This window comes from Phoenix dactylifera, chromosome 5 (assembly GCF_051530095.1).
Source record: "Phoenix dactylifera cultivar Ajwa chromosome 5, Ajwa_hap1_PhDact_Kaust_v1.1, whole genome shotgun sequence".
NCBI classification, from domain to species: domain Eukaryota; kingdom Viridiplantae; phylum Streptophyta; class Magnoliopsida; order Arecales; family Arecaceae; genus Phoenix; species Phoenix dactylifera.
Window position 1 is genome coordinate 2,664,213 of NC_143194.1, and position 113,148 is coordinate 2,777,360.

Here is a 113,148-nt window from a genome sequence, read left to right on the forward strand (position 1 = left end):
GTCAAACATACTCCCAATTATTCCTTAGAAATTGAAGACATTAAAAATCGTTCATTTATTCATGAAGTCTACAAATTTTTTGGTGAATATACGTACTTGGTTTTGTGCATGTGGTGTGTTTGTATGTGTCGTTGGCTGTTAAAACTACTACTTTAACGGGTGCTGTTTTTAGATCAGTGGTAGGTACTGTTGTTTATGAGGGATCAGACTGACCAACCACGGTCATCCCATTGCAATGGCAGAAACATCTTGCGATTGAATTATCTAATCTTTTTTATTCAGATAATAGAATAAAAAGAATGCAAGTATTATTTTGTTGTTTTATAGTTTGAGAGGGATTCCTCAACATTTTCTTGCATCATCTTATGTTATGGCATGCCCGCATTTCCTTTGAATCGGGATTGACAATTGTATGGATTTGGAGCAATCAGCTATCCAGTTCAGTTCAACAGGAAATTTCAAATAATAGTGCTGCTTCCCCTGCTCTAATCTGCCATCCAATTCAGGAGTTTTGATGGAAATGGATGTTTTTATTTAACCAACACTTTCCATTAATTTTTTTCTCTTTCCAAAATGGTTAGCATCAGTGGTTCCATAAAATCATGTTTTAATTTCCTAGGTTAATGAAGCCGATTGTTGCTCCCCAATTTAAAATTCTAAGCAAAAAATAAAAGGAGGTTCAATGAGGAAACTATCCTATGCATACAAATTTAGTTCTAATATGAGATCAACCAATTAACTCAGATTGTACTTAAAACTGATTGAATAAGTTATCTCGAGCTAGCTAATTAATAAATCAGCATCAATAATTATATTACAAATGTCATGTGCATTTGGCGACATTCGACTTTGATTTGGTGAAGTGATCATTGTGGATCCTTACCCTTCAAACAGTCATTATTGTAACCCTTTTGCTGTTCTAGAAAGTGCTGCAATATGGTTACTTTAGTCACTAAGTCGATAAATTATAATCTTCAGACTCAATGCAATATGATCCTCCTTGTCATGTATTAGGCCCAAAAATGACTGAAATATGTACAACCATCAAAATCTTATATGCAGCCTGGGCCCTGAATATACAAGTCTAACAATCCAAATGCTCGGCTTGTTCACAAGTCACAATCAGAATGGAGAACAAAGTCATGTAGTTTCCAAGCATATTTGCTGTTGACAGCCTGCAATCATTTATTTGCAAAAACCACAATATATTCTTTTTGTGAGTTGAGCAGTGATGCACACTGGAGAAAAGAAGACGGTTGACTAAATTAAAATTGAACAAAAGTTCCAAAACTCTGAAAGGAGGACGGAAGAATTCAGTGAGATGATAATAAACAAACCATATGTCAAAACTTCATTGCTACCTAATCCTCTTGCTTGCATTGTTTGCTCCATGTTTTTGAGAATCCAGAATCCTCTTCTGGACACCTCTAGAGGGATGCTGGCTTGACACCACTGAGGAGCCCATCTGACCCTCCCACCTTTTCTGATTAATAAATTCTAAGAAGGATGGGATTTGAGGAAGCTCTATCTTTTCTCCAGGGGCTCTCATATCTACTGATTCATTAGAATGCTCTAAGTTAATATTGTCCTGGTTTTCTCCAGCAGAAGCTTCTTCTGGCACATGATCCTGAATGATAGGATCTGGTGGTGGGGTAACAGTTGGGAGATTGTCAGCTTTGCAGTTGGTGCTAGCTGGAGTAGTAGAATTGGCATTAAGCCGGTCAAGTATCTGCTCATGGCTCGAAGATGACAACCACCTGACTGTAGCAGCAACTTGTGAGTTATAGAATGTTTTCCCAACCTTCTCATACTTTTTGAAGCAGTCCATTTCAAGGAAGATAGCAGAACCCTCGAAGTCTAACCTGCAAAGTTGTATAGGATAAGAATCGGTCATGAGGCACTTTTAGAAGGAAGAGAACAAATGTATTCACTGCACAATAATCCTCCTGGTGTTTGATCAAAAGATTAACAGGAGAAGCCCAGCTAGCATGGTGGTCTCATGGATCAGATAAAATAATAACGAGACACTGCCTGCTGGAATACAAAATTAAAGAGAATATCTGCACATAATGAGACAATGAAATTGACAGTGGTTGCATGAACAATACTCTAAATTATTTCAGAACTCAGAAATAATAATAATTTATCCCCTTGGAAGGACAAATCTGGATTCTTTGTTCGTGTTGCATCACTTACCAAATATTCATTAACTTACAAAAGAATGTATGATAAATTGATGCAGTGAGAATTGGAAGCACGCTTACAATAGGTCTCCAAGCCTCTCTTGAGCCTGTGTGAGAGCATTGAACAACCTCTTTTTGCTTGCTTCTCTCAATGTCTCAGATATGGCCTTCTTGTCAGTAAGGCTGCTCTCCTGTTAATCCACAAAACGTTTTTACATAAATATAAGAGTAATTTTTGCAAGGATACAAGCATCTGATACTGCAAAAGCAACAGGGGAGTACCAATGTAGTAGTAATTCAGTAAGTCCTGGGACTACTATGAATTTAAACTAGGGTGCAATTTTATTTGATTGGATGATCTAACCACAAATTAAATCTAAACATTTATCTTCTGAAGACCATCCATTTTGTGACCACCCAATGAATAAGAAATCTTTAAAAACATCTGAATATCTGTTTTATCTTAAGTTCCTTTTTTTGAAGCAGACTGCACATGGGAGTGAGTTTGGTAGCAGCTGACATGGTGGGAGGAGAGTTTGAAGGGATTAGGGGAAGTTTTAGGAAAAAAGAATTCTAAAAAATTAGGATATTGAATTGTGAATTGGGGATTGTCGCAATGGTCATGCCCTTCTATTTAGCAACCAGAACCGGGTTTGAATCTTGGATGGCACATCCCCAAGTATTCGGGGTTGGGTAAACAAGTGTGGGTGGACTTCCCCCCTTTTCTCTCAAAAATCAGGATAACTGGAATAACAAGGTCATTTTATTTATCCTTAAATTATATGGATTCACAACCTCTTCCCATCTCAATGCACATCCTTCAAACTTAACACCCCCCCCCCCCCCAAAAAAAAAAAACAAAAAACATAAATCTGTTTGCAGCTGTCTAAGGATGCTTATTTATCCATAAATTATATGGATTCACAGCCTTCTCCCATCCCGATGGACCTCCTTCAAATTGCTAAAAGTGCAAGTATAACTCAAGATATTGATAAGCAGTAGAAACTGTCTTTGGAAATTAAATTTTTCAAAGGATACTCTGCCCAATGAACAATAGATGAAAATGGCATACAGACCCAACCAAGGGTAAATTTGGTCTCCTCCATGAGTCATACAACCAATAATAGTAGATAATGGAGCAGGAAGAAAAAAAACAACAAACCTGCTTTCTCTGGCCTTGGTTTTGATAATAAACCTCTTCTGCGTGTTGCAAAACCTCAAATTTTTCATCTAGTACTGCTTTTGTTGAAATCTTTGACCTAGTTAAACTGCTTATGACCTCTGCTCCATCTGCCATTATGAAGGTAATAAATAAGAGTCAGCATGAATGTTAATTGACAAACTCACACACACAACCCGCTGAAGTTAAAGACATACCAGTTTGATAGTTTATCTTTTCCATTATTCAAGTTGGTATAGAACAACGATAGCAGTTTAAAATGTAAAAGCCAACTAAAGAGGTAGACTCTACATACATGTAATATCAGCATTCTAATTTTATTTTGTATTGTACTTCGGTGCTGTTCATGAGGGTTTGTGCCACTATAGCGCATCTGCCCCCTAAAGAAAATGATGGCAGCCCCCAGCAACCCATCTGTTTTCCCACAAATGTTTCACCCAGAAACATATTTGGGAAAAACACATGCATAATCATAAATGAACAGAAAATCTTCAACAGTTATTGTGCCATATAAATACTCGACCTGGCCCAACTTTGGGCAGGCTTGGGCAGAGACTTTTGGCTTGTTCGGTCAGGCAGGACCTATAAGTTGAGGCCCAACAAAATTGTGTAGGCCTAGGTTGTTGGGAATTTATACTAGCCTGGCTTAGCCTGGCTTAGCCTGCCCTAAAGTAATATATAACTATAGAATATGATAAGTCATTATATAATAACACAGTCTCCCCCTTTTCCTTTATGAAAGATTTTGCTCTTTCCTTCCCCACCATTTGTGTTGCTTGACCTCTGCCCACTACCCATCTTCATCACAACATGGAAGTGTGGCCTCTTCCTTTATCTCTCACCTACACCCCCACCCTCCTCACTTAAAATATGTAGATCAATGGCACACCAAGGCACTAGAGCATCAACAAAGATGGAAGTGCCAGCATCAGATAGAGTATGACTTTTGCACCGCCGCTTTCTTCATTTCTCCTGCCTCACCTTTGTCAGATTGGATATGACTGTCACCTCTATGGCTCACATACCACAAGTCCACCACCACCTTTGCCTCCATCTCTTCTTTGCCTCACCACTAATAGCACCCTATCATGGTTCCTTCCGTCTTTGCCTTCCCTCCCTCCTTTCTCTCTCAGCACCTCAACAATGAAAAAGGGACCGACTGGTGCGCTAGCTTTATCGGGTCAAGCCAAGTCGGACTAGAGCTTGGATTACCATATGCAGGCCGGGCTCAGGTTAAAGATTGTAAGCCCTAGGTTGGGTAAGGATAGGGCTAGGATAGAAGCCCTTAATATCAAACTTAGGCCTAGCCAGAACTTGGCCTAGCTCGACCAATGTTCAGGCTTAGACTATATCTATCAACAAGCATGTAGCAGCAGGACCGTCTTGGTTTGGTTTTACAACATTCAAGTTACATTGTTGAGCCCGCCTTATTGAAATAGTTAGATCTGCTCATTCTTACAGCCTTGCACCAAATGATATCATATTTATAATTAACCACATTCTGCAATCAACTTCCTCCCTCACTATTTATACCCATCAAAAGTTAATTCCTAGATCAGCTTTCTTTTCTTGGTTCACTTTTATACTCTCCTTTTCTGAAACTTCCACAAAAAACTGCAGCCTGCTCCTATGAGGGGCCTCTAGTAGCCTCTTGGCCTCCTATATTACAATCGATGTCCTAAAATGGTTTTACTCCTGAGTTTCCTTCCAAGCGCTGCCTGCTTATCTTTTATTTTGTCCTACCCAAGGCTAGAAATATCAAGGGGTGCATAGATTGGGTTGTGCATCCACCATGTAGGGATCATGCGGACGCAGGATATTAATGAGTATGCATAGATGCAGTTGGTACACCCTTGACCTGTTACAGATTTTTTTCAAATACACATTTTTTAAAGGTAGGTTTGGAGATTCAATCCAAAACCTCAATAATCAATGAATTTAAACTTGCATGAATGCAGCAATCAAACAACATTCAATTCTTATCTTTCCATTTAACACAAATTTCACTCGAATTTCTGAAGAAATTAAAAAAGGGAGCAAGAAGATTTACCTAGCTAGAATGATTTCTAACCTCAACAATCAAAAACGAACTTTGGCCTGCAAGACAATCTCCCTAGGCAGTCTTTCCTTCTGGCTCACTCTGTTCCCACCTTCAAACTATGAAGAACGATTGCAAGCAGGTCAGTTTTACTCATCCTGAGTGATACTAGATGGTATCATGTTATTCAAGTCTGAGGAGGGTCAGATTGACCTCAATCCACCTCTGAACCGCTTGACCTGAGGTCAGTTCAAGCACTTTGGGCGCAGTTCAAGCAGTATTTGCTTGGCCATGGCTCTGTTGTATCACCAAGGTGTCGATATGGTACATATCAATAACTGTTGGACCGAGTGATATTGCAGACCTGGGTTTTACCCAAGTCTGTAAAAGCATTCAATTGTACAACTCATCTCATCTGCTATTTCTATTGCTAATATTCCAATATGCATAGGATTATAAGTGGTAAGAAAACTATACAAAGCACCCGTGTACTTGACAGAAGCAACATTATAACATTTTGACTGCAAATTGATCTCTTACCATCAGAATCTGATATGTCTTCACTGGAAAAACTTCCCTCATCCTCTCGATTCCAAAATTCAGTGTCTTGGCCTCGGCCTTCTAAAAAAGCATCTTTTGAGCTGCAAAAGATTAACATATAGAAGACAAATATGCATAACCAACCAAGTAATTAAATTTCAAAATGAGATTGTTTGTGTAAAATTGTTCTGATATAAGATTAGTTCATTTTGCAATATAGTATTGTAAGAGATTCACAAGGCAAAGCTAGCACTAATAGAGCAAAAGTACCAATAAAGCTAGGTAACACAACTCTTGTGATGCATCAAGGAAAAGAGCTCAGAAAGATACACTTCAACCAAAAAGGTTTAACTCGTTTCAATTATATCAATAATAGAAAGAGAACTGCTATAGATCAGGTTATCCTTAGAGTAATTTGAATTTATTATCATAGGTATAATATTATTGAGAAAACTTGAAAGCAAGATCCACTGTACCGGTACAGGTCGGCGTATCGGTGGCGGCCCGGACCGGTATGTACCGGTCTCGTACCGGTCCGTACCGGTTCCATACCAGTTCTCCAACGACAAACTACCAGTACCAGATTCCACACTGATCCGGTACCAGTCCCAGCATGGGCCGGTACGACAGACCATACTTGGAAGCATCCAATGCATCTCAACTGACAGAATATCATTGTACATAAATAGTGATGTCTACAGTTAAATATCATGTACTTTGATGATTTATGTGGCGAAATAATTGTAGAATAGTTGTTAGAAGTGACTCTGGTAACTCAGTTTCTACAAGCTGATCAGTAGGAATCAAGTCTGTGTTAGAGTTTTCATTCTCAGCATTCTTTTTACAGTATTCTTTAAGGAGAAAATTTCTCTATGATCTATTATTTAAAAAAAGAAGTGGATCTGAAGGCAGAATACCAGGTTTTCTTTGTTCTTGTGGGGTTAGTGAAACAAGAAATAAAAATAAGACAAACACATGAGCTACCAGCATATTTGAGAAACAGCACACTCTGTGATATCATAATGCATATTGGATACTATGAGGCTGTTTGGATGTTTAGATAACTTATCCACTGGATAAACCAAATAAGGTCAATGGCAAACAAAGAGGTAGCTGCAGGGAGAGAAGAAACTCAACTGTGGCAACACAGGAACCAACCAGCCTGAAAAAATAGGGATATCAAATTCCTTCAGAAAGGTGATACAGCATCCTGATTTTGGGGATTATCTATGCAGTGATTTTCTTTATCATTAAACGTTTTATTAGCTGGTAGGCAACTCTCACTCCCCACGAGGGCCTTCCATTGGTCAACTTGATTTTGGTTAACTCCAAAGAATAGCCTGTTCAAACATCCAAAGAGGCCCTAAATGTGTTGCCCACGTCTTGGTACCACATTTCTTCATGATTCTCTCTGTGGATTTTAGAAATGTGTTGCCCACTTACAAGCTCATATTCGAGCTCATATTTATTCTTACAAGCAGAGGAAAAGGAGATGAAAAGTACAAGCAATATAAACTACCAGCACAACTTTTATAGAAAATTATGTGCTTCCTACATACTTCAACGTTGCATCATGTAAGATGCTGTCATCTGAATTATCTTCAATGTTGGATTGAATCAACATGATGTTGCATTTAGAGAAAATGTTAGAGCGTAGTACTATACAAACACTATAAATGCTTAATGTGCAGCACATACTTTCAAGACAGACCGTGTAGGCTCAGCCATCTGGAAGGCCTTCATGGTTTGATTGGATCACTGACATTGCATTCATCATTGTACCCTTGATGATTAATTTTGCAAAAGTATCAATAGATTCTAGCAAAATGATTGTTGACAATCATTGGAAAAGTTGCCAAGTCCACCTATATCCCAGGGCTTTGGTTTTTTTTTATCCAAGATTTCCAAAGTAAAAGAAGCCAATAGACATTTAATGGTTCCTCCCTTCTCAATCAGTGAAGGGTGAATTACATGGCCATTTTGAATCGATATCTTTTTTATTATTAGATAGCTAGGGCTTAAATGGTCCATAGCAAGGGGCAAAGTGTCAACAGATTACGAGATTGACTGCCTTCAAATTAAATGGCATTGCTCAAGGTTGATTGTGGGACAACAGGCTTCTATGGTGGATAATTTAAACTATCAAGTAGATGCAACAAAGACCGAAAGAGTTGATGTAGGAAATGAATAATCAATGATAGAGTCTGCTTTGTAGCAATTGTAGAAAGAAAGGAGTATATATTATCTTTTGGCTGTGAATTTTCTATAGGAGGGAGATCGTCAACCTTGTTCAAAGGCATACATTTAAATTTGTTCATGTACCAATGCAAAGTACATAACAGGGACATACCCAAAGAGGACAAATTGATTCAAAGAAAACCACCTCCAAGTGGATAAATCAAAGTGAATATGGATGCATCAAAAGCTGTCAACTGGAAGCAGGCTATTTGTGTTCTACTAAAGAAGGAATGAGGTAGCCTAGCATAATATCATAACCCTGGAATTAGATGTTATTTGAGAAAGATTGCACAAAAGTAAACTAAAGGACACACAGAACACCGGGAAACTTTGCAATAAATTGGACTTCAAATCTATAATTTCCTTTCTTAATGGTCATTGATGTAACAGGATCTTGTTTTCCATGAAATCCTTGGCTATCACGGGACACATCTCCACTAGGAAGTCTAGGGACTGGTCAGCAGAACTTCAGTTACTAGGTCTAGCCTACAACTAATCCATAAAACATTTGAGCATGTATTGGTGACTCATCTCTCTTTCACATCATCTACATTCAAATTATTGTCATCATCTTCCTGCCAAATTGTATGTTGCTCGGTATCCAATAATAGATGAACTTTGCTTAAAGAAATTGTCATCTGACCTGCTATGCCACCAGTAGAATGGGTTAGCTAGTTCACTTTTTCTAAAAGCCTACATTACCATGTTCATTGGCCTACAACTCTACATAAGGATCCAAAATCCCTAAGGACGGGGCCATCCCAATTTTTCCATGGAACGGGACGTGCTGCATTCTGACACTCAAGATGGTGGATGTCCTGTCCCATTCATCCCCATCCTATCTCAATCTTGTCCGATACACAGGATAGTGCCCTATCTTGACACTCAGGACAATAGGATGCCCCGCCATCCAATTGAGACTTAGATCTTGATTTTACCTCGTTAAGGACAGTATTCAAAAGGTTTGTTGAGTTGTTTTATTGTCATTTGAAGTTTCCTTTCGAATCTAAACTATATTTTCTGCGACTTCTGGCAGTCATGAATGACCATCCATACATCTCATTTAAAAACTATAGAGCTTATGCAGAGTTGGTTGTCTATATATGTACTGATTTATTCACTGTATAGAATATATGGATTGATGATTCAGAGTGTGCGAACAAGTGGGTTCTGCAAACATTTCCTACATGTTGTGATCCAGTGATAGTGCATTTCTTATCTAATTGCAAGTAGCTGGATTTGTACCCCAACTACACTTGTGCATTTCCAACACTTGCTCCTCAAATTTATGAAAGAGCAAATCCAACAAGAGAACATTTATGATGCCAAAAATTCATAACCTTCCATGCATGAAAAAAGAAAAGCACCTTTTAATAATGATTGGAAAGAATCGATCCTTTTTGTGACTGTCAGATACATGGCGAAGATCCTCCAGCTTTTTGGATACCAGGTCTGGATGTTTGCATGCATCACATGATTTTCGACATAGAGATGCAGGTACCTATTGTGATAATGGAACAATACCGATGTCATACATGTCAGGAAGTATCAAGAATCTATCCCAGCTTATGCAGAAACAAATAATTGATTAAGCAGGTAAACAGGAATATGGATAAGCCAGAGCTGAAACCTCTTCTCCGAAACTGTCGAGGATTCTTTTCCGGCGGCAGCTAGAACCTTCACAATATTCCACCATCTGCATATAGTGAGGAATCATTATTCTCTAAGCAACTCTATTTTTTCGCAAGTGTCTTATTCAAAACAATAGAAACACCTGACTGAAGGCTTCTAGGGACTTCTCTGGCAAACTATTTGAGGATGGTGAAGACCCTGATTTTTTATTGGTAGCATTTCTCAAAATAAATTCCTACCACGAAGTATAGTTCCATTTATTAATTCAACAAATGTGTTAAACCTGTGAAATATATTATATATTGCTATAACCACCATTCTTTTGCGGTCATCCATGCCATAATACAAAACACTTCTTGAAGGCAACTGATCACGGCCAGCTCTTCCAGACTCTTGGTAAAAGCCTTCCATTGACTTTGGGATATTAAAGTGACAAACAATACGAACATCCATTTTATCTATACCCTGTAAACACGAACGAATGGAACAAAGTCATCTGTTACAAAGTATAAACACTTTGCAATAAGGTATTTCTTCCAGAACTATGACACGAGCAGATTGTATGAACATCAAAAAAATGAAGCAGTCTTACCATCCTGCGGCGGCCGAAATGAATATCTCAGCTTTTGTGAAAGTATCCAAGTAAACTCAGCAGCAGGCCAAATAAATGATAAAGCAGATTTTCAGATTCGTTATCAAACAATGTAGCAATAAAGAGAAGGCAAGTTTTGTTGAAGCAAGAAAAAAAATTGAGTAACAAATTCTAGCTTAGTGAAATTCTAGTTCAGCCACAGGTTTAAGGATGAAGACATGCATCAATAAGTTCGTGATTACAAATCTGGTGATAGAAAATTAAAAAGCAGAATATTATTTTGCAATGCATTATCCCATGTCTTTTATTATTATGTGTTACATAGGCACTTTGGTAGATTTTCCATCAGCTAAAAATATATAACATGCTGATATATTCAGATAAAAAAAAACACATAAAGAATACTCAGAGAGAGAAGCAAGCAGAGGTACAAATGAGCTGAGTTGACCCGAGTATCAGGCTGCTCGGTTCGTTCAGTACATCAGATTAGCTGCTTGAACTCAATTCGAGCTAGAGCCAAGCTTCACATTAAGTGCTCAAGCTCAGCTACACTAAGTTCTGAGCCAAGTTTCGAGCTGAGCTGAGCTTTTCTACTAAAACTGAACAGAGTTGATCTTCTGGCTCGGCTAGTTCATGGAGCCAAGCTCTAAAAATTTGTTTGAGCTCAGCTAATTTTTCAACTGAGCCCAAGCTACTCATGAGCAGCTCGGCTCATTTGCAGCCCTAGAAGCAAGGTTTCAAACTGAATATTTTTGCTGATAATAAATCTAGAAAGAGTATGTTTCATTACAAAAGAATCAAGTGGATCATCTAGACAAAACAGGTAAGAAAAAAAAAGAGAGAGAAGAAAAGAGATAGATGGAAGCCTTATTTCAAATGCTCATTAATTTATTAGTACTAGTAAAACTCCCATGATTTTTTTTATTCCACTATTTGCCATGCTTACAATTTAAAAGTTTAGCAACATTATCTTCATTACATCACATGATTTAAGGCTTGATGATGTGTACAACATATAGCTTATAAAAGGATCTTTCTTCAAGCTCGTGAGTAATATAATATGATTTCAGCTTACATGAGGAATTCCATTCAATTAATATGATTTCCATGTACAACGTATGCAATGAGTATGGCGTCTCAACCAAGTTAACAGCTTGACTTACGAGTCTTAGACAAGAGGCAGGTGTCGAGCTCAAAAGACATGTTGATATGATGTAGAATTCTGCCAGACTCTGAGTGCATGTACAGGTTATAGCACAGGAGATATGTTTATTGGCTAGCTTATTAGAGGTGTAGCTTGCTATTTGAACAAGCTGATAGGTGAATAAAACTGGAACCCCTGAAGATTTAGATGAGAATGTAACTATCGTATCTATCATGCAAGGATATGATTGATTGACCCTTCAATGACTGCCACCACCATTTCACCTGACTAGTTTCATTTAATGGGAAAAGTTATGTTTTATGTGGGAGACATCTGAAGAATCATGCCAGCCATGCACAAATCTTGAATAAATCATTTTTTCTTGATTTATGTTTATTTAATTGGTGTAAAATTCAGTTCTGACAATAGAGCTCCTAGGTTGGAGATGCAGTAGGGAACCAATTCTCACATAAATATGGACAAAACTTGGCATTGACTTTGTCGCTGACGTATACACATTAACATAAACAGGAAAATTAAATCAGAGATATGAGCTCCAGGTTGTATTAAGCAAAAAAAAATGAGAGCATGGAAAATAAAAACAGCTCAAAATATACAGACTACACAATTGCATGATATCAGGGATATAGATACCCGAAAGCCACTGTTGCAACAATAACTTGTATTCTGGAAGAAAGCCAATCATCCACTACAGCGCTGCGGAATTTGCTGTTTAGCCCCGCATGATAAGCTAAAATGGAAGAGAGGAAATATATAGAAACACAAGGAAGACTGTGAATAGGTAATGTCGTCAAACTGTACATTCACATACCAGCAGAGGAGATGCCATTCTTGCATAGGTAACCAGACAAGTCATCACAGATAGAACGTTCAAGACAATAAACAATTGAGCAAGCATTTCCAGCAGACTTGAGTAGATGTGATACATCACGGTAAGCATCAGCCAGAAGATCTTTATAGCGAACTGCATGAAGTGATACTTCTCATGTAAGTTCACATGTTTTGGTAACACCAGAAAAGATTTACAATAGAGCAGTGGGAAAAATAGAAGAGCTTTTAGATACAAGCATTAATATTTGGACTCCATTTACACAAACAGTGCTCAAAAGCCAAGGACCTGAAACTAGGCAAGGGGTCCAAATTAAAATTACATATAATTGTACAGTTACGTTGTCCCATTTTTCCATCATATATAAAGGTACTGATCAATACAACAAAGAATTCAGTCAAAGAAAGTTAGATGAAACACCAGCTTACTTAACCAAAAAGAATAGAATAATTACACAATCCAGAACATAAAATCACTGATTGCACCAAGTTGATCTAATGGCATTACCTTCATAAAATATGTTAGGACGATTAAATGATGCCCTTAGGATTAATGGGTGCTGCAGGCACAGTGATTCTATCACATCTTTTTGAACTCTGTGTCACAACAAAAGCTGGTTCTTAGTACTTTCAAGAAATTTTATAACATAGACAGAAAATATATATCACAAGGAAACAGTACAACTACAAACTTGAAAATAAAAGGCAACATTTGAGTTACTTTACTGGACTTGGCCTTTGGCTTAATTATCAATTTTAAAAGCAATCTCATGTTCCATGTTGCTCACAGATGATATTGGTCTTCGTTCATGAGACAAGGAAGAGGTGAACATTGGATGACTGGATTAAAAGTAATTCAAACCAAATATAGAATATAAAGTGCAAATACAGAACAGCAGGTGAAGTAAACTGATAAAAGAAAAGTCTTTCGGATAAAATTTACTATCTTAGCTATGTCGTGCTGAAGGGCAAGGAAATTGCAGGAATGAATCATCATATATTGTTGAGGCAGAAATTTTGTGAGATGGTCACAAGATCAGCTTTCTTGTAGGATTTAAAATGTTTCATACTAGAAGAGGTTAGGTCACATAAGCAAAAAGATAAGAAACACAATCACGATGTTGGTGTGAATACCTAGTAAGAACAAAATTAGAGTTCAGAACACTACGCAGCAGATATGTAGGATCAGTAATGGGTATGATCAGGAAAACCATTTAGAGTAGTCTGTCTATAGAAGTTAGAGGCTAGAGATAACCACAATAATGAGTGGGCTCTTAGATGTAGGTTGAGATATCATTAAAGATGAGGGAAGGCCCAACGAGACTTGGAAACAGCAAAATAACATGGTTTCCTTTTGATGGATTTGACTTTGGAGTTTGGATAGTAACTAAGTATAAAGCAGGATCCACGAAGCCAACCAAACAGGTGGTCAAGTCTTGTCATTTAATTTGTTGCCACTTTCAACTGGATTTTTTTTTATATCAAAATAACATCACTAGTTTACACTGGAATGTCACCCTCACGTGGACTGCTATTTTTAGTTAAATTGCTGCAACAATTAACTTACATTCAATTTTCTTTCCACGTATGGGACCTTGTTCAAATTAAACATCTGTATTACTTTTTACCAATCAGCAAAGAAATAAGAAAATGGAATCAAAGTTAAAAAATAAATACAGCTCACTTCGGAACAGCTGTAGCAGTCAAAGCTAATATTGGCACATCCGGAAGGTGTCTCCTTAAAGATGATAGTTTGCGGTAGCTAGGCCTACATTACAAGCAAAGCAGAGACAACATAGAAAATACAGAGTCGTTAAAACATAGTATATCCTTCTTCATCACTAAACCTAAACTTTGTCCAAATGAAGAGCAATTGTTGCCTAGCAGTCCCGATGGAAAACATTTGAGACAAACCTGAAGTCGTGGCCCCAAGTTGAAATGCAGTGAGCCTGAAATACAGGTGTTAAGTACTAAGAAGTGAAGTGGAAAGATGAGGGTCTGAAAGTATAATATGGCTACAATCATAAAAGCAATATATAGCTGGAATATGAACAACTTGTAAACCTCATCAATGGCAATTAGGCTCAGTAACCCTCTGTTATAAAGCTTTGTTAGCTTTGTCATGAATCCAAATAGTGCAACCAACTCTGGAGTCACATACAACAATTTAATGGATGGCTTTCCAGAATTGAGGTCTTCATGGATCTGGAGAAAAGAAATAGGAAATGCATTTTTAAAGTAAATTAAAATATTCAGTAAATTCAAGGTAGAAAATAAATGTGGGATGTTTCTGCTTAGCATATTCCCTATCCAAACTCAAAGCTGTGACCGCAAACATACACTATAATTTGGATGAAGCAAAATGCTCTTTTTATTAAAATCCGTTGATGAAATGAGACTTGGAAATGTGAGATTCTTGTAACTTCAGCATGGGACCATCACTCCACAAAATCAAAAGACATGATAGAATCCCCCTTCAACTTGAGGAAACATGTATACACACACAAAAAAAAAATCCTAATTTTCAAAGGATGTTCTAAGTGCCCCTGTAATTAAATAAGCATAATGCTCAAACGAATCATTGAGGAAAAGATAGCAATGAAGGCTCGGTTGTTTGTTCTTCATGAACATTGTCTTCTTGGGAGTTAAGAAAAGATAAAACTGAAATTGAATTACCAACATTGTGATGAGACTGGCAATGATATGAACTAAATTGAGATGTTTGTAAATCTTGTGTGCTGTAAAATCAATTTCCCTTCCTGCAAGCATAACCAAATTGAGATGTTTGTAAATCTTGTGTGCTCTAAAATCAATTGCCCATCCAGCAAGCATAACCAATATCTTTCACCAGTTTTCAAACATTAGCAGCATTTTGCTTCTTACTTTTTAACTTTCTTAATTTGCATAGCCTGCTCACAACATGGACTTATGAACATGTGCAAAGAACAATCTGGAAGAGCCTCTAAGGACATCTCACCCCAGCATTAACAATAGGCAGTTGATAATACATAAGTCATCTCCTTTTCTGGATATTGAAAATATGTTACAACTATACCATGGTGACATCAGACTTGAACCAACTGGCCAGATTATTGATCCAATGGCCACACTGGGAGCTCACAGAAATTGAATAAAAAAGAAAAGAAAACAAAAAAATCAAAGGGCGGTCATGATGTGCAAACTTATAACCCATTGCAAGCAATTAATAAGACCACTTGACATTCATCTTTTCAATTTAGTTTGACTTAATAGGTAGTACAGGCTTGAATCTTTCAATACTTTCCCCTTAATTTAGCTACATTAGTCAATTCTTATCAGACAGTAACCTGACTGACATCACTTGCTGTTACCAACCATGATCCCTTGGACATAAAGGATTTACTCTCTCTCTCTCTCTCTCTCTCTCTCACTCACTCATAAAATTAGCAAGTTCATTCTAGAGAACATCACTTAGAACATCAGGAATCCTAAAGTGACCTAAAAAGATTAGATAATGCTTGCTGGTTATTTTTATCCATTAGAAAGTTGAAAATTATCACAAGAAGCTAGAATTCCATATAAATAATCTTTAACTAGGCCCTATCATGTACATACTGGTGTAGCTGTTGCTTCTTCTTCTTCTTCCTCTAACTAATGGCAGAGATATATCCATATAACAACTGTGGTGTTACAGAATATATATAGTTGATGGTTAATGAATTCAAGGGAATGGTATGTTGAATTTGCTCATAGCTAATAATTTCAAGGACTGAGCACATTAAGAAACCCGGTGCATTAATTCAGCATAGAGACCAGAAACACAATTAAGTTGAAGAACCTCAATGTGTTCTTAAGTGTCAAAACAAAACTGATGCTTAACAGCATTATGTATAAGCTTACAGTATCAAAGTAATTGTCGGGATGACTCATCTAGAACCAACTGAGAGGATGCTGAGAAGGCCCAAATTAGCAAGCTTTAGCATTGAGTTGACAACTTCACTAATGGTCTCCATAGAAACTCCAAGTCTATATTGGCCTGTTCTCCCTAATCAAAGCTTCTTATTCCTGATCCTTGTAGCCTAACATGTGACACAAGATGATCTACTGGAGAGGTATACTAGCTAGCTGAGTCCCCTGTTGGACTCAACATAAGATATATGCAAAAGAAAGTAACAAAGACAAAAACAAGATGCTATGAAACAAGCTCAACGTCATAGATATGTGGTTCAGCAATCTGCTTACATCTACATCATTATCTTTACTGTTACGAATAAGAGCACAAAGAAAAATGGAATTCACATGGAATTACAGCTATACCAAATTACCAATGATAGCAATGCTCATGGAACAAACAACTGGAGGTGCTTGCAGTAGTATGAGTGCAAATGAACCAAAACATTCATGAACAGCCACAGCTCGGAAAGATAGAAGGCCCATTCAGGCTTATTTAATAAGTAAACAACTGGGGCTCAAACCTCATATTAACAGGCTCAGCTTACAAATGAGATTAAACTATTTTGGGCTTGCAAAATGAAAGCTGATGTTCAGGTCCATGACAGTCTTGTTCAAAATAGCTCAATTAAGAAACAACTCAAGATTGAAACACTCATAGCTGAGCTTTGGTGAAGCTTGAACATCCCTTCAGTATAACAGCCAAGCTTGGACAATCAAGTGAACAGGCATGGTGGGACCTTAATCAGCTCTTTGTTCAATCATTCAAGCTTCTTCACAATCAAGTGAACAATAACCTTAATAATACATCGAAGTCCCCTACTCATGATCTAACATTCCTTATTTCAGATTCTAATGAAGCAAAAATTCCACTACAGGATTATCTAGGGTGCAGATTCCTCCTTTTGACTTCACTCATGAACAGTCGGATTAAAAATCATCAGCCTTCATGCGCAGCAACTATTTTGCCTCCATTATAAGTTATGACAAAATCTTCTTAATAAATCCATATGCAAAGGAGGAAAGAAAAGAAAAAAATCCTACATGTGATTATTGATGGAAATAGAATACATATAGCAGCAAAAGTTTAATGATGCTGAGGTTTTATCTGAATGCTATAATATAATATAGAAGTTAGAATCAATCCAGATTAGTTGACGTGTACAATTGGATGGATTTAGTATTCCTCCACCCCCCACCCCCCCACACACACCCCACACCCCCACCAAAACCAAAATTTTGAATACTGCAAGACTGTCCTCACTCACCTGCCTGCAGTGAGAATAAAATCCAGCCTTCCTGATCAGCGAGTCATCTTTTACAACTGACCAACTGGTCAGAGACACTGTTTGGACGAGTAAAACTTATTAAGCTAAAAAATTCCAAGCTGAAGTGTAGCTCTGTAAGATCTTTCCCTGATCATTAATTCTAGCTATATAGTGAGAACAAGGGGCTCACTTAATTGTTCATGTAACACAGTTCTATTACACTCTTGTAGATGACATGTATCCACTCTTAAGAAAATATACCAAAATCTTACACAAAGGTAATTACAAAGAAAGTAAATATTGGTATAGATCTACCATCACCTTGCTAAGAAAATTTGTAATCTCAAATTTTACCTTCTCTTTAGTTTGTGCAGTCTGTGTTGAAGAGAGAAACTCAGCAGGAATTCCTTTCATCCTCAGTGCTGCAACTTGGTTTTCCTAATCATGGATGTAAAAAGAAAACCAGCATGACCTTACAGAAAAAGATTGTATTAAAGAAAATAATCTGAATAGCACTTAAACTTACCATCAGTGCTGGTCAAAAGAATTTAAATGGACAAGTAAAAACTGTCAGAATAGTCTAAATAAGCAGATCTAGAACTTTTTCTCCAAACTACCAGCAAATCATGTTAAAAATTGAACAGGACAGAAAGCATTCACCAATCAAGGGAGAGATGACAAGCACAATGCCGGGCTTTGCTACTGCTGGAATCTGATAACACATAGATTTTCCTCCTCCAGTTGGCATAAGACAAAAACAATCTCTTCCTGTAAAGGAATTGCTAACATGATATCCAGATTCGAGGATGCTCATTAAGAGAGACGTTCCATTCAAAAATCCAAACAGTCCATGACATAACATGAATGATAAGAAAAATGATCACAGAAAAAATAATATAGGCACAGCATTCTCTTATCAATCAGCATATATCCAAATTAGCAGATAGCCAGAGAACAGGATAAAACCTGCCAAAACAGCTTCAATAGCCTCCGACTGCTTTCCCCTGAATTCAGCATGCCCAAAATATTGTTTCAGAAGCCTCACTAAATCTTCCTTTCCGACACTATGCTTTTCAGAAGCAGACATATTTTTCACAGGAAGAAGTGATTTCTTCATCACGATCTGTATAAACAAAAGTAATGCAATATATATAAGAGCACTAACTTACAATATAGTTTTTGAGTACTCATGAAACTAGAATTTGTATGTCTATCACTGCTTAACTGCATCAGGCACACCAAACAAAGACATCAGCACAGCTAATTGCCAATTGGTAAAACTAAACCTGAACTTTATAACAAGAAACCAATTGGAAGTAGAAAACTAGAAGCATTTCAATCATTTAAACAGTGCACTAATAACAAAACTGGGAGAACCATGCAGGATTTGGTATTTTAAGGAAGTAATGATGAATCACAAATATTAACTGTAAGAACTCTTGAAAGGAATTAAATTTACCTCAATACATCAAAAACAATGGCTGCACGGAGCACAGAACCAACCCGACTATAATATGAAAGGGTCCGATGACATGCATCAGTTTTTCAGGCTGTGTGTGTCAAAGAGAAGCTTACAGGGGTATTCAAATGCCTGGAGTGCTCTACAAGGATAGCAGTGCTAGAGAATCCAATCTTAAACTGAATCTATGGAGGTAGGGTTCCATATACATGCCATTTAGTAGGAGCATTATTATCCAACCACATACTTGAATGAGTTTATTGCAATCTCATTTAAGGTGTTCATGGTATACCAAAAATTTTATGAATTGCAGCATTGACGTCCTCTCTGACCCCTCTCACTCCTTGTTTCCACCATCCCCCTTTCCTAAATATGCAACTTGCATGCCAAGCTGAAAATTGACTAAAAGCTAACAAGATGGCATGGCTTTCCCGTACAATGTGCTAAAGCACTTAAAATTCATGTTGAACTGCTGGAACACCACTCCGGTCAACAAGATATCCACCAGTTTTTTCTAACCTTATTCAACCATTTTTGTGTTAATCTTTATATACATGAATATATAACAAATGCATCAAGCTAGACCCAGGTTTTCTCAGCAAAAATGTGGACATAGAATAGATGACTTGATGGTTAAACCTCACGAATTATGATAAAAATGCGTGATGGGCAGCCATTGATACTATTCTCTCTTGGTGTGTGTATGTGTGCACGCGCTTCTTCTTCTTTTTTTTTTTTTACTTGCTTTGGGTATTTACTTGTCAATTCAATCAGTAAATTTTCATTACAACATGCTCAACCATAAGCTTCAATTCCAGACAAAAGGATTTAGTACTAAAGTTCATTTAAAATACCTAAAATTTCTATATTTACCGATAAAAATAAGCATGAGCATCGGCATGCATAAATTAGATGCAGCAATATATAAAAGAAGGGGCCCTAAAATGCAAATATAAAACGGAAACTAAAGAAAAAGACCATTGGATTAGAATAAAAGGTTAAAAAATTCACAGGCCATCATTCGAATACCTAAAATTCAAAGCGAAAAGGAAACAAAAGATCCATAAATATATAACATAACGATCTAAATGGATATTGTGGAAAAGATTCGCTCATAACATTGGAACGAGGCAGGGATATGGAGGGGAGACCTGAGGAGGACGGCCGAGAGAAGGGGAAGAAGAGGGCGGGAAAGGAGTGCCGACGAGAGTATTCGACATCGGCAGCGAGGAAAGGAATTATAAAGACCGGAAACAAATGGAGGGGTAATACAGTAATTTTATGGTGCTGCATGTAAAGTCGGCAATCAAGTGCCTAGTTTATGCAAAGTACTAGCGCCCACGTGCCATACACGTGATTGGGAGCCATTTCGTATCCTATTACCAGTGCTGGAAATGAGAGTTGCAGGTGGATGGCATGTTTCTTTTGTGTAGAATGCCTCTTCTGTTTCACCAGATGTTAAGCATTTTATAAGATAAATACTGCTCAGATTTATGTCCATTGATAAGTTCTATTTCACTTTTAGCAGTTGCTTCCTTGGTTTTAATTCTTTAATAAAACAAAACTTGAAGGAAAAAAGTAAAAATTATTAATTTAGATAGTATGTATGAGGCATATGGAAAGTGGGGACAATTGGATGTCGGCATAAGATTTCTTAAGAAATTGGCAATAACCTGCCAATTGTATGCCCAGTAGGAAACCTCCTCTATATTGTATTGAGCACAAGCCATGCCCAATATTAAGGGATGACCATGAACCCCATCTAATGAAAGATTTTTCTTTTTTATGTATTGACTTGATCTTTTGCCTGGTTATTCTTTTTGTTTCCCTACCTTATAATTTATAGAGATTAAGAAATGAACCAAGAGAAGTGTATGTATTGACATATTTATAAATATGGAGTGCAGAGCTTAGTAACATTTGATTTCAATCTCAAATACGCAAATGAATGGCTATGTTCTGAAAAAGGCTGGGTGCATGGGGCTCTTATTTTATCCGTACATGCAGAGAGATTGTTTCCTGACTGTGTTCCAAGTATACTCACATTTCCTCTTTTTTTTTTGTTCGTCTTGATGTCTAAAGCTAATATGGTTGTGCTGATAAACAAGAAAAAAAGGGTTATTCTCAAGGGAATGGACCAATAGATTACCCCTTACTCATAACCTACGAACAGAAAATTCCATGCAGGCTATTCAGTTGAACCTGCAATGCCGTTCAAGATATGCGTAAGCATAACGCCATGAATAAACGAACATTAAGTTTTTGGCGGGCATTGCAGAACGAACACCGTGCATCACCAAATTAACGGTCAAAAGAACAATAAACTTCGTCATTGCAATTTCAGACCCCTACCATTATGTTCTAATGTATCTGAGATTTAATTGCCAATACCTGTTATCCTCTTACATTAACCTTCGGAAATGCCTCTGGCTCTTCGATCAATCATATACATATCAAGTCTACCAACAAAGCATCCAGCGTATTTGGTTAACATGATTCGATCAGAGTCATCATTCCGATCCATTTCCCTTGTTTTTTATCTTCTTTTTTTTTAAAGCAAGCATTCCTCATGATCCATCATTTAATTGAATTTTCATTGTCATTCAAATCAAAACCGCACGAAGTAAAACCAGCTTGAACCTTTTGACAAGCAAACTCCTAATCTCGGACCACTGAAACAAACTTCCACATGTTCGACATCCCATGCAGCAACTGAACAGCATATCACAATACTCAGCACTCGTAGAAGGAAAGGATGGACCTAGCCACTGAGTTCTTGCCTTGTATCAAATGCGTATTCCATTTCCTTCAATTTCAGTTATCTATTCTGTGTTTAATTGGATACAAGTTACAGAAAATGGAAGCAAAATGGAAAAACAAGAAAGAAAGAAAGAAAGAAAGAAAGAAAAGGTGGAAAAACAGAGGTTACAAAACGAAATCAAAATCATAAACACTAGAAGAAAAATTACTTCAGCACTATACAAAAGTTCAGAAACCTACAGCCTGTACCGTTCACTGCAGCAACAGGTAGCATTCGCCAAGAGCCAGCTCAAGTCACTTGAATGAATTCATTTACTACAAAGTAACTTCATCATGAAGGGATCCGTCGACAGAGATTTCTTTCTCAAGTTCGTCGATCACAAGCTCGATATTCCTTTTGTAACTTGGCATGTAATGGTCGTTGATCATTGTCTGCGAGAGTCTCAATTTACCATACAATGACCTTGGTGTCAAGAAAATCCCAATCTTAGGCTCTGGTTCTGGGCTTTCCTCATCATGGTCGGCATTTACATCTTCGTCTGTTGTCTCGTCCGGAAGGATGGTCACTATGTGCATGATTTTTCCGGCAGGGTAGAACCTATGAACTTCCTTCGTTTCAGGGAGCACACCATTTGATGTGCTCTCAGCTACCTCAGCAGCAGCAGCAATCTCCTCCTCCTGTATTTCTTTCTCCACTTCAGCTTCCCCGTTCTCCCTTGGCCTGTACAACTCATTCTCAAGTTGTTGCCACAGCTCAACCTCAGTCATGCTTTCCTCCTTCCTACCATGACCCATGAGATCTTCACCATCACTGTCATTGTCATCATCCTCCACATCAGCAGCATGGGATGTTTCACAGGTACGAGAGCACTCAATTTCTGAAGTCCATCCTACACCCTCGGATGTGATGACCTCTGTGGTTTCCACAGTGGTGGTCCCAGTTAATGTCGCCAGAGGTTCAATAGTTTCAGTTGAAGTGGAGGATTCTCTGCCGTTTTCTTCTAATCTTATACCTGAGACAGACAATTTGTTGCGACGACGGGGCCCAATACATGACCATGATGATAGGCGGAGTGGTTGTCGAGTCCATGCAGCCTGAGCCACATGCCGAGCACTCCTCATCACGACCTGGACAACACATAAAAAAGCTGGATCATGATTCATAAAGGGGCAACAATCCACTAGTAGGAAGCCAACATAGCCAAAACGGTGCTATTCTTGAACATGGACGCTCAACTTTCCCATAAGCTACATTTGTTCTTTTGTTTGATCGTGCAATACCAACTGGCATCATCCACATTACAATCAAGCAGAAGGTAATCTGAATGTGGATCAACTACTGTTGAACATTTTCTAACCAACAATTCCATTCTTCATTGCAAACATAAATGTCAAATACATGAAAAATTGCATAATGCTTGGAAAAAAGTAAAGGATAGATGGTCCAGTGATCCCAGAATAAAGAACAAGGCACCAATAGATTAAGAAATTGAAGAAGCAAACCTGTGTTCCACTAGAAACTGGGCGTAGGATAGCACCAGCCCCAGCTACTCTTGCTCTAGCACTGGCAATTGATGGAAGTCTTGACCCGAGGGCAGTAGCAGAACGATAAACCGTACTCAGTATTCTTGTCTGCTCAATTTGACTTCGAAGGTCGTTCAGCCAAGCTGATGTTGTCACCTGTCCAATAATAAATATCTTGAATAAACAAAATTTAATTACTAAAAGAATTTCCAGATAACACCACTAATTGTTAAAACACAGTTGATAAAATATAGACATCTGATTGACAGGACAAGAATGGTAAAGGGATCAAAATTCCACTCAGATTATTATATTTTATAACCCCTGCTAATGTTTATGTTCTAAAACCCCATGATACCACTGCAGTAGCCACACATTCTGATATTTGGATTGATATATGATAACAAGTTTTCTTGTTTAAATGGGTGTAGTTAATCACAACAATACAAAAACATGTCACTTAGATTTTCTAAATCCACAAGCGAGCATTTCAGAAAATATTTGGTCAAACCAACATGAATAATCAAAGTTGTGCATATCTGGATTAGTCTGCCAGATACTGCTTATGAATACAAAAAAAAAAAAAAAGCATGCAAATGATTATTATAGACATTGTAGAACATATGATAACAGAGAAAGAAATATAGTACAGTGGCGAATTTGAACAGAAGGGCACGGATGAGAACAAGTATGCAGAAGCATGGACCAATGTTTAAGTGCCGGTGGCACAGGTGTGCTGGCCAGTGCATAGCACATGCTGTGCCAGTGCAAATACCAGTTTTGTGCCAAAACAAAAAATAAAAATAAAATAAAAATAAAAATAATTTCAGCAAAGAGATATTCAAAAAAAATTTATAGATGCTGCGCCGAATGCTGATACTAGCCTGGTGCAATATGTGCCGGTTGGCACAGCTGAAACTTGGATCCATGGCAAGGATGGTTGTAGACTCAGGACACACTCTGAAAGCCAGCTTTAGGACCCTATACTTTCGCTAGCAATTCTCTAAATGCTCATAACTACAATGAGACTTATTGGGCATGTTTTGCACAAAAGACAAAGTACTAGTTGACGAAAATAATGTCGCAACAAACACTATTTCAATTATGAAAAGGATGGCAAAAGTACTTATATTCAAAAATTAATCAGATTAAAAGAAAAAACACAAACTGCAATCTTTATAGGAATATGGGTCAAATCAAGTAGTTAGTGTTTCAAATTTTAGGGCATGATATTCTCTCAAGAAAGCATAATTCACTAGTTGTAAGTAGCCTATAGGGAAATAAGAGACACATTAAAATCTCTGTGAATGTTTAAAAAGCCCAATTTTGGTCAGGTGCAGGCACTTCTGGCTTGGTGGTCATGGGCCCAAACATTGAGGCCTGACCAGAATTTGGGCCTGGCCCGAGCAAGATCAAAATTAAATACACTCAGCTTGACCCAGCCAGATCTTTTAATTGATATATTTTTATTTATCCCATTCTAATCTCATTGAGGAGAGGCGAGAGGTTAGCAACCATTGTCTCCCCCCCCCCCCCCTCCTCCCTCCCTCCACCCTTTCTCCTGATTTCTCCCTCCTTTGCCCCTTCTCTCTCAGCACTGCAACCAGACAGAGCAGGCCCTCCAAGTACATCCACTCCAACCCCACCTCCCTCTCCCCCCACCCCCCTCCCCCTCTGACAGAACCATCATGAGGCATGACCCCATCCTTCTTTCTACCATTTCCACTAGAGCGGCAAACCTAGGGCATGGAGGTTAAGCCGAACTAGGTCGCACTCAAGCCAAGAGATTTAATGTTGCTGCCCAAGTTGTAGAGGTCTAGGTTAAAGCAAGGCAAATGGAATGGAGGTCACTGCATGACCAATTTTTTGGTATAGACAAGCCTACCCCCTTAGTTGACTCTGTTTGTTTAAATGCATCTTTAGCACTTGCGTACAATTGGACTCTTTAGTTCAATCTCACTCAATTTACAAACCAAAAATGTACCATCATTCTTCTTCAAGCATATGGCAAATATGATTTCACCTCAAACCTATTTTAAGTCACATTAAGATACCTATCAGAGGATGATGTCATACAAACATGCGTAAGTTTGACCATGAACAACCACCAATCCTCGGAACCATACTCAGGACCTAGCACTGGACCATCTCATTAAAGGCCCCTTGCTACAATTAATAATTGGTAGAGTTTTGGTTGTAGCCAAAGACTAGCCAAAGTTATGGATTCTCTAGCTAGTCACCTACAAAACATCACCCCATCTGTAAATGAGATCATAACAAATGTCGAATAAGATGAACCTCCGGCCTTTTTTGAATGAAAAGCTTCATAAATGTTAGCACACACTTCGGATTGCATACTTGGTCAATATTTTTTTATCAAATCTTCCAGTATTTTGAGGCACCTAGTATGCTACCTCCTCACTCTAAAGTTTAAACCCATGAAATTGAATGGCATCATCCTGGATTACACTCAGGGGCATACATGTCCATGGGTGCCCTGCATGCAGATGTGCAATTATAAATTATAATACACCCAAGATGTAAAAAGAGGACTTTATGCCCATTGCAAAATCAATGATCCAAGTTGGAAGAAAAAAATGTAAACCATCAAAATAAGATATACAAGGTATACAATGCCTATTTGTAAAGTATCATATGTTTTTATAATACACATCAAATGTAAGAGGAGGATTTTGCAATATGTGCAAAATCAACGATCCAAGTTGAAAAAAAAATCCTAAACTATTTAATGTGATCTATAAAATCTAAAATGCCTATGTACAAAATATCATATGTTTTAAAGACCCTTAGCCTATAGATCAAGTTATCCCACATATAGTTCTAGTGGCACAACACATGGTGCTGATTTTGGTGCACTATTCACGGGTGTAGGGGTCTTCAAAAGATATGATTTTTAGGCATTTTAGACCTTGGAGATCACATACATTGTTTAGGCTTTTTGTACATTGTGTTCATTTTGTGCACCTTAACCAAAAACATATGCTTTTTTTTTCACAATTTATATAACTAATTTTTCCACTGGGTGTAAATTCTTGCCTTTACACAAAAATATGCATGTACATAAGCATTATAAAATATTCCTCCAAGTTATAATGCAACCCTTAATGGTTCTGCCCCAAAAATAATTCACATGCAAATACGCAAAATCCACCTTTTTATAGGAAAAAATCCTCTTTTCCAATTATAACTAATGTGCGCAGCAGAACTCTCCATGTCTAAAAGACTCTTTGTTATATAAAAATGTTTAATCAGGTTAAAAATACAATAAATGCACTGCTTTAAATTCTTTCAAAACATATCAAATCGCAGAACAACAAATTGGCCTACCACACTTTCTCATTTTAAAAAGCTTAATTTTTTATTTTATTTTATTTTGTTTATTTTTTAAATTTTACTGCTGGGTTATGGGCCTTGTCCTGAAAGTTGCAAATATCCTTATTGACTAAACAGGCCTGCTGTGAAAGAAAATCTATTCTTCTCTTATAACAAAACATAGATTAATTAGAATAAAAAAAGTTATATCTAAATATCACCTCAGTTCGCAGATCGTCTACTGAAGCAGCTGAAAATGTTGGCACCAAATCAGCACCATTAATAACTGAAGTAATAAAGTGTGTGCCCGACTCAGCCAACTCCCATGTCATACAAGCAGCTGCATGTGCAATGAAAGTAATTAGTTGTTAAGATCATAATCACAAATTCAGAGGTCATGAACATTTGGTTAGAGGTGAATATTTGGAGTTCAAAAAAAATCCAGCAAATTTGTTGAAAAATCAGGAGTGTACATATAACCAAAAAATAGGGAATAGAACAAAAAAATACACTAAGAGCATCATTATATGGCATGAATAGTCCGTAATACAAAGATTTCTCAAATTAGCCTTGAATAACTTGTGAATAAATCATAAACTTGTGCATAATTTGTGGATAATTGAATGGTTCTGGTTTGATTTGTTTACAGAGTATAAACAGAATCATTTGGCCAAGGAGAAAACCAAGAATCAGTCTATAATGTTTCGAACTTGGATAATACTGTCATCATTCTAAAGATGATATTGAAAAAAAAAAAAAGTATTTTCAACATTATGCTTCTGTTCTAGGATTAGCATGATATGGTGTATATACTACACCAAAAATGCTAGTGATCTCTTTGTTATAGTAGGCCACTATAAGCAAGCAGTAGATCACACAAGGTAGTTTCTTGGTAATATGCAAGTAAATACAGATATAAACTTTGCATTCTGATAGACCAAATTATTATGACACTTAGATATGCATATCCGACTGCCCAATTCCTATGACCACAAGCATGATTACAAGTTCTATGAATAGTAAAGAACTAGTGTCACACGAAGAGATTACATCGTCATCTGTGAAAGATGCAATAACTGGAGACAGCTTCTTTAGAGGAAAACTAAGATTTGGACCCTCCTAGTTTCATGCACAATCTCTCCCACTTATCTTCCAAGCACATTGGCACTGGTGCTGACACTAACCACCATTTAAGTGTGACACAGCCTCAGAGAGGAGAATCAGAAAACATCAAACACTAATAGTCAGCATACAGGAATCAAGCCAGCCTTGTGTAACAGTTGTATGATTGTATCATTGTAATTGACAATAAGTTCAGAAATAATATCCAGAAAGAAGAAATGTCACCCCCAAATGTTGTAATCTGCAAGTTTATAGAACATCATCAATGATGGTAACAAGAGGTGAGAAAGTTGATTATGCCAGTACAAGGTTGGTCCTGAACCACATGTGATTAAATTTGTCAAGACCACATGTGAAGGTTGACTTTATGTGGGCAACAACACTTCCTTGATGGAATTTGTGGAGGTCGTTATCAGTTACCTCCTTAACTTGATAGGAGGACTTCTGAAAGCACAAGGAGAGAGACACAGAGCGATGCAAAATTACATTTAAATATAGTTAAAACAATTCTCTCAAAAAAGATGACATTCTGGACATACCCAACTCCATGAATTGATGAAGTCCCTGGACTCGCTTCAAAGGTGCTTTCTTTTATTCTCCTTAACTTGTGTTTCTTGTATGACTTCATGTGTCTAGGGCCTGTAACCCTCAATGTTTATTAACTATAGAGGGAGCTAATATGAGTGAAGGATAGGTATTCACCATACTTTGGAGGATGATATGGAATTTTTCCCCTAGAAGACTGAGAACCATCAGATTCACCATGTGAAAAGGGCACAACTAGGTGGAAGGTTGTCTTGTGCCGGATAGAGGCATACCAATCTAATAGATGAAAGAATGTGGATTGCATATAACTCATTTGATAAATGGCAAACCTTCGTGAGAGGCGGAAAGATGTGACATCCATGGGAGAGCAGTTGTCTTACATTCTATGCACAAGAGTAAACAGAAAGCACACAAAATAAAAATGATAATGCACAGGCAGAAAAAAGGAGAGAAAAAAGAAAAGTTAATTTTCTCCTTTTCTCTTACAAGATATGCTTCAAGCTAGCTATTCTACTTGCTGAGAAAGGGCTCTTTACCTTCCTTCTAGATAGGACTTGTATCAATAAGTTTGCTCTTCTTAGGCTTCTCTTTAGCCATATAACTTCTTCAGTATAGAATGTAGAGGTTTGGACCTTGTTATATTAAATATTGAGATACTAAAATGAAAGTTTTCTTCTTGACCTTGGCCTGGCTCTCAGCTAAAACTAGAGGCACCACCTTTACAAGGGAATCTCTTGCCTACTGCTTATAGATAAAAGACCAAACCAAAACAGGCTTAGTTACTTAGTAGCACCAATTCTCAAAGGCAATGGTTTCATCCACCTTCGACTTGTAACTGGAGGCACAATACTGCACCCTCTAATTTAAAACAGGGCATAAAATATGGCTTTGTCAGCCAACTCAATGGACCAAAGTCAGTCTTACCCAGATATTTGGTACTAGCACCAAGAGTCCAAGTATTCCAAAGTGTTTTACACCAACTTCCAAGAGATCTAACATGGTGACAATTCCATCCAATACAAATATATGAAACCATTAAGACAATAAAACATCAAATCAAATTGATTACTAATTAGTTGGCTTGCCCCCACGCAAATATTACAATTAAAAAAGACAGATGTGTCACTTTGGTGCTTAAATATTTTTAGTACTAGAAAAATAAGTGCAAACTTAAGTATTATCACATGCATAAAAAACTCTTTACAGGACATTCTGTGACAACGATTGAAATAAGGATGGTCTATTTTCTGGGTACCAAATACCATGATGATATGCTCAGGCATCCAGTGTTGTAAATCCACAGATCTTAAAAATGAAGTGGCTCGGTAACAAACCTGTGACATGACAATGGTTTCAGAAGCCTACGCTATCAAACCATTAAACCAAAACTATTGTCATCTCAAGATAACCAGACACAAAACTTTACACAGACATAGCATCTCTATGAGCATGCACAAAATGTAGTGCTGATCTGACACTGCATTTGATTTGTTGGTTCGACTGTATGAAGTGGTCAACAGATCCCAGCCCATATGATGTACTCATATTGATGCCTATTTGAATGCACCTTTGCATATAAAGTCCACCTAATTATCATATATTACTCATTTATCATTCAACAGATGTTTAAAGCACATTAAATGTAAAGAGCTAATTTTATGGTGGTTGTCACTTAAAAACCTTCTGTTATGGCTAATATATAAATTCCAGAAAGAAACGTAAGTTTCTTCCTAGTGATTGTTTTACGTAAATTGTCTACAACCATATGGTCCATCAAAAATAAATTTGATGAAATAAAAAGAAGGGATGTATTGAATTAGTTGTTATCATGCTTATAGTGGACAAAAGGGAAATGAATATACGTCCTAGTAGCCATAGGTTTCTTTCTAATTTTATTTATTAGTTAAATTATGTAAGATGCTTCAACTACTTATGTCCATTAATTATAACTCTTTAAAGTCAAATAATGCAACTAAAGAGATGGAACAAGGACACCATGGTTAATTCAAGTTCAAAGAACTATCAAGGAAGATAGCTGAGAGGCAAATAACAAAAATAATTAAGAAAAGAATGCCCAATGATCTATATAAGAACTGTACTTAGCAAATAGCATATAGCTAAACAAAATAAAATATAAATCCTTTGCAAATTAGTTGTATTCAGATTACAGCCATAGCCATCCATCATGTAATAATAAAAATACTATAGGTTTCATAATGTTAACCCTTGTGGCTGAAATAAAGCTTTTAACTTTTTAAGTTATAGAATTAATGATTTGGGAAATGTAAGCTGAACAAAATGCTGAAAGAGCCTCAGGACAAACCTGGAGCAAATGTAACACAAGTAGTGGTGGCAAACTCCTGCTGCTCCCGCAAAACATATGTTAAAATGGCTGCTGTGCCTCCACCAAGTGAGTGCCCAACAATCTAAGCAGATTTTCATAAAAACAAATCAGTGAAAGAACAATAAGGTACAACAGCATCTCCAGTAACAGTCTATTAATCAAAATATTGCAGAATGATATTAGTTCAGATTTATAGTAGAATTCAAAAATGGGAGCGTTTGCAGACTCATAAAAATAGTAAAGTAGGTAAAAATTGCTACAGATAATAGAAAAGAAAAATACAGTAAATAAAAACATGAAATTGCATATATAATTACATGCTTAACAAGTTTTCCGTGCCAGACTCTGAACCACTACTTCAGATATTTAACATCAAATTAAATTAAAGATTTCCTCAAAGATGTCATGCTACAAAGGAAAGTAAAAGAAAAACAGAAGCAGGGACAGCAGAAACTCTAGATCATAGCTTACTTTTAGTTTGTAATCAGGATATTCATGTAGTGCTTGCGCAAGACAAGGAGTTGCAAGTTTTGCAATCCACCGGGCAGCTGCAACCATTCCACAGTGTGCATAGCCTAAAACTACATCACTGACACCACCTTGATGTACAACGGTATGATGGAATGGTACAACTGCACCAGTTGCAGCTGTCAAAGTATCTCTGATGCTATGGGTTCCCCTAATCAACAGCAGAATACATTTTGTACTTTTGTCAACTAAAATTGTAAATGCTGGCTTCAATATCTGCAAAAATATAAAACAAAACAAACTATAAATATGAAGTCAGGAGAAGTTACTTCTTAAAAATATAGAGAATCATAGATACATATATATACGTACATGCCAACAAACATACATACATACATGCGAATATACATATATATTTCATTTTTTAAAAATGACAATTTATTGCATCGAATAACAGGGGAGAAAAAACTTTCCAAACTTCAAAAGTAAGAGCTGGTCATTACTCACTCCTGCTTTAGGCTCCTGGAATAGAACATCTTCTTGAGAGTAACCAGTGACCTCCAAGAATGTTGGGAATGGCTTTTTTGAAAAATGCCAGCAAAGAGTCAACAAATTTAAAAGATATTTTAGTTCAGCAATAACTGATGCTCCTTGAAGCTGTATACTCTCCTTTCCAGCATATATCCTAGCTACATGTAAGCTTCCCTGCAAGATATATATATATATATATAAGGTTGAGGTGTAAAAATGTTCACAAAACCTGGTTACAAAATACAACATAAGCTACACAATGAAGAATATTTTGCTCGCAAAAAGAACATGACAAACACTCCAAAACCATAAATTCAGTTTTCTGTTTAGCATGAGGATAAGCATGGTTGATACCTGGCACATAAGTGCACCTGGATACTTTAATGTAGAGAATAACATTAACAGAAAACCTATCAATGACCTACTTCCTCTTGAGCTTCTTGAGAATGAGACCAAAAGCCCAATATTGAGAGGATTTGCAAATATATCAGGTCAGAAGCAAATGCACCACCCAGATAGTGCACCTTTCATGCTCATAAAATCTATATTATCCAACCTCAAACTTGTAAATTGTCCTTACCAAACGTGCACGACAATAAAAAAATTTGCAATGCAGCTTCATTTCATAAATATATGGCTAGTGTTACAAAGCACTATCTGGTGCAAATTATATTCCTACTGTAAATAGGGGTGATAGGCATGGCATATCAAATAATAAAAGAAATGTATATGTATTTGCCAACTGGACATAAAAACTTTGGGGAATGTATTAGGTCAAAATTCAGCACAAGTAGCATCTGGTGCAAGCCACATTTGCTAGTCACAAACAATGGGCCTGATATACGAAAACTTGATGAAGGAATAAGTATTTTTCTTGTCAAACGGCTACAAAAAAAATTGGCATGTGTTCTGTGCAAGTTATTTGAGAGAATAACAAGGAGTAACGAGGAGTAAATAGGAGCTAGTCTTTGCAAATATAAGTTCGATATCTGTCGCTTCTACTTTGTGAAAAGAATCTAAATAATTAGAAGAAAGGTTATGTTCAATATTATAAACAGAGACAGTCATGTTATGGAATGCCTAATCAATGATGTATCTCTTAAAGGCCTTCCTAGTCTATGAAGTTTGGAGTTAATCTGTTTAAGAACAGGTGCTTCTTGCAGGCATATACTCAACCAAAGGATGGTACAGCGAACCCATTTTTGAATTAACATCTGTGCAAAAGAATAGATCCCCAATTTGCTTTTTCTCTTTTGATGCCTTATCCTCCTACTGAACATAACAGATAAATACTTTCCACAAATATCTACCAAATCATACAACTCTACAACAGTATGTCAGTTAATGACAATATGCAGTCCAGGGTACAAAAGAACTTGTGACGTGACTCCTCCAATGGATGCATGCGGCTAAAAAGATGGTTGACAGATATCCTTGTAGAATATATTTATGCCAAACAATTATTAGCACAAATATTAGCCTTATGGTTAAAAGCACTGATAAGACTGTCAAACAATCCCTCAGCCGTTGTAACGTGACCTACGGTGTTTGTTGTCATTTCAGCTACAGAATCAGAACTCGCTAGATCTTGGTAATCTTACATGTCTGTTTTCTGTCAAATAAGATAGATATGAAAATTCAAAAGATAAGTTTCGAACTGAAGAAAGTTATAGAGGGATTACATTTAATCTCATAAAGTACTTTCCTCTTTCTCAAAACCCAATTTATCAGTTAAAGTCAGTGCACTAATTGGTGTCATTTCAGGCCTTCGATTCTTGACTTCCTTTCCTAGAACCATCTGGAGGCAACAGTTGAAAAGAGAATAGACAATTGATTTTCATGGGAACTACAAAGACTGCATAGGCCCTTCCAACATTTAAGTTCTCATAATGAATATTTTTCTTATCCTTTAAAACCAAATTTACTGAATTTAAGATGACTTAAGAGAAAGGTAATTCAAGTGAAATCATCCCTTGGACAGATAAGGAAAAGGAACTATCAGAACTTTTTTCCTTTTAAGAAACACTGAACATTCTCTATGGCAGGGGATTTCTTCTGCTTCATGCATGGAGGATGTTTAAGGTCTTGCAAACTAATTATACCTTCAATAAGTACCCTCTTTTCCCACCCATCATAAAGGAAGAAGTCTCCTGCTTATTTTTCTCTTTCAAGTTTCAAGATAACATTCTCACTTCTCTTTTCTCATAACAGAATGTATAGAAAACAGGACTCAGTCCTCCTGAGCCTTAGCCTAATAAATAAGCTACAAAACAAGCTTAAAGTAACCTTCTTTTCTTTAATTAACAAAAAAAAAAGAGATAGTAGGAAAAAAGCATGACAAACATGGCAAAAGAAAAATATATAAGTTATGATGTTTTTCAGAATATATATAAAGTTAATTTTCATAATAACTTGCTCATAGTTTGCTCCTACCACAGATACCTAGCACTCTCAATTGGTACATCAATCTTTCATGAGAAATAACACATAATTATTCATAAATATATTATATGCTATCAGATAAAACTACAATAGGAATGTTTTATAGAGTTGAGATAAGTTCAAAATACAACAAGCCAAACCTGAGCAAACCAAAGCTAAACTTCGCTCAGCTTGTTTACAACCCAAAATAAAAGGAGTGCTCCATAAAGTTGGGAACCATCACTTTACAAGTTTAAATTAAAAAGGATTTAATCAAGTAAATAATCATCTTGGCATTCTTCTTCATAATGGTAAGCCAGAACCCAAGTATATAGTTCATATTTCAAACTATAAAAAGAAAAAAAAAACACGAAGATCAGAGGAACAATTAGTTAAAAATATTGAATAACCACCGAGAATACCTTGGTATATCAAAATGCATCTAAGGGAAAGTGAATGTTCAACATAGCTTATAAACACAATTATGGTATAAAATTCTGTCCTATTATCTAAGGGAAAGTGAATTTCATACCCCGTGTAATGTACTTTCAGTGGCTTATTTCTTACTTCAGAAACAATTATGGTATAAAATTCTGTCCTATTATCTTCTTGCAATTCTTCATGCAACATGGGGAACTTTCATCAGACTCATCTAAAAGTTGTAATCAACTCAGCAGAGTACACTAACAAAATTTTCCTATACAGCTTATAATTAAATTTCTTCAAATAAAATAAGGGCAACAACTGTAAAGCAAAATACTGAAGTAGCATCATCTGTCTCAGATTAAATTCCATTTAATCGAATAAAACAGTTCATAAGTTCTCAATAAACTTTCTTTGCACAACACAAACAGATGTACTAATGATTACCTGCCTCTTTAAGAGAAAACTGATGCCAAAAGCCAGATCTCCTATAGGCCATTTACCCAAGGTCTCAGAGTAAGTGAACCTAAGTGTCTCTGACAAGGTTGATATAGTCTCCAACCACGTTGCAGGGGCCTGTGCCGGCCTATGAGACAACCGATTCCTTTTGAGGAGAGTAGATTTGGACCCATCACCACCATTTTCACATTCACCATCATCTTGAGACCGTTCAGCCTGTAATCTCCGACTCAATGTGTAGTAAAGAAGAGCAGCAGCACCCGCTGCAGTTGCCATGGTCGCCGTCGCCATCTTGTTCAAGAATCAGTACAAAGCGATCTACGAGCCATCATTTCAGCATAACAATTAGCGGACAAGAGGAGCAAAAATAGATCTTTATCCACCAAATCTCCCAAATTCTGTCATGAAGGACAATATTTGGTGACAAATTGATTTCTCGGAGCAAGGACGATGATACTCTCTATATTTTCACATAATTTGAAAAACTAATAGTAATGGAATGCAGGAAACCACTTTTATCCAAGAAAAAGCAGATTATAACTCTTTTATTAAAAAAGAAAAAAATCTTTCTTGATTACCAGACACGATTCTCTACCGTATCAAACGTAATCACACCAAATTCCACCAAAATAAAAATACCCGGAAACGAACAATTATCAACAAAAACCCCGACCTCGACAACTCTCAAGGATCGAACCCGGCCAAACCATAACAATAATCTGACCTTCACGCATCAAAATGTCCGCAGAAACCCTAAAAAAAGAAGGGAAGAGGTTCGACACGTACCTGAGATCAACTTCGGCGGCACTCAAAGGATTGAGGAGATCTACGTGAAGAAGAAAAAGAAGAAGAAGAAGAAGAAAGAAAGAAAGAATCGGCGAGAGGATTTATATATTTATGTATATGGTTTTTTTCTCTCTCTCTTTTTTTTCCTTCTAAAAATCGCATGAGAGGTTCCTTTCGTAATCCTTGCTTTCCCTTTTCCGGGCAGCGGTTCCGGGACCCGGGTACCTTCAGCGAGATCCCTCGCGTCATTCAACGCGGGGCCTACTAGACCGGGCGAGAACGAGAACCGGCGGTCAACGGCAAGCAGAAGCCGCTCTGGCGGTGGGGTTAGATTTGCCGGACGGTTTTCTGAATCCGGTTCGGGGCAGATGTCACAGTAACATCCCAAATCTATCTCATCAGAACCGGCGGCTCAACTGCCTTAAAAATATGATTTCTTTTTAAAAAAAAATAATATTTTAAAAATGTTTTTCCTGTAATATGTGTTCCTTAAATTATACATTATTAATAAATAATTCCAGTAACAAATGCGGGTCGAAAATTGGGACGGATAACTCAACATTATTAATATATATACATTATTATACATTATCAATATATATATTTATGAAGATAAATTAAGATAGGAATATCTACAAAGTTATGTTTGATTTGTTTTGAAAAACTTGGACCACTAGAATTGAAACCCAAACCTCTCTCAAATAAAGATGAATTTTAACCAGTTGAACCAAGGCACATATATGGTTCATACTTTATGCGCATATATCTTTTTTTATAAAAGTAGGGGGAAAAGAGAACGATAAAAAAAAATGGAGAGTTATTATGTGTGAATTCTTCTCTCACTTTAATGACATGGGCTCCTGAGATATTTATTTTTGAAGATAAAACTTTTAGCTATGATAATTATCTAGAGGGTGGAGTTTAACTTCATTTTATGTAGTGAAAATAGATGAATCAAAAAGTTGCCTCATTGGCTAGAACAAATAAATTCATATAAAAATGTAATTTTATTTATTTTTTTTGAAAAAATACACTCATATTTATGTTTTTTAAGGAGAAATGAATTGCACTAGCTAATAATTTATATGAAGAATTTTTTTTTTTGGTACAACAGTTGGCTCTTTTTTTTTTTTTCAAGCTTTCAGACTAGCCTTTTTGAAAGCAATGATATTGACATTTTGTCGAACCAAAGGCATACCAATTGGAAGTATAACTTGCTTGATTCAAGAGAATATATACCTGGTATTACATTTACCTATGGCAGCATGGACAATAATTGATGAGAATATTGATACCAGCTGCACGGTTGCAGTCATTTTCCCACAAAATTAAACTTCATAAAACGTCGAACTCCATTATACTGGAAGCCCATAGGAAAGAGAACTCGAAAGGGGAGCTTTGATACCTATTTCTTTTCAGTACAGTTTCTTTAGTCCTTTACGCCACCATCAATCCCTTCCCTGGTCTTTCCATCAACTTTTTTTTTTTGTTTGTGTTAACTTCATCTTAAAACTATCCTTTCACGATACTATCATAACCCTTTTCAATATATAAAAGAGCTCATGTAACACAACTGAGACCGGCGAGGGGTATCGCTGATGAAGTTGGTGAACGAAACATACTACTTTACGTTCTAACCAAAAAAAAAATCCTACTGCACATATCCGCTTTGGCTGTTCTGCCATCAACGTCATACGATTCAAACTTAATTTCGGTGTGGTTCAAGCAATCTACATTTCGTGATTCCAACAGAAAAATCCCAACCATTTTGACATGTCCCAACTACCATTTAGTTCAGAAAAAAAAACAATTGCAAATTATAATTTCACACAAACCTTTCACTTGCGATGAACAAACCCATGCGGTTAGTTATACCATATAATTTGGTAGTAGCATGTCCATTAATGTGATTTGATGGTATATTGGACAATGCAATTCTCAACCAGCCATTTGAAGTCACCTTGATGCCAGAAATACTTGGATCTCAAGTAAAGTCTGAGAGTTTTATAACCCATTATTCGCTTACAGTGAAATGCATCATAACTGAAACACAAATTCACCAGAAATGATCAGCACCCTCAAAGTTGGTAACATCCTGACACGATGCTCCTAAGAAGCTAGACAATATCATTTATTTCAGATCAATAGCCATTGGCATCAATTAGTCAAAATCCATTACCAATTTTGTGCCTTGTTGTGTCTTCTGATCATGATCGAACAGATCCCACCTGCTCGAGTTGTGAATTCATCAACCTGGCAGTTCAGTTATTTAGGGAAGCCCCTTCCACCCATTACTATGTGGCAAATGAAAACCAACAGAAAGCACAAACAACCTGAACACCAGATTGTCCTAGACTGACTCTGAACCAATCGGAAAGAAAAGCAGAAACTCAAATTGCAAAAATGGATGATAAAAAATGCAGAGCTTCTGATTCACAGCAATTTCCAACTTATTAATGTTTGATTTCACCAAAGTCAGGTGGTGCATGCTTCTGATCAGGAGTGTCGTCTGGGTCTCATGCATGACATGTCTTTCAAGAAAGCATTGAGGTAAAAAGAACGACACTAAAAAGGATTGCTGGAAAAAGAGAATTTCACTGAAATCAGCCAAAAAATTTACAAAATGAGAATTGAATGCTACTCCTGATAATATTACACTGCTCTTTTCTTGCCAGAGACTTTGATCCTCTTCCTCCTCCCATATACATAGATACAAAAATGGTGTCTGTTTTTTCTTTTCTTTTCTTTTTCTTTTGTATACGTTACATTGTCAATATATCACAACTCGGAGAAGGCCTGGTTGGGGCTGGGTATAGTGAAGGCCTTCTTCTATAAGGTACTGTTCAACTGCAACCGGCAACCTTGCTGGGGTCCGTGATCCCTTGGTATGGTGGCCTGTCCCAACACATATCATGACCTGAAGTTGTTGCCCAGCAGTCCTTGCAGCACTCCTCAGGATGCTCAGTTCTTGCTTTAAAATATGAATGGCTTCACTCACATGAAGGCCATGCAAGTCGATCATACAATCTTGAGCTTGGCCCTGGAGCTGAGGAGCAACTGGATTTCTACAATAACAAAGTGAAACAAGGAACAGAAGTCATCAGAATACATAAATATGTTCTACCTTGAGAAAAATGATGTTTCAACCAAGCACAGCATATAGACCTCACATCGATATGTAAGAATTCTTAATGGGATTCTCTTTTAATGAGGTTCAATACGATATATTCAGTAATTATAAGCTAACAATAATTAACACAAATACCCCATGCCTGTTGCAACTACAGTCAAACATAACTTTTAGTGGCACCTAGATCTCTCTCAAGCACAGCATATAAACCTTATGCAGGTGGACGAACTTGGAATAATGCATTAGAATTGATCCAAAACACAGCCAACCAATCAAATACCAAATGAATATTAATCATCACTTCCAGCTTTGCTTAGTTGATGCACACTGTACATTCTCATATATAAATCATGGCAAGCTTCTGTGACAGATTTGAGGCAAGAACTACCAAATCATAATGTCAAACCCTAATCCTCACATTAGAACTTCAACGATCTTTAGCTCAGTAATGTCATCATGGAAATCACTGCCAGTCAAGAGAGATGGTAGCTTACACGCTGGCCTACGTTTCTTCCTCCAATGCACCTCAGTTTTCAGTTAGTGAGACCTAATTTCCTGCCTCTGCTATAACACTACAATAGACCAACAGTCTCTTCCCAACCAGGGCCTCTGATATATCCCACAAAGGGCCAACAATATTTGTTGCATACAAACGCATAACCTCATCCAAAGAAACATAAGCCCCAGCTAGTTCACTTACCAAGAAAGTCCTTAGAAGTCCGCTATTACAATTAACCATGAGCCTTAAAAGGTCTGATCCAAAATTTCACAAACCAATAAAACAAATTTATTATCATGCATGTGTAAATTAGCCCAAGAAGACTAGTCCAAAAATTTGTCTCAGCTCTATAAACCAATGCTTCACACTCTTACAAGCCAAACAACATGAAGAAAAGAAGATGTACTATGAGATTAGAAGGCCTGAAATGTTAGATCGCTTATCACCGAGTTCTTCTTGCTACTATCACTTTTACATGAAAAACCAAACATAGATTCGAGTGCTCATGTAATTTGAAAGAACAAGAATCCATGACACATTGCTGGCATACAAAACAAATTAACAGCCAAGAAACAACGAACCTCTGTCGAAAGATCTTTTCCCTAGCTTTGGCATGAGCTGCTTTCATCTGCATGTTGTATAACTGCCCCTTTACACTTAGTTCCTTTGCCAGAGCCTTGTTACCAACCAGATAAGCCTGCCTTGCCTGTTAGGAATCAATTGCAATAGGTAATGCTTTTGAAACAGAATAAAGTAGATATGTATAATCAAATAAACTAGGATCTAAGCTTCAAAAATTAAAAAAAGGAGCCAGCCTAACAAAAATACAACAATCTTCATGACTAATCGACAAATTTAAAAAAATTCTGGCTGCCAGGTGGTCCAGACATGTAATTCCAACATAATTAATGATGAAGGAGACAATACAGGCAACTGCTATTATCCAAAAACTGTAACCAAAGTCTTTTTTTTAATGAAAAACTGCAACCAATGTCAATATTTTGAAACGTTGATAAAAGCTGACTCCAAAGTCTGATGACAATGATCCACAAAAACTCTGGTATGCTTCAGCAAATGAAAATCCGCCAAAGTTCAATTTGAGTGAATATGATAAACTAAAATTTACAGAAATAAAGCACATTGTTTTTTGACCCAAAAGAGATGACAAATCACCAAAAGCATTATGCAGGGCAAGTTATTAAAACTGTGGGTTTCCTCCATCATCACAACTTGTTACTTATCCTTGTACCATTCACTATGACATTTCTGATGCACTTGATGGCCAGAATAATTTAGAAGTCTGTACAAGGCCACTGAAACCACAATTAAACAAATTTATGTTAAACAGAAATACAGTTATTCATCTTTAAAATCAGCTAAGAGGTGATTTGACAGTTTATTTTGTAATAAAAGAAACATTTCTACCACCATATATGAACTATCATAAATAGAAGAATAGCTATGCACAAGCAAATATTTACGTTTTGATCCATAAGTATTTGTTACAGGCCCTTAAGGATCCTTCTTAGCCACTCATTCATAAATAATGTGACGTGCTCAGTCACTGATGCATCTTTGAATTCTTTTCGCATGCCTATGCAGTTCTTTCAAGACTTCCAGGCCCCTTTTAACCCAAAACCTTTATCATTTCCCTTAGTTTAGAAACAATGATGGATTATGGAAATCTGCTGAAATCTCATTCTTTTTGGTGAACATAACAAGTAAGGGAAATGCTGTCATGTATTAACAATGAGTATTGTCACTGACTATAGGAAATGTTACATTTATTCCCATTATGATTTAGCTGCTTTCAGAGAAGCAACATCATATTTTAACAATAAAAAAAGCTGAATCATTTCCTAGTAGCATAAGCATGAAAATTGTAATTTTACCAACATAACTACTAGAAGAAATGAAAAGGAAACCAGAGAGAATAAATTTAGGCAAAAGGAAGGCGGCATTATATCGATGCAACACTACCAATACACTCTATTATTGCTGAAGATATACACTTGACTATGCCAACAGATATATATGTATGAGCTGAACTTGGATGGTCAAGCAAACGAATTGCACCCATAAGAATTTACCTGTTCAAAGCATGCATTTCGAAGGCGTGCAAAATCACGAGCTTCTTCCCTTAATTCTGAATACATATTTGCTACCAGAGACAAAGATACATGTTATATGATAAGACAGATATTTGTTATATGATAAGAAAAAGAGAGCTAAATTCAAGGAAAAAGAAAACAAATATTAATGAATTAAAGATAAAACCACAAGAGTATTACCCACTGCTTCCCCAGTCTCAAGCCAAGCTGGAGCTGCCCGAGCTGCACCAGCATTATGCAACTTATCCCCAAAGGCTGATTTTCTGTTACCATTGTATTGGTTGGTTAAAAGTTGCGGACCTCTACTTGAGCCGACACTGCCATCTGCAGAACCACTTCTTTCATACTTCCAATGACCAGAATCCTGAGAAATGAATTTTCGAACAGCTGAAGCAAAATCCACAGTGCCGCAAGTTATACTGGAAGGAGATCTATATGAGTTTGGAGTTTGTTGAAGCCCTTCCTCGTTGTACTTTGACTCTGCCATGGGAAGTGCTGGAAAATCCAGCATGCTAAGGCTCGGAGCTGGTGAAGACTTTGAATTCAGGTTCTGACCAAAATTACAATCAACTTGCATCTGCAAGTACAAGTAGAAGAACATTACAAGAAACCCTTGTATAAAGTAAAAGCTGAATCATCGCACAACTATGATTCAGAAAGTGCAAACTTATACCTATCTGAAAGCTTGCACTGACAAAATTCCGAGTTTGAATAGAAATAATAATTCCCATGCTGATTTACTAGAACATGCAGTCTCCTAATATTGACACCTACAATGTGCTTTAAGAAAATAATAATCACATTAATTAATTCACTCCACTTGAATAGTCAAAATAACTAAGCAAGAACATCATGCATTTTTAATACATCTTCAGCAAACCCATTACAAGAATATATGTATATACACACATACAAATAAATGTATGTCTACATGTATGCATGCATATATGTGTATATATGTATATATGAGTATTGAATTTTGAAAATATCCTAGAAAGATACTGTATCCAGTTTTTACTCTCAAAATGCCATTTATTTCTTCAGGTTTCCAAGGACTTTATTTCTATTCCATATCTATCAGCCATCTTCCCACTGTTAAAAAATAACGAAAGAAAATATCTAGCAAATACGAAAATATAATCTAATCTCATTATTATCTTTTCCCATCAGTCTCTCCTCCATGCACAATAATCCTGCATCTCCTCCCTCCACTTCTTTCCATATCACAATCCCCACCCGTCCTCTTTTGGAAACCTTTTTCTAAAACTAAATTTTCTATTGCATTAACTTTATATGCCAAATATGAATCTAACAGTTGAAATATATATAGAAATTCCGGCCACTAGCTTGAGGTTGAGATGCTCATTAATAACAAACAGTATTTTAGTATCTTTCTGGCAAATAAATTTTAAAATATTTATCTTGATATCTGAAAATAAATATTAAAGTTTATTTTAGTTAAACAAACAATGATTAATTTATGTATTTTTGTGTTTATATCAATGCTATTAATATTTACAAGCAATGACCACATGAAATGCGCATGAGGTTAAGCATGGACAGTAGTAATAACCAACTTAAATTTTTTATGACTGACCATATTTCTGAATGTAACTTACTTCAGCTAAGAGAACATGAGGTAGATGGTAAGAGAATGTTGAACAGATGGCTTGGATAAGAAGGAAACAAAAAGTAAAAGAGAAAAAGAGAGAACCCCATGATGACTCTCTTTCTATGCCCCCCCCCCCCAACCACCACCACCAATACTTGAGATTAGGGTCGATGGAACCGTCCGGTTCGGACGGTTCCGGCCATTCCGAGCCATACCGGCAGTTCACCAATACAGTTCTGGCAACGAAAATAAAAACTGTTGCCAAAGGCGGAGAAGGAAAAGAAAAGAGAGGAAAAGAGAAAGCGATCGAGGGAGGGAGAGAGAGGCGAGGCACAGCACGGGCCCTTACCTACTCGTACCGTCAAAGAACCGGTACGGTGCCCAGTACCAGTTCTGCCAACCCTACTTGGAATGCTTCATCAACTATGTAGGCTTTTCTTTTTTGTCCACACTCTCTTTTAATTGCATTGGGACTCTACACGTGCTTTTCCAATACAAAAGTCCAATTACAAAGAGGGAGTCCAGCTCCAAAAGTCTCTCCATTAGATAAGAGAGACCTGTATTTCAAGCTTAATTGAATCGGATTCAAGTGAGCTAGGTCAATCTCATCAATTTGTATATATTTTGAGCTAAGATCTTGGGATCAAGCTTAGCTCGTTCTCTGATTGGCAAGCCCTTATGGAGCCAAATTCCGAGCCAAACACAAGCTGCTCACAAACAGCTCACTAGTTCAACAGCCCTATTGCTCAGTCCCCAACTATCATATAGGCATTACAATAAATATGTAACTTAGCTAAATGAAACCATCTTGAACTATCACTTTCCTCTATAATGTGTAGTAGAAAATATTGAGAGAGCCATCATCATCCAATGTTTGTATAAAGAATAAAAATCTCAATCTTAAGACAGACATCAATCATGTTCCTAAAGTGCATCAGATATCGTTCATGCTTTCAAGTTCATATCCAACAAATTACAAGCCTAATCCTATTAGAATTTGATATAATATCCTAACCATTAAACTCCTAAACATTACCCTCAACATATGAATCCTCCTAATATGTCAGTAAATCAAAGCATAATGATGCATGCCCAAGTCTAACACATATAAAGGCCAGCTGAAGTCTCCTCCTTAATTAGTCATATATTCACCATCTAAATGGTCTAATGAATACTTTGAATTTAAGCCCATCTTCTGATGGCTAGTTTACCGAAAATCCACTAGAAAAATAGCTAAAAGTTACGAAAGCCATGGGACAGAGACTACAAACCTCAACTTTTCCCTCTCCGCCAACCCATTCTACTCAAAATAAAAGAAGAAGATTCCACATAAATGTTATAATCACCATTTTCAAATAAATTTGATCACTCCCACTATAATTCCTTTCTTTTACTTTCCATGACAACCTACCTTATCAATTAATCCACTAAATATAAGTTTCCTCTGCCTGCAATCTACCAACTCAATTATTTTCTTCAAATTGCTTCTCAAATCCAACAAAAGCAAGAAATATAAGAATATCCAGAAGTCCTAAACTCTGCATAATTATCATCCGAATATATCATACTCAGAAAGAAGTCTTTTTGTCAAGAAAAAAGGTGCACAGAAATGACCTACATCCAATATAGATGGCCTTGTCTTAGCATTAAAAGATGCCATTTACATTTCCTTGAAAAAAGGTGCACAGATATGACCTGCATTGCTACAAATGTCACCTATTTCTTTCTAAGATTTCATATTTTCTAATTCTATGATAGTATGATCAGTGAAAAATTAATAATTGCAATACTCATATTTATTCATGGGAGTCAATGGCTGGAATTTATCTGCTTTGCTACATTTATAATTTCCATGTACATATACTAGTTTAAGTAATGAAGCCTAGATACAAGTAACCCTGCAGTCATTATTGTCATCAAACAATATTATGGATGTACCAAGCATATTTGTATCCATTGCTATCTTTTAGGATGGACATCAATACTCCTATTCATATCGAGTTGTAATGTTTATGAGAAGTGCATTAATGATTATAATTCAGAACATGTAGCTAATTCAACTATCCAAGACACCCTTTCAGGGCCTTGAATAAATTATGTTCACATCTTAGTTGCATCTTCAGTTATGACTATTTCTTAAATGTGGTTAATCTTACTTTTTAACAGTATACCCTTTCTTCAGAATCTCAAATCAAGCAGACTCAACATTCAACATACCTGCCAAAAATTGTCAATCAGCTTTTCAGAATATGTAATTTTAGTAAGCTAGCAAGCAGAATCTCTTAATTGCATGCCTAAGGTTTTTAGCAACAGCAAACATCAGTAGTTCAAAATTTAATGCAAGTCAGACTAATAAATGGCTTTCTTTAGATACAATAGTCCTCATGTACCGTACATCATTAGGATCCTTCTATTGACCTGTAATATAGCAGTACAAATAAATTAAACATACCTCAAGTTGAGTGAGTATCTCAATGGTCGAGTTCAGATCACAACCATTTGCATAGTACACATCTGCAAGGCTCTCAGCAGCAAAACCAGGAAATTGTGAAGCCAAAAAACCCAAAGGGTCCATGGTACCATCCTCTAAAACTGCATCCTCAGATGAGTTTGTCAGAAAGCCAGTACTGTAGTCCCCATTGTAGTGATGCCCATGCCTTCCACTGGTAAAATGTTGATCACCATTTATAAATGATTCGTTCCAGTTCTTGGTATCTAATGCCATGAAAGAAGCTAATGGTTGAGTTTCAGCATAGCTAGAGCCAGAAGATCCCGTCTTTTCACTCGAGTTGATATTATCAATAGCAAAGGAAGATACATCATGTTGTGTACCCAATAACCAGCTAGATGTTGATGCAGAGAATTGTGATGATTCAATACCATCATGTATGGACAAACCAGCAAGTGACAGCTGTCCAGGTGACTGCAACTCATCTTCTCCCATGACCTTAAAGTCAGGAGTAATATCATCAGGAAGCTGGTGACACCAAAACTGATGTGCCTCATCATCTGAATTATTAGAAACATTGGACTCCGAACGATTTAGGACTTCTTTTCCAGAAGGCCCAGGAACATCAACCTTGGTTGCATCTGCACTTTTGCTAATCCCAAATTTAGATCTAAGTGCCGAAGGAACAAATTCTGCTGCATTGGGATTTAATGCCGTCATCTTGTTTGGAATATTCGATCTTGCATCCTTGTTATTTGAAAAAACTTTTATGGGCAAACTCATCTTTATTTTAAGGTATAAATATATGATTTTACATACAAAACGTCCAAAGAAAATTTCCACCTGGGATTTATCCTAAACCTGCACATTGAATTTGACAGTCAGCATGCTTCTCATGTTAGAATCGACTACTACATTTGTTATGCCATCAAGGTATAAGATTCATAACAAACCCAATAGCTAAAAAAGAGTATATAATATTGTCCCAGAACTTTTTTGGAGATAAACTACTGCATCTTTTGATTTGCCATGCAGATTCATATCTTCTTAAATATTACATTTTTAATGGTGAGATTAAATATCCTGGGGTCCAGTACATAATAAGAGAATAAAGTGCAGAAGGAAAGGTTGTCCAAAGAATGAACATAGATGGCAAATATAAGACCCAAGTTCTTAGCATGTGTTATAACTTCTCATGATCATTGGCTAATACAAATTCAAGCTTAAAGCAAAGGAAAAATAAATAATTCCAATGAAAAAAGCAGTTTTTTTTTTCTTTCTTCTTTCGATAAAGCTCCAAAGATCCAACAATAAACATCAACTAATGAGGACTGACATCACCAAACCAACTTGACAAGGTATCCTGGACAGTGTCACCAATGCCAGGTCATTCCCAGGATAAGCATGCACTCCCAAAATGTTACTCTTCTCCAGGTGGATGGTCATCTTGCTCACAACGAAGAAGAATATTTCTGTTTGAAGGTGGGCGTTCCACAGTTCAATTGTTGCTCCTATTAGAGGGCAGTTGATGGATGAAAGAATGCCTTTCTTCAATTTCACTAACATTAGCAGCCCAACCTGCTCCATCAGTTGGAAGTAAGGAGAACGGGAGGGCAGTTGATGAATGAAAGAATGCCTTTCCGGGATTTCACTAACATTAGCAGCCCAACCTGATCCATCAGTTGGATGTAAGGAGAATGGGAGGCTAAGGAAATCCCTTACCTAGTTAGGGAGACTGAAGTGATTGATGCCAGGTATTTTCAACATCTCCAGCAAGAAACAAAAAATTGAAAAAAAAAACACCTGGAGTAGCCCATATGCAACATGGACCGTGTGGTCCCATGGAGAAACCAACTGAGATGAGGGGCCACGGCGGAAGACAGCTTCATACTAGCATCCTTCCCAGGTTTGACCTTTCAAGGGGAAACCTAGCAGGAGCTCAAAGTTGCCTAGGCAAGGACGAAACATCATAAAAAAGAATGCACTCCAAAAGAAAGAAGCATCCCGAAAGGAGGCAATCACATGTAGTGATGATTGAAGACAGCAACCTATACCATATTTATAAGTCTACGGGCGATGAGTCCCATTTAAATTAAGAAAGGATGAGGTCAATCCCAACTGAATTCAAACATCTGAGCACATGGATGGCAATTTTGTGTCATCTAAAACTTTGAACAACAACCTTTTATTGTCAGATAACTGAAAATATAACCACCTCTAGGATACTTCAATGGCAATATTCTGCCTTTCAACATCAATGATAGCAATTCACTGTCCAGAGTAGACAAAAAAGGGGAAAAAGGGTAAAAAATAACTTTCAACAAACCTCTCTGGAAGTGGCATGGGAACAAGAGTTTCCTCTAAAAAAAAGGATAGGGCTCGCTAGGTTTCCAAAGTTAATGCCATCTTCAAAACAATAATTTTCAACAGATTCCTAAATTTTGCGAACTTTAAAGTTCCTTTCTCTTTTAGGTCCATGCATCATTCCTTTTGATTTTCAACATAGCTAAATAGGAGAAATGACCAAGGAATAGACACTCACTACCATTGGGAATCCTCTTCGAAGAACCTTCTTAGCTATCTTTTGCAAGGCAACTGTACTCCACTTCCCTTCTTTTGGATTAGGTCTTGAACTAGTGGCTGGTGAATCTCATTGATAGCCAACATACTATGCAACTAGGATCCCTATTGCAGAGGCAGATGGTCCCTGATAGATGAAGTTCCTGAACCCAATCCTATTCGGCTTTGAACTAATTTTTGACAGGTTGACCTGTCCAAATAGTTGATGTGCCACACAGCCAAGGCCCTATTAAAAGGGAAGACGATGCCTAGCCCATGACATGACCCAAATATTCTTTACCTCCAAATAAATTAACCTCACATAACCCCTACAAACAAGGTTTTGAACTTAGTTTTGAGTTGGCTCCTGTGTGCCTAATAGACAAAGTTCCCTGAACCCGGTCCTATTCAGCTTTGAACTAATTTTTGACAAGTTGATGTATCATACAGCCAAGGCTCTTTCAGAGAATGTCGAGAGATAAAGGAGTAATTATGGTTTAGCCACAGTTTAATGGTATTGGATTATGGTTATCTGTTACTCTTTTTTGTACAAGTAAAAACACATGAATAGCAAAATAATTCCAAGCACCCTCTTCTCCATTTTATCTATAAGAATTTAAACATGATAGATAAATATTAGGTTTCTCAGGTTTCTTAACAAACACTATCTTCAAGCAGGAAAGAAATAACTACTATAGATGTATCCCAAAATGATTAAGCTAAGACTATCAAACTAATCAATTAAAAATAGGCAATCTCATTTAGGACCAATTAGGTGGCCTTTTAAATTGTGAGGGTTATTTAGCATTTTATGAAATCACATACTCTCAAAACTGACCTGTGCCCATAGACTGATTAGAATTTGGAATACTAAGTAACATGTCCCAAAATGATTGAGCTAAGACCATCGACTTATGAATCAAAAATAGGCAATCACGTTCAAAACTAATAAGGTGGTCTACTAATCATGAAGGTTATCAGCATTTTACTTCTAATTGTGAAGGAAGGTTATTATGCATTTGATGAAGTCACATGTCTCATATAGTCACATTGATTTGAATAAAACTCATTGACTGGTCTTCTCCTCCTCAAATGGTCGAGTTTTTCTAAGAAAAGGACTCTATCTATCTCAGACACTGGAAATCTGGCATACACTACGTAGCAGATTTGGATACAGATATTTCTACATTAATGATGTACATTTGGTCATCTGATCTTCTGACATTTTCTTGATATGTGAAGACCAACTCAAAAAAAAAAAATCCGAGCTGAAAGTTGTCCAAAATTTTCAGCCCTCTAGGGAAGCCAGAAATCTTCATACTAAAGATGCACGGGCAGTCCTCTTATCACTAATATCCACATACAAGAAAATAAAATACATATTATTCACACAAGAAGACAGTATATGAGTAGGAAAACATGCAAACGCATCACATCCTCCATTGATTCAAGCTTCTAAACTACAACAAAATAGCATCATCTATCACCAATTTGTATGCCTGAAAGAAGTAGCACCCAGTTAGCAACTTTTATGATACTTGAACATCATCAAATAGTAAAAGCAACCAGTCACAGATGTCATTTCCACAGGACAAAAATAGATGTACATGCGTTGATAACACCTCATTACTCCATATGATTTCTGGACCGGAGACAGTTGGTCTTTCTGTTAATGATCTAAACTCAACACTGTTTGCCCTTACAGATAACACAGCTAGTTACTGCTATTCCATTATATTCACTTTGGCTGCGTGATCCTTTCCTCACTGCTTCCCTTGACCAACAAACATAACACTCCCCCATCAGTACTTCCACTTTACAGATTTTCCAGCACTCCAGAACGGTCTCACATCACTATCCTCGATACCAATTTTTCTATAAAGTCCAAGGAGTAGTACTCTATAAATTTGTATTAAAAAAATATTTTTGAACTTACTTGTTCCGATTTCCTTCTATAGTTGGATCCTATAGTGCAGTTTAACTCATCATTCTAAAAGAACTCCCTGGTAAATTTGAGGAAACATGGTCATAAACGAGTTATAAAAACAGCCCGGAGAGATTCAAAACAAAGCAGAAACAAGTAAAAAACAAAAAAGCACAAAACTGCAGGACCTCTAAAGACAGAAAGCATAAAACCCTAGAATCAACAACTATATCCCACAATTATCATCCAAACTCCACAAATCTGACCACCTGGAGATACTCGCAAGTGAGCTAACAACCCAACACTTAAAATCCAGTACCACAAGCCCAAGATTACAGCATCAGCTACAGAAGCACGCACTATAACCCGCAAGAGTCGAAAAGAAAAGAAAAGAACCACAGCAAGAACAGAAGAAGAGAGATCTGAAACAAAAGGGAGAGAGAAATAGGGAGGAATTCCTCGTTACCTTTCCGTAGATCGATATGAGGGTACAAAGAAGGAGATCGACACATAGGTAAAACGAACGAGACGAAAAGGCTAGGGGTAAGGCCGCCGCCGATGCTGCTTCTCTTCTTCTACTGTTAGAGATTCGGATTTGAATATTCTGGACAGAAATTCCGGCGAGGGTTTTATAGGGAGCTCTGAAACCCTCGTTTTTTTTTTTCTTTTTTTCTTTTTTAACCTACTCCTCCGGTCGCGGCGACCGCGAAGCGTCGCAGCGGAATCCCCACCCGCACTCGCCTCTTCTCGATGGAAATCGCTTAAGGGTGAAGCTTTTATTTCTCCATTGAGAGATTTGCGTGACGGAAATGTCCTCATGCTTACGGAATTGACGGTTAGGTCCTCGACCCGAGTCTTTTTTTTCCCTTCTGCAAATTCAATTTTGCGTAAATATTTTTTTTAAATTTATATTTATTTTTATATTCTCATAAAATATTATTTTTATACAAATACCTATCATATAATACAACAATCCGCTAATAAAAATTATATTTATTTTAATTAAAAGTAAAATAAAATTTTAAAATTATTTTTTTGTCCCCTCGAAAATTTTTTATAAATATTTTTTTTACGCATCTATCTATTAAGAATATTTTAATCATTTTAATTTAAAACCGTTAAATAAAAAAGAATAAAATAGCAAAAGCAAGTGTGTCATGAGGGTATACATGCAAATATCAATTTTGAAAGAGTATTTATGCAAAATTCGATATTTAAAAGAATATTAATACAAAAATTTTATTTTTTTAATTTATTTTCGGTAGATGATGAAGATAGCCATAAATTGTTCTGTTTGTGCAATACATTAATCCAGATCAAAGATGGATATAATCTTCTATCTTAAATTCTACTAGACCTTTTATGTATAATGCACACGAAAAGTAGAAAAAAATTTAGAAGGATGTAGAAAATATTAAAAAATGCTGCGAAAAGCATAAAATATGGTTAAAACACGATGAGGATAAATATATATATATATATATATAGATACACATATATACATACATCAATCCATTTATACATACACGTATATAGATATATATATATATATGTATATAGTAGTGTGTGTGTATATATATATGTATGTATATGTATGTATATATAATTAGCTTGCCAAGACTTTTTCGTCATATAAAAGAAGATTTTGTTGTTTTATGCAAATAAATTAAGTAAAACACTACATTTATTTCCCTCTTATAATGTTTGTATATCAACGTAGGAGTGTCTGCATATTGATATAATAAGCAAATGCAATGGACATGATAGAACATATGGACTCAATCAAAACTTCCCTACTTTGACATGGCACTTTTTTGTTTTTCTTAGTAAAGATATTAATTATAACCTCAGAGGATGTATTTACTTAAATATGAGTATGTATGACATTATTGAAGATAAATAACGTCAGATTCAATATAGATTCTCTGAAAACAAGACTATTTAAGATGCAAGAGGGTTTCATGCAATGGGAGTCCAACATGTGAAGGCACTAGAGAGTCCAACAGACAAGCTTTTTTGGTTACTGAAGTGCAAAAAAAGATACAAATTCTACTTTGGTGCATATAATTTTGAAAAAATGGAGGCGCTAACATTATGCAGCAAACCACCAAAAACTAAAACCCCATCTTCCCTTTAACGCTTCATACTATAAAAAAAAGGACAATTGGGTGAGGACTAAAGCCACAAGAATTTAAAATACAAATAATTAATTTTTATTATTTTAGTATGGGTAATGAATACAAACCAGAACCCTTCATAATATGAAGAACCAGAGAGACATGCAATCAAGACCATTCCTTGAATATCCTCTTTTGAATAATTAATCACACATACCACTGATAACGAGATTCTATTAGCATAGTTGTAGTCATTTGGGAGTTTCTATTTTGTGTTGTAGCATAACCATTGAGTATAGCAGACTCCTGGCAACGTGTGTTTAGTTCCAAATCAATTATTCGCTGAGTAGATATTGGGTACTTATTAAAAAACCTAAATAATTTTTTTTCCGGCTAATCATTTTAAGTAAGATTCTGAATTGCTATAAATAGTAAAAGTGGACCTAGTGAACTAGGGTCTTCGTCAGGACTTATTAATCGCTCCCAAATAATATATTTCGGCTAGTTATTTTCGGTAAGATTTTGAGTTATTACAAAGTGCTTATAAAAAACTATTGAAATAATAAAAATCTAAAAAAATAAATAAAAACTCCATATTACATTTTTATACTTGTGTCATAAATTAAAAATAATTTATTTGGGAGTCCCACTATAAAAGCTTCTCCCCGTATGCATAACCATCATCATGCGTGAGAGGGTGGACAAGCGAGAAAGCAGGAAGGTATTTCCATTTTCTTTTTCCCTAAAGAAAAAAGAAGATGGGGTCAAGTCATGTAAGAGACGTTGAATTGATCTCAAGGTGGGTTTTTAAGCATAATTCGAAAATTTTGGGAAAAAACAGCTATTTGAGAGTAAAGTCTTAAAAGCCGGGTTACAATGGGCATCTTATCTACAAAAAAAAAGAGGTCCCTACAAAAGGCTTTCTGATTGAATATAAAAATAATATATGCAGTAAGAAGTAAAATAGCACCCTTAGGAAAAAAAGGTATGATTACCATATTCTAGTTTTACTTTTATTTTTTGATCTAGTCTGCTCAAGATACTTTTGCTCCAGAGAAGTGTACTTTGTTGGATTTTAATCCTCAAACTAAGCTAAGCCAATCGTAGCCGTCCATTTTATTAGTCTATATGATAAAGTTTGTGGGATAGAAAGTCTTGGAAATTTTAAATTATCTATTTTAAAAAGATTCAAATTTTTAAATGAAATTTTAATCCTTTCCTTTTTGAATAGATTCAAAGTTTGATTCTTAATAGTCCCATATTGGATGATTCAATGTAGCACTCTTACATTTATAAATATCATGTTCATTAGAGTAAATTTTCGAATGATTTGCAGATATTATCACAATAAGGCCCCATTGTGAGAGCCGCTGAAGCCTTTATGGACCTCTCGAGCGATTATCTAAATCAAGCCTATAAAATGACTTTAGATCTTGGGTCTCGGTGCATCACATCTAGACCTACATTAGACCTTGTGCTGTTACTTTGAGAGAGCTCCTTTAGCATTTTTCTCCTTTGAATTTTTCCTTCAATTTTCCACCAAATTTTCATTCTTTTCTCAACTTCACAGCTCTTTCTTTTAGAATCCTTTTGGGCAGCTGAAGAAGAGTTGATTGGGTTAAGCCTCCCAAGTGTTCATGCTCGTGATTGGATGATTCGTATTGAGTTAGGGTTCATTGTACCTTAAGAATAATCTCGCCACAGACCCATATAAGAGGATGAATTTCGTTCTTAAGGCAGTATTTTCACATGCATTGATCCGGACACATCTTCTTTCGTTTGATTTTAATAAATTATATGTTATATTTTTTGAAATTATTAATTTTTGCATATATTAGTAATTTTTGAAACCACACTTCCATGATAAAGGTGTAGTCTTGGAAGAGGACAAGCTTCTTTTAAGTAAAATCCTTCAACTGAAGGAACTCAATAGGACTTCTTCATGGGGTAGAATCCTTTCGAGTTCCCTTTACAAAGATGTGACTGGTCTCCAATTATATATACTCGAAGTATTAGCTTCCCATTAAGCTTGGTGTATAAGGGGTGTGGAAGACCTGAGTTCATAAATGAAGAGAAGCACAAGGAGAACAGCATCCTCAGCTTTCAATCTAGAAAACATAAAATATTTCTAGTCGTTGGTATTAGAGCAAGGATTAAGCTCTAATCACACATGATCATTAAGATTTAAGACTCTTCCTCCTTTTGTTCTCAGAAAGAATTGCATGGGTTCATCAAATAGTAAGATATTATTTTTCGTTAGTTTGATTTGTGCTGGTTTTGGGGTTGAGAAGAGAAAGGGAAAGGATTACTAGAGGATTAAAACTTTTGGGTCTATTTGCTATATTTGTCTTCCTCTATTTCATTAATCATATCAGCTGCATCTAGAGATTTTAATTATAACATACTTTTTCAAGGTTGTTTTGAGATTTTCTTCGCCTTCATGATCATGTCGTCTCAAGATAGATTGAAGTCCCAAGGATGGTCATATTTTGGAAGTGTCTTCTTGGATAATGAATGCAAAACTCAGTGTCATCCTAGTTTTCTTTTTCTTTAAAATATTTTCTTCCAAAATCTAGCTATCATGCTGCTCAATGTTAAACAACATTTTACCTACCAGAAAAAGACAACATTTTTTAAGAACTTAAAATTTTGAGTACTGTTATTTCATATATAAGCAAAATGCCTGTCAATATGTTCATTGTTATCTGATATTAAAAAAAAGGCAATAATTTAGAGATATTATTTTTATTATTGCCTTGTGTCTTTAAAACTAATCCCATGGAGCTAAAACTGTTTTTCCTTTCTTGTAGAGTTTAGCCCCAGGGTGGTGGATAAAGGAACTGACGCATTCATGAAAGGAAAAATAAGATGGCTCGGAGAGTCACAGCATCATCATTTCAGCCGCATCAGCTAAGGAACTTCTTGGAATTATGAATTATGAATCTGGCATTGTTTGGGATATCAAGGATTAGACCCCTAGAAATGAATCTAAAATTACTTCCTAACTTTTTCAGCTTTATCATCCTTCCCTATCAGCATCTGTGTCATTTTTTTTTGTAGAAACTATCAAGATAATTCATGTATTCAAAAATAAAAAACGTATACATTGAAGCTTTAGGATAGCATAAAACTTGCTCATACGAATGTCATGTAAGGTATCTTCAAGCGAGGTTAAAGATACAAGGAAGAAGAAAGACAGAGAACCTTGTTAGATAGGGTTACAGTTTGTTAGGAATTTAAGTACACTGCTGCCACTGGAGAGGCCCAGTGCAATTACTCACTAGATAAGCCAGGACATGCTTCACTATAGGAAAAGCTGAGTATGCCGACATATATATGCCGATACTAGATAGAAGCGTCGGTAATTTTGGCTCCGATACTAAAATTTACCGGTCTGATCACCATCATTCCATGATTAAACTACTTAGGCTAACACAGCTATGTTGAAATAGCCTTGCATTGCGATCCTTTTGAATTTTGAGACTAGTCCCTATGAAATTCTTTTTTGGATTTCTGAGCGCGCGCGCGCGCGCACGCGCGCGCACACACACACACACACATATATATATATATATATATATATATATATATATATATATATATATATATATATATATATATATATATATATATATAGATAGATAGATAGGTATGTGCATACAAGCATACATATATGAGTTAGTTTTGATTTTGATATACAAGGCTCCACATTTTGAAGTGGAGGTGTTGTCGGGGCGTTGGTGGCGCTCAACCTCAAGCAGCAGCGTCGAGAGGAATCTATACTCTTATGATTAAGATAGTGCTCAAACATAAGGACATAGGAGAGCAATACAAGGAGATCACTTTTAAGATAGAAAAGGGTAATTTCATTACTAAAGTATGAAGAAAATGACCATCCACTCATCCATTAGAGCTACATTAACCCAATAATCTTTTATAAAGGAATATAGCATTATCTGAGTTGATTCAGGATAGGAATAAGGGGAGGTTTAATATACAATATTGGCAACTTGTTGGTAACAATATACAAAAAAAAAAGGAGGCTGAAACCAAACCCTCGTAAGTCTCCTCTTGAAATGTCGGATATTCTCTTTCCTTTTGCCTTAGTAATATAGAAAAAAGGTCTTTCTCTTCACTATTATGATTGTGGAGACTAACAGTTTATTTCTCTCCTAGCAATGCCAATCCAAAAGTATCAACATCCTAGGCTTAAATCAGATATATTTGGCAGCCTTTTCTCAGTGCTTCCTTCTTGGAATATTTTATTGAAACAGAACAACCTCATGAGCCTTAAACCCCATGCCAAACAAAGAGGTACCTCTTTAGCAAAAAAAACAAAGAGGTACCAAAAAGCCAAACAATCCCTTTTCATTTTCTTTTCTAAACAAGACAATAATAAACAACCAGCCCTTGTTAGATCCTGTTAGTGCACACTAAAAGTTCTCATCAGGATCACAGGATGCTAACTTGGCAACCCACCACCTGACGACACTCGGTATCACGCCGATTAATTCCTTTGAGTCGTAAGAGGGGACCTTTTCATGTACACGAGAGGAGGGGCAGCTTTACGGCTTTAACGGTAGATGTAGATGGTGCATCTTAACATCAATACCCAAGTAAATAGTTCCGCTGCAATTTTATTTTTTTTTTGGTAAATCGGCATCTCACTATATATTGCAAGTATACTCTGAGGCATCAAAATACAAAATACGGGCTAGGCCCTGCAGAATGAGGGTGTCGCCCTCCCATAAAGAGGTCCCGGTATGATGTGTTGCAAAAGAAGCGACCCAGTCCGCCATACTGTTCGCCTCGCATAATATATGTGTGACTCCAAATGAGTCGAGGTCCTCCAAGAGGTAACCAATATCCCAGACAAGTGGGCGTAGTTCTAACCTAGTACCACTCTTGATCCAATCAACTACTGTAGTCGAATCACCCTCCAACCACTGTAACATGGCGAACAACTTTACAGGTAACTTCCTAGCAGGACTCTCAGATCTCTGATAGCATAACAACAGAGAACTCTAGATAGGCCTGAGAGTGAGAAAATCAATAGAGATAAAAGTTAATAAATCAACACTGAAAAGGACACAATCAGCTTTGGTTTCATGGAACCTCTAATCTCCTATTGGGTTCTGAAAATTCCAAACGGAACTCTGAGCAATGCAAATAGAAGTAAACAGGAGAAAGAGAAAAAGTGACAAAAAAAAAAAAAAACAGAAGATGCATGAATCTATCTCCACCATGTTCGGGAAGGACAGGGTTTGTATCTTTCGCAGCGAGTCCACCGTCACATTATGCAACGGTGGCTTTGAGATCTATGCAGATGGATGATAGAAGAGTTTTGGAGTACTTTGAGACCTGTTGCATGATCCAATAGATGGTATCATGAAAGAAAGATCAATCGTTATTTTGCGTGAAGACAGCAACCCGAACCTGTTCAGAAAAAATGTACAAAATAAGGTCAGAACATCAATTATTGTAAACAATTTTTAAGATTCAAGAACGGCCTAAATTGCAAAAGACAATTTATTCTCAAAAAGGTTGTACAAGGTACTAGTGTTAGCACAATGGCTCTAACTGAGAATATGTGCAGCATTTGAACCCATCATGGCTCAACAAATGCTGGTTAGTATGATTTTTGCAGCGGCACAATATATCTGCCAGATATATATATATATATATATATATATATATATATATATATGGTGACAGTGCATGCCAATCGTTAGATCATTTTGGCAATCTCAGCAAAACATGATTGGAGTTCAATCTCCTGCGCGACTACGTGATCTATTTATTCACGGCATGCAACAGATGATTCAATTTGCTGTAAATTGTACCAATCCCCTCGTGAGATTTGAGAGTATGGATCTTTTCAAGCGGTTGAGGAACTTGATGGTCTGGTTTCGCAATCATGATTGCCCATGAATTGAGCATCTGTCATGGTAGAGAAAGGCACACATATCATATAGGAGAGCAGTTCCTGCAATATAGTCCCATATATCATATTCATCCCCTAACATGTGAATACAGGATATGGATGAGAGAACCCACAGCAGTGGAAAGACAGGATGTAAGAGTGTTATCTCACGCGAATGTCCAATGTCTTGGGTAAAAAAATCAGGACAAGCATGACTGCATGAGGCTTGGCCTCTGTTCCTTTTTATTCTTATTTGTGTAGTCTTCTTTCCGGTGATGTAGTTAGCTGTGCTCATGCAAGATGAGTCTAAACAGCTAATGTACAAAAAAATAATAATATACCCGAGTGGCGATAGTGTTACCTTATTACTACCCATGGACTACTAATAAATTTCTAATAAATTTATTAGAACCAAGTGTTTCTAATAAATTCCACCTGAGTCCCGACCGACTGAAAGCAGCCAAAGCCCATGACATGCGTGTAAGAAGATAAAAACGGAGGCAAATATGAATAAAGGTACCCCCTGGGTTAAACCGAAACATGACGGTTCCAGTCATGTCGCGTTCTATCCCAAAAAAACGAGAGCCAGTAAAATGATTTATAAGAAGATTTTTTTTTATTTCAATACTCGGAAGGAATTTATTAATGGAAACAAATGGAAACATGGAAGGAATTTATTAACGGAAAAGAAAAGGCCAAAATGAAACAACAAAAAAAGATGGATATTCTGGCAGAATTATTCTAATTTTTCCGAGAATTACCCTAACTATTTCACAAAAGAGTGAGATTTAGTGGATCGTTTGGAGTCTGAACTCTTACCTCTTGGCGGTGCGGGCTTTGCCGACGCCTTCAACGAGGCAGCGATGAAAAGCAGCTCTCGGAGCGGGTGAGCGAGCGGCGGCGACCGCCATCGTCATCGTCGTCGTCGTCATCCTTCCCGCGGGGACTGGCGGGAGTCGACCGGAGAGCCCTCGGAGAGTCGAGGCTCCGTCGGAGGAGGTGGCGCATGGCGGCGATGAGATCCTCCGCCGGATTGGCCGGCGGAGACGCCGACCGGAAGTCCCGTGAAAAGCTCATGTGACGGTGGAGCGCCTCCTCCGTGGAAATCCGCCGCCCGGCGCGGCAGATCTCTTCCTTGACGGCCTCGCTGCAGAGGCCGCAGACCCACCGCCCGCTGTACCTCTCCCGCACCCGCGCGATGTACGCCGGCGTGCACTCCTCCGTCAGCCCGCAGCACTCGCACTTTGCGAACTCCACCTCGATCTGCCCCCCGCCCTTCCCCTCCGTCGCTGCCGTCATCGCCACCGCGTCGCCGCCGCCGCTCCGCACCTTCGCCGACATATCCTCGGATACGAAAAAAACAAATAAAGCCCCAAATCAGAACAGATCCCTATTTAATAGCCTATCTCTCCGCCCCGATTCTTCCGGGAAACGGGCACCGACACCGACGGGCGGCTATTCAGTGTCCTAATCCCTGACGATTCAGGTAAAGGAGGAGTCTTTCTCGCGATTGGGCTACCTCTCCTTCTCCCAGACGATGAAGCTATCCTTCTCTTCTCCGATCAGCACCGCCGCCGCCGCCGCCCGATCCTTCTCGAGACCAGCGTCTCCGGCGAGAGACATCTCAGGATCCAAAGCCCCCTCTCTCTCTTTATCGATCTCTCTCACCGACTCAGTATAGGAGTCTCCGAATCTTCTCTTTCTTTCTTTGGGGTGTCTCCGAATCTGCCCTCGCTCCCTCCCCCCCTCTCTCTCTCTCTCTCGCCCACGAGAAGGAGCTCCAAGCGGTTTTTGTTCGTCGGAATGAGAGGAAGGAGGGGAGGGGCATTTATTGCCTTTTCGTAACGTAGCGATGGTGGGGCCCGCACTAATGATTGGTTACCCGGGGTGGGGCCGGATGTTGATTCTGCCAGCTGTCATCCACTGGTGCAACCCCTGCCCCTCTCCCATGTTTCCAGACTCGCCCGGTTGGGCTGGCCTGGTGCGGCAGAACAGCGGGGCATGGAAAGAAGCGAGTGGTCGATGGAAACGTGTTCATATGCTGTGACCGGGCTGATTTAAAATTTTTCTTGGGTATTCATGTGGGACAAAACCATGTACGCATATTCGTTCGGTGAGAAAGTGCTCGTGAACTTCATTTTTCTGAAAAGCTGTGATTTTTTTTTTTTCTTTTTTGTTGTTGTTTTGTGGTGAGATCACTGAGATGTAGTTATGGTTGTAATTGAAAAAGGCCCTGCAAGGGGACTTCACAGCAGTAAATGCTAGAGTTTTCTTATTTTCAAAATCGCATATTTTTATTTTTCTTCATTAGAAATAATTTTATGTTAAAATTTTGACTGATTATTTTTTTAAACCGTTTTTGTTTTTATTAATACACTATCCTGAGGCTGCTTCATAAGAGGAAGTTCATTAAAGTAGATAATGATTTGGAGGAGCCAAAGAGATACCTTGTTTTCTCTTTCTTCTTTTTTTTTTCTTTTTATCTTTTTAGAAGAAAGTTTATAATTTTAACCGGTTGCATTTTTTGACAAAAAATCGGGTATCTTTCCTTTTACTTCTACATTTCCACATACAACAATATTTTTTTTTTTCATTTTTACAACCATTCTCATTCTTTTACAGATTAGCAAGCGTATGGATATCGGTATACTATACTTGAGGTGCAACTTAAGGTGTAGGAAATATGGGCCTTTTATTTTAGTAATAATATTTTCACAAAACCATATGCATAGTGGAAAAATAATTATCTTTAATAAAGCACCCTGAGTGATATATTTAGCCCAAATTAATTTCTAATTTTGTAGGGTTTTTTTAAGCTCGATATGTGAAATTCCCTAACAGGTAAATGGAGTGACAGACTGGATGACTTCTTATATAGTTGGTTGATCATGGTGGCTCAATGCTATAGAAATCTTCTCGACTTTACCTACTTATTTTTAGGACATCATAGTAACCGATGCGAGTGGCTGCATATATTAAGGCTTTGTAAAGTAGCTGGTCCAACAAAATACCAAAAAAAAAAAGAGGCAAGATTGTGTGGAGCACATGGATGAGTTTTCCATAGGAACTTCTTATACGGTTTTCCGTTATATACATATGTACCACCCTATACAAATAACATGCATCAATTTTTGCCTTTTTACAGGTGTGAGAACTCTCAAAAGGATAGTAGCATGAAACATGTGTCTTGCTTTGTAGGGATTTAAATCAAGACAAATAATATTCAAAAAATCACTTTGTAAGTTTCAATTAGAGAGAATGTGCAACACTAATTGACATATTTAATTAGTTCTCTTATAATTTGCAAAAGAGTACTTGAATCATTTATAAGAAACCTTTACATCCTAGAGTTCACGCCAGTGCAAACAGGTGTAGGAAAGGGGTAGGAAAATTATCTTTGAACTAACATAAATCAGATTTATGATTTATTTCATAAATCATAGCCACTTTGTCTTTGCATAAGCTTCTTTTTTCGATCCCTTACAGTTCAGAAGAAATTAAAAAAGAGTTTAGATGCTGTTTCTTCTGAATTTCCAGAAGTTATTAGTAATTAAAGCTAGCCCAAAGACACCAAAGTCAAGGTCAGCAACATGCTAATACAAAATCTCCCAATGCTTCTGCTCTTCATGCAGAAAGCACGTCCCATATTCTCCTTGTGGGGATACCAACTTTTCCTGCCCTTGAAAACTAACTAGTAGTAGATTTCTCTGATTTGAGAACGGTATCTCACATGATACCTTACCAGAAAGCAACAAACTTGGCCTCTCCCAAGTCCTTTTCGGCATGCAGCAGGGATAGGAAGCAAAGACGTACCCAAACGCGAAGCCTTGTCGAGTAGTGATTGATACCTTGCCGAGAACTGATGCACTGAAAAGCCCCCGTGAGCTTCGCAGTGAGCTCTGATAGGAGGTGCATGTGCCTGTGCGCTGCGAGCCATATGACATGTTGGGCCATGAAAGACGTCCGAGAGTGTGTGGTCGCTATCAACCGTCTCAGAACTGAATGTATGTGTCACGCCCCGAACCCAACATCCAAATCGATTACTTAATTTAACCGCATATTGTTCAGAGCAAAGTTTTAAAAAATATGCAAGATCTAAAATTTTATTATAACCTCAATATTATTGAACAATAATAATCTCAGTTCATAATAATTAATAAAATTGGTACAATTACAAAATTTAATTATATAATCAGTATCAGCGACGATCTATCTGCTCATTCTTTTATCCGTGATTTCAATTGTAGCCAAGTACCAGGCAGCCTGTAATTCTGAAAGAAAAAAAAAAAAAGTAGTGTGAGCTTTACAACCTAGTAAGAGTGCCCATATATCCATACTAATACAATAATATAAGTTTGAAAATAGCAAAAAATTGTTACTGAAATCACAAGCCGACTATCAAAAATACTTGAATAATAGTATATACATGTATATCAAATATCAATAGAAATCTAACTACTCAAGAGTAATATATCATACGATATCTCAAAAATCTTCAATAGTGTTTTCAAATAACTTTTCATCCCGTTCTTTTTTTAACTCAATATGGATTCAAGATCAATTATCTTTTCGATTTTGGGCCAAATCCCAGTCACATTTTTCACCCGTGATGGAGCAATCAAAAGGTGTCACATTTTCCGCCTGTGATGGGCAATCAATAGTGTCACATTTCTAGCCTGTGATGGGACAATCAATGATAACGAGATTAGCCTAGAGTCCTTCTCCATTCAATCAAGTTCACAGCCATACACTGGTTATTTTTATTTTCAGTGTTAAACTAACTATGGTCACGCTTTCCGCCTATGACGGGGCAATCGATAAGTATCACATTTTCGGCTTATGACGGGATAATCGATAAGTATCATATTTTTTGCCCGTGACGGGGCAATCAAAATAACATTGTTAGTTCAGAGCATCACATCTATTAGTCCAAATATGCAATTGTAAATAATACTCATATATGCATCCATCATACTATCAATTATAAGCATACATGATTAGAATAAGGTTTAATACAGAAACCAACATAAAAGAATTCTTACATGTTACTCGGTAGTCGGTAGCATATCATACATACGTGTACAAAATATCTATAATCAAGCAAGCGAGTGTGTAAGGATTTTTACCTCTTTGTTGACAACCCAAACAAACTAATCACCTGCCCATATTGCGATCTACGGACTGGGGTGTGCGGAACTCTCCTCGACGTTCTTTTTTTCTAAAGATTGTTCTCCAACAGAATCATATCAACATCAAAAATAATCCGAGGTATCAGACAACCCAAAACCTCCTACTAATCTACTAAAGGTCCACCATCATGTAGTAACCTAGAACTACCCACTAGCTCTTTAACCAAGAATTTCTTCGAATCAATTAGAGAGAGAAAATACCGAGATAGAGAGAGAAGTTACTCCGAAAATCCGAGACCCCTCTTACGGTCGCATAATGCCGACTTGGAACCCTTCCTACAGCTGCATAACGCCGACCCAAGATCAATACCAGCTCGAAGCTTCAAGTCGCACAATACTAGCTAAGACTTCTCTAAGGGTCAACTAGACTTCACAAAGTACCTAGATCCGCCATTGGTCCACTAAAACATGTAGAGAGAAAAAGAGTAACAATAGAAAGAGCAAGAAAGAGAAGAGCTAGAGTGAGAAGAGAGAAAATAAGGAAAAAAGAAGAAGAGAGCTATGAGGCCCTCTCTCCTTCCCTCTCTCTCTCTCTTTCTCAAAATAGAGGTAAGCCCTCGATGGCGGTCGTGGTCGGCAAACCCCAGCAGGCAGCAGCCGATGACCCACGACAATGTCGGTAGCATGCCACGCCCGACGATGACCATCGAAATGGAAGAAAGAGATATCAAAACAGGGGAGATTTTGCTCATGATTAATTTGGCGATTCATCGGCTAGATTCAAGGGAAAGAATGGGGGTTGCAGTGGTGCCTGGGGTCAAGGGCCCCACGGTTGGCCGATGGCGACTGGCGACCGGTAGCACTAACAGTGGTTTCTAACCCTGGCGGTCAAAACCTTAGCCATAGCCCTCTGCCACTATGAGGAATTGGAGGAAGGCCCCGGCGACGAGCGTTGACAACGGATAAAAATCAAAGAGAAAAAAGCTTGGGCTTCTAAAAATAGGGAAAAATAGGGCTTCCCTTCTTGGCCAAATTACGGCAACCACCGGCCGGTCATCGTGGCTCCAAAGAATCCAGAGAAAGGGAGAGAGGGTAGCTCAAGGGAGGCTGGATCTTTACCTAGTTTTTCGGTGAGGAAAACAACTCCGATGGGGTGAGAGAGAGGACTCAAAAAGTCTCTAAATAGACTCAGCCGTAACCGGAATCCGACCTGGAGTCCGATTCCATCCTGCGAGATCGGAAGGAAGATGTCTCCCATCGGGAGTCCTCTTCTCCCCAAGCACTTAAGCGGCATGTGCCGATTTCTCTCTCTCCTTTTTTTTGTTCTTGAGCCAAACTTAGCTGGGTCGGTCAAATGGACTAGGTCCAATTCACTTAAAGGCTCAAGTTTTATAGTATACAAGTCCTGAAGCAAAAGAACCATGGATTAGAAAGATGCTGATTTATAAAATTATTTACTGGTAGCATTGATGGTTTTGTGTCCAAGTCTTATCTTTATTAGAAGTATATAGTGAAGGGCCATCTCCTATCGTCTAATGTATTATCTAGAAAACTCGTAATAACCCCCGTGCAGTAGTATCTCCTAGTCCATATAAATCATAAGCCACATCCTTTGATACCATTTGTACCTAAGATTTATCAGTATAGCTAATATGGGACTAAACGCCCATCCATACGGATCCTCACATAACTTTTTTACAAAAAAAAAACAAAAATCATAATTAAAAATAAGAATGGTAAAATCAAAATTTTATCCCTCAAATTTAGCATATTATATTATGTATATTGATTGTTTTTTTTTAGAGGAGATGCAGATGCTGAACATTACATGATCAAAGAGCATGCTTGTTCCGTTAGAGAAGCTAGTAATAGTCATTATCACATATAACAAAAAGTTAACTTTGTAAGAAAATTTACTTTATCTCTCCCTAGCCAAATGGTTGATTGAACAAGTAAACATTTACAAAGGGAATATCAAATTCATCAAAAAAGTTCCCTTTAATTTCTACATCATCTTTTTAATATCCCGGGTTGCATTAAAGAAGTCAAAAGAATGTAATTGACCATAGCCCAACATGCCGCTGTTCTCCCATGCAAGCTTGAGTAGTATTGGTCTACTGACCATCTTGACCGGCAATATATGGTTCACCTAAATTGAGATGTGAGGCTTGTCATTTATGCATGCAATGTTCAAAAATTAATAAGAAAAAAAATGGTAGAATAATACATTGAATGCCATCTGTCTGAAAAGAAAAGGCATGAAGTGGAGCAAGTTGCAGACTGTGCCAAGAAAGCTTCATTGCAACAACAATCGTGTGGATGACATTAGGATGCTTGGAAGTCTAAAAAAGATAATCTGTACGTAGGGTAATGGTTGATTAGAATTATACAAGAAGCAATCTTAAAAGTTACAGGAATTGTCTAAATTCTAAAAATATCAGTACGTATATCTCGTAGTAAGAATATCACGAATCCATGGAACCGTTGGAATTCAAATATGTTATTACTTATTAGTTATTTACTCTTTTATTTATTTATTTTTGGACTTATGAGGGAGGGGTTTCCAATTTCCTTCAAATTGATTGAGATAATAAATGAAAAAGTAGGAGAGATAAGCCTTGATCTCAGCTCACTATTACCCAACCCTTTGTTGAATTAGAGAGCGCTCACGGTTGTCTTATTTTGATCCAACCGTGCCTTGCTTAGTAATGCTCCAAATAGCCTTTTTCTGATGAATTATTTTGCAACTTTCTTTTTCTTGGTAAGCAGTTCTTTTGCAACATTTTTGCTGTTGAATTAGAGTAGCTTATGCTCATTGGTCATGTCTCATGTGGTTTGTGGCTCATTTGGCATCTAATTATGATCTTAAAAAGGATGGAGAAGGGCACTATTTTCTTTAGCTCTCATTTAGGACTAGTTTGATACGAAGAAAGAGAAGAGGAGATAAGTGTGGTCTTTAAAAAAAATAAAAAAATATTTTATATTTGATTGAAGTTTTTCAAAAAATAAAATAGAAATATATTTTTTTAAAAAAATAAGATTTTAATATTTTATGAGATATAAAAATCTATATGGAATATGAAAAGTCTAATTTTCATCAATGGAATATTGAGATTATTTTTTCCCAAAAATACTTTTAATTTTTTTAAATAAAATAGGATAAGATTTGTTTCTTTTATTAAAGATATAGTAGATATTTTATATAATTTTTACTGAAAAAATAGATACTCAACTAAATATAATTTATTTTTTAAAAAAATATATTATTTTTTAATAACAAATCAATTTTAAAGATTATTTTTTATATATTATATATTTAGGTATTCCTTTTTTTTAAAACAAAAACTATTTTCATGAAAAATAAAAAGTTTTTGTGAACCAAGCGAATTCTTAATAGGCCAGCTATGTAAAGGCAAGACCTGTCCCTATTGCGAAGGACGTGGTGTGACGTGCCGGGAGACACCGTCCCCACATTTAGCCGGAGTTGCCCTTGGAGGACTACATCCGTAAATAATGACAATTTGACGGTGCCGATTCTTGCTTTGCTCAAACTCTAGATGATAAGCTCACATGCTTTGCATGCCTTCTTATTTCCAAAATCACGTAAGTGTAAAGTAGGGCCCATCATTACAACTTTGGATTTTTATTGCACCAAATAAGATGTGGTGGTCTGACCTCCATCTTATTATCAAAGGTGACTAATTTCCACAAGTCGATTTAAGGCTAGATGTCTTCGAAAGCGACCGTGACACAACACTTATTGTTTCATGTGTTTTTGTGAGCATGTTTGGCCGAAAAAGTTAAAAAAAAACAAATGGTTCCCATTCCAACTATTTAATTTTTATTTTAATTTTATTTGATATTTAAATTTTGATTTCTGTCACGAACCAAATATGCATTAGTGTTTGTTGGTTTAGAAAAAGAAAAGGATCTTGTCCACTATCCCAACTGGTTCTTTTTTATTTAAGGAGCTAATTGGGTTCACAACTACCACCCTGACTTTAAATATTATGCATGTAGCAAGAGCATCTCCATAAAATGAGTATCATATCTCTCAACTAGATTTGGTCTCAGTTCATATCGATTTTGATTCTGCTAACCTCTGAGGTGATAAATTACATCATGTTGAAATGGATGGTTCCTCATTGATATGTGGTTTATGGAGCTTAAGGATTACCAGTTCAAATGTCGAGACAATTCCAGCAAGGGTCGTCTAAAAACAGTACTATGTGTCAAGTCAATCATGCCTTGATTATAGTGTTGATGGTTCCCTATCCTTACCATTTCCACTCATTATTATTTTCACTAAAAAAAAATTGTGAGATTCTGGTCTGAATACAGCTGAACTTATCCATCCAAGAGAAATCTCAGAGATGTGGTGGGAATTTATTCAACCACAATTAAAAAGACATGTTAATAGCCCCCATACGTCCCTCTATTATTACTCACATTAATTTAAATCATGAATCATTGTTCCAATTCAAAAATAGAACTCTATCTCATGATGCAAATCAGGCCAAAGCTTTGAGCCATAGTCGATTTATTTAAAATTCAGGTTAAAAAATCTTACCTACCCTAAATAAAGAACTCTTAACTCGAACCGGAATGAAATAAGGGCAAGTTAGATTTTTTTTTTTTTTTTTTTTTGGTTGGGTCAAACTTTTGCCACTTGTAACTTTAAGATGCCATTTGTCATCATCTTTATGTTCTTTTTATTCCCATTTTTATGTTTAAAATATAAATATGTTTGGTGTAGTTAATTACTTTGTAAAAATAAAAATAATGATGGTAATAGAAATGGTAGTACCTATAGCAAAGATACACAACGGTGATATGTTAGAGATGACGATGATGGTAGCAGTGCGACTGCAGAGGCAATGGCAATGGTGGTATCAATAATGCTAATGATGACAAGGGCATCAACGATATGACAAAAGTGATGACAATGGCAACAATTGTGATGGAGAGATATAGACAACAATAGCAATAATAGCAATAGTAGTGATGGTGGAGGCATCAATAATACACGATGACTGTGGCAGTATCGATGGCGATGAGGGTAGCAATGGCAGCGATAATGAATGCTGCAGTATTAGTGGTAGAGACGGTGATGGTGGTGGAGACAACAATTTTGATAGTATTGATAGAAAAAACATTAGTTTTTTTTTTGAAAATATTGAAAGTAAAAAGTTTCTTTTATTTTTCTGAAAATACTGCAAGTGATTTTGAGAAATAGAAAATAAAAACAATACATATCAAATATGTTTTCTGTCTCAATTTCTGCATTTTATTTCAAGAGAAAACAAGACATAAAAAGCTATGCCAAACTAGCTCCAACTTTTGCATGGATTGACGCCTTGGCCCAACAAATGTAAATTTAATCCATATGTCATTCAACTTTGGCTGGGTTGATCAGTACTGAAGACATAATAAGAATCATGTTAAGTGGACTAAGCTTTGTTTGTCGTCTAGATATCTCCCATCAGTTGGACCATCTGAAACATCCAAAGATCACTTCATGCTGTTCTTAAATCCAATTCAGTCCTCAACTCACTGCCGAGTGGATTCACGTACATGTCCCATAATGTTTTAACAGGCCTGCAACATCAAAGAGAATGCTAAAATGGCACATTCAGTAGATGCCCTCTACTGGAGTTAGTTTTATGTAGTAGATCAAGCTAAATAACCTGTAAGAATATCTAAAGAATATTTCCATAAGAAAGTGAGAAGAATATCTGAGCCATTTGATTTTAAAGGATCTCGTCCTGAAAGAAAGGTTGCACAAAAAAATATGAAAAATGATACCAAATATAGATTGAAAAAAGTTTGTTGCTTGTTTTAAGGTCTTCAAAATCTCAAATCAACACAGTTCACAAAACCATAATGTGGTAACATGAACCAATATTATTAAACTCCCAAAGCCATGCAATGCTCAAGGTGTGCAAGAATGATGTTTACAATGAACCCTTCGATGCATCCTAACAATGTATCCTTAACTCCAACCAAAGAAAACAATATAAAGTAACAAGCGATCAATTTAAATCCAGACCATGTCCAATACTCTTGTAGATTTCACAAAGCATTCCAGCTCGAGCGACGGAATTATGAAAAAAGATGGGCCTGTTGCCTGAAGGTTTACCACTTTAATTTCTTTATCAACAAGGAAATTGAGATATAGACTTAGCATAACAACCCAGGACCTTATCCAAAATGACATACTTATATTTCCTTGTAATATGGACTTAATATTCAACAACTTTATTTATATATTTTCTTGTACATATTTCTAACTATTTATTTCTTATTTTTACCATAATCATCTTTCCACGTTCTCTATCAATTGTTGTGAATTACCATGTCCCAAACTGCACTTCAAAATTCCTCTCTGGATCAAACTATTATGTAGTGAGAGCACCACTGTACAAAAGCATCTATGCGTCATCCACCGTTCAATAGTTCTAGGAGAAAGGCCTTTAGTTATTCCATTCTTAGATATAGTAAATCTGAGATAGAAGCTAAGCGCTCAACTGCATCTGCTAAGCCTTGGAATTAGTTGATACCGTATTTACATTGAGATGTGTTTGATCACAAAAATAAAATAAAATAAGATAAAAAACCATGGCAAATTAACTGTTCCCCCTGGAAAACTACATTTCCATTTGTTTGGATTGTAAGACAACTAAACTTCTGGCAAATACTTCCGCAGAGTTCAAGAAAACTATTTGTTTTTTTCTAGATCCTCATTCACCGTTGATGCATGAAAAGTGTTCGGGGAATACAGTTTTCCCCCGGTAATATAGTAACCCCGCCACCGGAAAGCCACACGATCGCCGACCCCGGACGACTGAGGTCGGCGTCCGACCTCAGAACCTCCGACCTGGAGAACTCCCGACCTCGAAGATCTGTCCTCATCGACCACCTACTACGGCCGTACCACCTCAGAGGTCCGGCCGAGGGCCATGTCCTGCCGCTGCCCCGGCATTTATTACGCATGACCTCTGCAAATCTCCGGCTTACTCAACAATCAATGCGCACCGCCGGCTTACTCAACAATTAATGTGCACCGCCGGCTTACTCAACAATTAATGCGCATGGCTCTTGTTGTCTACGGACTCATGGCTCTCCACGGCAGATCAGCTCAGCGAAGTCCAATCAACCGTGATAAGTCTCTGACCTCGGCCTCACCTCCGACACCAACGCAATAATTCACCCGATTGCGTGCCGGCTCAGGTCGTACGACGACCTCATTCTCGACATAAACGCCATAATTCGCCCGACCGATTCGCCAGTCCAAGCAACATGCCGAGCCATACAACGGCCTCGCCCCATCACATCACAGGTACACCAACCCCCCTATAAAAGGGAACCCTTGCCTCTCAGGTAGGGGGGTGGGACACTGAAAACTCAAAATACACTGCCTTCTTCCTCCTTTTGGCATTAATTGCCCTTCTCTGACTTAAGCATCGGAGGGCCGGCGCCGGAAGACCCGGCCACCGGCTTTTTTGCAGGCACCCCGACGGAGGACGCCGCCCGTCGACGGACAGCCGCTCCACCGCCGCTCCCCCTCCTCGACCGACGATCGCCCCCGGGTCCAATTTCCAGCAACAAAAAGTAAAAAATTCCAAGCAAAACGTTCCACTTGCCCTCTCCTCATTGTTTCCAGCCAACCCCTTCCCTCCAACTTCTGAATATTTTCAGAGGAATATGAAACCACGCAAACCAAAATTCAACATGTCTCCACCCAGCTTATTGCTATACACTGAGATACATATGGTTTCAGTTCAGAACATGTACGAGAGGAGAGAAATACCAAAAAAAAAGGGAAAAAAAATCCTTTGTCAGCATCCTATTCCATCAGACTTAAAAGCGTGAAACTTTGTTTTGCACCAGTTGCACGACATGTTTATGGGTGAAGGTGGAGAAAAGGCTTTTCCTTTTTTCTATTTTCTTTTCTTTCTTTCCTCCTAGTAGACCCCCTCTTCTCGGAGACTTACACATTCAGTTGTATTTCAAAAAGGGTGCCCTAAAAGGTTCTACTACTTGTAAATAATAATTATATTCTCAACCATTCATGACATGCACTCTTTAGTTGACTGATAGGGTAAGGGTTGCTAGCTACCAAAAAGGGTCAAAGGGAATCGCAACAATTCAAAGAAAGGGGACAAAATGTTTTGGATAAACAATCGACAAGAATAAAAAGAACAATGCCCAACTAAGGAGGAAGAATCATACAAAGCATGTAAATGTTCTGTTCATAAGGTTTAATTGAAGATTTACGTAACTATTAACATCTCACAACAAGCAGTTGTAGAAAACATTATCAACATTAGCCCAATGGTGCATGTGGGTGCATATTTTGCGCAATAATGTAATATCATTCATACACATGTAAATGAATAAAATTAGAAAAAAAAGCAGAACTTTCAATAAAATTGATGTACCATTCCTTTGGGCTTCCCGCCTTGGGAATCTGTAAAAAACTAGAGCAACTTCTTTACTTTTCTTTTTGGCCATTTTATCCATTTTGTAAAAGAGTTCTATTGCTCTTTTGTGCTTTTCTTTCTTACAAATCCTTTATAAATAGTCTTTGTAAGCGCTCTTTTTAATAATACATCTTAAAAACAATTAATGTTTTCATAAGATATGCCATGTTGCTGCTAATTCATACATCTGAACCTGATGTACATGTTTCATGGGATTATAGAATAGAATTAGCATAGATATGGCATTATATGGTCCAATTATAATTATAATAGGAAAAAGAAATGGCATAATATGCCATATAGGAAAACGAAAAGCACTCCTCTTCTTTTCATTCCTCTCAAACAATCTTCATCGAATGATCAGACTTCATCAAACTTTGCTGGATCTATTTCGTCGTGATTCTCTTCTAATTTGCTCTCTTCTGCATGTACATGGAGGCCTTTCTTTTTAATCTTTCCAGCCATTTTCACCTTCTCTACAAGAATGGAGTCAGAGATCGGGAGTACATTTTTTGGGCACATTAACTTATCAGTATTTGGGACTTTGCATGAAGACAAAAAAAGATCAAACTCACTAATCTTAATTTTTCTTCCAATATTTGCTTCTTCAAACTCTGCAAAGTCATCAATATTGCTCTTTGCTTTGGAATCATTGGCCACTATCCTGCAAGCGAACAAAAGTAATGTGCATATTTAGTGAATGAGTGCGGTTTAAAAAAAAGTAAAGAATAAAAATACAAATGAAATCAAAAAGTAATCCAGCTAACTCAACAGTCATAACCACAACAATTAGAACCATTTCATAGTTTGACATATTTTTTACAACTGTAGCAAGCACAACAATTTTCTGAAATAAAATGCATCCACAATGAGGGTGCCAACTAGTTCAGTTGGTCAAGTCACTAGGGATTGAGTACCAGTGACCTGGGCCCTTTGGCAAGGCTTCCTCCTATCCGAGCACAACAATTTTCTGAAATAAAATGCATCCACAATGAGGGTGCCAACTAGTTCAATTGGCCAAGTCACTAGGGATTGAGTACCAGTGACCTGGGCTCTTTGGCAAGGCTTCCTCCTATTCTATTTCATAAAAATAAAAGCAAAAAAGAAAAAAAAAAGAATACATAATATCTATACAAGAAATCTACAATGCTCAAAGAGCAGGAAGATGCAATCAGGTGTTAAAGCTATGATATGACAGTTATAAAGATGATAGAAGTGTTTGTATCTACAAGTTATTTAAAAAATTGATAACAAAAACTATTGGTATCAGCATCTGGGAAAAAGAATGGGAGAAACTTTTTTTTGTTTGGAGTGGTTATGGAAGCAAAATGTTCAGCAAAACCATTGGTGCGATTTTTCTTTTATGGTCTACCTTGGCCTTCATGCATACATCTAACGGCAGCTCAGATGCCCTAAGTATATAAAATAGTCGGTCTTTAAACTTAATCTTTACTTCGAGAGAGCTTTTCTCTACGCCATAGTCTATAAGCAAGCATATCTTTATTGTACCTAAAATCACCTATATTTGCATCTCAATAAACGCAAGCTTTACATGAATAAATCAATGCAATAAACATACTGAAAGGAAGTATTCTCCTGATTACTACTTGTTCAAGAAACCCCCATAGAATCATGTCAAAAGCTTTTATGTGCTTTTGGGTTTTGGAATCAACTAAATTTGAGCTTTGTTATTTGTTTTATACTGGGTGAAGTTGTCTGAAATTCAGGGCCAGGGTTGCAATATTTAAGTCGCGCAATATTTTGAAAGATATTAAGTATTTTATTTCTTTTGCGATTTTTCAGCTTTGGAAGAGCCCTTAGAGTTCTCCTGGGAGACATATGGAGATAAAACTAAAATTATACAGCCAGCTTTCTCATTCGTGGCATCTCATAAAATATCGATACTAAGTATTATTATTAACTTTTTTTTTTATTAAGTTACATTTGATCTAGAATATTAAGATTCCAACGATTTTGAGTTGAGTTCAAGTCCGAATATACCCTGGCTATTTCATTTGGCTGGACTTGATTGTACCATACCCAAAAAGATTCTGCTATGACATGACGTGACGAACAGTTTTACAGGTAACTTTCTGGCAGGACTCCCGCATCTATAAAAGCACATCTTATGTTTCATGGGACCTTTTGTCTCCCACTGGGTCCCCCATGCTTTCTGAAAATTCCAAATGAACTCTGAGCAATGCAAACAAAAGAAAACTGGGAGAAGGGGGAAAAGGCAAAAGAAGGACAGAAGATGCAAGGAGTCTACCTCCGCCGAGTTCAGAAAAAGGGTAGCAAGACACAGTCACAATGCCAATTACTGTAAGCTTTTTTATGATTTAATGAAGCCTTTTTTTTTGTTAAAAAAAGCACAGCCCAAGTTGCACTTGCACACGATAAATTCCTGTCAAAAAAGTTGCAAACTATAATTGTTTTTGTACCATCTCTGCAGCAGAGGATATGTGCAGCTTGTAAACCCATCAATGGCTCAACAAGTCAGCACGGTTCAGTTCAAGCAAATGCTGGTTGGTATGATTTTTGCAGCGGCCCAATACATCTCACTGTGACTTAAACCTTTCCACTTTCCGGACATGGTGCAGTGAATATGCCGATCGGTAGATCATTTTGGCAGTCTTAGTAAAACTTGACTGCGGTCCAATTTGACGCTTTACAAAACCCAATGTAACAATTATTTTTTTTGCATAACCTGGTAATCTATTTATTTATGGCATCCAATAAATGGTTCAATTTGTTGTAAATTGCAACGGTAACTTTTTGCTACAATTAAGGTGAGAATTGGGAGTTTGGATTCGCTTCGATTGTCCGGAGGGGAAAGATGGGTGATAAGCAAGCTATACAACAAGCGTTGGATTAGCAAGCAATATGATTGATCAAAGGATGATAATAAAAGTAGCATGGTTCAGATGTCTTGATCTTTAAAGACTTTCGCTATTATCACACTATCTGTTCGGAAGAAGGATAGAAGAAGATAGGATATAGCCAGGGCTACAATCAAAATACTCTACTGATACTCCTGTTGGTGAATAAAAGTTTTATTGGTAAAGTAAAAGAAAGAAGTTTAAAGATAAGATAAAGATAAAAATGAATAAAAATCCTAGTAGTAAGCTAAAAGCAAGAAATTTAAAAGTAAGATAAATACAAAAATAAATTAAAAAATAAGTTGATTCATTGATTAGCGAAAGATTTCTTGTTTCAATAATATAATATAATATTTATAAGTGGCCTCTGCAGATTGTTGGGATAGGTGTTACCACTTAACTGTTGATACTTGTTCTCATTGGTTTGCACCACATGAGTCATTATTGTCGTGCATTATAGTTATCTTCCGTCCACTACTCCTATATTCCAAGTAGTTGTACCACTTGTTTTATGTTTTAGATAGTGGTAAGCTTAAGGATGTCAACAAGGATGGATACTCAAATATTTTATCCGTCCTCGAATTGAACGTGACTATTTTAGTCAAAATTAAATAGGGATGGTTTTGGTGATGAGTTTAAACATTTAAAACCGTTCGATTTCAATTTCAATTTTTTTTGGGATTCCCCAACCTGAAATCGAACCCGAAATCAAACACACCTGATATTTAATACCTTTTATATTTAGTGTAAACTCAAATTACTAACTCTATAAGAATAGACATCAAATAATCCTAGTCCTCTATCCTACTCAATCTAGACCATCCATAGCTACATTGCCACAAACCTTAGCATGAAGAGAGGCAATTTTCAATTTTGCGATTTTTTTGGTGATAGTTATAATTTTTTATTTCAAAAATTATTCAGCAATTTTAGGCATGGATAGTGGTAAAATAGGTACTACTATTTCACTTCTTTATGGTAAGATAGAATAATTATTATACTATTTTTATATTTTGAATAGTGCAAGATTGGTATAACTATTATTGATGAATTTTACTTCTTTGTGCCTGCATCATTTTCATTCGATTTAATTCTTATAATATTTCAGCCTACACCTTCTTCGCCAATCTGGATGCGGTACGAATTGGATCTTTTCAAATTTGAGGATGGGACTTTGACTGTCTTGTTCTCCGATCATACTTGCCCATGAATCCAGCAACAGTAATGGCACAGAAAGGCTCACATATCAGATGGGACAGTAGATTATGTAATATAGTTTGATATATTATATTCATTGCGTAATATGTGAATAACCGTGATTACGAATTGCAAACAGGATAGTCCCAGTTCCAGATTGAGAACGTGATTTAAAAAGCCACACGGGGGTGTCATTTCATTTGACCTGCTCGGAAAATTCACGACGTCCATGCATGGGACCGGATATTGCTTTTCTTCTTTGGCTATTTTTTTAAAAATTAAGCCAAAAATTATATAAAATTCGTAAATTTGGACGATTCATTTAAGTAAGATCTTATACCAACTAAACTCTATTCAATCCAAATCCTACAAAACGGCACAAAAATTCTTCATAGACTGCTTTTTTTTTTTTTTGCTGGAAAGCAAATATTAGTATCTGAGATGAATTTGGATAGATTTCTACAAAATACAAATTAGATGAGCTAATAAATTTTATTTTTATAGGGCTTTCAGTTTAACATTATAGAAATATTCAAACAAATTTTTAGGGAAAAAAAAAAACTTTTTAAAGCCTCTATCATGTTGTCCGGTTTGGGCGACCACAACCTGCCAATCTGACACGCTTACCCACCTTGCTACCACAACACGATATCGTCAACATTAGTGAATAAAAAAATTATGTTTCCACCCATCATACCCTACGTGGCCTCGTCAAGCTGCTAACGGCATCAAATATTTCTAAAATATTCCACCTGTCGGCCTGTTCCGAGCGAATGCAGTCCAAGCACACTAAATGCGTGTAAGAGCACAAAAACAAAAAACATGGGTGCAAATATAAATAAACGTTCCCATGCATGAACCCAAAACGCAACGGTTCGGATCACGTCACTCACGCCAGGCGCGACACTTCCACCAAAAACTATACCCAAAATACTGGGTGCACCACGTCGGCATGCACTGCGCCAATCACCTCGCCTCTTTTCTACGAAGCGCTTCCCCCAGGAAACACGCCACGTTGGCCCTTCCAAATAAAATAAAAACGTGATTAAAAAAACGTGTGTTTTTTCGCAATACTTGAAAGGAATTTATTATTGGAGAATAATAAGGTTCTGGAAATGGAAAATTAACTTCCATTTTCTTTCTTTCCACATACCATCGATTCGATTGAAATCAAAAAGGCCTAAATAAAACAAAAAGATTAATATTATAGCATAATTATTCAAATTTTCTGGAGAATTGAGACCCTAACTAGTGTGCAAAAGAGGGAGATCGAGAGCTTCTTTTCCTAAAATGGTGTTTGGGTCGGGTCGCTTGGAGTTTGCCCGTGGCTTTTGGCGGTGCGGGCTTCGCCCAACGCCGTTCACGGGGCAGGCAGAGACGCAAAGCAGCTCTCGGAGCGGGCGAGCGAGCGGCGGCGGCGACCGCCGTAGTTGTCCTCCTCCCCGCGGGGACTGGCGGGTGTGGACCGGAGAGCCCTTGGTGAGCTGAGGCTCCGGCGGAGGAGGTGGCGCATGGCGGCGATGAGGTCCTCCGCCGGGTTGGATGGCGGCGACGCCGAGCGGAAGTCCCGTGAGAAGCTCATGTGGCGGTGGAGCGCCTCCTCCGTGGAGATTCGCCGCCCGGCGCGGCCGATCTCTTCCTTGACTGCCTCGCCGCAGAGGCCGCAGACCCACCGCCCGCTGTACCGCTCGCGCACCCGCGCGATGTACGCCGGCGTGCACTCCTCCGTCAGCCCGCAGCACTCGCACTTGGCCAACTCCACCTCGATCTGCCCCTCGCCCTTGCCCTCGGACGCCGCCGTGATCGCCACCGCGTCACAGCCGCTCCGCACCCTCGCAGACATTTCCTCGAATCCGAAGGAAACCTAACAAAGCCCCAAATCAGAACCAATCCCTATCAAATAGCCTATCTATATCCGCCCCGATTCTTCCGGTAAACGGATACGGGCACCGACGGGACGGCTATTTAGTGTCCTAAACGCCGACGATTCGAATAGAGGAGTCTTTCTCGCTATTGGGCTATCTCTCCTTCTCCCAGACGATGAAGGTATCCTTCTCTTCTCCGATCAGCACCACCGTCGTCGCCGCCCGATTCTTCTCGAGACCAGCGTCTCCGGCGAGAGACATCTCAGGATCCAAAGCCCCTCTCTCAGATCGATCTCCCTCACCGACTCAGAATAGCGTCCACAGGAGGCGATTTATTTGGAGAGTCTCCGAATCCCCTCTCTCTCTCTCTCTGTTTTTTTTTTTTTTTGATAATCTCCTCCCTTTCTTCCGGAGTCTCCAGTCTCCGAGTCTTCTCTCTCCCTCTCGCACATATGGTCTCGAGCCGGGGTCCGGTTTGGTTTTTATTGGTCGCGGAGGGAAGAGGGGAGAGGAGAGGGGCATTTATTGCCTTTTTGTCACGTAGTGGGGTGGGGCCCGCCAGAGGGTTGGCGGACCGTGACACGAGGCAGGGAGATGGTCCACGTTATCATGCTGCGTTGGCGTACGTTGCGGCCTTTGTGGACGCTGCCAGCTGTTATCCACTAGTCCGAACCTGGCCCCACCACTACCTGTTTTCTACGCAGGTGGGAAGATTTTACCAGCTTGGCAGAGCCCTTTTGAAATAGTATTTTTATAAAAAATTATTATTATTTAGTAATTATATTTTTAAAATGCCGTAGAATTTTAATTTGCACTTGACAAACAAAAAACAAATTGCATAGAATTATACAACATAATATATTAAAATATAATATGTATTAATATATAAATACATAATATAGTGTAATATTAGTGTAATATAATATAATATTATTCTAATATAGTTAATGTAATTTATAAGCTATAGCATAATAATATAATATAATTTATATTATATAACATAATATATCAATGTATTATGAGATAATATAATATAATATTTTAATATAAAATATTTTAGTTATTATAATTATATATTGATATTTTATTAATATAATATTTTTAGAAACTAATACTTGTTGCAGCTCTTGTAGATTTCTTTCTTCGCATATTACAGTATAAAGGGACACTTATTGTAATTATATAATTTTATCATAAATATTTGGTCTAAAAAGAAAAAAAATAAATCTAAAATAGCTTTTCAATGCGTGCTAAGTACTTTTTAAAAAAAGCTCCAAAATGGAGCTTCTCCAAGTAGTTTTCATCTTTCTGGTAAAGTTAAAATAACTTTTCGATTTTTTTTTACCAAACATCACTGTACTATCTAAAAGTACTTTTGAAGGATCAGAAAATACTTTCTAGCCTACCAAAAACTCTACCAAATGGAGTCTAAGTCAATTTGTTGGCACCCAATGATGTGTCATTGTGGTAATGGCAACGCGCTCCTTCTAACTTGCTCTAACGGATTCTTTTCAAAACTTTTTTTTTTTTTTTTTTATTGGCAAGCAGTTCTTGTGTAACATTTTTGCTATTGAATTACAGTAGCTTATCTCCGATGGTCGTGTGGGTTTTGCGGCTCATCTGGCATCCAATTATGATCTTAAAAAGGGTTAATAAGAACACCGTTTTCCTTGGCTTTCAATTAAGTAAGACACCCAGCTAAAGGCAAGGCCTGTCCTATTGTGGATCACGTGACGTCACCAGCTACGAAAGACCTTCCATGCTCTTGGAGGACCCCACCAAATAGTGAAGTTTTGACCGGTGCTCATTCTTGATTGGTTTTAACTTTAAACTATAAGCTCGCATGATAAGCATGCTTTCTTAAATTCAAAATAACAATAGGCCCAACGTCGCACTTTAAAAATTTTATCTCCCATCTCCTGCCGCCATGGTGACGAGGCCGATGCCGCCGAAGATGACGTAGATGGGGAGGAAAATGATCTTAAGAGGGGCGGGGTCACCAGAATCATGGCGAGTGAGAGAGACCCGTAGATGATAAGATAATTTCCATGAATTTTAAACTCACAAGTTCCCCAGTAAGCTTCTATTGATGATATATAAATATATATATAATCAAGTTACTATTTAATCTCATCAATCTCTTGATGTTATGGTTGTCCATTTGTTGGGAGACACTATTATTTTCAAAAATAATAATTATTTTGTCAGGACCTTCCTAGACATATTTGTAAATCTATTTTATTACTTTTGATTGAGCAATAATTTTTATAGTTATATGCGTATGATACCAAAGAAGAAGGTCCGGATTATATAGAACCACCTAGAGGTTATTGGTAGCCATATTATTTTTGATTGCTGCATGACTATTGTTTCTCCTTCAATATTGGATATATCCATTATTCATACGTTTATCTTTTTTCGATGTGATAAAACCGTTAATAAATATATATGGGGCAGTCCACTCTTTTGGAATTCAACTATATGTAATTATTATAAATAATTGTTAGGATTTGAGAATAATATTTATATACATATATTTAAGATTTTTGAAATTAAGAATAGTAAGATATATTTTTAGTTCCATATTTGTTAGTATTCTTTTGAATAATTTATTCACATCCTTTAAAAATTGCTTCATTTTGATGTGAAACACCCTAGCCATAATATCCGGTCTATCCTCGACTCTTTGTCCAGTAATTTGCTGCAATGCTTCTTTTATTTCGATCTAATTTAGATTGCAAGTGAATGTGGTAAAAAAATCTGGTGAACCTATAGAATGGAAGACATCCATAGCATCTTGATAATTTTGATGCATATTCTAAAAGCTATCATTCAAAGAAAAAGGCAAAATATATCATCTTTCGACGGCTGCAGTAATAGTTTCACCAATGGTTATAGTATTTTGCACATCTTGATATAATTCCACATGAAGTTTTGTTTGGTTGTATCACATCCATTGCAGTCTATCTTTTTCAATGGCAGCATAACCATCGATAACATATTATTGGAAGAGTTGCCCACCTTGCAGAAGTATTTTTTCTTTGGATGCATAAATCAGCATCATGTAAGTATAGATTTCTCTCATTGAAACATGCACCTTATTTACCAACCTACCCCACAAAATTATTTTTCTTTTTTCTTTTTTACATGATTTAGGATTTTTTTTGGTGAGTGATATTTTTTTATTGAACATTTTTTCCTTTTTTGATGAAAATTATTTCAAATATATTTCAAATTCTTTATATGAGGAATGAAATGCGTTGGATGCTCAAATTCAAATTTTAATAATATTTAGAAAATTTTGGTTCCAATGTCTCATTAACAAAAAAAATTAACATCCATAGAAAAAATAAATTCAAACTTCTATAAACCGACAACTACAAAAATATAGTAAATAAAATTGTTATTTAAATAGTTATTGTATAAAAGTAATATAGTAGGCGGCTCTATTTATGAACAAAAAAACTTCAAAATGAAGATAAGATGGAAATTGAGGAAAAGTCATTTGAAGGGATATGGTTCATGTAAAGAATTGAATTCCTTTTTTCTTAGAAAATAAAAAGGACAAAATCCCATGAATTCTAAAATCATGTGATTTTTTTAAAGAGTTTCCTTCGTTGCGATTATTTTTCACATCTCATGCCTACAATATATTTTTTTTTATTAGAAACTAAATATTTAGGCTTCCTCTCTACTTCTCTAATTAGTAACTTCCTCTTTCTCCCTATATTTGACATCTTCTCCACCCCCCTCCTGTAATTAGCCCATTCTCTTTCCTTAATTCTAAAAGTTTCAAAAGTGTTTTGCCAAATTTATTCTATCTATTAAAGTTTTATAGTTTTTAAAAATTGAAAAGGTGAAAAATATCCCTGTATATTACTTTTTACATCTTTGTGGTCTTCTTTATATATATATATATATATATATATATATATATATGCATGCATGCATGTATGTGTGTATGTACATGTACATCAATTTGAAATAGAGAAAAACATGGACAGAAAATCCTACTCTCACTCTATCTATCTCTCTCACCCCCATTCTATGCACCCACATATTCCATTACTCCTCATTTTTTGCTTTTTTTTCCTAAAACTAAAATATATCTCTATCCATTCCATATGTTATTCTCTCGTCTCATAACAATCCATATAGCATTCCCTCTTTTCAAGCTCCTTACCCCACGCTTCTTTCTACTGTATACCTCATAATCTTTTACCTTTTTGTACCAGTCTAGGTATGTAATGTAATCTATTTGATGACCTTCAAATCTTTTTCTTACCAATTAAAATAATACTGCACAATGAATCTTATACTCATAAATATTTTTATGTTTTTGATAGATAGGTATTGACTAATGAAAGAAACACTATGATCTTTGGAGAATACTAATAGAATTTACTTTCTCAAATATCTAGAATATATTTGTACTAAAATATATTCGTTTAATAGCAATACTCCCTTATTAAATCAAGATCTAATAATGATTTTGTTAATCTTTAGATGGATTGAAATCTTTGATCATGTCTTCTATATTTAAAGTGACTAATCTCGGATATGTGCGCTGTACTTCAGGAAGTATTGCTTGGATTTTCTAGGATAAACATAGAAGTCTAAGACAACATTTGGATTGGGGATAAATGGAGTTTATCCCTATTTGTCTTCGGAATAAGGGAGTTTTCTTTTCTTTTAAAGAAAAAGAAAAGCAAATGCTTTCAGATCCCTTTTTTTATTCCTTGTCCTCATTCATTGAGCACATGTATGATGCTAGTTATGTATAATGGGAGAAGCTTTTATAGTTGCACTCCCAAATAAATTATTTGTATTCGTTACCCATACTAAAAATAATAAAGACATGACTTTATATACTTTTACTTGTTGTGGCTTCAATCCTCAATTGACTTTCCTTGAATTTTTTTTAATCTCTCAACGTGAGGTGTTCAGGAATAGAAAGATAGGATTTGCACTTATGCATGGTAGCCCTTGTTGTAGATGTCACGCTCGACTCAAGATCGCAAGCCGGGGTTGCTGCAAACATCGCATATTCATAGGAAACTCTCTCCATAAGCATGCAAAATATCTCATCATGATATCATAAACATGCAACAGAAATAATTTAAATAGTAGCGTTCAAATTCTAATTAAATAACAAAATTAAAATTATTACAAAATTAGTCTAAATAAATATGTCAAAATTTTGTCTCTAATCGCTCTTCCATAATAAATTTCTAAGTTGAGCTAATTCTTCGGATCTATTAAAATAGTAAGAAATCGTATAATGAGCTAGACAACCCACTAAGCAATGAATATTTTAGTTAGATAAATTAGGCAAACAAATAGATAATAATACGGAAAAAATAAGCAATATATGGAGTATTAATATACGAATCAAATCTTTCTTAAACTCCTGGCATTAAGGCCTTCTTTTTCTGAGGCGATACAAATGAAAGACAAAGAACAAGCTATAAATTCAGAATCATTTAAGACGCAACAACTACGAAACAAGAGTGAAGCAAAACCAGAAGGCAAGAAAAAGAGAAACTATCGATCTATATTTAAAAAGCTATCAGAACAGCAAGCGGGCCTTAAAAAGGCAAGCCGAAGCAAAAAATCGGAGACGTCGGGGGGCCAAATGGCTCGAACATCGCCGGTGCCGGATAATAGATTGGATCAGAAATGGGGATGAGAGCTCGGGAGGGGGAGAGAAAGGGGATACAAGATGAGAAGGGAACTCACCGAGATCCAGGTGCTGGGACGAGATCGAGTCGCCCGGAGGATAGAAGAGCCGAGCCAAGAATCAAGGAATCGAGGATCGGAAAGCGCCGGCTCCAGAGACTCGATTGGATGGGGGTGAGAGCCCGCTCGAGACAAGGAGAAAGACCGGAGAGAGAGAACGTTGTGCGGGTCAGCGCGACTGGCCCTTCCGGTCAAGATGGGCCAAGCAGCAAAGCTTTCCTATTTATTGGAATTGGATATGGAAGAGAACAGTTGCTATGAAACAACTCAAACAAGCAGCGCCACCGATCTCTCTCTCTTCTCTTCTTCTTTTTTTTTTTTTTCTCTTTTTTTCTCTTTTTTTTTTTAGTAAAACGGTAGTCCACGTCAAACAAGCATGAGTACAACCAGTAGTATCAAAATATATATATATATATATATAAAAATTTTTTACGTTTTTGTGGTGAGTATGGATTGAACCAGTAGCGCCGCCAATCTCGTGCGTGTTTTTATTGTTAAAAATTATCGTGACACGCCTTCAACTTTGGATATTTTTCACCCTATCTCAACTTTGGAAGCCAGTGTCTATTTAAAACTTTTTAAAATTGAGTGGATGTTACTATAGTTTTTGAATCCATTTGCTTCCCATGCATCGTTTTGGTCGCTATTATGATATTCTGTCTTGGGGTTAAATTAATAAAATATACCTCAGCATCAAGCTCTTAATTTCATAAATGCTCACCATGCATAGTTTTAAGTACTGACCACAGCGTATGCTGTTCCGTATGCTGCTGCTTTTATTAACAAAGATAGCATTTCAAACATACCATGTCGATGATTGATCTAAGAGCATGGGAGCCCACTAACGGTTTAAGTAGAATGTGCATGCATGCCTTTTGCATGGCTGTGATGATGACCATGATTCATGCCCATAACACCTAGAAATGGAGGCAGAGCTTAAGCTGCCTTTGGTTTTTCTTCTTCTTTTGGACGAGGGGCCTCACATTGCAGGCATGTGAAGATTGATTTTCAGCTTATATTTAATTTCAAATAAAAGAGACTTAAACCTCCTTTTCTTTCTTTTTTTTTTTTGTACACACTCAAACCTCTTTAGTATGAAGATTTCTGGCTTCCCTAGAGGGTTGAAATTTTGGACAACTTAAACCTCTTTTTTAATTTTAAAGCAAGCAACAGAAAACGCCCTAACTTGTGTATTCTTTAATCTGGAGCAGGTAGGTATTGACGTATCAAAAGTGAGAGATACTGCCTGCCTGACGTAGACTGTAAGATTGTATCGTTTTAAATGATATAAAAGAGACTGATAAACTAGAGCTTATCCCTCCATGACGCCCATAATTTCTCAGGCACACAAGCAAAAGGATCGCAGATTCACAATTTAGAATTAGGAAGCTTGACACTAGTCCCGTGCACCCAGCAACAGAAAAACATTAATGAATTCACTTGGTAACAGCTAAGAAGGCTGTCAAACAACTGGCGCAAGAGGTGGTAATCTAGAGCAAGGGTACTGCCAGCAGAAAACTAAACTTCTTATTTATGGGTTTTGATGCTATTTTATCAATCCCAGTTTCAGCATCAAAGCTTTACATATATAATGGAGATTTTGCTGCAGTTGAAAAGAAGAAGTTTGATCTGACAACTGAAACTGAAATACTTCTTCCAGGTGAAAGCAAAAAGATAAGAGAATACCTGAAGAAAAGACAAGGATTAAGCATTTGAAAAGACAAGGAAACACCCTTCAAAAAAAATAAAAGACAAGGAAACAAGAGAAGACTCACCATGTTAGAAACTAGCCAAAATTTATTCCTTGCGCTAGAGGCAATTCACTCCCATAGTTGATTGTGCTATAAGACAACAAATGCTAATCAGATCAATACATTAGGCAATCAAATGGACTTCAATTCGATACATAAAGAGAGAATAGAAAACAAGTCAGTGCTCCAAGTAAAAAAAAGGGCATCGAGGAGAGGCTACAAACAGAAAGAACTTATATAGAATCAGTAGCAAAAGTGATTGAGAATCTTTTTTTTATTGAAGAATCAAAGTGGTTACAAATCATATCTCATATTCCTGCACTATTTTCAGTATGTTTCTTATTGACCAACTATAAAAGACAGCAATCACGGAAGACACTGCAATCTTTCCAAGAACATTAAGTGCTGTTTGGTTTCAAGATAATTCAGTCTAGATAAGTGAAAGTTAACCTGCTGGAAACCCTCACTTAAATCCTACTTCTATTCAAATTCGACAAGCTTTTCATGCATAATATTCTCTTTTTACTGATAAATACGTCATTGGACCAAAAGAAATAAGGCTAAAAGGTGCAGATACTCTCAAAAACCTTTCCCAATTACAAACATTTAATATTGCTTATTAGTTTGCAACAATCCCTTCAAGGTGAAAGAAAGTCTCAAGGAGTTGCTTTGTTAGAGCTTCTCCTTCTCTTTGTCTGCAACGTGATTCCAAGTCCTTTATTTGGCTGCCATTTTGTGATTTGACTTTTTCCAAATTTTGTTTTCCACCCTGGTGCACAATTTACCTTGTTCTTACACAAAGTTATGCTTCATAGTCATTCCTGTCTCATACACATTTTTGTGTAGAGAGAGGACCATGGACAGAAAATAAGGGCTGCGGTTTGCATGGTTCACAGTGCCTAAACGTTAATTTGCAGTCAATCCAAGGGTAGGACCACAATTTTGAAAGGATGAGAACCTTCAAAGTTCAGGCAACACGAAGGATGATAGCACACCCCAAAACCCCTAAAACACCCTGCCTTTTACGAAGGCAGGATTTGATTTCAGGTCTCTCACAATCCCCATGAGACTTTACGGGCAGACTAGCTGGCATCTTCCATAAACAAATCTCTTGAGAGCAGATAAAGCACATTGACCAAACTGAAACAATATTTCTTTATCTACATAAAGTTTAATTGCATTAGGTTTTAGATTTTGGATTATGGGATCAAATAGAGTGAGCAATATCATTTAAAAACAATCCAAATCATGCTTGTTCGGTGCTCTCATAGGTCTCATGCAAGCCTCTTCTTATGCAGTATATATTTTAATACACTTCAGATGTGGATCCAAAACATCATTTGCAGCAGAATCCTCAAGGTTCCAATTTTGAATTTGTGTGCAAGGCCATCAAGCAAATAAATTTATCAGATATAAACTGACAAAGGCCTGAAATTGAGTTCTGTTGCTAAGCATGAAAAACTTACCAAGTGGCACGCCGCATGTACTGCTTCCAGGAATCACTTCCTGCTTCTCGGCCACCACCAGTGGCCTTTTCACCACCAAAAGCTCCGCCAATTTCAGCACCATTGGTAGGTATATTTACATTCACTATCCCACAGTCACTGCCATGTGGCCTGCATACAACAATCAAACATATAAACATGCTCCAAAATGTAACCTTAGAAAGTATTATATGAATAATCAAACCAATAGGACAACCAGAGGAGAAAACAGATTATTGGACAGAAATATTATACATTAACCAAGCACGCATGCATGCGATCATGCAGGTACACATCAAATAAGTTCTAAGGTTAACCATATAGTGAATTTATACAAAAGATATCATAAATACAGATTACTAAGCCCCTGCGAGAAGAGTATTAATACTACCACCATGGAAGATACATCCATTATCATGATCTTACCTGCATATGGAACTGAAGCACCACAAGAACTTTGACTTGACCAAATGTGTTCCCAATTTGTCCTTTCCAATTAATTTTTAAATATGAAATGAAATTCTAGAATAACTAATAAAAAGCTCCATCTAAGCAAACAAGCCACTTTGGTATATCCAGAGATTTGAGAATTTATTGGAGAAAGCGTTAAGTAGTATACCAAATAAATGCTAGATGGAATATCCAACCAACGAATAATTGGAAAAGAATAGGAGGAAGGGTGGATATAAGAGACCTACTAAATAAGTTCTCAAAAGATGGATAGACAAAAGAAAAGAAACTAACAATATGTGGAAGGGCTTGCACTGATAAAATATTTAGCCACCTTATTTTCTCGAGCTTCTCTCTCTAGCTTTTATCTAGAGAGGAGCTCTAGTATTCTTGTAGTGCCCCCTTTTTTCTCCTCTAGTCCCTCCTCCTAGCATGCTGTTTGCCAGTGGCAGGCTCGCGGCCTTCCTTCCCCTCTTCTCTTCTCCTGCCTCCTCTCTTCACCTCCATTCCTTTTTTTCTCCCCTCTTCCCTCTCCATTTTCTCCCTCCTTTTCTTCCTTATTCATCCTCCCTTCTTTGCCTATCCCAGCATTCAGCTGCCATGGAAGGTTGGCCAGCAGTTAGATTTGGCTAGCCGGCAGTCAGATCTTGGTCGGCCGCCCCTCCCTATCGTTTCCTTTTTCCTTTCTTTCTTTTTCTTCCTTATCCATCTCTCTCTCTACTTTCTCTCCTCTCTTCTTCCCTTTCTTCTTTCATTTTTTGGTGTTTTATTTTCTTTTAAGGGCAAGTAATAGTGGCGACAATTGAAGTTAAGATGATGATAGTATTCAGGTATGGTTTTTCCACCTCCCTTCATTATTGGTTTCAAAACTAGTATCTTACTTCCTAGCCAATTGAACTTAAGATGATGGTATTCAGGTATGGTTCTACCTCTGCTAGATTGGATGGGATGACAGTTTCTGCACACGACTCACGGAGTTGGGGATTGTGGCTCCAGACGCACTTGGACTCTAGTTTGAATTTTGAATTGCTGGTTGAGAGTTTAGGCCAGTCTGTTTGTTGTAGGTTTAGGATGCCCTATCATTGTTGTGCTCGTTTTCTTGGTTTTGACTGTGTTGCCGCTCTCATTGTGGGAGGATTTGTGTCAAACATGCTATTTTCTTGATGCCCCTATTGTCTACTGCATTTGGTCCATTTTGGCTGATGAGATTAGATGTTAATGTTGCCCAATGATGTTAGGGTTGTCTCTAGACCACCTCCATCAGTTGCTCAACCTTTTGTTGTCTGTGTTGGGTGGTTTCCCTCATTTGGGGCTTTGGGCTCTGTCCTTGTAAATTCTTTTTTCAATGAAGGTCATTGTCCAAAATTCTTTTTACAATGAAGGTCATTGTCCATTTTACACACAAAATATTGTCACTTGAGGTTAGAGTATAATATAATAAAGTGAATGAATATTGTCACTTGGGGCTTTGTGTTCTATATACAAAGTCGCAAGATATAAGCTGTGCATCCCATGTAGGTCATCTCTCCGTGTTATCTTGGATTTCCTATATTGGCCAACTCCTGAGAAAATAAAAATAAAATAAAAAGACACAGGCATATGACTATAAGCTAGCAAGATCAACCATATTTCTTTTAAGCGTGATCTTCCATTATCCAATTACTAGCAACAAAATCATTTAAACAGAATTGTATTATTAAACCAATGCTTATTGAGCATCAAACTCTGTGTTAAAAGAAGCTAGGGTTCTGCAGATTCCAACATTTCCCATAAACTGATACTGGAACTTACCCAATCCACTTAAAAATAACTTCTGGTCGGCGTGTGAATATAGAGCTGCTTAACCCTTGACGTACGGAGTTGTTTATTTCAATTGCTTCTTTTAGAGTCTGCATGAAGTGGAGAGCATTCAAAGAACTCAGAGTTGGTTGGTGGTCACATGAAGAGTTCATTTGATTATAGTCAGAACTGGATGAGAATACATGAAAGAGGAGTTTAAAAAAGCAAAGCAAATTATAGTTGAGAGGTAAAATGCAAATTTTCTACCTGAAACTTCATCACATATAGGACAGGACCAAACAACTCCTCTTTAACAACTTGTGCACTTGGAGAAATCTCAACAATAGTTGGTTGCACAAAGTTTCCCACAGATTCTATGACAGATCCTCCAGTAAGAATCTTTCCTCCCTGCACAGATTTTGGTACAAAGTGGAATCAAAATGAACGGTCATGGAAAAATAAAATTTGAGACAAAAGTATCTTTTCATCTGACAGATGATTATTTCAGATTTCTATCGCGATTAATTTTTATTCACCATATTAGAGTTGGTAAGCAAATATTTGCCAGTGAACAAGAGAGCACAAGAGAGCAAGAAATTTTATAAAGGTTTTCAAGTTTAAACTCTAATATAACCTTCCTATAAGCAAGTACATAATTTTATTAACAAGTCCATATAAGAAAAAGCCAGTAGAAGCTGGATGGTGATTTCTGTCTTTAAAGATACTAATTAGCCAGATAAGCTATTCTTATGGAAATAAATATGGGACATTTAATGAACATTAGAAGATAGCATGGACCTATGAAAAATAAAATTACATATAAGAGCATGTCATCTCTTCAATGAAGACAATGACGCCCAAATAATGGGACACTCTGTTATGCATAATGAATAAATATGTTTACAAAACAGTGCAGTAAAAATATACCTTGTGCTACCATGACCTCATGGCTCCAAAGCAAGGACATGGACACTATAATCAGACATCAGTCTCTGCTCTCAACTGCTACAAGGATGGACAATCCAAGGTCTACGATGCATTCCAAAAATTTCAAGAAGCAAACTAAGATTTAGCTCATACTGTGATGAATACATAAGTTAAGCAAGGTAAATGACATTTTTTCATGCCATTAGCCTCATGTATTAAACCATCCATCTGAAGCCTACAGCTTGGGGGCTATAGAGACGAAGAATTTTCAGACATGGTCGAATACCATTTTGGGTACTTTTCCAAAGAACCATCAGGTAACCAAGCCATGGGCATTATGGAATGTCATTTTTTTCAGGCCATGAGACTAGTGAAAATTTGTTTATTTGAAGATTATAATTGGAGTAAGCAGTGGAAGAATATCATGCAAATCTGCTACCATCTTAGTTTATAGACTGAGAAAAAGGACAGTCTAGTGCACATGGCTCCCACAACTGCAGAGTTTGGAGAGGGTCAAATATACACAGCCTTACCCCTGCATGCAGAGAGGCTGCTTCCGTATTTCGAACCTGCGACACTTAGTTCACAGTGAAGCAACCTTCCCATTGCACCTAGGCAAATCTGCAACCATCTTAGTTTATAGACTATCTTTTTAAAATAAAAGCATGCTATAACAAGGCGCACAAATAGTGCCGCTAGAAATATAGGATAATAGATACAAAAAGATGCTTCCCTCCAACGGTAGATGAAGCTTTTAAATAATTTGGTCTAAAAGCATAAGCTGACTGTGGCAACGCACATGACCAGTCTGAAGTTCATATTCCCCCTCTTGACAACTGAATGCCAGTAAGATCATGACCTCTTAGAGACAAAGAACCAACGTGGAAATCTATTAAAATTTGTCAAAAGAAACAAGCAACTTTCAAGAATTTAGAGAGAACAAGGGATTTGTTAAATCCAAAAACTGGACAAATTTCGTACATTTCCTTATGGCTTGGTTTAGTTTTCCAAGTCATCTAAGTCTTCTGGGCCCCAAGTCAAGAATTAGTGCTATCTAACAGTAATTCATCATGCTTGGAAAAATACTGTAAATGATTTTGTTTATTTTAATCCATATTTTTTATATAAGCTATTATTTGTCCATTATGCCCTAGATAGAGCAAGTTTTTGGATTTGTAGTTGCAAAAGGTTCTGCATCTAAGCCACGCATGAGCAGAACTTGCAAGCCAAATGGTGTATGTAAATATTGACTGCATACAGTGCTTCTCATTTCATGTAAAATATGATTCATGTCAAGCGCTTGAAACATATGAGCATAATGAAAGAAGCTTAAATGAAAACACATAAAAGCACCAAATTTAAAGAATGGAAATAGATAAATATATAAAAAATATATTAAATATTTTTTAAGTAGAGAACTTTCTTAGTTGACCAGCTAAATTGCAACATTGAGGTAGCTGTGGCAGTAAAATGTTCCATAGAGTTTCACCTAGAAATTATTTGACATTCATGTTTACATAGCTGAGACATGGATATTTGATAGAAACTAAATGCACTTTAACATATAGTTTTGGTAAAGTTATTGTCATGTTAGCCATAAGTAATTGGAAATTGTTTGAATGACTCAATCAGGAATAATTCTGGATAAAACATACTGTGCAGTGAGAAATTAGAACATATCCACTCAAGCCATCAGCACAATACTTTGACAAAGAATTTGATAACAAAAAGAACGGCATAGCTCTGTAGCCAAATATAAGAGACGAAACCAACCTGAGCTTTGATCACTTCAATGCCTTTCATAAAGTTCTCCTTTGAAGCAGGAGTATGTAACGGCCCCAGTAAGGTGCCTTTCTCTAATGGATCCCCAATTTTCACTTGTTTGTATACCTCCACCAGTTGATCAAGTACAGTTTGATATATACGTTCATGAAGAAGCTGTATCCAAAGGGAAGAGACCAGATTTAGCAAAGATTGGACATGTGCAGCCACTAAAAGATAATAATATACAGGGGCATTATAATTTTACCAGCCTACGACATGTAGTGCAGCGTTGTCCAGCTGTACCAACAGCAGCAAACAGAACAGAACGAACAGCAAGCTGGATGTCGGCATCGTCCATGACAATTATAGCATTATTTCCACTAAGTTCAAGCAGACATTTACCAAATCTCTCATAAACTTTCTGTTGAACTGCAAGACCAACCTGTATTTAAAGATGTGGCAGTATGAGATGTATTATCATAAAAAATAATTGGTTCCCCTGCTCAACTAAAATAATTAGACGAGCATACTGTCAAAATCTTACTGTAAACAAAGAAGACAGTGCAGAACAAGTGTAACAAAATAGAATTGATTGTGCTGCTCAATCAAAAAATGAAAATGAACATACCATCAAAATCTTCACCGTAAACAATAAAGAAAAGTGACTGCAGCATATAAATATATATAAAGAAACAAAACAAACTTTTATTTACAGAAACATGTCAAAATGATCTATTGAAGACAGGGATCAGAATACTCGAAATCAAGGTTCGTTGTGCCGCTCTGAACCGCCCGACACGGATCATGTTATATCGTACTGGGGGCGGACCGGCACAATTCTGCCCCTTTGTCCGAGATACCCGCGAAAGCGGGGGAGAGGGAGAACAAGAGAGAGGCAAAGAGGGGGGAGGGAGTGGAAAAGGGAGGAAGGGAGGGAGAGGGGGAGGTGAATGGTCGGAGGATGCTGGCGGAGGGCCGTGGAGGGACGGGAAGGGACATGAAGGAGAGGAGGAAGGGCTTCGCCCTTCGGTTCCCCTGTTTCAAATGAAATAAGCTTGCCAACTTCACTTACTTTCTTCAAGATAAAAAGGGGGCGCCATGTTTTGAATGAAACAAGAGAACCGAAGGGCAGAGCCCCTCCTCCACCCCTCTCCGACATCCTTTGGCCAACCGCCTCCCCCCCTCTCCCTCTCTCTCCCTTCCTCTCCCTCCCTCCCCCTTCTCTTTCTTTTTTCCTCTCTCCCATTCTCCTCTCCTGCACTCTCTGCTATGTCAGTACGGACCCGACACGGAATGGCACGGGGCACCAGGCAACCGGTACTGGCACAGGGATCCTTGCTAGAAATGCCGTTGACTTGATGTATTCTATCTCACTAAAATTGTTCGCATCACTAATATGAGCAACTCTTATAAAGGAAGATGATCAATATGAGTAATCAATAGATGAAGGAAACATATAAACCAGGCAGCCAAAAGCTGTAGAAAAGGTTTTTGGTACCAAGTCATCCAAGCTGATAGGAGGAGTACGTACCAACCCAAAATGGTACTATTATGGTACTAGGGCCTAATTAGCCCCCACACTAACCCATGGTATAGTTGTTGTGACATCTCCAACAGCAGACTGTGAATCTTAAAGGAGTGTGCAATACCAACGAAAATTGTACCAGTAAAGTATAAGTTTAAAGTTCAATATCGAGACCCCAAACCTTGTAACTATGCATAAATAAAGTTTGCTAGTAAAGATTCTGCTAATGGCTATTAGCATGTGTCACATCAAATGCACCTGACTGATTCAAAAAAGGATATTGATGGACATCCGAGAAGCCATCAATTAATCAAGAGAAAGACTATGTAACAAGGTCTACTGAACCGGTCAGAAGTGACTGGTTCAGCCTGTACCATACTGGTACCAGCCAGCACCGATATGGTACAACCATACAATTCGGTTTCTTGCCCGTACTGGTGCGAGCCGGTGCGGTTCTCACCGATACACACGGGGAAGAAGAAGAGGAAAGAAGAGGAAGAAAGAAGAGGAAGAAGACGAGGAAGAAGAGGAAGAAGAAGAGAAAGAGGAGAAGACTACCTGTTGAAGGGGAGAAGAAGACCTCTCTTATGGGGAAGAAGACTACTGGGCCTCTTTCTTCCTTCTGAGCACCTCACGGGGAAGAAGACCTCCCTTGCTCGCGAGACAAGGGGGAAAGAGAGAAGAAGAGAGAAGGAGAGATGGAAAGAAAAGAGAACGGCTCGGAAAGAAAAAGAGAAGGAAAAAAAAGAAAAAAAAAAGAGAGGCCGGGCGAATAGCGCCCGCATGCGGGGCAGTGCGCCCTCGCGCGGAGGCGCAGGTGCGAGTGGGGAAACGCATCCCCGACTCGCGCCTGCGAGCGTTCCATGCAATACGAACCGCGTGTCCATGCGCAGGGAACCGCACGCGCGCAGTTCCCTGCGTGGCGAGCATGCGGGGCAGCCCGCATAGGCTTTTAATGCTATAGAGTGGCATTTAGCATAACGTGGACGCGTGCGCGTCCGCACGTTTTCTTTCTTTTTCTTTTTTTTTCGAACCAGTACTGGTTCCAACCGGTACCGAACCAATTTCGATCCCCACTAGTACGTCGGTTCGGTCGGTACCACGTACCTTGCTATGTAATATGTGATTGTGAACCCACCATACAATGAAATCACATCACCATCAAAGGATCTTGGCACATGATGCATTATAACACATGAATGAGTCATGAGAAAGAGATCTGACAAACAACTATAATTTCATCAGCTAATCAGGTGGAAGAATATAAGATGGACGAATGCAACTGCTAGATAATGAGATCCCACTAAATGGCAAAGTGTCGCTATGCTTGACACATGATTACCAATGTCCAATTCAAAGTTTATTTTGTCTTTCATCAATAAAACAAGAGAAAAACATATTTGATGGATGGTCAAGAACCCATCAACTTACCTTAGACATGAGGTGTTCGTTATTATGTCAGGCGCACGATTTCATGAGTGCCTATAGCTTCATCAAATAATGAAGCCCCATTACTTGATGAAATTCTACCAACACATATGATGCAAGCTAACATGAGAATTATTCAAGAGGAAGCAACTTATCCCATGAACCAATCAAAAGGACGAAAATATTTTGGCATGCATCCAATCAACCAACAAGGATGGATATATCTGATCACATCAACAATTGAAATGTAGGAAGCACATGCAATAGACAAGTCCAACAGTATTTGATGGACAGCTGTGCAATTTACAGGCACATGTGATGCCGTTGACGGGTGATAATGTTACTACATGTGCAATGTCTGCGACTCATTCAAGAGGAGGAAGTATCTGATAAATGGCTGAATCACAACAAGAAGTATTTGCCAGATAGGTTATTTACCTAGAGAGGAAGGACCAATTGACCCAGTCGACAAAAGCAGATAAAATTGGGATGCTGAGCAGCAAGGCATGGTCTATTGTAAACCTTCTCTCTTGTTTCTGCCTTTCATTCACTTTTAGTTTAAGAGTCAGATGCACTGATGAGTGGCTCAGTGGCTCACAGTGCTTCTTTCTTTTTCCCCTTCATAACAGCCAGAATATTTCTTATAGGTAATGCAATGTAAAAAAAATGCAATTACAGATAAGCACTATGGTGGGAAATGATGCGTGAACGGTAAGAGTTGAAAAACTGCCCAACATATAGAGAATAAGGTTAAATTATTTGTACACATAGAATTTCATAAGTTGTCTTCTAGAAAAAATAAAAAAAAATAAAAAAATAAAGATAGTGCTACAAATGGCATTTCCACCCATGTTGTTTAATTGTTTATTATTTTCTCGAAAAACAAAGCAACTTGATTTCCAACACATGTTTTCCAAAGACAATGTCTGAAGAGGAAACACTTCCTCATATATATGGTCCATAATATATTCCTATAAGCAACCAAGCTCTTCTATACATATTCTTCATACCAGTAAATAAGTTTTACCTGCATCATAAACTAGAAATATTCAGGCTCTACATGTTTTATAGATGATACTGGCCTACTGTCAACGAAGAAGACTCTGAAAAGCAAACACTGATCAATGCCATTGTTTGATGCTTGATTACTGAATTAAGCCAAATCCATGCAAGCTAGTAAATCAGCAAAAATGTTTTTCTAGACACTGCAAAACTCTAGGAGTGCTTTTATTATTACTTATTAGAATGGAAGTTAGAATATATTAAAATTTAAGGAATATTATAGATTTTTCCAGAAGAAAGAATGCCAGCTTGCAATAGTACCTTTGTACTTCCAGTAAATGAGACAAGTGGTATCCTCGTATCACAAGCTATTGCTTGACCAATTTCAGCGCCTCCACAAAATGCTGTGAAAATTGCACCTGGCAAATCGTTCTTCTTCAAAACTCCAGCAACTATTTCAGTCATTGCAATCGTTATTAATGGGGTTGTTGGTGCACCTTTCCTGCATTGCACGAAAGTGGCATCATTAATCAAAGCATTACTGTTTAATTTTTCAAATTACAACAGAAATAAAGGCAGCATCTTGTTTTATGAGCATGGCAATACAAGGAGTTAAGATAACTATTATAAAATCCACAAGAACCAGGTAACAATATGGTTTTCCATTTTCATCAAGATAATAGCAGTTTTAATTTTTTGCAACTTAATCATTTTCCTAACCCACATTAAAAATAGTAGGTTATTAGGTAAGTCATTTATGGTTAAGAGTATATCTTGAAATATGCATTGAGAAATTTTCGACATTTATTTATCAAGACTATAAAAATTGTTATCCCTTGAGAAAACCTATAGTTCAAGCCCATATTATATCTCTAGCATGGTTAGCCGTATCGCCCCGTGCCATCTGATATAGGGCGTGTTGTACCATGCTGGGTGGGAACATGTACAAAACTCAAGTTCGGATCCATACCAGACCCGTACTGAGATATACTGAGGTGTATCGAGGCGTGTAACAACCTGTATCAAGGCATACCGAGATAAAAAGTAAGAAAAATGGTTAGAATCAAAGAATGCTGAACCGGCCCGTACCAGTCAGTTCAGCCCGTACTCTAGTTTGGCGTTAAAAAATGGTACCGGGCAGTACTGGCCCGTACCAGCCTGAACCGGCCGAACCATACTGGCCCGAACAGGTCCGTACCGATTTGGACTTTTGAATGCGTGAACCAAGCTGAACCAGTGGTACCGGTTTGTACCAGCCTGAACCGGTACCAAACCGGTCTGGTGGCCAACCGGTACGCCTACCGATACCGGTTTGGCGATCCTTAGTTAGAATGATGTTTTAGTACAAGATGCGTATTGTACCGTACCGAACCGATAAGGTATAGGTATGGTACCCAATACCAAGATTGTGGATGTTGATCTATAGTTTTATTAGAACCAAGTTTTCACTTTTTTCAGATAAGAATTCTTCCCAGAAAAGCCTATCCAAAGAAAAACTTATAATACTCAAGAAATAGTTTCAAGTAAGTGTTAATCCATAATAGACTTTATAAATCTGCAACCATGCCTATTGAGGGTCATTTTACTTTGAAACACTAAGTCTTTTTGAAAATTTTTAATTTACATCCAAAATGGAATGAGGTTTGTCTCCATAGTTACTCAAAACTGTGATCCAAGTTTATTGAGGTCTCACCATCCACATATCCAAGTTCCAACCTAAATAAAAAAATTCAGAGGCCCCCATTGCCTGCTAGACCTCCTTTGTATTTACTGCACTCAATCATAAGATCTTGACTTGTTATTATCTAATGACTAAGATAACATGTTAGTGACAAGAATCCAAATCTATGATATTACTTTTGACAACTCCAAAATTTGGAAGTTGGATATGCATATTGTTAAACGTATTTACTCATTTAATATGAGCAAAAGGTTGAAAGTAATCAATTTGAGTTTTCAGTGGAAATTGTTCAGCCAAGATGCCCATATGAAGTTGAAGCAACACTCTCAGCACTCACCTATTATTACATGATCGTCATTGCAGCTTCACATGGAACAAAATAATTAAATGTTGAAGATAAGGAATCATCCATAGTGGTGGACAAACACACCTTCCACTTAAACATCCAATAGGAGCTTAAAACATCCAATGATCCAAACAAAACCACAAGAAGTTCTCAAGGGCAATTGCAATTAGAGTATTATAAAGACTCTTCTTTCTATGCCCAATACAATCTATTAGCAGTATATACCTCCAAACTCATCAACCTGAACTCAGAAAACTGCAAAACCAGCAATCCAGTAATCATGATTCATCAAATTATTAGACTGGGATACTGTAAAAAAGCTGAATGGCAGCCATTCTTTTAAAGAGGAGAAAACAATCCTAAATCCCCTTTCAATGTGTCACCAAGAAAAGCATGAATTGCATGACCGCTTTCAAAGGTTTCTCTCCACCTTTCCCCAGCAATAAATCACCCGGATCAATGTCAATAACTCATTCAAGAACTTAGATGCTATCAACAAAATCTGAAGCTCCAACTGAGCCCCACACCAAGATGATGTCTACAAGTCCATACATGCGGAGGCCAGGACCCACATAGCCAATGCCTTTTCAAACTACCCTTTGACAAGGACAAGGCACCAATTGAGTGTTTGGCACAAACCTCCATTATTCCACTTCTTAGATCCAACTAACAATTACAACATGAGAGGGCTTTAGGGTGGGCATTGCAACAGCATGCCCGTAGTGAGAGCCAATAGTCTAAGGCTCACGAACACAGCAAAGTCTGTAAATGCATCTTGCAAGTTAGTTTTCTTTCTTTCTTTTTTTCTTTTGATTGGTATATTGCAACACCATTAGGAAGGAAAATACTTACAGTAGCCTAGGATACATCGAATCAATCCAAGCTTGCAAGAAAGAGCGCAACAAAGATCAGAGACAGAAGGGCTCTGAACAGAGATATAAGGGGATAGCATGGGAGTTTAAGGAATGGGGAGCTAGCAAGGCCAAAGAAGGTGCTGAAAGGTTAGCTATGAGAGAGGTACCATATAGAGATGATGACAAGTTGGAAACTAAGCACATTAGGAAGTGACTGAGGTAGTGGTGGTTGAGGAGGAAAGTGTCAATTTGGAGGGATAGAGTTGAGCAATATCTTGGGCCAAATTCAAATAAATATTTTGTCATTTTTTTGGGGATAGAAAATTTGGTTTGTAATTAAGTGAAAGATAAGAATTGGCTGTTTTTGTAATTAAGATTTGTATTTGTATATTTTACTTGTTCTTTGAGACTTTTATGAATGCTTCTCACCAATGGAGACCTAAGTCATAAGACACTTATAAGATAGTGTGTCTGCATTTTTTCTGCTAACATTTACATGTACGAGATGACATATCAGTGGGGCCAAGACCTGCCAACATGCTTCAGTTGCCTATGTTGAGTCAGGTCCTGACAGCTAAGAAAGCTGGGTCAAGCATTTACATGTAAAGCTGATTGTGAGTAAGTTTCAAGCTTGGTTGAAGCCTCATCCTATTCTTACCATATTAAAACTAAAAATTACAAGATATAACTTTTATATGTTTGATCAAGGGACCATGCAAGGTTGGCGGAACCGTCCCGAACCGGACCGTTCCGACCGACTTAAGCTGTATCAGTGGCTCACCGGTATGGTTCCAGCAACAGAAACGAGACCTATTGCCGGAGCCGGAGAAGGAGAAGAAAAGAGAGAGCGAGCAGGGGAGGGAGGGAGAGGAAGCGGATGCCGGCGGAGGGCCAGCGAAGGCCGCGGGGGGCCGGTGGTGGCCGCGGCAGGCGACGTCGCAGCTTGTTCTCCTGTTTCGAATGAAACAGAGGTCCGGCCATGGCTAAAAAATTTCGAAATTTTTAAGTGAAGTCAGCAAATCGCGCGCCGACTTCACTTAAAAATTTCGAAATTAAGCGATTTGCCGACTTCACTTAAAAATCCTAAAATATTTTAACCATGGCTGGACTTCTGTTTCGTTCGAAACAGAGAAACCGACTGCAGCCTCCGCCGGCCCCCCCGTGGCCCTCCGTCGGCATCTCTCCCCCTTCTCTTTTTCTCTCTCCCACAGTACCGATAATCTTTCTCGGTATAGGCCCGGCATAGCCCGTACCAAGTCATCCCACCGGAGAACCGGTACGATGCCCGGTACCTGTTCCTCCAACCTTGGGACCATGGATTGTAAACAGCTATATCCTGTCACTGTAAATATGCATCCACTAAATACTCGGTCTTTCTTGCGACAAACTTTAATTTTTAAGATCCACTGTAAGCTAGAGGGTGTTTTTCCCCTTAAAAAAGCTAGAAGATGCTTATAGCCTCCTTTATATGCTAAGGGAAACTCATGGTTCACATGTTGCTTGTAACCTCCTCTACACCGTAAAAAGTTTATATGCCGTTATCTCAATGGGTTCTATGCATCCAACCCTTGGTGCTGCATCACGGTAAGAGGGTTGCAATCCTTATTGTCTGCATATATTTGATTCAAGCCCTTAATGATTGTACATTCATTCAAAAAGTTGTTCTCAGTGTCTTAACCTCGTGTAAAATTGATTATTCTATTGATGGGAGGAACCAGCCAACCACAAATTAAGACAACTGACTTATCATCATAGAAGCATAACATAATGTTATGAATGGGTCAGAACTCGGAGAAAGTAAACAAGTATTTTTCCATACTTGAGTTAGGCAATCAGACAATTAACAAGATTGTCTGGATGATCTTTCTTCCAGTGCCTTAACTTTCCAATTGTAAAATATGAGCTGAGATGTAGAATTATTATAATATTGGTAAAAGAGAACATACAAATTGAATTATATGTTAGAGCCTTATCATGATATGAAATATCAGAAGCACACAATATAACCAATGACATTAAATCCATAGACCATCCTGTTTCATATGAAAGATCAGAAGACGATTAACATTGCAGATGATGCCTTCCAGTAGAACAGGAGCAAGGCTCACCGGCTGTATCACTAAAACTGAATGATGAGATAGAAAATTGGGACAATTATGACATGAACCTTCCCTCTGATGAAACTAATCATGGGCATAATCCTGCAACAACTAAATGAAATAAGGTACGCCAAAGTAGTTATTTAACATGAACAAAGTTAAAAGACAGTGCTTTGTCCAATTAAATCAGGCAAGAGCTTAAATATCAAGTACAGAAATATCAGAGATCAGCACTTACAGCAACAAAAAGCAAATATATCCACACAACATACAGAACAGGTTATACTTTAAACTACATCACTTGTTAATTCAGAAAGAAAGCGGTTTTAGTTACTAAGACTGATACATAATAAAATCAGTGCTAGGCCAGGGCAATACATTACTGCAGAGAAGGTTCAATAACTCACCAAACAACACAGTTTCCACAGACTAGTGCAATGCAGGCGTTCCAACCTATAACACCAAATTTTTCAGAAAAAATAGTTATGGCAGATTAAAAATATTGCCAACAAACTGTATCACATGCTGAAAAGTTGCTTACATTAGGGCACTTAGTACACCTCAAGTAAAATAGAAAAGAGCAATTTAAAGAAAGCAGAAATAATATAAAATGTGCTGAAGAAACATAAGGAAATAATCATCATGAACTTTAAAGCATGTATAACAAGTACAAAAAATTCAATAAACTTATATTACTACATACTAGATAAACACCAAATCTTGGTGGCGCTCCAGAAAACTTCTTCAATTTTTTTCTTTTGAAACTCGTATTCCAATAGGTAAAAGACAGGAATAATAACCAGTCAGAGTCAATGTTGAAATATGACTTGCCTGTATCTAACTCATGCATTCGTAATAGTGGACTAATGCATGCAAGATAGATGTTGCTGGACTCTCAACAAATTTTAAGGCCCCACATAGCATTAAGACTTTTATATGGATCTTATACTATTCACCAAGCATGATGTCACTCAATCATATAAAAGGAGAATAAGTAAGCAACCATATGTGCACAAATACTTATCTACAAGCTTAAGGTGGCAAGTTTCATCTAATTCCTTGGAAAACGCTTATATCAATAAATTTCATATAGATTCAAAGTGCAAGGTATTATACCAGAAAGAATTTCCAGCACTAGAATGAATGACATGACAATCTAATCTTATGAGGATGTCCCAATGTTCTTTCACTTCTTTCAATCTATTTGTACATGTCTCATCCAGTTATTTGGTTAGAATTTTGTATTTATTGAAGTTAAACATGTGCATCTGAACTATTACAATGGCCTGAACCCTGGATAAAAAACAATGAAAATCAATAATTAAGCTGTTACTGGCAAATCAAAGTATATATGCCAGACAAGCAGAAAGGTGGGGTCAATCATGATTCAAACCAACCATCTCATGTTACCTAGCCTAAAACAGTCTCTTTTTCCTCTGTAAAGGAACAAGTCAGATTAAATTATTGAAATAGTGATTAACAAGATTCTATTTAATTATTTATAGCAAGTGCAACCATGAATTCGAGTACTAGTAGGCAAAGAGGGTGCACCACTTGGTAGCTACCGCTATAGGGAGCATTCCATGCTAGCTGGTACCCTGTGTCAGTTTGCAAGAGCAATACTTATCATACCAGTCAGAGACTGGTACAGGCCTGTGCCTCAGTATTTTAAGCCATGGGTGCCACATTACCACATGAAGGATCTTGTTCAATATGTTGGTCTAAGTGTCTAAAGCTAGAACCCAGGGGAAATGCCAATTGTGAACTTGAATTGCTTTGAAATATTGAAATATTGATGATAGCATCCAATATTTTGTATCGGAATAACCATGAAGCTTCAAAAGTCTATGCATATGGACTAGAAACCAAAGCCATCGCTTCTGCATTGGTTTAAAATTGTCGGTGTCACCAAATTGTCAAATCACAAAATAGGGTTCCCATACCAATATGTACCATCTTGTACCGGATATACCATACCATACTAGTACCGAACTGACTCCCCTACCAGACATCAATACTGTATCAACATGGTACCAGTACGGGGTCCGGTACCGTGACTGCAAACCTCGTCATACAAGGTTTCCTAATGAATAAGACTAGTCTCCAAAATCCACATCATCCCTCTTAGACATTATATTCCATAAAATTTAGTTTAAAAAGACAACCCTACTTCCCTATTTTAAAACAATCAAAGTATCGGCACTTGTAAAAGGTAAACATGTACAAACTTACCAAGGACTGCACAAGGAAAGTTGAAAGCTGTAATGACACCTACTACTCCAAGAGGATTCCACACCTGAAGAATGTACCCAACAATCATGAATATCACATAGTCATATATTGTCATCTGGTGAACAGAGAATTAACAATGCCAGTCCAAAAGCACTAGCATACTCCCCACCTCCATCATCATATGATTCGGACCTGGAAAAATGATGAAGACAAGAGAACTGCTTAACAACCAAACCCTAAAAGGAAAATATTCAAACAGATTACGAAGAAAAATGACAGCACAATACTAGATGACAGCACATTAAAGATGCCTTATAAGTATTTCGATGGCTTGTTGAGATAATTCTCAAGGTCGTGATCAAAGACTTGAAGATGTGATTAATAATTAACTATAATCCTTGACAAAATGGCCATCGCATTTCAGCTATTTGCCACATATTATTGCAATGAGTTATTTCATATTGCTAATCCTCTGCGCCCCCCCCCCCTCTCTCTCTCTCTCTCTCTCTCTCTCTCACCCATCCCACGCTGCAGCTCCCTCCCCCTCTCGAATCCCCACCATGGCTCCCTTGGATTCCAGGGATTTACAAGCATGTGGCTTGAATTCTCAACAATGCCTCTGTAAATGTAAGTGCACTAAAATAATATTTGTAAATTTAGGTGGATCAGTTGTCTATTTGTAAATTTTGTGTTCAGTGCACACCTATAAACATTGAAAACACATCTTTTAACAAAAAAATGCCAACTCATTTGAAATGCCAACAACAAATAATGGTGAAAGTTCATGATAAGTTAGATGCTAGGTCACCCTCCTCTAGAGGACAATGAATTAAATCAACGAATGTGTCCTAAGAATATGCAATTAAATGAGTTCATGACATTTTAAATAGTAAACACCAGTGGAGTACTAACTAGTTTTGCATATAGAGAATTGCCAAATAACGGTGCCCCCATGACAGATCTATAAATCAGGGAGTTGAACACTAATCATATCATAACTAGTGAGACAAATTCACTGTTTTGTTTTCTAATAAATTTGGCTTTCTTAAAAGCCATCAAACAGAAGACTAAAATGAAACATTTTATAAAAGCTAAAATATTCAAATAGGCCAACTCATTTGAAATGCCAACAACAAATAATGGTGAAAGTTCATGACAAGTTAGATGCTAGGTCACTCTCCTCTAGAGGACAATGAATTAAATCAACGAATGTGTCCTAAGAATATGCAATTAAATGAGTTCGCGATATTTTAAAGTAAACACCAGTGGAGTGCTAACAAGTTTTGCGTATAGAGAATTGCCAATAACGGTACACCCATGATAGATCTATAAATCAGGGAGTTGAACACTAATCATATCATAACTAGTGAGACAAATTAACTGTTTTGTCTTCTAATCATTTGGCTTTCTTAAAAGCCATCAAACAGAAGAGTAAAATGAAACATTTTATACAAGCCAAAATATTCACATAGGCATGATGCAAATGTGTATCTTTTAACTAATCAAATAAAAGTAGGAAATACGATCTCACGTTCGGATGGTATGATTGATCCATTTAGCTGACGGCTTAACCCAACAGCATAATCACACATGTCAATGACTTCCTGAAAATAAATTAATTAAAATAGTAAGCTGGAGGAAATGAAGCCATTGTCACCATTACAATTGAACATAACTAATCAGCATTTCAATGTAGTGAATTCTATTAGCCTATTTAGGTCATCTCAAAGATTTGCATTATAATATGATGTCCACATTTCTTGTGATATCAGTATCTGAAACGTAAAGAAACATGATTTGTTGTTTCTTTTTGGTACACTAGAAAAGAAAAAGATAATACTGTTTACTCATCTTCATGTGTATGTGCCTAATTACCAAAAGGGTAACTAACAATTTCCCATGAATTGTATGTGAGCATCTCCAACGGCATGTCTTTATTTAATACATATCAAATAGACTTGTAAGTATAAAAAATAATGTGGGGAGAAGGAAGGAAGGAAGAAAAAGAAAAGAAGCATTTTCGTGATTAATAAACGAAGCACTATAACAAATAAAAATTATACCAAACTTGATCCAATTAATGTATGAGACTATAGAATAATATTTTAAAAAAGAAATAAAAGATAAGATATCATAGCAGATGCAGTACTAGTTTTCTCTTCAGGTAGCAATGCCAGACAAACTAAGAGTTCAAAAGTTATTAGCATTTATAAGATTCTTACCTGAACTTCCCCTATCCCTTCAGGAAGTATTTTTCCCATCTCAAGTGACACAAGCCTACCAAGAAGTTGGAGTTTTGCTCTCAATGCTTCACCAATTTGTCGAACAATTTCTCCCCTCTTTGGAGCTGAAATCTGGGGAAGTATTTGATAGAGCACATTAGCAACTAACCTGATAACTGATGCATTACATAAAAGATATATTGCGGGTGATCTTTACCAGATGAAATCCCTTTTGATAGTGAAAACTAAGATATAACTAGAAGAATCAGTAGAGCTACCGGTATAGGAAAGCCAAGCCTATAAAGCTTCCAGCCATAAAAATCCACAGTAAAACTAATTATAGTGACATCATTAATTCTTTAAAAGCTTCCTTTTTCTGAGAAAAAGAAAGGAACCCACAAGCGATTTGTGTGTGAGAGAGAATGAATGTATGTGTGGGTGTTTGTGTGCCTCTGAAAGAGAAAGAGAGAGATGGCTCTTCAAATTACAAAGAAGAGATGCCGCAACACCGGCAATTACTGATTAGAAAAAATAATTAAAAGGAATTTTCAAATCATCGGTGTCAACTTATTAAATCAATCAAGATATCATTTTCCATCAGACAAGACATGGACATTTACACCGCTAGAATCCATCTATGATTCACAAATGCTTTCCCACCGGCTGTCGTCCTGGCCATCTATGGGTGTTTTTTTTTCCCCCGCTTTCGCTAATCAGCCTGTCTATCGTAATCGAGAAAATCGATCAAAACCTATGAAACACGGGAAGATTTTCTGAAGTGTAAAGAAATAGATCAATGGAAAGCACCTAACCTGCATCCATATCTTGGCAGCATCCATGCAAGCCTGCATCCCCGTCTCGTACTCTTGCATCGATGCCTCCACCACCTCGGCAATGACCTACATCAAGAAACCAAAGATCCGAGCCCCCATTATACATATAAACCAAACAAATGGCTCGAATAGAGAAGGATCAAGATTCACAGGGATCTTGATCCGATCATCCCGGAGAGAGAAAGAGAGGGATCGAGAGCTGGCCTGGTTGTTGGCGGGGTTGTGGGAGGCGACCACGGGGCCGCTGCCTTTCCACGAGCCATTCACGCAGCAGCCGGGGTTGCGAGGACCGAGGCCGAGCTCGGAGAGAAACTGATACTCCCGTTTCGAGAACACCCCCATCGATCGATAGATCGATCGATCCAGCCAAAGCAAAGATTTTGATTTTTAGAGGACAGAGAAGGAGAAGTGAAGTCCAAGGATACGGGAGAAGATCGAAAAGAGGATGGAGGGGGGAGAGGGGGAGAGAGAGAGGAGGTGGGGTTGGGCCGGGAGGGAAGGGGAGAGACGAAAGTGTGCGGAGGTGACTAATAATCTATTCTATCCGTTAAAAAGGCGATCAAAGAACGCCTGCGGGCCAGGCGTGTCCAGCCCACGGTCACATACCGGTCAAAAAAAATAATAATAATAATGGGGATCGATAATCTCCTCCCTATTATGATAAGTTATCAATCTACTTATTTTTTATTAGATAAAAAATAATCTTATTTTTTATGACACTTAAGAGTATTTTATGTTTTTTTTACAATTCCACATTAACTCACCCTCTTAACCTTCCAATTAATACTCTCTCTCTTTCTCTCTCTCCTGATATATATATATATATACCGTTGGATCAGAAAAAAATAATAATAATGATGGGGATTGATAATCTACTCTCTATTATGGTAGGTTATCAATCTACCTATTTTTTATTAGATAAAAAATACTTTTATTTTTTATGACTCTTAAGAGTATTTTATGTTTTTTTACAATTCCACATTAATTCACCCTCTTAACCTTCCAATTAATACTCTCTATCTTTCTCTCTCTCCTGATATATATATATATATATATATATATATATATATATATATATATATATATATATATATATATATATATATATATATATATATATATCATGAGAGAGAGAGAGAGAGAGGTATATACATATATGCATATATATGTTTGTGTATATATATATATCCATATACGTACGTATATATACATATATATATATCTATCTATCTATATATATACATACATCTATACATATACATATATACATATATATACATATATATGTATATATGTATATATATATATGTGTGTGTGTGTGTGTATATATATATATATGTATGTGTGTGTGTATAGATACATACATACATACATATATATATATATATATACATATATATATATATATATATATACATATATATATATATATATATATATATACATATATATATATATATATATACATATATATATATATATATATATATATATATATATTGGGGTGCTGCCGGATAGTAGCCTCCTTCTACATCCCACATGATGAGGAAAGCTCTACATAAGAAAAAAAAGGAGTGCAAAAGAAAGCCTCTATAAAGGGGCACTCAGGCATGGAAATTTGCTCTCCTCTCGAGTCCCTAGGCAAACCACATCAGCATGTGGCTGCCATGTGGGGGAAAAATCTCAGACATGTGAAGAAGATTTTTTTAAAAAAATAACTTTTTCTATTTTCTAAAATATTATCAGAAAGAGCTATTTTTTTTTGGAGAAAAATTAGCTAACATGATGCATATACAAAGATCTGTATAAAAAATGCTTTAGATAGAAATAACTTATTCCAAAAAAAACTTCTATTCCAGATTTGCTGATAGATTCAAAAAAGGAAAAGAAAAGTTTCACAAATCACCCCCCCCCCCCCCCAAATTTATTAGCAAGATTTTTTAAAAAAAGGTAAAAAAAGATTTAATTAATTATGGATCTAGCCGAGAGAGGAACATACTCATCTTAGAGATTAAGTGAATAACTCAATTAGATTGATGTGTCTGGACGCGGAGCCAAGTGGCAGTCGGGTCCAGATGTGGAACTATGGTAGTTGGCTTGTTGCCATTCTTCGCATTTTTTTGGCAACAACCAAGGGTTGTTGCCGGTTGTAGCAGTCATCCACCTCCAAGGAAGGGCTAGAAAAAAAATTGTCAATGATCAGTTGTTGCCCGTCGTCGTAGCCTTCCACATCCTAAGAGGGAGTAGAAAAAACAGAAAAGAGGGAGGTAGGGGACAACGAACATGAAGAGTTCTCTAAACTGTAGGATTTGATAGGAAGAAGAAGGGAAAGAAAAGAAGAAAAGAAGAAAAGAAGAAAAGAAGAGAAGTGTGTGTTTTTTCTTTCGTTGACGTCGGAAAGAAGCACAAAAATAAGAAAAAAGAGAAAGAAGAAACCGGAAGAAAAGAAAGAGGAGTCAAAAAAAAATCTTTTTTTTTATCATCAATGAGGATTCGAAAAAAATGTTCTATTTTTCCTTGCAGTATGAAAGAAAGAAAAAGGGATGAGTTTTTTTTCATATTTCTGTTGGGAAGAAAAAGAAAAAAAAAAGGAAGGAGGAGGGTAGGAGGAAGAGGAAGAAGGAAGGAGAAGAAAAAGAAGAGGAGAGCTAAAAAAATTGTCTCTTTCCCTGATGAACATTTGGAAAAACAAAATAATTTTTTGCTATGGTATGAAATACCAAAAAAAAAAGAAATTAGAGGATAGGAGGAAGAGGAGAAGAAAAAAATATTTATTTTGCATTATGAAATTTTTGAGAAGAAAAGGGATGAGATTTGGGGATATAAAATTTCAAAAAAAAAAAGAGATTCAGGAAGAAGAGGAAAGAAAAGGAGGAGAAGGAGAAGGAGAAGAAAAGAGAAGAGAAAGAAGAAAAAAAGAGAGGAGAATACTAATCAATTTTCATCACTTCTAATTTTTTGAACTTTTATTTCTCTCTTATTTTCAAAAAAAATGTAGAAATTTATTTGATTTTCCTCGGAAAAAAAGGATGTGTACTGGGTGACCTACCATACATAGATATATATTGTTAACATATGTTCCTCTCAATTCCTAAATATTCTTTTTTTAAAATTTTTCAGACCATCCTGCAAAAAAAGAAGTGATAGATAACTATCTCAAAATACATGAGCATTAAATGAATATGGAGTAACAGAATTATAATCATAAAGCACTACTTTGCAGCATCGTATTCAGACCTATCTTCTACCAATTTTAGACATACTTATAGATCTTTTATATTATCTAAGAGCTAAATGTTTCTCTCTCTTTTTTTGAAATGTATTAAAAACTAATAAGGATGGTCCTTTTCTAGATTTTAAGATTGACAACATGCGGAAGGATTATGATCCAATGGCGCCAGTTGCACATCAAGAAGAGGTAATTGAGAAAGACTTGCCACAAGAAAATTGAGAATTGAGGTTATAGTCGAATATAATTTGGAGAAGGTCTATTATGTGACGAGCGTGGGATGGCCGTTGAAGAGCGCATGATATATGAGGCCTATAGAAATTAAGATATATGATTGGCATCGTGTATGATGCAAAATATAATTTCTTCATATAATAGACTACGATACCTTAAAATCTTGAGAAATTTTTTTCCACCCTTGAGACTTTAGTTGCCAACCCCTCAACTCTCACCTTTTCCAATGGCCAACCGCTGGCTCCCCTCTTTTTCTTCCTTTCTCGCTCTCTCTTCCTCTTCCTCTCTCTCTCTCTCTCTCTCTCTCTCTCCCTCCCTCCCTCCCTCCCTCCCTCTCCCTCCCCCCTCTTCTTCTTCCCTCTGTCTGGCTTTCAACACTGCCAATGGCCAAATCCTGCCATCACTAGTTGGATCTGGTCATTGATGGTGTGGATTTCTCTCCCTTCCTCCTCTTTTTCCTCCCCCTTTTCTTCTTCTTTCCTTGGTGGGGATGAGCCTTTTAACTCTAGCAAGAGGCCGTCATGGCGATAAAGCAATCGCAATTACAAGTGGTAGTAGCCATAGTGAACAATAGTGAGTGAAGGCCACAGTGGTGAGGACACTAACTGTTCAATAAAATTTTTCGACCAATAGCCACCATCTCTACACTCTAGGCAGGCGGCCTCAGTGGTGACCTATATGGCATATCAAATCTGGCTATCTAAGAGTGCCTGGACGTTTGACGAGAGCTGTCCCCCCCCAGCTTGTGGTTGAGCAGGCTTGGAGCCAGGCAGCTGAGGATATTCAGTCGCATTTGTCGGATGGACCCTTGATAGCTCCGGACACCTGGGGCTCCTCTTCCGCTCATGGAGTGTTTCGTATGGTGTTCTTCACATGGAAGCCCCCACCCCCAAGTTTCCTCAAGCTTAATTTCGATGGATGTGTACTGGATGGCGGGAGCAGGAAAGGGGCGGAATTCATCATCAGAGGGCCGAACTCCAAGGTGATTGTAGTTAGGGGTTGCCAGATCTTCGACACTTCGGTTTCGGATGCAGAGTTGAGGGCAGCCAGGTCCGGCTTGAGTTATGTCCGATGCACCTTGCTTGCATGTGCTTAGTATTAGAGGGTGATTCGACGACAGTCGTCGGTTGGATCCAGAGAAGTGCGGATGGTGTGGGCGATAGGCACTTGCTGCTCCGGGACATTCGAGCTATGGTATGTGGAGGGTTGGCCGTCCAGGCAAAATATGTGTACCGTGAGGCTAACGGGGCAGCAGATTAGGTAGCTTCTTACGTGGCTAACCATTATGGGGAGACCTTCTGGCTGGGAGAGGAGGACTTACCCGGAGTGTTCCGAAAATTGTTATCTTTTGACTTTTTTGGGTGTATCCATATCCATCATGTATGATACATCCGCTCTAGCAACAAAAAAAAAAAAAATTAGCCACCATCTCTAACCTATGGCTTCTGGTGGTGGAGTAATGGGAAATGATGGCGAAGAGATGGCCGCATGGTGTGAGTGTCGTCCCTGATGGTCTACAATGGTGGTGCAGTAGCTACACAATAGTGAGTTGTGTTCGTGGTCAATGGCCCGTGGTGGTGGAGCCCGTGAGGTGACCAGTGGCCTTGGTGATGTTCCCATGGAATGGGGTGGGCTTTATCACCGTGCTGGGGCACAGTTGGGTTTTTATAAAGGGTCAAGTTGCAAATTATCTAGAAATAGTTTTGGAGTGGGCTGATCCGAATTCTATATAAAAAAAAATCTTAACAGGTCTTTTTTTTTCTTCCCCAATATAACTTTCAGATCAGCATATTTCAAAATTATTTTTAGGTATTTTATGAATACAAGCGTTGCCCGGCATGTAGCCTATGATTTGCTGATTATGTTGGTCCAATCTATAAATTTTATATAAGTTTTAATCTAATTCAATAGCAAAATCCAAATAGATTCTTATTTTTTAAGAAAAATAGAGGGCAGGAATACCGTAAACCCTCTAATTTCTACTTAGTATGTCTAAATTTTCACTTTACACGATCACAAAGTTTAGATTGGCCCAATTTGGCGTGCGTGCGTGCGGCACAATGATAAGGTCCCGTGCAGGCCCGGTGATCGTGGATTTGATCTCATCTCGACGTGGGATGTCTCCGTCTCATGTGACGTGAAGCCGTTTTTCCACGCGGCAGCTAATCCTTGGTCTTTTCACAAGGCCTGTCACCTTATATTATTCTTTGACAATACGAAGGATTCCGAGGGAGCAACCGGTACGTGTCGGTGTGTCATTGAACCCAGTTCGGTACAGGGAGCCATCGACAAAGAGACGTGTTAAAATTTTCTTGCAGCGCGATCTGGACGTGACGGCAGGGTGGAACGTGGAAGGCTTTGTGTGGTTTGGAGCGGGGGGCAATAAGGATATCTATCCGTCTTCCAGGTCATATTCCAGATTTTCTAGTCAGGACAAGACCTTCTTACGTTGTGGTCTTATCCCAAACTGAATTTATCTGGGATATCTTCATGTCATTTTCTATACTTGTTGACAATGGATAGAGTCTGGCCTCTACGCATCTAATCCAAAATTTGATTATATATCTGTCCCCTTGCATTTGTCTTTTGTATTAAACTAAAGCATCTAGGAACAGTTTCAGAATTCAGCCTTTCACTTGTACATTCCATACAAAGTTTATGTTATCGGGATACGATATGCCATTATGATATTTCACTTACGGGGCACTCTTTCTTTTAGGTTTCTAGGCCTTTAATCTAAAATTTCTCTACTAGTCCCATACTTTGATTGCTTCAAAATTTATAATAAACCAAAAAATACACATAACCCCTATCCAAGCCTGAGGGAGATGGTTGGGTTGGATTGAGGGCGAACCTTAACCTGGCCCGATTTTTGTATATCTGCCAACTCTAATCCAATCTGACCTTGGATTAGATTCTTTTGGCCAACCTGATTCGATTTTATGCGAATTCAAGTTAGGCCAATTTAGCACTGAATTGGTTTAGAGCATGCCTATTAATTATTATTTTTTGAGCAAATGGGCCACCCCCAAAATAGGAGGTCTCGGTGAGGCCCAAGGGAATAGGTTACAACTTACAAGCTACGTTCAAAAATCTAGCTACAAATTAAGAAACCCATATCTAGTCAAGCTGATTACACAGAGCGTGGAAATACACAGTCGCGTCTCCAAAAAGATGTCGTCTAATTACATGGGGGAAACTTCTACAGATAACTATTGGGATGGATTTGAATTGTCTGATACTGATTTCAGCGATCGATGCCTTAATCATCATCGTACTTGGAACATTGAGACCTCCCAAGGTTAAGCATCAGGTATAAGTAGGTCAAGGAAAACATGGTGCCATTCTATAATCATTTTTTTGGAGTTCTATCAATTAATTTCTCTCTTTTTTAATTAAATTCTTTGTGTTAAGTTACCATTTTCGGTAGACCTTTAAGGCCCTTTTATACATTGGGCCACTATTGGATTAGCAGGAGGTCTAGTTGGGTCAAGTTCCAATCAAATTTAAAGTTTAGTTATAGGTAATCTAAGAAAATTATCAATTGGAAACCAACTCATCTAATAAATAGGTTAATGATTTCAATCCAACCTAATATGTTATTGGATAGGCAATCCAACCTCATGTAATTAGCAAGAGGTCTAGTTGGGTCAAGTTCCAATCAAATATGAAGTTGAGATATAGGTAATCTTCCAAAATTATCAATTGGAAACCAACTCATCTAATAAATAGGTTAATGATTTCAATCCAACCTAATATGATATTGGATAGGTAATCCAACCTCATGTAACCCTTTTAAAATATTTATTTGCATTGAGATACTAAGCAACGAAGAGAAAATGATATTTGAAATGTACAAGTTATTTTATTTTTGTGATCTTCTATCCTCGTTTTATTCAAACCTGGAACTAAATACTGACAT

General features: G+C 37.3%; 6 protein-coding genes across 10 annotated transcripts; all 6 read right to left on the reverse strand.

Annotated features, from left to right (window-relative positions):
• Positions 1-1,145: 1,145 nt before the first annotated feature.
• Positions 1,146-20,302, reverse strand: RECQL3 (DEAD/DEAH box RNA helicase family protein). The gene is made up of 20 exons (XM_039129466.2): positions 20,205-20,302; positions 18,561-18,717; positions 18,255-18,362; positions 18,121-18,128; positions 17,949-18,032; positions 14,461-14,601; positions 14,311-14,345; positions 14,081-14,164; positions 12,905-12,993; positions 12,380-12,532; positions 12,202-12,298; positions 10,404-10,407; positions 10,127-10,276; positions 9,954-10,046; positions 9,810-9,875; positions 9,547-9,680; positions 5,942-6,042; positions 3,346-3,473; positions 2,265-2,374; positions 1,146-1,862 (listed from the first exon to the last, which is right to left on the reverse strand). The coding sequence occupies exons 1-20, from the start codon at positions 20,271-20,273 to the stop codon at positions 1,358-1,360; spliced, it is 2,316 nt and encodes a 771-aa protein (XP_038985394.2). The 5' UTR covers positions 20,274-20,302; the 3' UTR covers positions 1,146-1,357.
• Positions 20,303-21,834: 1,532 nt separating this feature from the next.
• On the reverse strand, positions 21,835-36,131 carry LOC103709338 (Alpha/Beta hydrolase fold-containing protein). Of its 2 annotated transcripts, none has more exons than XM_008794638.5 (8): positions 35,771-36,131; positions 34,973-35,302; positions 31,658-31,855; positions 31,154-31,426; positions 30,662-30,764; positions 26,892-27,010; positions 23,317-23,493; positions 21,835-22,941 (listed from the first exon to the last, which is right to left on the reverse strand). In XM_008794638.5, exons 2-8 carry the CDS (start codon positions 35,273-35,275, stop codon positions 22,129-22,131), a joined length of 1,986 nt encoding a protein of 661 aa, XP_008792860.3. In that variant the 5' UTR covers positions 35,276-35,302; positions 35,771-36,131; the 3' UTR covers positions 21,835-22,128. The 2 variants fall into 2 exon arrangements, with proteins under 2 accessions (XP_008792860.3, XP_008792859.3); XM_008794637.5 differs by having other exon boundaries at positions 34,973-35,382; positions 35,771-35,973.
• A 2,214-nt stretch (positions 36,132-38,345) lies between these two features.
• LOC103709339 (polyadenylate-binding protein-interacting protein 7-like) lies at positions 38,346-50,806 on the reverse strand. Of its 2 annotated transcripts, XM_088721354.1 has the most exons (7): positions 50,521-50,803; positions 50,067-50,133; positions 45,575-46,432; positions 41,691-42,087; positions 41,490-41,560; positions 39,981-40,105; positions 38,346-38,835 (listed from the first exon to the last, which is right to left on the reverse strand). In XM_088721354.1, the coding sequence occupies exons 3-7, from the start codon at positions 46,352-46,354 to the stop codon at positions 38,541-38,543; spliced, it is 1,668 nt and encodes a 555-aa protein (XP_088577480.1). In that variant the 5' UTR covers positions 46,355-46,432; positions 50,067-50,133; positions 50,521-50,803; the 3' UTR covers positions 38,346-38,540. The 2 variants fall into 2 exon arrangements, with proteins under 2 accessions (XP_088577480.1, XP_008792861.3); XM_008794639.4 differs by lacking the exon at positions 50,067-50,133 and having other exon boundaries at positions 50,521-50,806.
• A 6,000-nt stretch (positions 50,807-56,806) lies between these two features.
• On the reverse strand, positions 56,807-59,905 carry LOC103709340 (uncharacterized). The gene is made up of 2 exons (XM_008794640.5): positions 58,914-59,905; positions 56,807-57,607 (listed from the first exon to the last, which is right to left on the reverse strand). Exon 1 carries the CDS (start codon positions 59,433-59,435, stop codon positions 58,944-58,946), a length of 492 nt encoding a protein of 163 aa, XP_008792862.1. The 5' UTR covers positions 59,436-59,905; the 3' UTR covers positions 56,807-57,607; positions 58,914-58,943.
• Positions 59,906-76,889: 16,984 nt separating this feature from the next.
• On the reverse strand, positions 76,890-78,132 carry LOC103709341 (uncharacterized). Its single transcript, XM_008794641.5, has one exon. The coding sequence runs from the start codon at positions 77,623-77,625 to the stop codon at positions 77,143-77,145; it is 483 nt and encodes a 160-aa protein (XP_008792863.3). The 5' UTR covers positions 77,626-78,132; the 3' UTR covers positions 76,890-77,142.
• Positions 78,133-84,760: 6,628 nt separating this feature from the next.
• ALDH7B4 (aldehyde dehydrogenase 7B4) lies at positions 84,761-106,318 on the reverse strand. 3 transcript variants are annotated; one of them, XM_088721356.1, is made up of 16 exons: positions 105,968-106,288; positions 105,743-105,829; positions 105,551-105,652; positions 104,931-105,062; positions 104,240-104,312; positions 102,878-102,900; positions 102,709-102,772; positions 100,884-100,929; positions 95,818-95,998; positions 91,807-91,983; positions 91,551-91,715; positions 89,118-89,258; positions 88,863-88,960; positions 86,604-86,753; positions 85,162-85,227; positions 84,761-85,072 (listed from the first exon to the last, which is right to left on the reverse strand). In XM_088721356.1, the coding sequence occupies exons 3-15, from the start codon at positions 105,563-105,565 to the stop codon at positions 85,173-85,175; spliced, it is 1,320 nt and encodes a 439-aa protein (XP_088577482.1). In that variant the 5' UTR covers positions 105,566-105,652; positions 105,743-105,829; positions 105,968-106,288; the 3' UTR covers positions 84,761-85,072; positions 85,162-85,172. The 3 variants fall into 3 exon arrangements, with proteins under 3 accessions (XP_088577482.1, XP_008792864.3, XP_026661326.3); XM_008794642.5 differs by lacking the exon at positions 105,551-105,652 and having other exon boundaries at positions 105,968-106,318; XM_026805525.3 differs by lacking the exon at positions 105,968-106,288 and having other exon boundaries at positions 105,551-105,648.
• Between the last annotated feature and the right edge of the window lie 6,830 nt (positions 106,319-113,148).

Coding starts and splice junctions, on each gene's coding strand:
- RECQL3 (XM_039129466.2), bottom strand. CDS start 20,273: ATGTCGAATACTCTCGTCGGCACTCCTTTCCCGCCCTCTTCTTCCCCT. Junction 6,043..9,546: donor TTTCCAATCATTATTAAAAG/GTGCTTTTCTTT, acceptor AATCTTTTGCAG/CTCAAAAGATGCTTTTTTAG. Junction 3,474..5,941: donor AGACATATCAGATTCTGATG/GTAAGAGATCAA, acceptor TCATAATGGCAG/ATGGAGCAGAGGTCATAAGC.
- LOC103709341 (XM_008794641.5), bottom strand. CDS start 77,625: ATGTCTGCGAGGGTGCGGAGCGGCTGTGACGCGGTGGCGATCACGGCG.
- LOC103709339 (XM_008794639.4), bottom strand. CDS start 46,354: ATGAGTTTGCCCATAAAAGTTTTTTCAAATAACAAGGATGCAAGATCG. Junction 40,106..41,489: donor GAAATGCATGCTTTGAACAG/GTAAATTCTTAT, acceptor GATTCCTAACAG/GCAAGGCAGGCTTATCTGGT. Junction 38,836..39,980: donor GAAAAGATCTTTCGACAGAG/GTTCGTTGTTTC, acceptor TTGTTATTGTAG/AAATCCAGTTGCTCCTCAGC.
- LOC103709338 (XM_008794638.5), bottom strand. CDS start 35,275: ATGGCGACGGCGACCATGGCAACTGCAGCGGGTGCTGCTGCTCTTCTT. Junction 31,856..34,972: donor GTTTTCTCTTAAAGAGGCAG/GTAATCATTAGT, acceptor TATATCTTGCAG/GGAAGCTTACATGTAGCTAG. Junction 22,942..23,316: donor CAGTTTCTAGTGGAACACAG/GTTTGCTTCTTC, acceptor TGTGTTGTCCAG/GTCGTGATGAGGAGTGCTCG.
- LOC103709340 (XM_008794640.5), bottom strand. CDS start 59,435: ATGTCGGCGAAGGTGCGGAGCGGCGGCGGCGACGCGGTGGCGATGACG.
- ALDH7B4 (XM_008794642.5), bottom strand. CDS start 106,105: ATGGGGGTGTTCTCGAAACGGGAGTATCAGTTTCTCTCCGAGCTCGGC. Junction 105,063..105,742: donor CTGCCAAGATATGGATGCAG/GTTAGGTGCTTT, acceptor ATACTTCCCCAG/ATTTCAGCTCCAAAGAGGGG. Junction 102,901..104,239: donor ATCAATCATACCATCCGAAC/GTGAGATCGTAT, acceptor TCATTTTTCCAG/GTCCGAATCATATGATGATG.